The sequence below is a fragment of the Natrix helvetica genome, assembly GCF_964273705.1.
Source record: "Natrix helvetica genome assembly, chromosome: 6".
Lineage (NCBI taxonomy): Eukaryota > Metazoa > Chordata > Lepidosauria > Squamata > Natricidae > Natrix > Natrix helvetica.
The window spans coordinates 81,165,042-81,269,310 of NC_138553.1; the positions used below are offsets into that span (position 1 = coordinate 81,165,042).

The 104,269-nt window shown below is 42.9% G+C and overlaps 2 protein-coding genes across 2 annotated transcripts; both read left to right on the forward strand.

The window, feature by feature from the left end:
- The first annotated feature begins 8,003 nt into the window (after positions 1-8,003).
- Positions 8,004-59,007, forward strand: PTPN12 (protein tyrosine phosphatase non-receptor type 12). The gene is made up of 17 exons (XM_081957538.1): positions 8,004-8,213; positions 24,260-24,368; positions 25,672-25,748; positions 27,822-27,917; positions 28,482-28,520; positions 35,340-35,411; positions 36,036-36,095; positions 37,574-37,716; positions 41,940-42,006; positions 42,921-42,998; positions 43,104-43,202; positions 47,411-47,496; positions 49,667-50,646; positions 53,076-53,167; positions 55,192-55,222; positions 55,571-55,687; positions 56,479-59,007. The coding sequence occupies exons 1-17, from the start codon at positions 8,115-8,117 to the stop codon at positions 56,538-56,540; spliced, it is 2,307 nt and encodes a 768-aa protein (XP_081813664.1). The 5' UTR covers positions 8,004-8,114; the 3' UTR covers positions 56,541-59,007.
- A 7,012-nt stretch (positions 59,008-66,019) lies between these two features.
- Positions 66,020-95,401, forward strand: RSBN1L (round spermatid basic protein 1 like). The gene is made up of 8 exons (XM_081957045.1): positions 66,020-66,646; positions 74,073-74,192; positions 78,171-78,835; positions 87,718-87,855; positions 88,239-88,381; positions 90,385-90,552; positions 94,048-94,156; positions 94,244-95,401. Exons 1-8 carry the CDS (start codon positions 66,067-66,069, stop codon positions 94,889-94,891), a joined length of 2,571 nt encoding a protein of 856 aa, XP_081813171.1. The 5' UTR covers positions 66,020-66,066; the 3' UTR covers positions 94,892-95,401.
- The last annotated feature ends 8,868 nt before the right edge of the window (positions 95,402-104,269 follow it).

The following is a 104,269-nucleotide window of genomic DNA, read 5'->3' on the forward strand; positions in this document are numbered from 1 at the left end:
ACTAGATTCAGCTGTCCATCTGCACATAAAAGACAAAGGCCACTCTTTTGAAGACAGCAAAGTCCACGTTTTGGACAGAGAGGGACCGCTGATTTGAAAGAGGGGTCAAAGGCCATCGATGTCAAAATTGAACAGCCCTCCCTCAACAGAGGGGGAGGGATACGAATCATCTACCTCCAGTCTACAACACAGTCCTTTCAGCAGCTCCAAGAAGGCTCCACGCCCATTTGCATCAACTCAGGTGACCCTGAGGACACAGGTAAAACTCCAAGTGGCCTCAACGACTCTAAAAGAGTGCAAATGAGCAGCTGTCTGCAAGGAGTATAAATCCTTCCGTTCTCCACCCTCCAGTCAGAACTGAAGAAGCTTCTTGGATCGGAAGTGAAACGTCTTCAAAAGAAAGACCAATAAGTCCAGTTGCCTCCTGAAAAACCACCTTTGGGTCTCCCAAATGTATCTACAACCCTCCAACTCTGCAAAAACGCACTTAACCAATGCCCCACTTTGTAACAGAAATGCAGGGCTCCATTATGGTCATAAGTCAAAGACTATTTGCATATCTCCTACATACCTGCATCCTGCTCTGATCTAGAATCTTAAGGTGGGTCTACAAGGGACTCACGTTGGATTCAATTCTGGTCGTAAGTCCAGGACTACCTTGTGTATTCTCTCATGGTTTCCCAATTGCAATGCCAAACTGAACCGCCAGAGGGCTCTCCAGTGCTCGTAATAACAATAGAATGCAATAGGGAGCAGTAGAGATTGGAGAGTGGGAAAAAAGCAGGCGGCCATGATAGGGGCTGGGAACAAATGAGTGGCACTGGTGGGCGAGGGGGAAAGGTGGGAAAGCGGGAGCTGTTAGGAGAAGAAAGGGGATACTTAAAAGACACGGACAGGATGCGGGGAGGGGGGTGGCCGTGCTAGGAATCTGCCATAGAGATAGGCTAGGAAGAACCTGGCCAGCCACGTTAGGGGCTCTTGAGTGGAAACGAGGTGGCTCTTGCCTCGACCTCGGTTCTTCTTCTGATGAGCCTTTGCCCCCAGCATCATGAGGATGCAGCTATGCCGGGAGAGTAGTAGCACCAAGCCGAAGAGGCCTGCCATAGAGGCAGGACAGGAGAAGCAGATAGTCGCATGGAAGGGGGGAGCCGAATGGGAACCGGAAGAGTACTGTGAGCAACCATCCCACCATTCCCATATTGGCTCGGTTGAAGCGTAGCAGCGTAGAGAGCGGGTAGCTTTTGCATCCACCCCACACTTCGGGGATTATTTCCGGAGGCTCAATTCGCATAAACTCTCGTGTTTCTCCTTTGCACCCGCCGTTCGTGGTTGTGAGGTTTGTCCTCCCCGCAAGATCTCCGGGAACATGTCTCAGGATTTGACCTTGCAATTATTTTAACCTCCCCGGACGGCTTTGCACGGATACACCATTTGCACAATGACCAAAATTTCTTTGACTTCAGCAGCTGCAACGGGCTGGATGAAATCCGTATCGTGGTATTTAATGAGATGCTCTTCGCCTTGCCCAGTTCTCAAGCCTTAACCAGGGTTCCTTTAATCGCCCGAAATGCCGTTTTATTTGAAATGCCTCATTTCACTCTGCGGCGTGCACTCTGCAGGGAAGAATAGGCAGTCTAAACAGACTAACAAGAGTTGGACGGGAACTTGGAGGTCATCTAGTCCAGCCCCCTGCTCAAGCAGGAGACCCTATGCCAGGGATCGGCAACCTGAAACACTCAAAAGAGCCGTTTGGACCCGTTTCCCCCAGAAAAGAAAACACCGGGAGCTACAAAACCCTTTTGACATCTAAATGAAAGATAACGTTGCATATATTGGTGTTTTTTTAAAAAAATCTTTATGCTATGTGTGTGTGTGTGTAGAGTGTGTTGCATTTATGAAATCAATGAAGTGCTACAGAGAACACAATTTTTTTTATTTCTGCATGCAACAAAAATATTTTGAACTTTTGAATATTTCAAAAATATTTTGAAAAAAAAAAGATAGGTCAAAAAGCTTAATAAAGCTAGCATGCTGGTGGGGGTCGCACAATGGCGGTTGTGACACATATTTTGCGCGACAATCACAGTAGAGGGACGAAAGAGCCACATGCGGCTCTAGATCCCTGCCCTATACCAGTGGAGACAAGAAGTCTCTTCTTAAAAATCTCCAGTGAAATCAATCAATCAATCTGAATAGAACTGGAAGGGACCTTGGAGGTCATCTAGTCCAACCCCCTGCCCAAGCAGGAGACCCTACACTGTTTCTGACAGACGGCAGTCCAGTCTCTTCTCTTTTCTTCTTTTTGAATAAAATTTTTATTTTTATTTTTTCGTTTTCAAAACAAACACAACACATAAAATCTTCTTTTTTTTACATACTGTAGAAAGTGTATCAGTTGGTTACAAAAGGGCTTCCGTGCATCTCTTCCACAGTCAACAATCATAATTCATATTAACTCAAGTATTTTAAACTCAGATATTTATACACGTTACCATCATCATACCTCCATTTTCATTTGACTATAATTGTTTAAACGTCCTTCATCATAAAATATTCCTAAGATTTAATACATAACCGCATACTGGCATTTCATTTTACTATTTCTAAAATCCTCCAATAACACTGAATCCTTATCTCCTATTCTAGCGAAACATCCATAATATTCAATAACAACATTTTCTAAGTCCAGTCTCTTCTCGAAGTCTTCCAGTGATGACAGCTTCTGAAGGCCTTGATTGGTGACTGCAGCTCAACCCAAAATTTCCTTCGGTAAGCGAGACGGTTGTTAAGTGAGTTGTGTCCCACTCTACGATCGTTCTTGCCACTGTTTGTTAAGTGAATCGCTGCTAGTTTTTAAATTAGGAGAACGCAGTGGTCGAGTGGATCTGGCTTCTCCGGGAGCTTTGCTTGGCGAAAAGCAATCATGTGACCCCTTGCAACCATCGTAAGTTGCCAAGCACCTGAATTTTGATCACATGACCCTGGGGAATGCTGCAAAAGTGTGAAACCATGGTCAGAGAACAACCATGGTGAGAACAATTAATCAGTGGAACAGCTTGCCTCCAGAAGTTGTGAATGCCCCAACACTGGAAGTCTTTAAGAAGATGTTGGATAGCTATTTGTCTGAAACGGTATAGGGTTTCCTGCCTAGGCAGGGGGTTGGACTACAAGACCTCCAAGGTCCCTTCCAACTCTACTATTGTATTGTATTGTCATTAAGTGAGTTTTTTTCAGCACCGCTGCAACGCTAAGCAAATGGTTGTAAATGGAGAACGATTTGTGTTTTTGTGCGTGTTGTCTAAAAACAATTAGGGGAAATTGTCCAAAACAATGTATTTATCATTCATTTATAACCTGTTTTTTTTTTGTAAGTGAAAACAGTCGTAACATGCAATAAGTTATTTTAATTTGGTTCTGAACCTCATACCAGCAACTCAAGCAATAATAAGAGACTTGGTCAGTATAATGCTTGTTTCAAGATGTTTTATTTTTAACCAAATGGTAGATGGTATATAGTCCATTTCTTGTACATAAAAATACTTATTTGAGTTCAGCGCACATGGAATCTGAATTAGTCCTGATTCTGTGGCTCAGGAATTAAAGATCTCGAGAAAAAATAATATATCCTTCATGTTGATTTTTTTTAAAAAAAAAACAGATGCTATTGAAAATAGAGAGTGCTTGTTTTGGCATCCAAAGACATTATGTGGTTTCTTCTAACGTTTTCTTCCTCGGCAGATTTTTTTTTCCCCTGTGGAAAGAAAAATGATGGAAAAAATGAGAAAAATGGAGTGATTTCCATTATGAAGGATGTGACATAAAGCAATGAACGTAACAGAATAAATCTAGATAGAAATGGCTGTGTGTATATATGTTCCAGCATAACTCTGGAATGCCTTGAGCAATTTCAACCAAACTTGGTACACAGATGACTTACTCTCTGGAGAAAAATACTGGAGGGGGGGGGAGGAAGATACCCCTAAGACCCCTTTGGGGGAGGGTGTCTCTGTGTTTGCGTTCCAGCAGAACCCTGGAACGCCTGGGCCACTGAAATGATAAGGAATGAATTATATCTATAGTGTCAAGTCACAGTGCTTTTGGACAGTGGTAGTGTGGATTTTAGATTCAAGTTCTGTTAAGATACGGCCTGTTGTGCCTTAAAATGATTTCTACTGTACCAGTGATGGGATTCAATTTTTTTTACTACTGGTTCTGTGGGCATGGCTTGGTGGGCGTTGCTTGGGCGTACGCACTCTCGCTACCGAACCAGTAGTGAAGATAATAGGATACCATTACTGGCTAAGATATATATATGTGTGTTTGTGTATGTGTGTAGGTATATGGTGCAGAGAGCACCAAGCACCTGTGTGTGTGTATGTGTGTATACCTCTGTGTATATACCTCTGTATGTGTGTGTGTGTATGTGTACATCTCTGTATGTGTATATAATAAGGGATCCTTGGTGCTCTCTGCACCATTCACACACACACACACACACACAGTTGCCATGCACAAGTCCCAGATGTTACCGCAGGATGACAGCTCCTTTTTCTACATTTGTCTTGCATGCAGTGATAACACTACCACAAAGACAAGGCTGTTAGCAATCTTGTTCGTCGTCGTTGTTTTTTTACAGCGTTTAGAATTGTGCCAGATGCTAAAAGATATATATTTAAAACCCTGCCCTGCCATTTAGAAGACATGGTCGGAGCTGCTGGGAGGGCAGATTCTTTGGGCCTCATTTTGAACACTGTAATCAGCCCTTAAAGATAGCTGAATGCCTTCCACGCCCACGCAACTCAACCACAGTGGAAATAAAAGTTAAGAAAAAGGACACCGGGTCTCCGTTAGCAAGTGGGGAAAGCCGCAAACAAAGGCTGTGAAAAAGGAGGTTTCGAGGGACTTCGGGTTTAACACGATTTCTGCAAACAAGAGGTATATATTTGTAGCATAAATAGACTATATAAATAATCTATTTAAGCTATATTAATATCTATATATTCTATCTATCTATCTATATAAAAATGGCTCTGTGTGTGTTCCAGCATAACTCTGGAACGCCTCGAGCAATTTCAACCAAACTTGGCACACAGATGAATTACTCTCTGGAGAAAAATACTGTAAGCCGAGGACTACCTGTAGCACAAGCATTGTCGCTTTATACATTTAACACGCAGTTGATAAAGATCTTAAATGCCATTTTTATTCTTATTTTCTTCTTCTTATTTTCCGGTGCAGTTTGAGAAATTGGGAGTAGGATGACCTGTCGACAATGCTTTGATTTTGGAGACAATAAATGAAATATACGTACTTCAAACGGTTGTTTACAGAAGGCGTTCCAAGGTTTGAATCCGATAAAGGATTCTTTTGTTCTTTTCCATTCCAATCCAGAAATTAGTTGAATATGTTCGCCTCGGACTGAAATATACATGAGACTATTAGTAACCAAGGGCGGGCTGCATAATTTGTCATGATTAATGGTTTACATATGCTCAGGAGATACACTAAGAAAAAGAAAACTAACAACAGGCAAATGCATTACATCCCAGCCTTCAAAGAGTAATAATCCCTAAAAACATGAACGGAGGCCACAAATACTTCCGCATGTAGGAGTGAATCTCGAACAATCTCTATCGGAATATATTCATTTCTTTAAAAATTGTAATTCCCACTTGATTGGGAATTGTGGAAACGGAAGGCATTGGAGGGCACTATTTTTTGAGCTGTTACAATACAGGAAGACATACGGGAGAAATATCAACAACCTCACATAGGCAGACGATACTTTCTAATGGCAGAAAGTGAAGAGGAACTAAAGAGACTCCTGATGCAGGTGAAGGAGGAGAGTGCAAAAGTTGGCTTGAAACTCAACATTAAGAAAACTTAAGATCATGGCATCCGGCTCTCTCAATTGCTGGCAAATAGATGGGGAAGAAATGGAGGTAGTGACCAGTTTTATTTTCCTGGGCTCCAAGATCACCGCAGATGGGGACTGCAGCCAAAAAATCAAAAGATACTTGCTCCTGGGGAAGAAAGCTATGGCAAATCTAGATAGCCTACTAAAAAGCAGAGACATCACCCTGCCAACAAAGTGTGTATAGTCAAGGCTATGGTTTTCCCAGTTGCAATGGATGGCTGTGAAGGTTGGACCATAAGGAAGGCTGAGCGCCATATTCCTCATTTGTTGTTGTTGCGAAGTCGTGTCCGACCCATCGCGAGCCCATGGACAACTTTCCTCCAGGCTGTCTTCTACCATCCTCTGGAGTCCATTTAAGTTCACGCCGACTACTTTGGTGACTCCATCCAGCCGCCTCATTCTCTGCCGTCCCCTTCTTCTTCTTTTGCCCTCCATCTTTCCCAGCATGAGGCTCTTCTCCAGGGAGTCCTCCTTCCTTCTCATCAGGTGGTCAGAGTCTTTTGAGTTTCCTCTTCAGGAACTGACCTTCTAAAGACCAGCCATGGTCGATCCCTAGGAGTGACCGGTTGGATGGCCTTGCAGTCCAAGGGACTCGCCTATTCCCCCATATAGAGTAGCAAATTAAGGCCACCCAGACTTATTTTTAATTGTAATTTCTGGACAGCAAAGCTGTCCACCTTACATCCTGAATCCATTTCCTGTTTACTTTAAATCATTTTGCATCTGCATCATGAAAAAAAATCACGTCACCCGGCTTCATGGGAAGTCCGCCTATACTTCCTTCTGCGTCTCCAGCAAAAATTGTTAGCTGTTGCACTTTCAGGGGGGGGGGGGAACACATCTGGATAACTTGTCAGCTGGATTCATATTTGGCCCTAAATAACACTGAATTTGAAAATGGTTTAGTATCTTTTTTTCTAAATACAAACAATCCATCTTTCATGAAAGAGTGTGTCATCTGGGTACAAATGTTTAGCATACTTTATTGCCATTGCACATGGTACAACGAAATTAAATGCCGCCTTCAATGTACATTATAACTATAAAAAAAAAAAAACATACCTCAATGACTTTCTAGAATTGAAATTATTTCAGGCTGTTTTTCCGACCAATTTTGGCTGGAAAAACAGCCTGAAAATGGCACGAAAAACAGCCTGATTGGGCAACCATGGGGAGGGAGGTAAGGGTAAAAAAAACCCCAAACAACGGTCATAAGTTCCTTTTTTTTCTATGCCGCGGTTAAGTTTGAAGTGTCACTAAATGAACAGTCGTAAGTCAAGGACTGCCTGTATACATCCCACCTTTAGATTTGTGCAAAATGTGGGATGTGAACCCAGTACATGCCTAAGAAAGAAACCAAGATCTCCTGAGTACATTGCGTTAAAGCCTATCCTCTCGACCTGCAAGGTTTACAGAGAAATGCATCGTTGGTTGCATTCACACAATACCCTTGACCCAGGTTGGCAGAGTATCTTCAGGACTGGGCTGCACACAAGAGGGCAAAATAGACCCTGAAGGTGAGTTCAGCCCTGTTCAGAAACAGTGTAGGGTCTCCTGCTTGAGTTGGAGGGTGGGTTTGACTAGATGACCTCTAAGGTCCCCTCCCACTCTGTTAATCTGTATTGTTCTGTTCTAAACACGCATGACAGCCTGCGGTGATAAAGCCCAGACCACCTTCCATGTATTTCCAGGGTTCTTTTCCCTGTCTCCCCCCCCAATCTCAATGGTACATCCCAAATCCCTGCATCCGAAACCGTAGGATGAGCCCATTCCTAGGGAATAATTTAGGGGTGGCGGGGGGGGAGGAAGCTCTCCCGCGGTACGGAGGGAAGGCGGGACTAAGCGGGCGAGCCAATCCCAAAGGGGCTCGCGCCCGCCGCTCAGCCAACGGCGGGGCGGCGCCCGGCGGCCGTGGGGCGGTCTGCGCCTGCGCGCGGGCAAAGGCAGCCCAGCGGGGAAGGGAGGGAGGGAGGAAAGGAGGGTCGCGCCGTTTCGTCTGTCGGCGTTGGCGGAGAACGAGCGAGAGGGCGGGAGGGAGGGGCGGGCGGGCGGCGTGGAGGAAGTCGGGGGGCCCTCTGAGGGGGGCTGGCTGAGGAGGGGCCGGAAGTCGGGGCGGCGGCGGCGGCGGGAGCGTCAGAGAAGCCGGGGCGGCGGGGCGGCTCCTCAGGCTGGGTCGTCGCCGGGGCGTCGGCGGAGGATGGAGCAGGAGGAGATCCTGAGGCGCTTCATCCAGCGCGTGAGGGCCATGAAGGACGCCGAGCGACACGGCGAGGACAACTTCGCCGCCGACTTCATGGTACGCCGGGCGCTCTGGGAGGTTGGGGGGGGGAGGAGGAGGAGGAGGAGGGCGGGGCTCCCTCTCTGGGGGGGGAGGAGGAGGACGGGGGGCTCCTGCGCAGGGATGCTCCCGGGGGGGGGGGGATAATGGAGGTGGGAAGCCGCCTTTTGTGTGACCCTGCCTGGAAGAGGCCTCGGGGCTCCCCCCTTTTTTCCCCCTTTATTCCTTTTCTTCCTTCCTTTCTCCCCCCCTTTTATTCCTTCTTCCCTTCCTCCTCTTGTCTTTCCTTCCTTCCTTTAGTTCCTCCCTCCCTCCTTTTTCTTTTTTATTCTTTTCCTTCCTTTCTCCCCCACCCCTTTTTATCCCTTCTTTCCTCCTCCCTCCCTTTCCTTCTTTCCTTTAGTTCCTTCCCTCCCTCCTTTTTCTTTTTTTATTCCTTTCCTTCCTTCGTCCCTCCTTTTCCTTCCTTCCTTTACTTCCCTCCCTCATTTCTCCCTCCCTCCCTTTTCTTTTCATTCCTTCTTTCCTTCCTTTCCCCCTCCTCTCCCTCCCCCTTCCTTTCCTTGTCTCTCCTTCCTTCTTTCCTTTAGTTCCCTCCCTCCCCTTTTTCTTCTTTAATCCCTTCCTCCCTTCCCTCCCCTTTTCCTCCCTCCCTCCCCTCCCTCTCTCCTTTCCTTGTTTTTTCTTCCTTTATTTCCCTCCCTTCTTCCTCCCTCCCTCCCTCCTCCTTTTTCTTTTTATCTCCCTCCTTTCCCTCCCCTTTTCCTCCCTCCCTCCCCTCCCTCTCTCCTTTCCTTGTTTTTTCTTCCTTTATTTCCCTCCCTTCTTCCTCCCTCCCTCCCTCCTCCTTTTTCTTTTTATCTCCCTCCCTTTCCTCCCCTTTTTCTCCCTCCCTCCCTTGTCTTTTCTTCCTTCCTGTCTTTTCTTCCCAATCCTTCCTTTCCTCCCTCCTCCTTTTTCTTTTTTCCTCCCTCCTTCCTTCCCTCTCCCCCCCTTTCTTTTTCCTTCCTTCCTGCCTCCCTCCCTTATCAGTATCTCCTTTCTTTTCCTACATCCCCCCCCCCCTCCGCCATTCTCTCTTCCTGGGGATTGCAATCTTCATCAAGGTGGGCAAATTCACAGCAGAGCCTTTTTTTGGCGGGGGGGGGATCTTCCTTCTGGACCAGTGATGTAATTCTTCCCTTTTCCTCTTTCTCCACACCGGTCTCTGCTAGTGTGTGTATGTGTGAGTGAGTGTACCCACCACCTTCTCCCCTTTGCTTTAATGGGCCTCCCAGCCTCCCCCTTCTCTCTCCTTGCCCTCTCCGCCCGTATTTTCCCTCATTTGATCTTCTTAGGAGAGTTGGCAGCCCTTTTGAGCTGGTTAGCCTTAAAACGGCCCCCAGCTTCCCCCGTACTTAGCCAAACAACTGGCTCCAGCTCCTTCTTCTTCTTCTTCGGATGTATATTTTTACATCATCCCCTCCCCTCCCTCCCTTTGGCTATATGGACGGGCCGGACATCCGTTTGGATCGCGGTGCAGTTCCTTTGTAAGGATCAGTCCGAGGGCATCCTATGGAAGACGTCTGAGCAGAAAAGAACATGTGCAGAGAGAGCCAACCCCGTTTCCTTCCTGGGCGTTTTTGGTTTGGGAAGGCAGAAATTTTCGAAGCAAATGTCAAAACTGATGTGGAAGTGGCTGCAATTGTGAAAGATCCAGGCACTGTCGTAAAGCTGGGGTCAGGTTTTGAGGCATGGGAAGAGGAAGTGGATTTAGGAATTCGTTTCCTCCTCCTCCTCCTGATTTAGGAAAAAGAAGAACCAATCTTTTGGCTGAAAAGATCCCATTGTTCCTCAGGGCAAATGTAAAAAAAAAAGAAAAAGAGAGATCTAGAAAACTGATGCAAATCTAGTTTTTTCACATACTTTGAGGTCACCTCGCTGCACATCCTTCATGCGGCTGTCAGACTGTTTCATAAATTTGGAATATACGTTGCACGGAGGTTTAAGACTGTGATCATTAGGTGTTTCGTCAGAGCTCTTGCCGCTTTGCATCTGGTGGTGAAACGAATGGGCGAATCCTTGTGTTCCAACAGGAGGGAATATTTATAGCGAGAATAGAATGAATGAGAGCTGGAAGGGACCTTGGAGGCCTTCTAGTCCAGCCCCCTGCTCAAGCAGGAGAACCTCTACCTGGGATGGCAAACCTATGGTTTGTGTCATGCGCTGGCCATGCCCACCCCCGGTTTAGCGAAGGGGGGGGGGAAAGCCATGTGACAACACGAGTTTCAGTCTAGACTGAAATAGTTTTATATTCTCTGGACTGAAATATTTGTAGCTCTGGGACTCCTGGTGCTCTCTTGAGCTTGGCGCTTCGTTTCCGGACATTTCATCACCCAACTAGGTAACATCATCGGTGCTAGTGAAGTGTGGGTTTTGCTCCCCGTATACACTTAACAGGTAGTCCTCAACCCACAGCCATCATTGAGCCCTAAGTTTTTTTGTTGCTAAGCGAGACGTTTGTTAAGTGAGCTTTGCCCCCATTTTACCACCAGTCTTGCCACGGTTGTTGAGTGAATCTGACTTCCCCATTAACCAATAAGGGGTGATCACATGACCCTGGGACTTAGCAACGGTCATAAATACGAGTCATTTGCCAAGCTTCTCAAGTTTGATCATGTGACGATGGTGATGTTAATTGAGGACTACCTGTATACTGCTTACTGTCGAAAGCTAAGTAAATGAACGTCGAAACTGCAGCGAGTTTATAGAAATGGTAGCAAAATTCGATCCTAATTGTCCTTGAAATGCAGAGTATTGAGAGTGTCTTACCTTGCCTGTTGCCGGAGCAGCACACGCTAGAAAAGAATTTTGATAGGAAGTTTGTTTTTATATATACGAATTTATATTCTGAGGAGTGAAAATGTATTTTAAAGGGAATTTTGTGTAGATTCAGCACCTCAAATTTGCTTTCTCTTGTGAGCTACTGCAGTCCGGATGTATGCTTTTGAAATATGCAGCGCATGTTACATATTTTACTGCAATGAAAATTTTCTTTTAAGAGCCCTGCTACAAATAAAATGCCTTTATAATGCATCTTTTAATAAGGTAAAATGCCCTTTCCATTTATATGTGAAGGGGGACGAAATGTTTATCTGTATTGACTACATTTCAATCAGTTGGTTTCCAGCTTCTATTAAGCTTATGCAGCAAAATCTCAATTTAATGGACCTTTTGGAGGGCTTGTCCATTAAATCCAAATTTATTCCTCTTACATCAGTTTGCATCAATTACACAATTATGCAATTGACATTAATGGCACATTTGCAATAAACCCTCTTCTTAATGGACAGGTCTTTGATTTAATTACTATTCATCCATGAAATGCAGATGAAGTTTTGAATGAAAGATTTATCTGTTGTATCCTTTGCTGCAAAATTGAGGTCTGGCCTGCCTTCCTCCCCACAATCTGGGTCCCCATTTTATCAACCTCGGAAGGACGGAAGGCTGAGTCAACCTTGAGCCTGGTGAGAATCGAACTGCTGGCAGCCAGCAGTCAGCAGAAGTAGCCTGCAATATTGCATTCTAACTGTGCCAACATGGCTTTAGTCATCAGGATATTGATGATTAAGAGTTATAATAAATTTACAGATTTACAGGAAACACAACTGTTTCTTTAGTGACTATCTAAAGCTACTGTGGCAGTGAAAAAAAAGCGACTCCTACCATTTTGCACACTTCATGACCGATGCAGCATTCCCCATGGTTACATGATCAAAACTTTAAAACGCTTGGCAACTGACTCATATTTATGATGGGTTCAATGTGTCCCCGGGGGTCCCAAGGAGAGACAATGGGGAAAGCAAATTCATTGAATCACTGTGTTACTGACTCTACAACTGCAGTGATTCACTTAACAAGTGTGGCAAGAAAAGTCATAAAAGGGGGCAAAACTCACTTAACGAATATCTTGCTTAGCAACATTAATTTTGAGGTCCATCGTGGTTGTAAGTTGAGAACTTTCTGTATAAGATTTGAGGCAATCAGACTATATTGATCTCTTGTCTATCTATCTATCTATCTATCTATCTATCTATCTATCTATCTATCTATCTATCTATCTATCATCTATCTATCTATCATCTATCTATCATCTATCATCTATCTATGAGCCAAGGGTGCGCAGTGGTTAGAGTGCAGTACTGCAGGCTACTTCGGCTGCCTGCAATTTGGCAGTTCAAATCTCACTGGCTCAAGGTTGACTCAGCCTCCCATCCTTCCGAGGTGGGTAAAATGAGGATCAGATTGTTGGGGGCAACAGGCTGACTCTGTGAACCGCTTAGAGAGGGCTGTAAAAGCACTGTAAAGCGGTATATAAGTCCAAGTACTCACTCTATCTATCTATCTATCTATCTATCTATCTATCTATCTATCTATCTATCATCTCTTTCTTTCTTTCTTTCTTTCTTTCTTTCTTTCTTTCATCCATCCATCCATCCATCCATCCCTGTCTGTCTTATCTATGTCTGTCTGTCTGTCTCTATTTTATCTATCATCCATCTGTCTCTCTCTTTCTTTTTTTCTTTCTATCATCCATCCATCCATGTGTGTCTGTCTCTCTCTCTCTCTATTTTTCTCTATCTATCTATCATCCATCTATCCATGTGTGTCTGTCTTATCTATGTCTCTCTCTCTCTATTTTTATCTATCATCCATCCATCTGTCTGTCTCTTTCTCTTTTTCTTTCTATCATCTATCCATGCATGTGTGTCTTGTCTGTCTGTCTAATCTCTGTCTGTCTGTGTCTGTCTGTCTGTCTATCTATCTATCTATCTATCTATCTATCTATCTATCTATCTATCTATCTATCTATCTATCATCCATGTCTGTCTGTGAAATCTATGTCTGTCTGTCTGTCTGTCTCTCCCCCCCTTCCTCTCTCCCCCTTCTCCTCTTATTCCCCCTCCTCCCTCCCTCCCTCCCTCCCTATCAATCCATCTATCTGGCTTCCTGTAGTAGCTGAGACGCTCTTAGTCCAGGCTCCTGGGCAAACGGCCTTCCCATAACAGCCTTGATTGATTGTCGAGATCGCCAGAGAGCCGCTGTTCCATGTGCTCAGACTGACATCTTGAGCTAGTTTTTTTTCCCCCCTTTTCCTTTCTTTTGTAGCAGGTCTCTACGGACCGCAAGCGCTTTGTGAGGTGTCCGTTGTTACTTCAGAGGGGTTCTGAAGGGCTGCTCTTTTCTCTAGGCCTCTCCTGCACGAAGGGCACTTACTCTTGCCTTTATTTCTCCCATCCTCGGAGCGCAAACGCATCTGTATTATTTTTATCAGCAGAAACAGATTCTAGCCCATGCCAGCAGTCCTCGATTTACAACCTTTCATTAAGTTAATTAAGTTCGAGGTTAAAACAGCACTGAAAAAAGTGACCTGCGACCGTTTTTCACACTTACGACCATTGCAGTGTCCCCAGGTCATGTCATCCCCTTTTGCGACCTTCCAACGAGCAAAGTTAATGGGGAAGCCAGGTTCACTTAACAACTATGCTACTAACTTCTCAATCAACTTAAGTGATTCCCTTAACAACTGTGGCAAGAAAGGTCGTAAAGTGGGACAAAGCTCACTAACCAAATGCCTCGCTTGGCAACATAAGTGCTGGGCTCGATGGCCGTTGTAAGCCGAGGACTACCCACAGTGCCTGGTCTTATCTTTTGCCATGGAGCGGGAGGGGGGGGGGCTGTATCTCAGATCTGTAATCCAGTTCAGTGCCTTTATCACATTTACATGAATACCAGCCTGCAGTATCAAAAACTTCAGCATTAGTGCCGGTTTTTTCAGCAGCTCTGGGAACCTTCTTCTCGCGCGGAAGTTGGTCTGCTCTGGTTTTGTTGTTGTGAGAAGACTTTGAGACGATCTCAAAACACGCCTGTTTTTGTACGACGGTTGTGCAAAAAGGATGTCGGTCATCCTCCCATTGTTCTCTTCCATTCTGACTTGCCGAAGTCCGCCGGATATCTCGAGAGCCTCGTCCAGGGAGAACATACGGTGTGTTTGTTTTCGTTGGCTTTCGACAATCCGGTGGCCATTTAGCTGCTCTGGTACTCCATAGTGGCTCACTTTTTCTCCTGCCCGCATAAAACCTCCTGAACATGGATATTCAGCGCTTGATTATAGAACGGGGGTGTCAAACTCTATTTCCGTGATGGCGAACCTATGGCACGCCTGCCACAGTTGGCACGCAAGCCATTGCCTCAGCTCAGCTCCACAGTGCACGAGCGCACATCTCTTGCCAGCCAGCTGGTTTTGGGGTCTCCGACACACATGCGTAGGGGGCGGGGCACATGTGGAAGGTGCGCACACATGCGCTGGGGGCGGAGTGCACAAGGGGGGGCATGTGTGAATGGACAGGGATCGTGCATGCATGCACAGGGCAATACACATGGGGGGGGTCGCCTGCGCATATACAGGGGGTGGGGCGCATTGCATTATGTGTGTGTGTGTCTCGGCACTCTGTGCTGAAAAGGTTAGCCATCACTGCTCTTATTTCATTGAGGGTCACATCAGGGTTGTTTTTGATCTCGGGGTTCCGGGGTAGGCGTGGCCAGCTTGACATCACTTGTGTTGGGGGCGCTTGTGGCCCAAGCGCTCTGCCAGTAAAAACGGGCTCCCGAGCTCCATTTTCGGCTGCGATGGCCTACTGCAACCTTCTGCTAGCGAAATCGGAACGGGGAGCCCTCCTGAGCTCCATTTTCGCTGGCAGAGGCACCACGGGCCAGTCTTTTGCTGTTTCCAGGGCGGCCCCGCGGGTTAGATCCGCCCCCCGGGCCCTGAGTTTGATACCCCTGTTATAGACGATCAAGGTAGAAGAACATGGTTGCTGAATCTTGGCTTCCTGGGTAATTCCAGGTTTTTAATAATGTTAATTCTGGTTATTTGTTTCTCAATTTTAATCTGTGTATTTTAAAAAACAGCTTAAAATCCAGGGTCCCTTGACTCTATACAGGCAGTCCTCCACAGTTCATTTAGTGACCATTTGAAGTTACAACGCCCCTGAAAAAAAGTGACTTATGTCCGTTTTTCACGCCAACACGCCAACTCTGAGTCATCTGTAATTTATAGCTGTCTCCGGGGGATTCCAGAATTAAAATCCTTTAGGAATAAAGCGCAAAACAGATTCTTAAAATCTGAAGCTGCCGTATTTCCCCCCCCCCCTGTAATTATTATTTTGTTTAACGAGGCAAACCAAAGTTTCTAGAACCAAATAAGAGAGGATGGAAAGGACATTCTTAATGGCTCTGTGGGAATATCTTAATTGATGGATATAGAGGTAGTCCTCTTCTTACAACCACAATTGAGCCCAAAATTTCTGTTGCTAACTGAGCGTTTGTTAAGTGAATTTTGTACCTGTATTGAGGACAAACTAGTTTCATGACGAAATTATGTGATCGGGCAATGCAGGAGAAATCCGGTTCAATCCGTTGGCTCAGTGGTGGTCAGTGATTGAAACGCATAACGGAATATCGCTCCTGCTGCCTTGAGCCTGGAAGCAGTTCCATAGGTGGAAGGCGCAGACATTTTGGTGAGGTACCGACGTTTAGTATTGTAAGGAGCCCCAGACTGCTCCTGAGTGAAGGAGTGGAACGTCTGCCGGTTTGAACTGAGGTAACGGAATGTGAGGCAGCTGGCAGTTGGAACAGAGTTCTTCTCATGTGGGGAGGGGGAGTAGAACTTCTTAGCATCAGGGCGTGTTAATTACTGTATAAGAAATACTAATGATCTGATGGTCATTTCGAAAAATCCTTTCTTAACAAGCGCTTAGAAGACAAGAGGTCCATAGGTGACGAATTTCACGTTTGTAGGCTTTTTGGTTCTGGAGATTTTGTGATGATGCGCGAGTGGTATTTCGCTTTTATATACATACATACATACATACATACATACATACATACATACATACATACATACATATTTTGAGGATCCTTTTCTGGTTGTCTGTGAAAAAATATAATTCTGTATATTAAAGAATCATAAATGTTCTCCTGTTTGAACAGAAGAGCAACTTGGAAAATATTACGTTTATTTTTGGAGTAGCCTGTTTGCAACCTTGTAGTGCAATCTTAACAGAAGCTGGTCTTACTCATCAACATTGCAAATGCAGAGCAAATAACTTTTTTTTTTTAGAGATAATAAATCCCTCGCTTTCTATCCTGCCCTCCCAAACTTCTCCTCCACAAGTGTACTTAATTGGTTAAGGCAAATAAATTCTTTCACTTGGGGAAGAAAGGTACCAGAGAAAAAAAAGGAAATAAAATGACGAATAACCAAAGCTCCTTAAAGAACGGCTTAGCCATGGTTTGATGAGCAGGAAGTTTCCTTTTTAAAAATCTGCTTTGGTGGCATAATCCCACCGAGTCCCCGTTGGGGATTGGAAATCTAGGTTAGGTCCAAACATGCCTACTGCAGATTGCTTCAAATTGCTGGGCTTCCTTTTTTATTAAGATAAAATTAAAGGTTCCTCTCGCACATCTGTGCTAGTCGTTTCTGACTCTAGGGGACAGTGCTCATCTCCGTTTCAAAGCTGAAGAGCCAGCGCTGCCTGAAGACGTCTCCCTGGTCATATGGCCAGCATGACTAAATGCCGAAGGTGCACAGAACGCTGTTCCCTTCCCACCAAAGGTGGTGCCTATTTTTCTACTTGCATTTTTGACGTGCTTTCGAACTGCTAGGTTGGCAGAAGCTGGGACAAGTCACGGGAGCTCACTCCCTTACGCGGCGCGCTAGGGATTCGAACCGCCCAACTGCTGATCTTTCTGATCGACAAGCTCAGTGTCTTAGCCACTGACCCTCCACATCGCTTTTTTTAAAATTAGGACTGATCAAAAGGAATGTTCCCCAATTAATCCGGGAGGAAGCTTTTCCCCAACATTTGACTTTTAATTCTGTCCCCAGCAATAGTTGTGACAAGGGCCCATTTTTCAGAAGCCGTTCTGTTTAACTGCTTATTACTAAACAGGCCTGTGTTGTTTTGAACACGTAATTGACCTCCGGTCCTAAATATGAGCCATTGCAACATTACATTCCGTTTTAAAAAAAGAAAAGAAAAAGAAATCAACCCGCAGTATTCAACCAGTGGTGGGGTTATTGAAGTTGAAGGCCCAAGTACAAGGGGTTTCCTAGGCTGTTTCTTTAATCTGTGCTGAGCTCTTTCACAAAAGGGGCTTTTGTAGAAAAAGTCTGTGCCTCCGTGCTTAGCGGTAGGCAAATTGGAAGGGGGCACATTTTACATGTTTTGCCCATTAAGGGAGCTGAGTTTTTAAAAGGGTTTTTATTTTTATTGTTCATGGATTGCGATTGTGACTTTAATAGTCTCGTACATTAAGCTTGTATTTCACCTTCAGTTTTTCCTTTCCTTTCCCTTCCTTTCCTCTCCTCTCTTCCCCATCAATTTCCTTTCTTTGCCTCCTTTCTTTTCCCTTCCTCTCCTTTCTTCCCCATCAATTTCCTCTTTTCCTCCTTTCCTTTCCTTCCCTTTCTTCCTCCATTCCTTTCCTTTCCCATCACTTTCCTTTCCTTTTCCCTCCTCCCCTTCCTTCCCCATTCCTTTCATTTCCCTTCCTCCCCTTCCTTCCCATTAATTTCCTATCCTTTCTCTCCTTTCCTTTCCCCTCTTCCCTCTTCCCTCTTTTTCTTTCATTTCCTCCCTTCCCTTCCTTCCCCCCCTCTCTTTTCTCTTCTGTAGAGATTCTCAGTCATCCAGGTCACGATTATCCCAAAGGTGCTTTTACAGGAGGCAACTGGACTTTTTTGTTTTTTTGTTGTCTTTGGAAACTTTTCACTTCTCATTCAAGAACCTCCTTCCGCTCTGATGGGATAGTAGGAATCCCTCCCCTCCCTACTTCTTTCCTCTCCTCCATTCATGCCATATTCTATCTTTACATGGAGATGCCAGGGTCATTTAGAGCTGCTCATACAACTACTGTACTCAGCTCATCCTTTAGATAAGGGGTGTCTAACGGCATCACGTGACATATTGTGACTCTCGCCCCCTTTGGCTAAACTGGGCGTGGCCAGCGAGTGACGCATCCGGCTCGCGAGCCGGGAGTTTGACACCCCTGCTTTAGATCAAGGCCCTAGCCTTCATCATAATGGGAGCCTCTGGGAGATACCTTTATCTGGGAAAGACTTTTCTTAAAAGCATGAAATAAAAGGCAAACCTAAGAAAGATCAGGCTTTAAATGCTGAGCTGGCTGGACTTTTGCCAGTTCTGTTCGTAAACTCCCCCACTACTACTGCTTAACTCACACCTTGCTCTGCAGTGTAGCCTCCCGAGATGAGTCAGGACTAAACCAACTGACAAGAACTTAAGTATTTTATTGGTCTCCAGGAATTGCTAACAAAGAAATTTTGTTGACGAAAGGCAAGTATAATACAAGTTCTACTGACACAGTCGTGGTGAATTACTTTCATAATTTAAGAAATTCCTTTTCTAGCACCCTTCCAGATATCTATTGCTAATGGGCTGTCCATATTTATGACCGTCGGTAATTCTTGGCAAGTATAAAAGGTATCGCCTGATGCGGGTTACAAATTATTATTGTAACACTAGGTGGTTAAAGTTTAATTTGTTATACGACTTAAGACAGTTATTCATGCAAAAGTGTAATTCCTGGTTGGTATAATAATACTAGGGACGCGGTGGCTCAGTGGCTAAGTCACTGAGCTTGTCAATCAGAAAGGTTGGCAATTTGGCTGTTCAAATCCCTAGCGCCGGGTAACGGAGTGAGCTCCCGTTCCTTGTCCCAGCTTCTGCCAACCTAGCAGTTTGAAAGCATGTAAGAAATGCAAGTAGAAAAATAGGAACCACCTTTGGTGGGAAGGGAACAACGTTTCGTGCGCCTTCGGCGTTGAGTCATGCCGGCCACATGACCACAGAGATGTCTTGGGGCAGCGCTGGCTCTTTGGCTTTGAAACGGAAATGAGCACCGCCCCCTAGAGTCAGGAACGACTAGCACATATGTGCAAGGGGAGCTTTTACCTTCACCTTATAATAATACGGTTTCTACTACAGGTAGTTCACGACTTACAAACATCCATTTAATGACCATTCAAAGTTACAAACTGAAAGAAGTGATTTAAGAGTTGTAAGAGTACTTATGACCGTTGCAGCATCCCCATGGTCACATGAACAAAATTGGGACGCTTGGCAACTGTCTCGTATTTATGACGGTTGTAGTGTTCCGGGGGTGTGTGTCATGTGATCCTCTTTTGCAAAGCAAAAGGCAAGCAAAGTTAAACGGGGGTGGGGGGAGAGAACCAGAACCACACGATTCACTTAAGAGCTTCGGTGATTTCCCACGGCAAAATGGTTGTAAAAAGGGACGCGGCTCACTTCACAACTGTCCGGCTTAGCAATGGAACTTTAGGGCTCAATTGTGGTCATAAGTCGAGGTGAGCCTGTAACAATAAATTATAAGTGAGAAAAATCTGGTTTCTCCTTTTTAGTCATATTGAAACAGGGCGAATATCTGATGATGATGTCTGATCCTTTGCCAGGGGTTATTTGTGCTGCTTTGCTTAAGATCTGATGCAGCAAAAGGTGGGAGATTTACTTGAAATCATCTTGAAAATGAGAAGAGCCTCTAGGAGAGTGATGGCAAAACCTTTGGGCACCAAATGCCCAGACTGGAATGTGTATATGCGCTGAAGTCAGGGGTGGGCTTCACATTTTTTTAGCAAGGGGGTTCTTTGTCCAGTTGCTGGCTGGGCGTCGCCATGGTGGGCCTCCTGCACCATGGCAGGGGGGTGTTTTTGCCCTCCCCGGGCTCCAGAGGCTTTCCTCGAGTCTCCGGGAGAGTGAAAACGGCCTCCCCAGGCTCCGGATGCTGGAAACCTGTTTTCCTGAACTTCCGGTAGGCCCTCTTACTTGCATCCAAAACGGGCCGTGTGGGGACTCCTGAGAGGGGTGGGGTGGGGTCGGCGGGGCCAGCCAGGAGTGAGATTTGGCGGTTCTTCCGAGCTGCACACAATCTTAGCTAGAGGTTCTCGCGAACCCCCAGCAGCCCACCCTTGGCCGGAGTCCTGGAAACTTGAAGACTAGCTGGCTGGCGCGCATGCGTGCGCTGGGAACCAGAAGAGCAGCTGGCGATGGTGCACGTGCCACAGGGAGGACTCCGCGTGCCACCTCTGGCAGGTGTGCCACAGGTTCGCCATCACGACTCTAGGAGAACGTTAAGAATGGAGGCTCCGCTGTCCTAGTTGCCACTTCGTCTTGTCTAGGAAATGAGCTTTTGAAAGAAAAGAAAAAGCCACCCCAGCAAGGAGGCTTCCTGTACATTTCAGTAGTGTGGATTACGCTCTTCGAATGCATGTCTTTTTTGTGGGTTTTTTTTTTTTTGGTCTTATTTTGTTTCTGTTTTCACCGAGGAAGAGTCAGGAAGAGGACTAAACAATGGCAAACGAAAAAAAAAGGCTTATTCTGAGGAGAAACTCCTGGATTTCAATGTGCAAGGATTTTTTTTAAAGCTAGAAATTGATAACATCACTATAGTCTGACTACAAAAAAGTAGACTTGCCATTCCAGTTGATTGAAAACAGAATACAGAGTAAGAGAATTGGAAGGGACCTTGGAGGTCTTCTAGTCCAACCCCCTCAAGCAAGAGACCCTTTACCATTGTGGTCTCCTCCTCCTCCTCCCTCTCCTCCTCCTCTCCTCCTCCTCCTCCTCCTCCTTCTTCTTCTTCTTCTTTTTCTTCTTCTTTTTCTTCTTCCTCCTCCTCCTCCTCCTCCTCTTCCTCTTCTTCCTCTCCTCCTCCTCCTCCTCCTCCTCCTCCCTAATATCAGTCAATATGTTATACACATTATTTTTTCAACCATAATTCCTATTTCCATTGAAAAATTAAGCTAAAGAACAAGATGTAATAACTGCTGAAAATCAGTGACATTTGACAGGTTAAAACAACGGCTAAAACAGATGATCCCGCTTCCTTCCAGTAATGAATTATTTTTTTAAAAAGAAAAATAATAAAAGGCGGGATGGAAATAAATAACCAAGCTCGGGAACAATAAGATTATAATACATTGCTGAAATGATTGAATTCATATTATGTTTCCAACGGTTCCGGCTTCCATTGAGTATAAACTTTCTAGGGAAAACAAAAACCCCAGTGGTGCTTTTTAGATTAATATTGTTTTATTCCCAGTATACCAGGAAAGAGTCTGTCAGTACAGAAATAAAATCTCTTTAATACAAGTAGGTACAGATGGGAACGATGTTATGTGGCAAGGAGACTTCTGCATAGAAATAATAATGCCTGTTGGAGCATTTTTCAGTAGGAATTGTATCTTGGGCTGATTTGGCCACTGATTCAGTGGAAAAATAAAATATACACATATGGAAAAACTGTGCATTTGTGGACAAAAATTAACCTAATGCACAATCTATTTTGTTCCTCATTACATACCCTGTTTTCCCGAAAATAAGACCTCCACGGATAATAAGCCAAATCGAGCTTTTGAGCACATGTACTAAAATAAGCCCTCCCTAAAAATAAGCCCTCCCTGAAAATATTGCAACACAGCAGCCGCCGTGAGGTGACCACGCTCACCGCTTCCTGCACCTCAAAAATAGTAAGGCCAAGAGCTTATTTGGGGGGAGGGGTTCATAAGACCCTGTCTTATTTTCAGGAAACACGGTATGGTACTAAAAAGGGGATTTATTTTCACTATTGGAACAACTTGTCCCATTTAAAAGTATTCTAATTCCGTTGCAATTAACTGATAACGTAGGCTAATTTAATATGAATTTTGTAAAGACAGTTCTTTGTGCTTCATGTGTACAATGGGAGTATGAGACACATTTTACGAAGCCGGTCGTTGTAGCATTTCCTGTTGTGGCACTCAAAACTACTTTGAAAAACTGGCTATAGTACTCATTCTAAAAGTGCCTAAAAGCCACTTGTGGCTGGATTTTGATAAGCACTACCCAAAATTACACAAACTGGATTAAGATTTCTCTTGACGTGCCTCAATAATTTGCCTCAGGAAGCCTCTAGAAATGTTGGGTTATCTCCCTCTCTCTCTCTGATAAAGATAGTTATAGTAAATAAATTCCACGGTACGGTGCTGAACTTAATCTCAAATAACACAAAGAGATAACGTTGCTCTCGTGCTAGTTTTGAATCGGGAATTGTATTCTTGCGGTTAAAAATAATCCTGCCTCTGTTCATATGTGTGTCATTTCCTCCTGCCCCTCACGTATCATGTGCTTCACAAGCAGAACTCAAGATGGGTTTTTAAATGAATTTAAGATGGGAGAAAGTTACGCTAGAGCAAGGGCAGATGTCCAGGAAATCAGTAATCCTTGTGATGGGATGTTGTCTCAATTCCCAGGAGGGAAGGAAGAAGAACATTCTAGACCAGGAAGAGACAACGCAGTTTAGATTATTTGTGTGAGTGAAAGAGGGCGAAGACAGCTCCTCCCCAATAGTTCCCAGATTACAGGTAGTCCTTGACTTACAACCAGGGGTGGTTTTCACTTACCTTCCCTACCAGTTTGCAAATTTGTAGCCACAAAAACGCCCCTAAATAGGACGACATAGAGCCGCGATTTCCACTACCAGTTCGTGTACTACCTCCTCTGCTTACGACCCCAATTGAACCCCAACATTTCTGTTGTTAAGTGAGACATTTGTTAAGTGAGTTTTGCCTCATTTTGCGACCTTCCTTGCCACAGTTGTTAAGTGGATCACTGCAGTTGATCAGCTAGTAACCTAGTTGTTAAGGGGAAATCACATGACCCGCGGACACCGCAATGGTCATAAATATGGATCGGTTGCCAAGCATCTGAATTTTGATCATGTGATGATGAAGCTGCTGCAAAGGTTGTAACTGTGAAAAAAATGGTCATAAGTCACTTTTCTCAGTGCTGTTGTAACTTTGAACAGTCACTAAAGGAACTGTTGTAAGTCGCAGATTTCCTGTATGTGCTTTACGGAGCTGATAGCCTGCTTTAGTTTGGCAAGATTCTGTCTACAAGTGAGGAACAATAAAGAGCTTTGTCTTTCGTGGTTTTTGAAGCTTGACCTACATGATGACGTACAAAACTCTTTAGGGTCCTGGCGTATGTGAGACATAAGGCAGAAGTTATTTTTGAAGGCGATTTAAATTAAGTTTCCCGTGCTTAACCTGAAAATGAAATTATCACTTTGACCAAAATGCACGTTGCTTGTTCGCCAGCAATTTTACTAGTCTTGTTCTTGGAGTGCTTGAATGAACTTCTGTTGCACGAAACATTTTATTGTTTTCTTTTCTTAATAATAATAATAATATATTTATTTCTTAGCCGCACCCTCTCCCGAAGGACTCGGGGCGGCGTACAATGAAACATATGAAATAAATATGTGGACAGAACAAACATATAACAGAGACATATACCGAGACATACACAAGGAGGAGGTCGGCTGATGAATAAAAACAATTAAAATACAGTATTTAAAAACCCCTAGATAATTAAATATAATTAAAATACCCAGTAAGAACCTCTTCATATGGTTTCCCTTAGCAAACGATGTTGCGTGTGTTTTTGTGGCTTAGAATCTACGCAAACAGTTAGAGCTGATAAAAGGAGAGAGCTCCCATAAAAATTCTTCTCTGTCATTAGTCTTTACTGTATTGCAAGACTGCATTCCTCTTTGAAGCTCAGCAGATGGGGAAAAAAAATAACAAGTGTCAGAAAATTGTGTACCTTCCTGTATCTTAAATCTTACTCTTATTTGGCTCATTTACACGGTCAATTTTTAATCACCGGTACCTCCAGTATTTTTTTCTGAACGCAACCCAAAGTTGGGTAGCTAATTCTAGAGTCCTTTTCTCTCTCTCCCTCTATTAGCTTGTCCCTAATTTTGGAAACAAGTGGTTCGTGGTGTGAATGTGAGGAAGCCTTTCTGGTTTTTGTAAATATAGAAGTTCATGGGAAAAAAGTTGTAGAAGAAAATAGAGGAAAAATATTCCTTTGAAGTAGAGACAACGTGGAAAAAAGGATTTGGAGCCGTTAAATAAGTAACAATTTAGAACATTTTAATTATAGAGACTGAGGAGGTTGTCAACAAAATATAGAACAGAAAAGATCTACCCAACCATCACTGGGGAAAAAGAAGAAAATGTGAAAAAGAACAGATATAAGGATATACTGCCATGTAAGTCTGAATCTCTTCTCTTTAATAACGTTGCAATCTTTCTCTTAACATTTACAGCGTTGTACGTAGGTTAATTAGAGGATAATTAGTTTATAGCAAGGAATATTTTTTTTCTTAAGATGTTTCATCTGGCTAAATTAATCGTTCTTTTTATGCTTGCCGCCCTTGCATCTTCTATTTAGAAATTCTCTCCATTTTTTGTGGCCAAGCTAATGTAGCAAAAGTGTTTTTTTTAATCATCAAATATGCTATATATTAATAGATGTGCCCATCTACTTTTAAAAAGTCCTATTTCTTACAACTTGAGGGGAAAAGAGAGAAAAGCTGGCATGAATATTCACTGTGCACAGAATATTGTTTCTGATCGTTTATTTGAATGTACATGATATTTAAGTGATAGCTTTAAATAAAACACAAACCACTTTTGTGAATGGTTAACTAGAATTAAAGTGAAAGTTTAAATATGTCTTCTGTAGTGTTGGCATTTTAAATAATGACAATTGCCTTGTTTTGTTTTCTTTGGCTGCTTTTTATCTTCTTATCAATAAATAAATCATCTCTTTTCACTGCCTGTTGTGTGATTAGATTAGTGGGATGCTAAGACCACATATAGTCCTTGACTTACAACCAGCCTTTTAATGACTGTCCTTGAAAAGATGGCCTTAGAGCTTGTAAAAGCGCTCCCAGCCATCATAAAATGGCACATCTTTACAATATTATGATTTGCATCTTGGTTGCCAAGAAGGTTTGTAATCTTCTTTAGTGATTTCCTCGGAAGGTTGGATGGGATGCCAGCACAGGGGAGGGAGGGGAGCTGAAATTTCCCATGGGTTGCAGGAACAGAGCTGAATTCCTGAAGATTTTAGCTCTGCTCCTGCAGGTTCCCCCCCCCCCCCCCAAATTCCCCTCTGTGCACAGAAGATACGAAATGAGGCTGCAGCATCATTTGAGATCAAAAGGATTTCAGCTCCACATAGAGTTGGAATCCTTTGGCAGGAGCTCTTTTACTCTATCTGATTGGCGACCTAGGAGACAGCTTAATGACTGCAACTAGAAGGCCTGGATTGTGGTTGTTGAGCGAAGTCTCACAAGGCCATTTCGCCTAACAGTTTCTTTGCTCAATGACCAAGATTCTGGCCTCAATTATATTCATTTTTTGAGGACTATTTTCACATACATCTAGGGTTAGCTAAAGGAATGGAGTTGTTATTTAAGAGGACCGTCTATAATTGGTATTTTTGTGCTAGGGAGCACCCCTTCTTAACTTGCGAAGTAATTCTTCCAAAAACCATCTGTATTTCAGTTGATCACAGTAGAGTTAAGCTGACGTTAAAAACTCCCACCCAAGATTCTGACTACATCAATGCAAATTTTATTAAGGTACGTATTCATGTTTTATTAACCCGGGTAACATACGTGTGAAAACCTCAAAAGACTCGACTTAAATTTCTCCCTGGAGATCCACTTCGGTATGGAAATACTGTGTGTGGTTGAGACTGAATGCAAAGAAGCTAAAAAAAAAACACCCCAAAACAAGCAAAGGAAAGATGACCTTGTAAACCCATTAGTGCAGGAAGCAATAATTGCCAAACTAAGACAGCAAAATTAGTCACAAAACCCAAAGGAAAGAAAATCTCTAATTTTAGCAATAGGCAATAACCTGTTTGACTGACTGTGGTAATTTGGACGGGAGTAAGAAGCCTTAATTAAGAGATTTGAATGAAATATATTAGTAAATGAATAACTTTTAATTAATCGGCTATTAGCATGTGATACGTATATTGCAAAGTACAAGCAAATGTTGAAACATTTTCTTATTTCTGCCTTTGGAAATATAACACGTTAATCATGAATTAGCATGTAATCCTTCCAGAAGACAGAAGTAAATTACCATCATTTGTTCTGTTTATTTATATCACATAAGCAATTACTGCAATGGAATGGGATCCCCAAAGCAAATTATTATTATTATTATTATTATTATTATTATTATTATTATTATTATTATTATTATTATTATTATTATTTTTCTCTAACAAGTTTCTTAAGAATTACGAATGAAAAGAATCAAAGCAAATACTAACTACTACAAAAATGCAAACAGTAAAATACTGAAAAAAGTGGAGGGGGGGAGAGGGGGGAGAAAAAAGAAAGTGTAATTTTCCCCTTTACCCCAGTAAGTAAAAATAATTTTAATAGCACATCACCATCTCTAAATACAGTACAAGCTCAATAAATATATAAATTAATACATAAATACAATACAACCTCTCTTTTAAAAGACATCTTTTAAGTTAAAAAGAAAACCAAAACGTTTTGTCAATCGTTCATTGTCAGTAAAAGTTCAGTAAGGGCAACCATACATAAATTTTTCTTTCCTTTTAGCCCTTTTAAGCCAGAAATCTTTCAGAATGTTAGCATTCCTTTCCGTGTATCCAGTATGTAAAATGTTGTCATTTTGTTTGTTATTTCTCATAAAATCCTTCAAGATCTTAACAGAACTCTTTTTGTGTATCCGGTAAAGAAAAGTTATCCAAGTCAGTTTCCTGGTTCGCTAGCAATTCAGCTCCTTTAGGGAATACTCTACGTCATCCATCAGCTTCCTTTGTGTATCCATGAGCAGCCTACATAATGGAAAATAATTATTATGGGTTAGATTTTAGGGCTCTGGATCTTCGCATCTCTCGTGCCTTCTCCTCAAAACGAGATCAGGCAATTCTTAATAGCGTCCTGTGTCCTTTAAATGAAAATTTCAAAATTGGGTGTTGGTTTTTGTTGACTTTTTTTTAAAAAAATAAACTCTTTCAACTTTGGGAAACCGAGGCCAATAGGAAGAGCGATCAGTTAAAGAAAACAATTCCTACATTTTGCAGTCTGTAGCTGGGGGGGGGGGTGAAACCCTCATAACAACGCTCCCTGAACCTTTGGGGTGATAAACGCTGAATTTTTAGGTGAGGGTTTGTTATGAACTTGTATTTCATTCATAAAAAATGGTATTTGTCTAGGATCTCTTTAAATGTGCTTTTCGGTTTGAAAGGAGAGGAGAGCTTGTTGACATTCAGCATCCATTTTTAAAATCGAGCTAGTTTTGATCGCATCTACCTTGTCTCCCCAAAAATAAGACCTCCCAATAAGCTCAATCGGGCTTTTGAGCGCATGCTCTAAAATAAACCCTCCCCCCGAAAATAAGCCCTCCCTGAAAATATTGCAACCCAGCAGCAGCCATGAGGTGACCACGCTTGCCGCCTCCTGCACCTCAACAATTATAAGACCTCCCCGAAAATAAGGCCAAGTGCTTATTTCGGGAGTCAAAAGAAAATAAGACCCTGTCTTATTTTCAGAGAAACACGGTATCTTTGGAACAATCTTGGATTTTTTTTATGCATAAAAATTAAAATGCACCTGGTTCTGTAAATAATATTCATAATATTCATTTGCATGTTACAATTTCAGGGAGTATATGGACCAAAAGCATATGTTGCTACCCAGGGACCCCTTGCAAATACAGTAATTGATTTCTGGAGGATGATATGGGAGTACAACGTGGCGGTAAGTGTCTTAAAACCGGGTAGCTCTTAATTCACAACAGTTCCTGTAAGAGTTCAAAGTTTACAGCGGCGTTGAAAAAAGTGACTTACGACCGTTTTCCGCAGTTACGACCTTTGCAGCCTCCCCACAGTCACGTGATCAAAATTCAGACCCTTTGGCAACTGGCTCATATTTATGACAGTTGCAGCGTCGTGTGTCACAGGATCCCTTTTTGCAACCTTCCGGCAAGCGAAGTCAGCGGGGGGGGGGGGGGAGCCAGATTCAACTTTGCAGCCCCGTCCCTAACTGAACTGCAGCGATTCGCTTAACAATGGCGGCAAGAAAGGTCGTAAAACGAGATAAAACAGTCGCCGAATTGTCTTAAAAAAATGAATTGCTTAGCACAGGAAGTTTGGGGCTCCATATGGTGGTCATAAGTCGAGGACTTCTTGTGCCTTTTGAGTCCGTAGGGCTGAAGAGTATACGGAAGCTTCGGTTGATAACAAAATGCAACTCGCCCCTTGGCAGACAATTTTGGCAATGTTTCGTAGATACATTTGTTCTGTTTTTTTCTTCCCTCCCCAGATTATTGTAATGGCCTGTCGGGAATTTGAAATGGGAAGGGTATGTATGAATCACTTTCATTTCCTTGCCAAATTCGCTATGGATGAGAATGGAATTAAAACTTGATTAAACGGTTTTAGATTTACTTAGTGTCAAAAGAAATTCTCTAGAGAAAATCACAACTAGTTTATTCATTTCGTTTACTCGCGTCTCAAGAGTCAGTTTTCAATCAAATAGCATCATTTTATTGTGCCGTGTAAATCAAACAGTTTATAATAATTCGTACACTGCTGAATTTTCAGACACCAAGGCAGATCTTAACATTGCTGTGAAATTTCAAGTTTCAAAAACATTTAAATATGAAAAACCAGCAAAGCAAAAGGAGGCTCAGGGGCTCAGACGCTGAGCTTGTCGATCAGAAAGGTCGGCAGTTCAGCGGTTCGAATCCCTAGCGCCGCGTGACGGAGTGAGCTCCCGTTACTTGTCCCAGCTTCTGCCAACCTAGCAGTTCGAAAGCACGTCAAAAATGCAAGTAGAAAAATAGGGACCACCTTTGGTGGGAAGATTAACAGCGTTCCGTGCGCCTTCGGCATTTAGTCATGCCAGCCACATGAGCATGGAGACGTCTTTGGACAGTGCTGGCTCTTTGGCTTTGAAACGGAGATGAGCACCGCCCCCTAGAGTCGGGAACGACTAGCACATATATGCGAAGGGAATATTTTCCTGTACACCGCTTGGAGAGTCCAAGCAATGGGTTAATTCAGTCTGCTTGCCCTTAGGACTGAGGAACTATTTTTCCTTAAGCCACACCTCCTCCTGGTGTGCTCAATCCCCCAGAATTCTTCCTCAGTCAGCCCGTTTGGACGTATTTAGTTAGAGCTCTGAGCTAAATTGATCCCTTTTTGGCTTGGACTCTCAAATTACGTTTAAAGTTTTTCTCTACTATTCCTCCAACATCGTGAGACGTTTCTCTCTTAAATTCTGCGACTTTCTTCAGTACAATCTGCACTTGAAGGCCAGGAGGTAAGCTGGAAGGTGGTGGGGGGTGCCCCTCAGCCGATCCTCTTGGGACGGCTTCGGAGGCCTGCCGCTTGTCGTTTAAAACGGCGCGGCTGCAGCGGCGAGGTTCCTAAGTCCCCAGGCCCCTCGTTTGTTATTTTCGTCGAAGTTTTTTCGCTCCCCGGCCTGCTAGAGGACCTCTGCCGCAGGGAGGAGTGGGCGATCGTCGCCATTGCGAGGCGCGTTCGCTCCTCGCTCTCCCTTAGCCCCACGCTGTTGCGGCGGCCATTTTTAGGCGCGAAAATAGCGCGCCCAGCCATGGCCGCCATTTTGCATCAGCCTCGTTGTTCAGGAGGCCGCTGGAGGTGGCAGGGCCTAGCAAGGGTTTCTCGGGCTAGGATCTCCACCTTCGCCTTTTGTCTATTTTTGCGAGCGGCGCTGGTTCCTGTGCCATTCCAACGGTCATCATACCGGCTCAGGGAGGAGGCCTTAAGTAAGCGCAGGCCTAAAGATTTTTTCTATAGTCATTCTCCTCCCTGCTTCTCCTGCGGAGCCTTGCACCTCGGTGTAGGCCCCAATCCTACCCCTGGGCCTCCGACTGGTGTGAAACATGGGATGTTTTCATAGTATTGATTCGATTAATTGTATATATGGCAATTTTAACGATCATTTCGTTTTTGTTTCCCATTACAGCACCCAGTCTATATCTATCCTTCTGCCTTATCATAGCCTTGCTCCATCTTGTGTGGTCATTGACTATGGACCTGCCCAGTCCTCCCGATTCCCAAGACGCTAGGCCGAGCCTCTCGCAGGCCCCTAGCAAGGGTTCCTCCTCCTCGGGGAGTGGGGGTGCGGGCAAGAGTGGTGGGGGTAGCTCTGGGAAACAGCGTTCCAGAACCCCTTCGGTAGCTGAGGCCAAGGATGCTGAAAGGCGCCAGCGGGCCCTTGACAAGCAATTCGAGAAGGCCAGACGCCAGGCAGACAGGGTGCAGTCCCTTTCAGGAGCCCCTCCCTCCCGGGAAGATCTCCAGTCGGTCCTCGCCGAGGAGGTGGAATCCCAGGACCTATCCCCTAATAGGTCATTTGCGGAGCCGGCTTCCCCGGTCCCTTCCTGGGCCTGTGAACAGGTTCCTCCCCCTGGGGATGCTAGCATAGACGATATGCAGGGTGAGGCTTCACCCCCCCTAGTAGAGGGCTTGGATCCCGATTCTGACTCTGAGGAGTTATCGCCCCGCATGCAGGAGCTAATGGCCCGCGCCATTGCCAAGGGCATCACGGAGGCCATGAAATTTAAAAGTCCTACCGCAGCGGCCCCTAGGGGTCCCAAACCCGATCAGGCAGCTCCGCCCCCAAGCAAGCGTGCTCGCCATCCTTCCCTGGAATCCTCGGTGGTCAGCGAGGCCTCTGCCATTGAGGACCCTGACCCGGAGGTGCTAGGCCTCTCGGACGACGAGGACCTTCCCCCCGAAGCGCCCGCCTTTGCGGGTCTCTTCAAGCCCAGCCTTTTTAAATCGGTCCTTCACAAGGTCAAGGCTGCCACCAGGGTGGGGATCAAGCCCAAGCCGACCGCGCCGGCGGATGATGCCCCTCCGGCTAATCCCAATGCGGTCATGTTTGATGTGCCAGCGCCCCAGCAAGAGCTGGTTCCGGTCCCGGGGCTGTTCCTCGACTTAATCCAGCGCCAGTGGGCTCAGCCAGCCACGCAATCCTCTCCCAGTGGGGTAGATAGGAAGCTTTATACTATGGAGCCAGTGTTGGAGGACCTTCTGGCCCTTCCCACTGTCGACCCGCCCATCGCTGCGCTCACTTCCAACTCCTCGCTACCGGCCGATCTCCTGGAAGGCCTTAAGGCGGAGGACAAGAAGGCGGAAAAGGCGTGCCACAAGACCCATCTGGCGGCTGCCTGGGCCATCAGGGCCTCTTCTTCCGCTTCCTTTTTTAATAGGGCCTCTGTGATCTGGCTGCGCGAGCTCCTAAACAAGCTCCCGGCGGGAGACATCCGTCTCCACCAGGACGTGTCAAAAATAATCGCGGCCTCCCAGTATGCCGCTGACGCGTCCCTCAATGCCACCAAATTTGCCTCCAGGGCCCTCGGTTCTAACATAACTTCCCGTCGACTGATCTGGCTCCGACATTGGCAAGCGGACCAGAAAAACAAATGGAAACTGGCTTCCGCCCCCTTTAAGGGGTCCAAATTGTTTGGCGAGTCCCTGGATCCTCTCCTCATTGAGTCCAAGGACAAGAGGAAGATCCTACCTTCTTTAAATAAAAAGCAGGAACGTAAGGCCGCTCCCTACTCTAGGAGGCAGTCCTTTCGTGCCTCCGAGCCTTCCACCTCTGCCTCTTCCTTCTCTCCCTCTAATAGGTCCTTCGGCCAGCAGGGCGACAGGTCCCAAGACAGAGCGCCTTTTCGGGACAGAGGCAGGCAGCAGTTCGGCTTCCGCAAGTATAACCGCGGTGGGGCCTCCAACAGGCCGTTCCGTAAGTCAAAGTGACTGCCAGGGCTTGGCGCCCATCGGGGGTCGCCTCCAGCTGTTCGCCTCTCATTGGGCCCAGAACACCGAGGATGCTTGGGTTCTGCAGACAGTCAGGGAAGGCCTCTCCCTAGAATTCCTGTCCCTTCCCCCTCGGACCTTCATCCGGTGCCCTGTCCCGTCCTGCCCCCAAAAGAGGCAGCGTATGGACCAGGAAGTCCGTCATCTCCTGGACATCAGGGCCGTGGAACCAGTTCCCCAAGGCGAAGAGGGGAAGGGGTTTTACTCCATCCTCTTCCTGGTACCAAAGAACTCGGGGGGGTGGAGAGCCATCTTGGATCTCAAGAACCTCAACAGGCATATCGCCTACCGGAGGTTCAAGATGCAGTCTCTGCAGTCCATTCTGGAGGGGATTCGACAGGGAGATCTTCTCACATCTATAGATCTCAAAGAGGCATATCTCCACATCCCCATCCGTCCTCAGCACAGGAAGTTCCTGCGCTTCTATTATGCGGGTCGCCACTTCCAGTACAAAGCTCTTCCATTCGGCCTCTCGTCCGCTCCTCGGACGTTTACCAAAGTGCTGGCGGTAGTGGCGGCTCAGCTAAGACGCAGGCCCATAAGGCTCCAGTGCTACCTGGACGACATCCTGATACAGTCGTCGTCCAGGCAGCAGGCCCTTCGGGATCTCCAAACCACTATGAGATCCCTCAGAAACCACGGCTTCTCTCTAAATATAGAGAAGAGCCATCTCACCCCAACCAACAGACTTGTACACCTGGGGGCGGTGATAGATACCAACTTGTGCAGGGTTTTCCTTTCCCGAGACAGGTTGACCGGTCTAAGGTCCATGACCCACAAGGTGTTGAGCTTGAGGCAGGCTCCAGTGGTCCTTCTGTCGCAGCTGCTGGGAAAAATGATCTCCTGCATTTCCATCGTGCCGTGGGCCCGCCTACATTCCAGGTCTCTCCAGTGGCTGCTGCTGCCGCACCAGAGGGCATCCAGGAGCAACTCTACCAGGCCGATTCGAGTTCCCCCGGACGTGAAGAGGTCTCTCCGCTGGTGGGTGTCTCCGGCCATCCTCAAGGGCCACTTATTCAAGGAACCCGAGAGGTTGATCATCACCACAGACGCCAGCCTCTCCGGCTGGGGAGCCCACATGGGGTCCCTGGTTGTTCAGGGCAAGTGGTCCCAAGTGGAATCCAGCTACAGCATCAACCTGCTGGAACTGAGAGCTGCTCGCCTGGCCCTGCGCCATTTCAGCCGGCCCATCCATCGCCAACATGTGCTTCTGATGACGGACAATGTGGCCACCAAGGCCCACATCAACCGCCAGGGCGGCACCAGATCCAGAGCACTGATGAGAGAGGCGGAGTCCCTGGGACGCTGGGCGGAGCGCCATCTGGAATCCCTTCGCTCCGACCATATCTCCGGAGTGGACAACACACAGGCCGACTGGCTGAGCAGGACGACCATAGATCCTGCGGAGTGGAAACTGGACCCTCGCCTGTTCCACCAGATGTCCGACAGATTCGGGACTCCGGCCGTAGACCTGTTTGCGTCAAGAGACAACACGCAGCTCGACCGCTTCTACTCCCGGTTCTTCACCCCGGGGGCGGAGGGGACAGACGCACTGCGTTGCAAGTGGCCCCGCGAGCTACTGTATGCCTTCCCTCCCCTGCCTCTTCTTCCTCAATTCATCTCCAAAGTCATCGCAGAGGGAGCAGAGGTCCTTCTCGTGGCCCCGCATTGGCCCCGCAGGTCGTGGTTTGCCGACCTTGTCCACCTGTCGGTGTCTCCTCCGTGGCGCATTCCTCCGGACCAGATCTCCCTCAGCCAGGGGGCCGTGATCCACCCAGAGCCCCAGTGGCTCCAGTTGGCCGTCTGGCACTTGAGGGGGACCAACTGAAAGGCCAAGGCCTGTCGGAGGAGGTAGTGAACACCATTCAGGCGGCTAGACGCCCTTCAACCACTAGGATTTATGATGCGTCCTGGGCCGCCTTCGCCAAGTGGTGTGAGGAGCTGCTCATCGAGCCGACGACCGCGCCTGTTCCCAGAGTGCTTGACTTCCTTCAAGCGGGACTCAACAAGGGCCTGGCCCCGAACACCCTTCGACGCCAAGTGGCGGCTTTGTCTACTGTCTGGTCGGGCGACCACCTTTTGCCTCTCAGCAAAATCCCGAAGGTGCGTCTTTTCCTCAAGGGCGCTTCTAACCTTCGCCCTCCCACCGTTCATCGCTATCCTACTTGGCAGCTGTCCGTGGTCCTGCGGGCCCTCTCTGGCCCTCCATTCGAGCCTTTACGCACTACTTCTCTTCGATTCCTGACGCTGAAGACGGCCTTCTTGATTGCCATCACGTCAGCTCGCCGGATTTCGGAGCTGGCGGCTCTCTCTGTTCGCCAGGATCTGTGCGTCATCCACCCTGACAGGGTCATTTTGAGGCTGGACCCGACCTTTACCCCCAAAGTAAACTCATGGTTCCATAGAGCGCAAGACATTGTGTTGCCAAATTTTTGTCCTCATCCGTCGCATCCCAGAGAGCGATCCTGGCACAATCTTGATGTCAGGAGGGCCCTGAAGGTCTACATCGCTCGTACTGCGGAATTCAGGAAGTCAGAGGCTCTTTTCCTCTCCTTCCAGCCCGGTTCCCTAGGGAAGAAGGTCACTTCCTCCACAATTGGCAGGTGGCTTCGCGCTTGCATTGCGACTGCCTATGAAAGTCAATCCAAGGCCGTTCCGCGCGGCATCACTGCACACTCCACACGAAGTGCTGCTACCTCAGCGGCCTGGGCCACCCAGGCCTCGATCCTGGACATCTGCAGGGCCGCTACGTGGTCCTCTCCTTCTCCATTTGTGCGACACTATAAACTGGACATTTTCGCCTCGGCTGAGGCGTCCTTCGGCAGGCGTGTGCTCCAGGCGGTTGTGTCAGAGACCGAATCCCGGGAGCCTTCTTCTGCCCACCCAGATGGACAATAACTTTGGTATGTCCCATTGCTTGGACTCTCCAAGCGGTGTACAGGAAAATGACCATTGGCTTACCTGAAGGGTCCTTTTCTGTACACCGCGGGAGAGTCCAACCCACCCTGGCTCTCAAGGCCGGGATTCGGGTTCCTCGTGTCAACAGTACATCATCTTGGACGCTTCGCTCCGTCCGCACGAACTGACTCCTTCAAAGAATTCTGGGGGATTGAGCACACCAGGAGGAGGTGTGGCTTAAGGAAAAATAGTTCCTCAGTCCTAAGGGCAAGCAGACTGAATTAACCCATTGCTTGGACTCTCCCGCGGTGTACAGAAAAGGACCCTTCAGGTAAGCCAATGGTCATTTACCTTTATCCAGTTAAAGTCTAAAATGTATGCTTTTCAAAGTGTGTGTATTTTTAAAAACTCTCATTCTGCTTCACAGAAAAAATGTGAACGCTACTGGCCACTGTATGGAGACGAAAGCATCTCATTTGGACCATTCCACATTTCTTGCGTAAGTGTTTCGATTTATTTATTTATCAGTAGCCTTTTAATGAAGTTGTAATTTGTGTTTAATCTGTCCAGTTGAGCCAATATCGAACACATAAACCCGTTTTGCATTCTTCTGCAGTTACCCGAATTAGTCACTCGTGGCTCTGAAGTGCTTTTACTTTGAATAGATTAATAATTGTATGAGGAGCAAAAGCAGATATTTAAAGTCTTGGTGATGCTACAACTTGTTCAGACAATAGATTAAAATAAAAAAATTGCGTGCATTAACAATGGAGGATTTCCCCTCGAAATAATACTTCAAAAAAAGAGGAATTGGACGTTAGCCTTATTCAGATGATAGTTTAACAAGAAGCCATGCTACGGGTATGCCCTTGACATTTCCCCTCTTATCAATTCTGATGCAATTAGAAGAATGGCAGGTTTTATTTCCACTCTTAAACTGCCACAGTTTGATGTTTTGCACAAACCTGGATAGATTGGTCAATCGGAGCAAAATTTACCGTTGCTTCCATTAAGCTTTATAAATCATGGTTTGAAGTTGGCTTGGTTTGGTGAGCGTATGTAAGGCTAAGTTAAATTGGGCGAAATTTTAATCTTCTCTCCCTCTCTCTCTCTCTCTGTTTAGGAAGCTGAACAGGTCAGGACCGATTACTATATTAGAACCCTGCTGATCGAATATCAGAATGTAAGTAGATAAAATATCTCTTTGCCCCCATCAAGCTAAATGTGATAGAATGCTTATTTTGGCTGCCCCAAAAGTGTGAAATTGTTTTGTTTTTGACAATGTGTTAATAGAATAAAGCAGGGGTGTCCAAACTTGGGAACATTAAGACTTGTGGACTTGGCTGGGGAATTCTGGGAGTTGAAGTCCACAAGTCTTAAAGTTCCCAAGTTTGGACACCCCTGGAATAAAGGAATGGCTCTCAGTTTATGAGAATCAGCAGGTAAATTCTGTTTAGCTTAGATCAGTCTTGGCGAACCTTTTTGGCACTGAGCTGAAACAGGAGTGGGCACATGTGGGCATGTGCCGGAAACCGGATGAGTGCCGGAAAGATGATCTTTCAGTTTCCAGCGCATGCATGCGCACCAGCCACCTGATCTTCTGGTTTCTGGCGTACATGTGTACATGAAGACCAGCTAGCTGGTGCGCAAGTGCCCACCGGAAAACTGGAAGAGCAGCAGTCCAGTGCTCATGCACACGCCTGTTTGGTTGAAATTGCTTGAGGCGTTCCAGAGCTATGCTGGAACAGACACACACCAGGGGTGGGTTCCTGCCAGTTCTAACCTCTCCTATAGAAGAGGTTTCACAAATCTACAGGGCCGTTTAGAACCGGTTCCAGCTCCCTCCCCCCGCCCGTCCACACATCATTAAGATGAAGAGCGAGAGGAGGAATTCTGGGAGTTGAAGTCCCAAAACCCCTCTTTTATTTAAACGGCTGTGAATTATGGTCATTCACAGCCTGTAATGATTCACAAACACTCTGTGAAGAATCTGACAGAAGTCTGCCACAGTCTTTCAGGGTAAGGCTGAAAAGCACCCACCTTTATCTCCTTTGAAATGCTGCCAAAGACCTAATTGCCAATTAGTTTTGCAAGGCTAAACAGCGCAGAGTCAAACAGGACTTCTCAGAATGAATAAATTGCTTCCTGCAAAAGCTCACGTCCCGTTCGCTCCTCTTTTATGTCTTATGAGAGGGGGCCAATCATCTCCAAGCCTTACTCCCGAGTCGCCCTTTTTTTCCTTAACTGTTCTTGCCTTCTGGCAACTCTGCGCATACGCACACTGGAAACAGGCTCATACTATTACTCTGCCTCGCTGATGTCAGACACCGGAGGGTACAGTGGCAGCACATCACTACCAGATGGCCCTGGCCCGCTCTCTGCCTCCGACGCAGAGCCCACGTCCGAGCCTTCCCCAGACTCCAGGACTGGCCCAGGTTCCTCCCCAACCCTCCTCACTGTCTGAATCAGCTGCCAGCTCCGTAGGCCGCTGGCAGACCACAACACTGGTGTTCCAAATAGATCAGTCTTAGCAATTCTTGCAAAGCTATTGATACGAGTTCCGTGGTACAATTACCCGTCACGAATGAGGAATTTAAGAAAAAGCACCCGCTCAAAAGGGACGGTTTTATAAATAATGCAACATCCTTCTCATCCTTCTAGGAATCGCGTAGAATCTATCAGTTTCATTATGTAAATTGGCCTGACCACGACGTTCCTTCATCCTTCGATTCTATTCTGGACATGATCAGTTTAATGAGAGAATATCAGGAACACGAAGACGTTCCTATTTGCATACACTGCAGGTATGTTTCTTCGGTTTTTGATCGGGATTATTTCAGGAATTCAGTGAGTCGCAATAGGAAAAAATTGAGCAGTTTTTCTTTTTCTTAACAACCTGGGAAGAGCATTTTCTGCCCCTTTTAATATTTTTAAAGTGTGTATAATAGCAGAAAAAAATGCCGCTCCCGGGCAAAATTAAAGCCACCGCCGCTGCCTTGCTACTGCCCGAGGAGTCTGATCTGCTCCCGGGCAAAATTTAAAGTCGCTGCTGCTGCCTCGCTGCTGCCTCAAGAGCCCTTCCGCCACCTCGCTGCTGCTCCCGGGCAAAATCAAAGCCACTGCCCCACCGCTGCCTGGATAAGCCGCCTGCCTCACCTGCTTCCTGCCCCAGACAACGCTGCCTGGAGAAGCCTGCCACCTGCTCCTGAGACACCACACAGGTAAGCACTGGTTAGGGGTGGCAAGGGTCTTCAAACGTGGCAGCTGTAAGACTTGGGGACTTTACTGGTAAGTTCCAGCAATCCTGAAGTAACATGACTGGAGGAGGAATTCTGGGAGTTGAAGTTCACAGGTCTTAAATCAGTCAGCACTTTTGCAATGGGTTTGGCTTATTGTTTTAAGGTTTATGGCTTATTGCCTGTTTGCACGTTGGGGTTAGGGTGAAGGCTAAGGCATATTGTATTTAGGGGGAGGGTGTAATGATCTAATGCGTGTGTATGAATGTGGTTTCAGCTACAGTGCACTGTATTGTTATAAATGACACATTATTGTTCTTTCTTGCAGAAAAATGTCGAAGCCAAAAAGGTAGGCATATACCACCTCTTTCAAGCTGGAAGTCTTGAAATACGCTGAGGAACATGGAAAAAGAGCAGCAGAGAAACCGTTTGGACCAACTGAAAAGATGATAAGAGAGGGGAAGAAACAGGTGGATGAGCTGCAAAAGGTAAAAGATAAAAGCAAGCACAACTTTTGTGGGCTTCTTGCAAATAGAGGAGGAAATGAGAGACTGGATCACAGGTGACCGGAACAGTGGCTTCGCAGTCCCCACAAAAATGGTGATGTATGAAGCCAAACGCATTGCTACACGGAAAGGCATTCGGGATTTTAGTGGAACCCCATTGTGGTGCTTCAGATTTATGAGGCGATGTGGCCCTGCTATGCGCACCAAAACTAGAATTGCGCAAAGAACGCCAAAAGAGTATGAGGCTAAGATTCCGTCTTTTCATACTGTCGTGATAGATTCCAGGAGGAGAAATAATTTTTGAGATTGGCCAGATTGAGAATATGAAGTCCCGCTAACCTTTGATGTGCCATCAAACAGGACTGTTGAGGTCAAAGGTGCCCAAAGCATAATTGCAAAAACTACAGGACATGAGAAGACACATTACACGGTTGCTGTGCGGATGGCACCACATTGGCACCAATGTTAATATTTAAAAGGAAAACCTTCCCAAAAAGAAGTGATTCCAAGAAGAGGTTGTTGTGGATGTCCATGAAAAAGGATGGATGGATGAGCATGGCATGAAAGTATGGATTGAAACGTCCTGGAGGGCTTCTGGAAAAAAAAAAACAGCTTTATTAGTGCTTGACCAGTTTTGAGCACATATTACTGACAACACTAAGAAAAGATTCAAAGAAGTGAAGACCCGTCTAGCTGTAATTCCTGGGGGTCTTTCCATCAACAAGCCATTGTTGCACACGAGAAGAGTGGAACAAATGGATGTTCTGATACCCTCTGGATTAATGAGGAGGCCAACTATCACTCAAGTTTGTGAATGGGTGGAAACCACCTGGAACTCAGTGAAGGATGAAACTGTTACACAATCCTTCAAAAAGTGTGGCGTTAGCAATGCCTTAGATGGAACGGAAGACGATATCGTTTATGAAGGTAGCGAAGAAGAAAGTGATGGTGAGCAACTGAGCTTCCTAAATTCTGACACCAGCGACGATGAAGAGTTGTTGGGGTTTCCAGAAAATTAAAGGAGTGCTTGAATCTTCAAGTCTCCTCTTTTGTTAATGACAGTGGTGATGGTTCTTAATACTGCTGTTGGCTTTACAGAATTGTAAAAAGTATACATGGTTGTAAAAAGTATACATTGTTGTAAAAAGTATACATGGTTGTACAAATTCTGCTACACTGGCATTTTATTAAATAATATATTACTACACTATTTGGTTCAGAATACTTTTTTCCTTGTTTCCCCCCTCTAAAATCTAGGTGCGTCTTATACTCCGTTGCGTCTTATACTCCGAAAAATACGGTATTTAAAAAAAATATTAAATATTTTTAAAATGTGATATACTGAAAGGTTTAAGCGCTACGTATAAATGACAGGAATGGAAATAAAGCTTTATTAGTTTGTGGAATGCCACAAAATTAGAAACATTTTCGGTAATAAGATTTGTTGAACATTTAGGATGTGTTTTCTACCCTTATTTCCTCTTGTATTCTTTGATAGTAATTACTTTACGAGTCTCTTGATTGCTTAACTAAGGCGAGACGGATGGCTAGAGGAGAAAGGATGCCTTTATATAATTTTTTTTAGTGCCCGATGAATAGTTCTTTTATACGTTTGCAGTTACTTTAAAAGCCATTTTTAAATGCGTGTTTGTTTATTTCTCTGGCTTGCAGCCTGTTTCGATTGTGAATGGCTTAAGTGGCCATCTTCTCAACGGTATTAAAAAAAATTGAGCTAAAAACAATCCAGTATACATTAAGACGGGACTTGGTGGCTCAGTGGCTAAGACGCTGAGCTTTTCGATTAGAAAGGTCGGCAGTTTGGCGGTTCGAATCCCTAGGGCGATTCGAATCCCTAGCGCCGTGTAACGGAGTGAGCTCCCGTTACTTGTCCCAGCTTCTGCCAACCTAGCAGTTCGAAAGCATGTAAAAATGCAAGTAGAGAAATAGGAACCATCTTTGGTGGGAAGGTAACAGCGTTCCGTGCGCCTTCAGCGTTGAGTCATGCCGGTCACATGACCACGGAGACGTCTTCGGATAGCGCTGGCTCTTTGGCTTTGAAACAGAGATGAGCACCGCCCCCTAGAGTCGGGAACAACTAGCACATATGTGCGAGGGGAACATTTACTTTTATAGATTAAGAAATAGTAACATAATGCAGGGTACATATAGACTTAGAATAATCATCAAACCTCAGTGCAAGGCAGTTTGGTCTGCTGGTTAAGACACCAGGCTAGAAACCAAGGAACTGTGAGTTCTAATCCTGCCTTAGGCATGACAATGGCTGGGTGACTTTCGGCCAATTACCAGGAGACGGTGTGTTGGGTACTATCTAATAAGATGAAATCCAATGGTGAAAAGAGAAAGGTTCTACATTTAGGCAAGAAAAACGAAATGCACAGGTACAGTATAGGTGGTACCTTGCTCAACAGTAGTAACTGTGAGAGGGATCTTGGAGTCCTAGTGGACAACCGTTTAAATAGGAGCCAGCCGTGGGCAGCAGCTGCCAAAAAAGCCAGCACAGTTCTAGGCTGCATCAACAGAGGGATAGAATCAAGATCACGTGAAAAGTCGTAAAATGGGGGCAAGATTCACTGAACAAACTTCTCACTTGGCAACAGAAATTTTGGGCTCAACTGCAGCCATAGGTTGAGGACTTACTCTTCTGTGTGAGAAACATATATTTATACAGATAATTCTCAACTTTTGCAGTTTGTTTAATGACCATTCAAAGTTGCAACAGCACTGAAAAAAAGTGACGCATGGCCATTTTTCACACTTAACAACCGTTGCAGTATCCCCATGGTCTTGCGATCAACATCCAGATGCCTGGCAACTGACTCATAGTTATGGCGGACGCATGTCCCAAAGTCCTGTGATCTCCTTTTGCATCCTTCTGACAAGCAAAGTCAATGGGGAAGCCAGATTCACTTAGCGACTGTGTTGCTGACTTAGCCACTGCCACGATTCACTTACCAAAAGTGGCAGGAAAGGTCATAACGTGTGGGGCAAAACTCATTTCACAAACGTCTCGCTTAACAACATAAATTTGGGGCTCCGTTGTGGTCGTAAGTCGAGGACTACCTGTATATCCATACTCATGCTTGAATACACACGAATGTTTTGTATGTCTTACGGTTTATTTTAATGGGTTGGATGCCACCCATAAAACAGGAATTCTTGGAGAGAGAGAAAAAATATGCGTTAGGCTTGCAAAATGAACATGTAGAGTTTTATTCAAATCTCCTTTTCACAAACTGTGTCTCCTTTTTTGTTTGTTTGTTACAGTGCAGGATGCGGAAGGACTGGCGCCATCTGTGCGATAGATTACACATGGAATTTGTTGAAAGCCGAGGTAAGGAGGATTTGGAGCAGTCCACATGCTGGAAAAACTAGGCCATCTTATGCAAGTGATTAGAGCTTTATGGAAGAATAATGAAGTTTTGTACGGCCACGGGCAAAACTTCAGAAATGATTTGCAGAAAAAGGCAGAACGACTTAACTGCTGTCAAGGAAAGGCCATTTCCATTGTTTGAAGCATGCATCGTTGCAGCCGAGAGAGAAAAATAAATAAATTAAGCCATTTGTAAACGATAAGGGAGGTGGTGGCTCATTGACTAAGACGCTGAGCTTGTCGATCAGAAAGGTCGGCAGTTCGAATCCCGAGTGCCGCGTAATAAAGTACTACCACTACTAACTGATTTACTAACTCAACTTTGCAAGATAGCCACTTCACAACCGGAACGGAGTAAAACTATCATGATTTAATCAGAAAGGAACACGGGCCTTTAACCAAGCTAATCAGCAAATTAGCTAAGGATTTGGGCATGTTTTAAGTCGGGCAAAGGATGGCTCAGTGGCTAAGAGGCTAAGCTTGTCGATCAGAAGGTCGGCAGTTCGGTGGTTCGAATCTGCGCTTCATAACAAAGTGAGCTCCCGTTACTTGTCCCAGCTTCTGCCAATGTAGCGTTTCAAAAGCACGTAAAAATGCAAGTAGAAAAATAGGAAACCACCTTTGGTGGGAAGGAAACAGCATTCTGTGCGCCTTCGGCGTTGAGTCATGCTGAGTACATGAGAACAACTTCGGACAGCTCTGGCTCTTCGGCTTTGAAACGGAGATGAGCACCGCCCCCTAGAGTCAGGAACGACTAGCACAAACGTGCAAGGGAAACCTTTACCTTTACCTTAAATGCTCGATAGAACATTTGACATGTGAGTTTCTTCCGTGCCCGAAAACAAACAAACGCCATTGCTCGTGTTCTGTTGCAGAAAATTCCAGAGGAATTCAACGTGTTTAATTTAATACAAGAAATGAGGACCCAGAGGCATTCTGCAGTACAGACTAAGGTAATCTTGTCTTTGGGAACTTAGATGGGACATGATGGTTGTTGGGGAACAGCCTCTTTTCGAGCGATCTAAGCTCATCCTTGTCTTTTTATCTCGCGCGCACAGGAGCAGTACGAGCTTGTTCACCGGGCCATCGCGCAGTTATTCGAGAAACAGTTGCAAAAATACGAGAGCTCTGCAGCGTGGAAAATTGCGGATGGATTGGTAAGGTGGCTTGAATCACAGTTTTTGATTTTATTTCAAATGTTTTGAAACCGTGTCATTTCCATGAGTTGAGTCATCTTTTGAGTCCTGCATAACGTTACATTCATTTCTCTTTTATTTTTTGGACATTTCTTATTAAAATTCTCCGCATGGCTCTTTTGAACTCAGATGTCACTTATGAGACACCAAAGTTTTGTTACTGACAGAGCCGATCAGAGGTGGTATTTAGCCAGTTCAGACCGGTTCAGGCTATTTAATCATGTTTTCTAAGCCGCGCGCCTGTGTGCAAGCAGAGTGCATGCGTGGAAGGCCACGCACACGCGTGGGGTGAACCGGATCTAAACCTATGTGAAACCCACCTCTGGACCCCATGCTAAATTACACCCAGTCATTTAGATCAGGGGACTCCAAACATGGAAACTTTTAAGACTTGTGGACTTCAACTTCCAGAATTCTCCAGCCTGGAATTCTGGGAGTTGAAGTCCACAAGTCTTAAAGTGACCACGTTTGGAGACGTTTGATTTTGATCACCCAACAACTTACTTAACTTACCATATTTTTCGGAGTATAAGACGCACCTTTTTCCCTCTAAAAAGAGGGTGAAAACACTGAATACAGCATTATTGGCTTCCCTAAACCCGCCCCCTTCACCAAAATGGCCGTGCAGAGCCTCTAGGAAGCTTATAGAGTGCTCATCGAGGCTGGGGAGGGCAAAAATGAGCAAAAAACGGCCCGTGTTTTGCTCAATTCTACCCCCCCCCAGCTCCCAGGAGCACTCTATAAGCTTTCTAAAGGCTATCTATGCCCTTTTTTAAACAAAAAAACAGGCCCGTTTTCACGAAAAACGGGCCGTTTTTGGGAGGTTTGCAGAGTGCAAAAGCTGTTTTTTTAAAAAATTTGCCTCTTCAAAGCCTTGGTGCGTCTTATACTCCGAAAAATATGGTACTTATCTTTGTTTCGAAGGTGTCTTTATGTGATGTATTCACAGAAATTGGCCTGGATACTAAACACAGTCTTTTAATTTGTACTTTGTGTTGAGTAGGTCAAAATGAAACCGGGTATAATTCTGCCATCGTTGCCCGGGTGCCAGTTTTCAATTTTTTTGACAAATTGCAAATCTTTTCCCATCCAGAGCAAAGTTCAAAACACACCTATCGGGTATACGGTAATTGTAGGGTATGCTCCCGCCTGTCTCGTTTTACCTGTCCTTGCTCAAATTTCTTAAGTGCATTTTATTTCCAGACGTCAAAGGACATTTTCAAAGGCAGTTGTGCCATATCCAGTTTCAGTGAGTAATTCGAGCAAGGCAACCACAGGCAGACAAAGCGTTCGTCTCTGCATTGACCACATAAATGAGTTTTGAAAAGCTCCTGAATTTCTCTAGTCTGAGACATCAACAGTGGAATTCCGAGGAAGGGCTCTTAGTCACAAGAGAAATATGTGGATGCCGGGCTGAGACTTCGCATGGCATTCTTTTATCTTAGGGAGTGTTTCCCTACCAAGTTTTTTTTTAAATATATTATTTATACTTATCAGTGTGTGAATAATGTGATACCTGGGTATCATACATTTTAACGGAAAAAGACATCGTATTATTACTCATAGTTACTACATTTCATTTTCATTGCTTCGTATTGTTTAAGCATACCTAATACTTTTGCCCTTCAATTTCTAAATCTCCCTTTTATTATTACGTATATCTTATTACCATACATACATACATACATACATTCATACATATATAGTGTGTGTGTGTGTGTTGTATTTGTGCTGATAAATAAATAAAGGGAGACTAGTATAGATTTATTTCAAGCTATTTAGCTCTCATCAGCTAGCCATACCCTTACTGGGATTCGAATGGTATGGGTACGGCTAGCTGATGAGAGCTAAATAGCTTGAAATAGATCTATATTAGTCTCCCTTTATTTATTTATCAGCACAAATACAACACAAATATAAAAAGGCAACATTAAAAATATGGTTTTCTGCCTGGATGGCCTCCTGCAGTGAGTCGATAGACAGAAAGGGGGAGTAGTGAGTTCCCTCCCATATTTGGGCATACCAGGGGTTATAACACACACACACACATACACACACACACACACACACACATATGTATGTATGTATACACACACACACACACCATATTTTTTGGAGTATAAGAGGCACCTTTTTCCCGCCCAAAAAGGGAGTGAAAATCTATGTGTCTTATACACTGAATACAGTATTTTTGGCCTCCTGAAATTCTGCTCCGCGCATCCCATTTTTTAGCAAAAATGGACACCCAGAGGATTTGAGAGGCCTGCCGTGTGCTCCTGGGGGCTGGGGAGGGCAAAAACAAGCAGAAAACGGGCCCGTTTTTCACAAAAATGGGACTGTTTTTGCTCTCCCCAGTCCCCAGGAGCACACTGCAGGACTCCCAAATCCTCTGCACACCCCATTTGTCACCTCCCCCCCCCGTGCCTCACATTTTTGCCCTCCCCGGCCCCCCAGGCACACTTTACAGACCTCTCAAACTCTGGATGCCCCCTTTCCACCAAAAACCAGGGAGTGCAAATAGTTTGGGAGGCCTGCAGAGTGCAAAAACGTTTTTTAAAAATTTACTTCTTCAAAATCTTGGTGGGTCTTATACTCGGATGCCTAGGAGTAGAGCCTTCTCTGTGATGGGCCCAACCCTCTGGAATGACCTCCCCCCCCGACATTAGAACCACCACCGACTTCCGCTCCTTCCGACAAAAACTGAAGACTCACCTGTTCCGATTAGCTGGCCTGGCACATTCATGACTTTTACCTCCTGGCACTGGTATTTTAGGGGAACCATTTTTAAACTTAACTTATGGGGTACTTTTTAGGGGTTTTTATAAACTATATTTTAGATACTTTACTTAGATGTACAGTTTTTCTTTTAACCTCCTTCATAACTATTTAACTATTTAATTATTTAATTATTTATGCTCTGTATTTCCTATGTATTGACTGTACACCGCCCCGAGTCCCTTTTGGGAGAGGGGGCGGTCTATAAGTGCAAATAAAGTAAAGTAAAGTAAAGTAATCTTATAGTCCAAAAAATATGGCACTATTATTCCCCTCATTATTCTATCTCTATTTTAACTCCCCCCACATGTCACTGTAAAATTCAAAGACGTTTCTTTTCTATCTTCCATTTTTCACTTGCTTTCTTACTCATATTTCCCTTACTTAGCTCTTCATTTTCACTTTAGCGTTTCATCCTTCATTCTTTCATTGCTCAGTGTTTCAGTATACACTTCCAGTACCATTCACCATCATTTAAACAGATAGAGTAAGTCTATTCATGTTCTTTCCAATCATCCAATCCGTGTGATTCTACTATTAATACACATGCTTACATTAAAATATATTCTTTCAATCTTAGGAGTTTTAAAAACCCGGAGCAATTTTCCCGTGGCTGATACTTTTTTCCCTAAAATTTCTCTGTGTCGCCATGCTGCTCCTGCATTGTTAAGTCATTTCACTTCTGGGCGGCAAAATAATATATAATGTACACCCAGGTGGTCCTTGGGTTACGACCTCAATAGAGCCCAACAAACAAGATGGTTGTTAAGTGAATCCTGCCCCCTATTTTACGACTTTTCCTGCCACGGACGTTAAGTAAATCGCTGCAGTTATTAACTTAGCAAGATGGTTGTTCAGTGAATTTGGCTTCCCCGCAGACTTTTGCTGATCAGAAGTTCGCCAAAGGGAGGGGGGATCACGTTACCCCCCCCCAAACGCTACAAACCGTCATAAATATGAAGCACTTGCTAAGGGTCTGACTTTTGATCACATGACCATGGGGATAATGCAATGGTCGTAAGTGTGAAAACCAAATTACAAGTCACTTTTTCCAGTGCTGTTGTAACTTGGAGCGGTCACTAAACAAACAGTTGTAAGTCGAGGACTACTTATACTCAGATTTTATTTTTAGGCAGCACAGTTGAGATGGGCAGCATAAAAAAGTGAATGAATGAGTGAATGAATGAATGAAAGAGAAAGAAGGAAGAGAGAAAGAAAGAAAGAAAGAAAGATAGATAGATAGATAGATAGATAGATAGATAAGTAGATTAAATTTCCATAACATTTTGCATTCTCATTTTGCTTCTAGAACATTAATTTAATTTCTGTTTGTGAGGGAGGCAGTTTAAAAGCTTGAATAAATAAATCCCTCCGGCTCTTTATTCCTTCGACAGAACGAAGTGAACACCGAGAACGCCGTCAGTTCTGGAGAGCTGGAGAAACAGGATTCCCCTCCCCCGAAGCCACCTCGGACTCGCAGGTACCCTTTTGAATCAATTCTCGGTAGATCGCTAGGGATCGTTTGTGACGTGACTACTTTTCCATTTTGGTCGCTGCATAAATGGAATTCAGGCGTCCTTCACATGATGGAAAGGAAGGAATTCTCCAGCAATTGTGTTGGGAAACTCGCAGGCAAGTGGAGGACTCCAACAGAGGATTAAACTACCGTATTTTTGGGGGTATGAGACGCTTTGAAGTATAAGACGCACCCTAGCTTTTGGGGAGGAAAACAAGAAGAGAAAGTCTGCCTCTGCCTCCCAGCAATTTGCCTCCTTGCAGCAAACAGCAAACAGTACAGACGATATACACTGTTTGTGGTGTTACATTTCAGACTATACTTATAAAGATGCTGTTAAAATAGATGTGGCTTTTTGGAAGTTACATTATTCTCTGCTATTTGAAAAAAAATACAATAGCACTGGGCCTCTTCAGATTAAGCAATTATTTTAAAAAGCTTCTTCATTTTGTTAAGCTGTCTCGAACAATAATAAAGCAGTCTAAAAAATAAGACTAATAATCTAAACATTCTATAGCCATTTATAGTTATTGACTTACCTCCTTGCAACAAACAGCCAACAGCCTGATTAGCACAAGAAAAAAAAACTCTGCCTCTGCCTCCCAGCAATCTACCTCAGTGCAGCAAACAGCAAGTTTCACTTTCAATTTCAGTATGATCATCAGCTGTTTCAGGCTGCAGACATTGCTTTAGCCTATTGCAGCCTCTGCAAGCCCCATTTTCCCCGTTTGCTGCAAGGAGGTAAATTGCTGGGAGGCAGAGGCCAAAGGGTGGGGGCTGGTGTGTGTGTGGGGCTACATTCACTGTATAAGACGCACCCAAATTTTCACCCTCTTTTAGGGAGGGGGAAAGGTATGTCTTATACTCCGAAAAATACGGTGGATTCCTTGTGCAGCCACAAATGATTTAGGATTGATCCATTCCTCCCCACCCATCCACCCAAGCTCCATAGAGCCTTACCGATCTGTTCCCAAGAGACGCCAAACAGTGCGGGAGATTCCTGTACAGGTAAATCCTCGTCTTAACGACCACAACGGAGCTCCAAATTTCCATGGCTAAATGAAGTGGTCATTTAGTGAACGTTTTGCTCCATTCTATGGCCTCTTTATAGCAGAGGCCATCCGGGCTGAAAATGTGGCCTGGGAGGGCCGCGCCCAGCTCTTCCAAGCTCCATTTTTGCTAGCAGAGGCACCGCAGGCTGGTCCTTTGCGGTTTCCACAGCTGCCCCGTGGGCCAGAATTAAGCATCCGCCCCCTCAGGCCTTGAGTTTGACACCCCTGTTCTAACTTAACCACTGCGGCGACTCGCTTAACTGTGGCAAGCAAAGTCATAGAATTGGGCAAAACTCCACTTCAACCAATGTTTCACGGTGCAGCAGAAATGTTGGGCTTGGTTGTGGCCGTAAGTTGAGGACGACCTGCCTTAAATGATGACCATGACAATTTGCCTTGGTGTTGCTTCCAGTGCAGTGACCACAGTGTTCGGGGACGGACCCTGCTGGGTACAGGGATGGCGTGCTATTGCCACCTTCTGGCACAGTTTTTCAACTTCTTAAGATGGCCACAAGACAGTGTTGCTTTTCTGCTAACCGTAAGACTAAAATTAAAATATCTGGAGGAAGTAAACGGATCTTGGTAATTCCCAGAGATAACATGATCCATCCTTTCCTCCCCCCCCCCCCCCCAGCATATTAAATATTGTCTTGGTCTTCAGCATCTTTAGTAATTCGGATTGGGCTTTGATTCAAATATTGAACATATGGGTTCAGAACGGTGGACCAAATTCTCACCACTGCACCACCAGGAAGGAGAAGGAGGAAGGGAAGAAGAGGGGAAGGAGGGAGGAATAGCAATAGCACTTATATACCGCTTCACAGTGCTTTACAGCCCTCTCTAAGCGGTTTACAGAGTCAGCCTCTTGCCCCCAACAATCTGGGTCCTCATTTTACCCACCTCGGAAGGACGAGTCAACCTTGAACCATTCAGAATCGAACTGCTGGCAGTCGGCAGAGTCAGCCTGCCATGCTTCGTTCTAACCACTAAGCCACCAAGGCTCTAATCTCTTATCTCATCCATGTGTGTGTGTATGTATGTATCAGAAATACTCACGACAGTCTTCTCACAATTGTTCCTAGCTGCCTTGTGGAGGGAGATGTGAAAGAGGAAATTTTGCAGGCCCCAGAGCCCCATCCGGTGCCCCCCATTCTAACCCCATCGCCTCCTTCGGCCTACCCGACTGTGACGACGGTGTGGCAAGACAGTGACCGATACCACCCCAAGCCTGTTTTGCACATGGTGTCTTCAGAGCACCCCACAGACCTCAACGAAAACTACGGTAAATCCAGGGAATATTCAGGGAAGCACGAATTCTCGGACCCCGCGGATAAAAAGCTGGAGCACAACTTGAGCTTCGAAATTAAGAAAGTGCCCCTGCAGGAAGGACCACGCAGCTTCGACGGGAACCCTCTCCTGAGTCGGGGAAATGCACTTAAAATTAAAACGGGCCCGCCGGGTGCAGCGGAGATGGCCTCGAAACCGCAGGAGTGCGGCTCCGGAGATGCGCCGACAGAGACCGTCCAGAATCCTTGCAGCGAATGCAATCCGCAGCCGGACATTCCAGTGGCAATATCCTCTCGGGAAGGACATCGGGGTCTTACTACAGATGCCCGGGAAAGGCCAGACTGCTTGCCCCTTAATAAAGAGAAGGGACACGCCATGTGGTCCTTAGACGAGACTAAAAACGAGCTTCCCTTCTCCGAGGTGGAGGCGCCTTTACCCGTTTTATGTCACGAAGTAAAAAATCTGTCTGTGGACTCGGGTGCGCCAGGTCAAATAGACACCCCTCCCAGGGAGCTGGCAGACGACTGCCACAGTGGCACGCTGCCGGTTAGGGCGCCTTTGTGTTTCACCAATCCCCTGCACTCGGACGACTCTGACACGGAGGAAAGAAACTCTGAGAGGGACGTGACACGTAGCACGTTGAATAGCGTCTCCGTGGCAAGCGCCACGGTTTCCGCAGCGACTAACACAGAAAACATTTCCGCTAGAAAAGTGTTGCCGATGTCCATCGCGAGGCAGGATAATCCAGCCCTAATGCATTCCGAATCTGATAAAGGTAAGTTGCGCTAAATTTTATTCATGTGAATGAGGGAAGTGGGGGTCCTTGATGCTCTCTGAGCTTGGGTGTTTTCTTGCAGATGTTTCATTACCCAACTAGGTAGCAATATCAGTGCTAGAAGGGAGGGAGATTTGCAGAGAGGAGGAGAAGAGGAAGAGGATTGTGGGGTCCTTGATGCTCTCTGAGCTTGGGTGTTTTCTTGCAGATGTTTCATTACCCAACTAGGTAGCAATATCAGTGCTAGAAGGGAGTGGAGTTTTCTTTCTTTTTATACTACTGGCTTGCCCTTTCTGTGTCGCTGGAAGTATTCTTGGTGGTTCCTTGATTAGGCTGTTTACTCTTTGTTTGAATTGGTAGTTCCTTGATTAGGCTATTGTTTATTTCTTGATTGTTGGCGTAGTGTTAATTTTGGTGTTAGTCTCTGCTCATCTGGGTGTTGATTGCTGGCGAGGAGGTGTTTTGCTCTGTTTATTTCCTTTTTGGCTTTTTGAGACAAATCAGCCATCGACAGGCACATAGGGTTAAACAACATCTGCACACCATTCACATAGAGATAATAACACCCACATTAGCCACTAGTATATAAAAAAGAGCAATCCTGGCCATCTATCACCAAATCAGGCAACTCACGGCAGTTTATAATGGCAAAAAATAAAAAATAATTTAAAAATAGCCTGACTAAATACGCCAGCTATAGATTCTACCAACACAGGTAGTTTTAACTACTACTGACTCTGGAATAGCTCAGCTTTTACTCGTTTGTGGCTTGATCAGGGAGGATTCCTCCATAAAATGGAATGCAACCCTTTGCGCCCTTCCTTCTCGTTTGGGATAAAATAATCTCTCTTGCTGGGCACTGAGTCCATGAGGCAGGATTGTTACAGCAATTCCCCTTCGTTGCCAGTCTTAAAAGGAAAGGTTCCCCTCGCACATATGTGCTAGTCATTCCCAACTCTAGGGGGCGACACTCATCTCCGTTTCAAAGCCACAGAGCCAGCGCTATCCGAAGATGTCTCCATGGTCATGTGGCCGGCATGACTAAACGGCGAAGGTGCATGGAACGCTGCTACCTTCCCACCAAAGATGGTTCCTATTTTTCTACTTGCATTTTTATGTGCTTTCGAACTGCTACATTGGCAGGATCTGGGACAAGTTAATGGGAGCTCACTTTGTTATGTGGCGCTAGGGATTCGAACCACTGAACTGCCGACCTTCTGATCGACAAGCTCAGCATCTTAGCCACTGAGCCACTGCGTCCCTTTGACTGACTTAAACGGGGCCAAATCCTTAGCCAATTTGCTGATTAGCTTGGTTAAAGGCCCGTGTTCCTTTCTGATTAAATCATGATAGTTTTACTCCGTTCTGGTTGTGAAGTGGCTATCTTGCAAAGTGAGTTAGTAAATCAGTTAGTAGTGGTAGTACTTTATTGTCATTGCACCTCATACAACAAAATTAAACGCCATCTTCAGTGTACATTATAACTATAAAAATAACACACAAACACACATCCTTCACATTCTGTACAATTGACTTGGAAACCCCTGATACTGCTGCACCATAGAGAGTATTTTAACCTACTGCATTTGTGTATGGTTTACCACTTGCACAGTGGTGGATAGACAGCGCTCCAGAGGGTCAACGTGATTGCCCAGAGGGTCATTGGTTGGCCCTCTCCCCTCCTTGGAAGTGCTTTATTGCTCCCACTGCCTTAAGAAAATTCAAAACGTTCTTAAAGATCCATCTCATCCTGGGCACCCTTTTTTTTTTTTTTAACTATTACCATCTGGCAGGCAGTCCTCAACTTATGGCCACAATTGCGTCCTACATTTATGTTGTCAAGCAAGTTGTCTTTACATGACTTTTCTCGCTGCATTCTGTTAAGGGGAATCCCCGCAGTTCTTCAATTAGTAACACATTGCTTAAGCGAATCTGGTTTCCCTGTTGATTTTGCTCATCAGAAGGTTGCAAAAGGGGATCGCCTGACACCCCCCACCCCACCGGGACACTGCAACCGTCATAAATGTGAGTTCAAGCATCCAAATGTAAATCGGGTGACACTGGGGATGCTGCCACTGTCGTAAAAGTGTTGAGAAATGGTCACGAGTCTCTCTTTTTTCCCCCCCAGTGCCCTTGTGACTTTGAACGGTCACTAAATGAACTGTTGTAAGTCGAGGACTGCCTGTGTTTAAGTTGCTGGACGGTTGCTTCTGTTGATCTGGAGGCTCCCTCCTGATCACCTGATGGAGCCTTTCTTCCGTTACCAAGCTGGGAAAGCCGATTTAGAAATCGGGAGCTCCGTGTCTGGTCTCCGCAGCTTCGTTTTGTTCTAAAATGCAATTGTCGATGTCTTATTGAGGCTCTTTTTTAAATCGAGGTTTACTTTCATTTTTACAAATATATGGTTTTTTAAAAAAATTATGTTTTAGTCACAGCTTTGCCAAAAAGCCCTGCTCTTCAACAGTCGGCCGAATGGAATTTGTTACAAGAACAGAACACCTCCGAACAACCAAAATGTACAGTAAGTATGGTAACCCAGAGAAAGAATATGAATGAGATGCTTATAACGACCATTGGGAATATGCTGGTCTCTCTCTCTCTCTCTCTCTCTCTCTCTCTCTCTCTCTCTCTCTCTCTCTCTCTCTCTGAGAGAGTGTGTAAATCATTGTTATTTGGCAGCTGCCTAAGGAATCACTTGATTTATGAATTCAGATCCAATCTGTAGAACCGTAAGCGGAGGAGTGTTGTTGTGGGTAATTCCCCTCTTGGTTCTTGCTTTGGAACCTCATGGATGGAATGGGGAGAATAGTCTGTCCTTCCTCGCTTATGGGAACCTGTTGAAGAAGCCCCCTTAACTCTTTGAAGCACACTTTAAAGCAGTGGTCACCAACTGGTGGTCCGCGAGAAAACTTCGGTGGTCCGCAGAAAAAATACTGGCATTTTTAAATATTGCACCAAATCAGGACTCCTCAAACTATGCCCATTGGGCTGGATACATACAATGAACGTTTGTGTTGCTGCAGAGAGTCTCCCCCTTCGGGGTCTTTTTGTGTGGGTCGAAGGGGGGCAGAAAGTCAGACTTGGGGTCTGCTTCAGCCTCTTGGTATAGGGCTTTGGGCGAAGACTGGAGGGAAGTGCCAGAGTGGTGGCGAAGAGCCGGAGGGCCTCGTTCCAGTGGGACTGGACTGGCTGACCATCTCAGCCTGCTTAGCCTCCAGGCGCCGGTACCTGCAGGTCTTCCCTCTGCTTGGAAACCCTATGCTCGTAGTCCTCAGTGAGTGCTTCTGCTGAGCCTCCTTCTCGGTCAGATCCAATTTGAACTGAGCTGCTTTGCCAATTCTTTATCCCAGTGGCTGCTTAGCTCCAACAACTGCTTCCTCTTGGGGCCCTTTGGAGCGTGGGCGGGCAGGTGAGGAGTGGCTGGGAGGGGAGAGGCAGGTAGAGGCCGGCGAGGCGCCCCTTGACATGAGTGACATAAAGTTGGCCACGCCCACCCAGTTACATGACCACCTAGCCACACCCACCCAGCCAGTCATTAGGCAGATCATATTAGTGGTCTGCAGGATTTAAAATTATGAATTTAGTGGTTCCTGAGGTCCGAAAAGTTGGTGTCCTCTGCTTTAAAGTGTTTAAGGGTGAAAGGACAGGAGGAGAGAATAGAGTTAGCACCTTTAATTGAGCGATGACAGGATAAAATGTAGCTTTTCATGTGGAGTTGTGTTGGACTTCAATGTTGACTTGAGGTCAAGGAAGCAGCTTTCCAGGTGTTTTGCCAACAACTGTGTCTGCACATCTCACAGGAAACTGAGCAGGGAGTGACGAGATTACTGTCTTTAGAGCTCTTGAAATCTCTCTTCCAGATCAGAGTCATTAAGCCCAGCATATTCTGGCCATTAAAGCCCTTTGTTGCAGCTTTAATCTTAGACATTCGCCCATCAGTTAACTCAACAATGAGGGCAAGAATTTGTAATGGGTGCTTTATTTTATTCTAGCTTGTTTTGCAGGTACTCTTAACTTGGGGTTGGGTTTTTTTGCAGATGTTTCATTATCCAACTAGGTAATATCAGCATGGGGTTTGCTCCCTGTTTAATGAATAGGCAGGAGAAGCTATAGAAACAGAGAGAAAATCTCACACTTACTTGCACAATAAGACTTATATACAGCTTCACAGTGCTTTACAGTCCTCTCTAAGCAGTTTACAGAGTCAGCTCATTGCCCCCAACAATCTGGGTCCTCATTTGACCCACCTCGAAAGGATGGAAGGCTGAGTCAACCTTGAGCCAGCCAGAAACAAACTGCTGGCAGTTGGCAGAATTGGCCTGCAATACTGCATTCTAACCACTGCACCACCAGGACTCTTCTTCTCAGTTAGATAAGCAAACATCTGCAAATAACCCAGTTCAGAGAGCACTAGGAACTCCGTAGATCAATGCTGAGGTGCAGAGATTCCGTTATTTTGGACTATATAATGCTTGTCATTCCGATTTGTGCCTTTAGCTCTCTCTTATGAAACCACAATTCTTATATGAATTTTTATGTTAACAGGGAATGAAAATCACGGAGTCTTCACAGCTTGGTAAGCAACCTAAGAACTTACAGAACACTGTTGCTAATCAAGTTCAATTCAGACTGTTGTGGGTTGAGAATTGTGTAATTACTGAACTATACGAAGTCTCCCAGGCTCGGATTAATGGCTTTCACTCAGATTCCTTACTGTATTTTAGTAGGCTTTCCTGCTCATTACTCATTCAGGGCTCCTGGTTGTACTTGTCAATTTTTGCTTGCATGCAAGCTCTAGATATCTAGATATTAAATTCTAGAACATTCCAGGAATGTATATCTGGAATGTTAGATCTACGAATCTAGAGATTAAAATTCAGCTTTGAAAACTGCCCTTTATTAATGGTTTTTTCTTTTCTTGCAGATAACTCAGAGCTGGGAGACAAATCTCCAACGGATACAATACCTCAACCATCTTCCACCAGTCTAACTCCTAAAGGACAGCCCTTACCAGAGATTGCAGTTGAGACTACAGATATTGGTAAGGGCCGATTACTATCTTACCTCAATGAAAAAGGCAATGATCTGTAAAATTAAGCAAATACTCTGTTTCTTGCTAAATCACATCCAGGTTAATTTCACTTTATTATTCTGATGGGAGGGAAACCTAAAATGTAAAAAGTATTGCCAATATTCCTGCTTTAAATGCTGCTTAACAATAATTTTCTAAAAATCTGTAAATTTAGTAGCTATGCTTATTTGGACCCCCTCTCCCCAAGAAGATACAATCCGAGGGCCCAACACAATGTAGCTGTTGTGCTGCAAACAGGGCTTAGGTGTCAGGCATCTCCCACTTTTGAGGCCAATGAGAAAACAAGCACAATTTAAACTGTGTAACGGAGACAAACACAGTTAATGCTATTTTTAGCAAGTCCTTCGTATTTTCCAAATAACGGTAAATGTACTTTTTTCTTAAGATTACGCTATTATATCATTTTTAAGCTCCTCTTCCCTATAGACATTGTGACAAAAATACTGAAGTTCATCAGTGTGGTATATTTTTGTTGGATTTACTTAACTTCCCCATAGAGAAGCCACCCACGTAATTTTCTAAGTGAACAGATGTGTTGGGTTATGCTGCTTCCGTTCCTTTTGATCTTTTGGTTGTTACATGAGGTCTCCTACACCTCATATCATAGCTCTTTGAAAATTATACCCTGTCAGTTAGTAGCATGTGCTAAATTGGCTACAATACTGTGAAAATTTGTGAACGTTTAGTTAAGCGTATATTGTTAGTGAGGTACTTTCTTTAATGGATTTGTTCTCCTTTAGGGTTTGGTAGCCGCTGTGGAAAACCAAAAGGACCAAGAGACCCTCCTTCAGAATGGACATGATGCAAGAACCAATGGACACATATTAAATTATACTGGAAAATTCAAGTGCCACTGAACAAGATCCATAGTATTCCAATGCTTTATTTTTTTGGAACAATCGGTGTACATATAGCTACACAATGGTACACTTTTGTATACATCTACACAAATATTAAAGATTCAAAATGGTGGATTCTATACTTCAAACTTAACTTTTTGCTGGGGCCATCAATCTGCCTTATTACATTTAAAAAAAAGTATTACTTATGGTTTGTTACTTCAAGTATTATTGCCTTAATGTCTTTTAAACCTGTTAAAACACTTGTTTATAGACATGTTAATATGGTGAAACTTTTGACAAATTGAGTTTATGAAGAACTTTTTTTGCAAATGTTTGATTACCATGTACATTTTATTTTGTGTATGTATAGGGCAAGCCAGGTATATAATTTGATAAAGCTGCAATCGTAAAGTATTAACAGAAGGTGTAAGAAATCTCTGCATGAACTAAAGTTGTGTACCTTGTAAATTATTTGCCCTAATGTTTTAGAAAATAGTTTTTTTAAAGAAAATGTTGGTGCACATTCAGAATTACAGAATAGCAGAGATGAAGATTGTAATACATTTTGTAAATTGTAAGCAAAAAGTTATTTTTATATTATATACTGTTTCAACTGTCAGTCCTAATTTGTCCTGGTTTTCATCTAGTCACTGATATTCCATAAGTGCCTTGAAAGACCAGATTTTTAGCATGAACAAGTTACCTATAGAGACTAGTGTTATCAACATATTTGAACTGTCAGTAAAAGAGAATATTTTAAAACCCTTTAAGTTTTCCTTTATATTGTATTTCAATTTAAATCCTTAGAATTTTCAAAAGGAAAACCTTGGTAAGTATCATCAGGATTAAAATTATGACTAATAATGCTAGTAAAATATTTTCCCTAAGACAGTTTTATGTAAACATTTAAAAGTACCCAAATTCTTACTGCATCATTCTTCCTCGATAAACTTCATTGGCAAATTCCCAAACTCCTACCGATTTGTTTCAGTTTATATTAGGGATTCTTCAAGAAATGAATTAATGCTTATTCATATATATTCTAGAAGAGGTAGCATTACTGACTTGGGCTTAAATGTCCTTCCGGTTATAAAATATTTTTGTACCAAGTCCCTTCCCTGCCCGTCTTTGATTTGCATGCTAGCGATCGCACTCTGACAGTAGCAATTAAAAGGAAAGTACCTAGAGTTGACTCTTACCCTTTTTCATTATAAGCCCAGGGCAATTTCTGAAGGCTGTTAATTCTCAGAAAATATAATAGTCAAGATTTCTAAAATGGTTACTTGGTTAGCAAGCCATCCTTTCCCTTCACAAACATAGGTTGAACTATTCTTTAGGAATATGTATAGTTCCTATATGATGACATTTTCATTTGACTTTTGGTCTGCTACAGTGTAACACATGCAGTTACTAACCTGATGATTCAAAACCAATTATTTTATTGAAATATCCAGCAATGTGTATGCATCTCTCTCTCTCAGCCTTGATAGAAAAGGCTATATTGTGTAAGGAGAAAACGAGCAGAATTTATGCTTTTTATTAAGAGTGAAACACTCCTGTAGAAATCAATAATGTGTCTGGGGCTTAGTCTTTTGCTGGTAGTGGAAGGTTGGGTTCTATCAACTATAATTTCCAGAGCAGACTTTCTGCAAAGCTCAGTAAGCAGAATGGGTTTGCCACTGGAAGGACTGGCTTAAGCTGTTCTACATAAAGAAAGATACCTGAATTTAAGTGTCCTAATACAGGGTGTGCAACATTTTATGTGGCTGAAATCTGTATTTCAGAAAATCAAGGGGATGCTTAAAATCGGCCTGGGAGGAAGACATATGCTATGACCAAACAATGAGGATTTCTTCCCTCAAGGTTCTTGCATTGAGGCTAATGTGCTTATTTTTTTTTCTCCAGCAAAACCTGGTGGAAGATCATGGTTCCCTTTATGGCAATTTGCTGCTAAATTAGTGCAGTTCTTGCTTCCAGGGAAAAAAAGGGTATGGTGTAGGATCTTGATGTGTCTGTCCACCTATGGATGCAACTGAGGTTTCAGAAGATTGTTCTGAGTTCTTAAAAACAAATTCATTTCTTACTTGCCTCGGAAATATATTCTGGAAAAGCACAATACTGTCACAAGAGTATAGTGCATCTGTCAGAGTAATATGCTAATTTTATTACCACTGCCCAAAGTCCAAGTAAAGGTAATTTAGTTTACCTTCTTCCTGAATTTTCCAAGTTGAATAAAAAAAATTATTGGGAATATATTTACAGTAGTGCTTAAAGGTTTGCAAACCCTTTTGAATTTCCATTATATCTGTCTAAATATGACTTAAAATGTCATCTCTTTTCCTCATTACGTCCTAAAATTGGATAAAGAGAACCTAATTAAACAATGAAAACTCTTTTCCCCATTTGCCTTGAATGCCAAGATAATAATCTGGAAAACTGTATACAGTTGTTTGCTAACTTTTTATATTAGCACTGCAGCTCAGTTTGAAAATATGCACTATGGTATCACGGACATTGTGTGTTTAGAACAAAGTGCTTTTTCAAAAGTGCTGATATTAAAAATCTCTAGTTTTAATATTAAAATAACTTCCATATCTATGCCTTCTCATGAATTACAATGCTTATTCTAAAATGCTTCTATGTAATTCTTATTCTAAAATTATTCTAACCCTGAGTTTCAAAGATGACCTCAAAACTTTTTAAAACAAAACCTTTAAAGCATTCTAAGTTCAAATAGTTTCTGCAAACATAAACAGAAATGTAAATTTAGCTAATACTGTTCTTACACTATTAAGATAACTAAAGAATATCAAATTTAATCTTGCAACCAGGGCAAATTTAAAAACCGGAATAAGAGGAAATGAACAATCTAATAATAATAATAATAATAATAAATTTGGATTTATTAGCCGCTCCCTTTCCAAGTAGGACTCGGGGCGGCGTACAATGGAGCATAAAACATAAAAAATATATAACAACACCAAACGTACATACATACACAACATACCTACATACATACACGGAGGAGGAAACAAATTACATCAATAGACAGTTAAAAATCAACTTTAAAATACCCCGATTGTAAAAACCCAATAAAAATTAATATTTAAGGACAATTTAAAACAGTTTGGAGGAATGGGAAAATTACGATTGCGATTGAGCCAGGCCGGATAATTGAAAGAGGTGGGTCTTCAGCTGTACACGGAAGGAGCGGAGATCGGAAGTAATCCTGATGTCACGGGGGAGGTCATTCCACAGGGCTGGGCCCATCACAGAGAAGGCTCTGCTCCTGGGTGTCGCCCCCCGACACTGTTTGGCGGACGGCACCCGGAGAAGTCCCTCTCTGTGTGCGCGAATTGGTCGTAGGGATGTGTGGGGCAGGATGCGATCCTGCATATAACTAGGCCCTGTGCCATGGAGCGCTTTAAAGATCATAATCAAAACCTTGAAACGCACTCGGTAGACCACAGGCAGCCAGTGCAGCTCGCGCAGGAGAGGTGTTACAGGGGAGTATCTAGTCCTCCCCATAATCACCCGCGCGGCCGCGTTCTGGACCAACTGTAGTCTCCGAGTGCATCTCAAGGGAAGCCCCATGTAGAGAGCATTGCAGTAATCCAGGCGAGACGTCACTAGCGCATGGGTGACTGTGCGTAGGGCATCCCGGTCCAATAAGGGGCGCAATTGGCGCATCAGGCGAACCTGATGGAACGCCCCCCTTGCCACGGCTGTTACATGGTTGTCCATGGACAGCCGGGCATCCAGGAGGACGCCCAAATTGCGCACCTGTTCCATGGGGGCTAGTTGGACGCCCCCGATGGCCAGAGATGGAAGCACCTGGTTGAACCGGGAGGCCGGAAGCCACAGCCACTCCGTCTTGGAAGGGTTGAGTTTTAGTCGGTTGCCATCCATCCAGACCCGTACGGCCTCCAGACACCGGGACATCATTTCGACGGCCTCATTGGGGTGGTTCGGAGTGGAAATGTATAGCTGAGTATCATCAGCATACAGATGATATCCCACTCCAAAACCACGGATGATCTCGCCCAGCGGTTTCATATATGTGTTGAACAGGAGAGGCGAGAGCACCGATCCCTGTGGCACTCCACATGTGAGTGGCCTCCGGGTCGAACTCTGCTCCCCTGTCAACACACGTTGCGTCCGACCAGAGAGGTAGGAGCCAAACCACCGTAAAACGGTGCCCCTGACTCCCAGCCCCTCTAGCCGGTGCAACAGGATACCATGGTCGATGGTATCGAACGCCGCCGAGAGATCTAATAGGACCAGGATAGAGGAAAAACCCCTATCTCTGGCCCTCCAGAGATCATCAACCAATGCGACCAAGGCCGTCTCCGTGCTGTGCCCGGGTCGGAAGCCGGACTGGCGCGGGTCTAGATAATCATTTTCCTCCAGGTGACGTGGGAACTGCTGTGCTACCACACTCTCTACAACCTTCGCTAAAAAAGGAAGGTTGGAGACTGGACGATAATTGACTAGGTCCGTTGGGTCCAGGGAAGGCTTCTTGAGCAGGGGCCTCACCACCGCCTCTTTCAAGGCGGCCGGTAGAGACCCCTCACCCAACGAGGCGTTCACCAGGCCCAGGAGCCAGTCGCGCGTAACCTCCCAGGATGCCAGTACAAGCCAGGAGGGACACGGGTCCAATAAACATGTGGTGGGTCGCAGACGTCCACGCAACCTGTCCAAATCCTCGATGGCAACCGAGTCAAACTCCTCCCAAAGCGGTCCCTCAAGACTCGCAACGGGCGTCTCTACTGAACCACTGAAAGGGGTCCATCCCATCCGGATTTGAGCGACTTTGTCCTGTAGATAATTCCCAAACTCCTCTGCTCTGCCCTGTAGTGGGGCTTCCCGTGGTCTCTCAAACAAGAGGGAACGGGTCACCCGAAACAGGGCGGCAGGGCGGTTATCTGCAGACGCAATAAGAGCGGCGCAATGTTGACGTTTGGCCGCTCTTAATGCCACAAGGTACGTCTTCAAATAGGCTCGTGCCTGTGCTCGGTCAAATTCGGAGCGGGAGGATCTCCAACGACTCTCTAGGCGTCTCTTGTGGCGTTTCATCACCCTTAGCTCCTCGGTAAACCAAGGTGCCAGGGTGGTTCGTCGCCGCAGGAGAGGCCGCAAAGGCGCCACCCGGTCTAGGGCCCCGGTAGTCGCACTATTCCATGCGACTACCAGGTCCTCCACTCGGGGGCGGGTCAGGTCCACAGGAGGTGGCCCAAGTTCCGTCTGGAACCTATCCGGTTCCATCAGGCGCTTGGGGCGGAACCATCTAATACCTTCCAGTTCCGCCTCCTCGCGGCGGGGGGTAGCACCAGGGAAGTCCAGCCGGAGAAGTGAGTGATCCGACCATGACAGGGGAATAGTGTCTAGATCCCCTATTCCCAGATCACTCGTCCACTGGCCAGAGACAAAAACAAGGTCCAGGGTGTGGCCTCCCCTGTGAGTAGGGCCCTGAATTAACTGGGTCAGGTCCATGGCTGTCATGGAAGCCATGAACTCCCGAACCCCCTCAGACGCTTCTCCCATCGACGGCAGATTAAAATCCCCCATCACTAAAAGTTTGGGGGTCTCAACCGCCACCGATGAGATCAGCTCAAGGAGTTCGGGCAGGGCCGCTGAAGTATAGCGAGGAGCCAGGTATACTATCAGCAGGCCCAACTGCCTCCCTGGGCCCCATCTCACGACGAGGGACTCACACCCGGATGTCTGCGGCACGGTGAACTCTCTCGGCTCTAAGTCTTCCCGGATAATCACTGCTACCCCACCGCCCCTTCCCTGGGCCCGAGGCTGGTGAAATGCTCGATAACCTGGCGGGCACATTTCCACAAGGGGTAGACCTCCCTCGTGGCCCAACCAGGTCTCGGTTATTCCGGCGAGGTCCGGGTCCCCCTCCAAAATTAGATCGTGGATGAGGGGGGCCTTATTGACAACGGACCTCGCGTTGCACAACAGCAGTCTCAGGCCTTGGGTCTGTAGATCCTGACCACCTAGTATGCAGGGGTTGGTGCAGACGACCGGGAATGACCAAAAACCCCGGTCTCCCAACCGACTACGCGCTCTTAAACTGTCCTCGCACCTGCCCCTCCCCACGACTGTTGGTATTAAGGAGCCCTGCACGGGAATGCTATCTTCCCTCTCCTCCCCCACTCCGCTCCCTCCTCCGCTCCCTCCTCCCACAATCTAGATTGTGAAGATTGAATAAAATATTGAGTAGTTGCAGTACTTGCACTATTATATAAACACGACATCACAAAGCTAATTATAGTTCCTTGGAAGAATTTGTTACTGGACCATAACGTTTATACATAGGATTTCCAGTCTTTAAATAAATAAATTGGGTACTTTCAAATTATGCCTTTGGAAATGTGTTGTTTTTGCAATCTTAAGGAAAGTGGTGGTTCAGTACTCATTGCTTGATGCTGTTGAATTTGTTAATATGATACAAATCTTAACATATTTCACCTTTTCACTTTCAACAGTGAAAATTTCATAATTCTATAAAGTTTTACAAAGTAATGCATTAACAAAAACTTGTATTATAGAATGCCAGATTCAGCCGACGCATTTCCAAGAAATAGAGGAAATGTTCATGTAATATAGTCTTAATTCTCCAGGTTGGTCTCACTTTTCAGTTAATATATTTGTTCTGATAGTATTTTTTTTTAAAAAAAAAACCTGTTAAGCTAGTTCTTCTGTTTACATAATAACATTTCTATCAAAGTACAACGTCAAGTTTATAGGTTTTTTTTGGTCCTTGAAAATTTTCAGCATATTTTCCACTTCAAAACATTTAAAGTAGTCTTCTAAACCTCAACATTAGGGCTGCTACAATGGCTTCAGCAGGTAAGGTCCTACCTGAAAGCTCAGGTACTATTAATTATCTGCAGATCTCAAGGGACCCCTAGTTGGGTCATGATCTTATAAAGTAGTCAACATCTATGACTTAACCCTGGGAAGAAAAGCAAGAACAGGAAGTCATAGAACAGGGTTGGAAGGGACCTAAGAGGTCTTCTAGTTCTAGTTGCTCGAGCAAGAGACCCTATATCATTGTAGACACATGGTTCTCCAGTCTTTTGCTGAAAGCCTTTAGTGATGGAGCACCCACAACTTCTGAAGGCAAGCTATTCCATTGGTTCCTTGTTCTCACCATTAGGAAATTTCTCCTTAGTTCTAGGTTGCTTCTCTTATTGGTTAATCCTTAACTTGGGCCTTCTACTGGGGTGATCAAGGAGAGACAAAGGTTAGATCATGTTGTTGATCTTCACAAACTTACTGTCACAGGCAGAAGATATAAGGCCATGGGATCAGTGGTGGGATTCCAAATCTTTTCCTACCGGTTTTATGAGAGTGCGTGCACTTGCACTTCATATGTCTAATGCGTGCTTTGCGTGCGCGCACAACACTAAAAGACCACCCTTGGTGTCAGCACTGGTGAGCTATTTTTTAGCCCAGCTGAGGTGCAGCAATTTGCTCTGCCGTGCAAATCAGCTGAGCTAAAAAAGGGAATATAGGACAGGAAGGATGGGGGCCAACCAAAGTTGGTATCTGCCAGTTCTCCAAACTACTCAAAATTTCCGCTACCGGCTGAATACCTCTGCATGGGATCTGTCTCTCTGGCTGCCTGACTCTCTCCCTCCCCCTCCAAGAGGGCAGTTCAGAACATAGCTTAGGCAAGGTATGAAGCTGACCAGGGTTATTGGAAAACCATTTGTTTGAAATGGTATACCCACCTGCCTGAGCAGTGGGTTGAATTAGAAGACCCTGCAAGGTTCCTTCCAACTCTAGTTATTCTACTGACTTAGCAGCAATTGTTAGTCTGGGGTGAGGCCAATTTTCAAAGGCCAGATACCCTCTATGGTCCCTATGTCCAAAGAAACATGGGACACAGAGCAAGTCAGACTTACTTTCAGGCCTGCTCAAAAGTTGCAGGCTACTTGGAGAAATCCTGGATGACCAAGCTCAGAAAAATATCTGGAGGGCAATCGAGCAACAGGTGCATTCCCTTTCCTATTGTCCCTGCTTGCCCCCAAGACAAGCCCTTGATGGAAATGGGCAGACAGTTCAGGAAAGCAGACTCGATCACAAATCTTAATTTAGGGGGCTTCTCCATCCCAAAAAATCCTTCAGCCCCCACAGCTTACTCGGGGTCTTTTGAAAGGGGAAGGCATCAGAAACTGATCCACAAGATTGAACTCATTATAGCATGCAAGTTAAAGGGGTCTTAAACATACATACTAAGCCTCAAAGTTCCACACCACCAGACTGACCCAACTACATAGTAGCTTGCAAACAACAGCCTGGGGTACCCTGCCAAGATTTCAATGCAATTCTCAACTTCTATAAAAGGATTTTCTATTGCAATTCCCAGCTTCCATAGAAGGATCATCTATTATTGCAATTCTCAGTTTCCATAGAAGGACCATCTATTATTGCAATTCCCAACTTCCACAGAAGGATCTTGTACAATTCTACAAACTTCTACAAAACGATCTTCCATCGTTGCTATTCTCAACTTCCACAGAATCGTCTTAACATCCCGCAGCTTGCGATGAAATTTTGCCCACAGCCTCGGCTAGGTACATCCTTTCCAAAAGATCGTTCACTTAATTCTCTCCTTAAACCAAAAATAAGAACTCCACCAAGGCTACATTCGGCCAAGGTAACTTTTCGCCGTAACCCGGGTCCGCACTCCCCGGGCCTTTGCCTGCCACTTTGCTTCCGTTCACACGACGATGACGACCCAGAGCAAGACAGGGTCGGGCGGCGCGTTATATATCCCCACACTTCCCGAGGACCAGCTTTGAAAGAATTTTATTCGCTTTGCGGACGGAAACGGCCCAATGAACCCTGGCGTTTCCCCCTCTCCCCTCTTTCTCCCGGGTTCCTTCCCGCAAGCCGGGCCTCAAGAGCGCTGCGGAGAGGCCCTTCTCCGCGCTTCCCGGGCTTCTCTGGGGCGGCCCGACGGCGACGCCTCCTCCTCCACCACCACCGCTCCTGAGGCACCATCTTCGCCCAGGCGCCTCTTCAAGATGGCTGCCGCGGGCGGTTGGGCATCGAGGCCCGGGGCTCTGAGGAGAGAAGCTTCTCCCGCCTGCGGGTATCCTGGACGGGGAAAGGGAGCCCCTCGGCAACATTTTCCTCAGCTCCAACGAGGCCGCCCGCCGGGAAGACCAACCGAGCCTCGCCTCACGCTTCCCGCCTGGCGTTTTTTCCCCCCCTCACGAAAATCGCCTCAGCGGACAACCGCTCCTTCTCTCTCTCCCTCCCTCCCTTTCTTCCCGCCCTCGCGCGCCACTCCGCCATTGGCGGCGCCGGGCGTCTCTCCGTGGCGGGCGGCCTTCCTATTGGCCGCCGAAAGTGGCGCTTGCAGCGCTCGGCCCGCCCCCCCTCTCCGCTTCCCCGCCCCTCCCGGCTCTCTCTCTCTCTCCAGCGACAGGCGCTGTGAGGTAAATAGAAGCGGATCTCAAAATGGCGGAGCTGCCCAGTCCCGTGCGAGGGGCAACGGTGGCGCCTGTGCCGCCGCCGCCTCTTCCTCCTCCTCCCTCGGCTCTGGCCGTCGACGCCCGCGTCTCTCCGCGCGGGCTCCAGCCGCTGGCCGCCAAGCGCCTGAAGGGAGGGGACGAGCGCGGCTTCAAGGCGGCCAAGCGCCTCAACGGCGAGGGCCACAGGCAGCCGCCTCCTCCACCGCCTCACATCCCCGTGGCGTCTTCCCCGGCAGGCCCCGCCGTATGGAGCCTGGCCGCCTTCTCCTCAGGCGGGGGAAGCGGCGGCCCGACCGGCGGCGGCTCCTTCGTCTTCCAGCCTCAGCTGCCCCCTAAGTTGCTTCTTCCGCCGCCGCCGCCGCCTCCTCCTCCCTGCCTGGCCGGCCTGGAGGGGCCCGGCGGGGCCAAGAGCAAGAAGCCCAAGGAGAAACGCGAGAAGGAGAGGCGGAAAACCCTGCCGGGGACGACAACGGCGGCGGCGCCTCCGGGAAGCGGTCGGGAAGAGAACGGCGACCTGAAGATGCTCCTCCAGCAGCACCACCATCGGCACCACCATCGCCCGGGCGGTGAGGAAACACCCCCCTCGACCCATAAAAAGGGGGGTTCAGGGAGGTGGCAGGGCTGGAAAATGGCCTTCCCCCTATGGGAATGGAGGGGGGAGGAGGAGAAAAGGGGGGGGCAAGGAAGAAATTGGGGGTTGGGGGGGCTGGCCTGCACCCCGTTTTCCTATTGGGCTACTTGGGGAGGGGTCCCCACCTGGGAATGGTGGGGGTGGGGGCTGCAGGGGTCTCCCATTGCAAAGCCAGGCAGAGGAGGCTGAAAAGGGGGCGTGGGAGCTGCCTGGCGTGGCAGCAGCACTAAATATGGGTAGGTGGGTGGGAAAGACCCAGTGGGGGTGACACATTCAGATCTGGGTTAACTTCTGCCCACGGCAGCAGTCACCAACCGGTGGTCTTTGAGAAAATTTTGGTGGTCCGCAGAACAATTATTTGCATTTTTATATCGCACTAAATGCTATAGCTTTTTTAAAAAAAATCATATTAGTTGGTCTGTGGGATTTAAAATTATGAGTTTGGTGGTCCCTGAAGTCCGAAAGGTTGGCAACCTAGGGAGTCTCAGGGCAAGATAGGCAGCCAATAAATTGACTATATAAATAACTATGTGTGTGTGTGTGTGTGTGTTTGTGTGTGGAAAAGCATATATGCCTACCGAGAGTCTCCCATCATCCAGGTCGTGGATTGTCCCAAAGGTATATTGGGATCCGAAGAAAATGCCTGGAATTGAGAAGCGAAATGTTTGGGAAGAAGAAACCGAGAAAGTCCAATTTAAAAAACAATTACTTTATAATATAAAAACCAAAAATACAAAAGGGGAAGTAGTAGGAAAATAGGGAAGAGTAGGGCAAAGGGGGGGGGGGGAAGAAAAGGCCTTGACTTCCGACTCCCGTGGGTGCAGTAGAATAAGGTAATAATATCAAACCTCAACTTTTGACTTTTACATAGTAGCATAAACTAGCCATTTCTATAGCAACAAACGTGTCTAATCAGTAAAGGCCAAAATCAAAGTTTCATTTTTCTCCCCATCTTCAAATCTAGTTGCCTTTTGGAAAAAAAAAGAAATACCTTTGGGATATGGAAGCATATGGACAGCCGTGTCCCCTTACTATGCACTGCATGCTTCTGGGTTTAAAATACTATTTCTGGTGAGCAAGAGAGGAGTGGCTTGTGTTTCTTTATATAAGACACTTTAGCAACATCAGGTTTTTTAAAAAGTGATCCTTTCCTATCGGAGTCCACAGTGATTTTGACATTCTAATGGGGGCGTTTCTATAGAAGCTGGGAAGAGTGAACTTGCAGTTCAGTGTTGTCTAATGTCAGGATGTAGGTGTGTGAGAGAGGATGTAAAAGCCTTAAATTTTTGCTTCTTCATTCAGAAGTAAGACCTACTGAATATACAGGTCTTGGTTGTTAAATAAGTCTGAAGCTAACTGGGGTTATCTTGAAGAACTGCTACAAATTTACCTTCAGCATGGATGCAACTGAGAAACCTTTTTCGTCACCACAGTAGCTTAAGGAATTTGGGCAATCCAGCTGAACATTGCATCAACCTAGAAACAAGATTTGGTACTTTTGAATTTGGTGAAGTTTGAAAGTTAAAAAACAAGCTATAAAAATGGGCCTTGTAATGTAATTTTAAACAATATGCATGTTCTTTTCTGTTTAAGTGGCAGAAGTTCCAAGAACCTCACATGAATCCCTATACTCAATCAATTATTGTTGAACAGAAAAGGAACCTTGCTTTAAGTTGATACCAGCTGGTTTATGCAGGTATAAGCTAGGATTTTAATGGCAGCCATTTTAGTTGGAATAGAGAAATAGGTGGCAGTTTTTAACATGTCAGGAGGTTTTTAACAAGTTAAAAGATCTTGAAACTCTGTAACATTTGAATTTCCGTTCAAATATGTCTCATAACTTTTCAATATGACTTGGTAAGGAGTAATCAAATTAGACTATTCTAAGGAGAACTTATTTTATTAGAACCTTGTGGTATTTATCAGTGAAACATCTAATATTGAATGAAATAAGTGTTAACTAGTAATCATGTACATTATATTTGTATGGTTGTATAGTTTATCTAAGATTGTTTATCAATGTGAATTATCCACTATTCATCTTGCGCTTAATGCCTTTTTTTAAAAACCCAGATTTATAGTAAAAAGGATGTGAAGGTAAAATTTCCTTCAGGGAAAAAATGCTTTAAAAAATAGTGAATGCTGCTTTATTGGTGAAATAAACAGATACGGGGAAGAAACATATGGTTCTCCTGTCACATCCAGTTTGGCTCAGTAAAACTACATATTTATGAAATCAACTTGGAGTTAAAAATGAAAATTAATTTTAATAGTCAACAGTAAAAACACTTCTCTAACTTTTCAGAGTGCTATTAATATTTTTAGGTTTATAGAAATCTAATCTGAATGCAACAAATCTGCTAGCTTCTTGAATCATTAGTGTTCTTTTGCATCTAGTAATGTTCAAGGCTGTTTTAGCTTTAACAAGTCAGTGTTTGCAAAGCTTGCAAGAACAGGAGGTAAGAGGGGAACATTTGCTTTGAAACAATCACTGGAGCAATTTAAAGGAAGATCACAGACCTGTGACATGATTAAGTTTTCTTTTAGGTAAGCTGAAAAATAATGTAATGGTAAAACTTCTTGGCCTTTTCAGTATCTATCAGTTTTTGGCAGGACCTGCCTTCATAGCAGGGCTCACCAGTTTTTTTTTTCTCAACAGCTGCAACTTCTAGTTTCCTTGGCTGGGTTTGACAATGTGTAGGGTTTCTCTCTCAGCATCTTTATAGTGCTTGCATGGCCAACCTCGAGGTCTCTTCCCTGACTCTAGTACTACTAGAGAGCAACTTGTAAGGCATATGGCAGCCATCCATTTTCATGATGCATCCATCCATCCACCCCATTTCCTCCAAGTTCTGATAACCTAGGGCTGAATGCTGGCGATCCCCATGTTGGAGACATGATCTTGTCAATGCCAAGGAGGGATCAGAGAGGATCCTTGTGAAATTTCTCCAGCTGTTTGATGTACCTTCAATACAGAGTCCAGAATTCGGCATCCATACAGGAGAGGTGGTACCACAGCTGTGTAGACATTCAGCTCTGTGGAGATAGAGGTGTTAGTCTTGATTGAGCACTCTAGCATGCAGCCACCCAAGTTGGCCTTGCTAATCAATTTCTTCATCTAAAGACCCATAGCTTGAGATGATGCTTCCCAGAAGCTGTTTACACTTGTCCTTCTGATCTGACACAAGACCACAGGAAAGCAAAGAACAGACTGAATAGAATTCAAAGTATTCTATTTTCTAGCCGGGGTGCCGATCACTTGTGTTACTGTATTATCTAGTGAGAACTTGTGAATGCTGTATGGATAGTTGACTGTAGGCCAGAACATGCTAGATTACATATTAGCATGCTCTTAGGTTTATTATAAAGATTAATAGTTTCTTAGTAATAGGTGTATGGCCAAGATGTCCACTTAAAGTAGCATTTCCTTCCAAATTATGAGAAAGTTGATAATTTTTAAATGATGTTGTCATTGATATTTCTGTCAAAGTTTGTCAATTTTGTATGTACTGTAATTAAGAACAAACTATAGAGAAAGTGCTGAGATTTTTAAACATGTCTTATTCTCTATTTTATTTGCCTGACATACTGATATGCCAGGATGTTCCCAGCAATCTTACCCCTTGGTAGTTTATAGCAATCTAAATGCCAATTTAATCCAAGCAGTACAATATCAAAACTAGTAACAAGAATTAAAACCAGTGTCTCACTGAAAAGCAGGAAAGTTTCTTTTCAGAGTAGCACATATAACAGGCCTTGAAGGATGCCATGTGTCCACTAAATGCAACCAGGTATTCTAAGTTCATAACAGTACTTGAAATTCATGGGCTTTGCTTGGTTTATTACTGTTTTTAAAAGTTCTTTCAGTTCCTCCTAATCTGATAATATCTTGCTACTACTTCCTCCAAAATATATGCTCTTATTTTGACATACTAATCTTAAGGAAAGCAGAGGAATCTGAAATTCAATAAGGGCATTCAATTAAATTGTTACGGGTTTTTGTGCCTATGGAAAATGAGAAGATTAAGTTCTGATATGTTTTTATGCTTGTTGGTCAGCCATAACTTTTTTTTTTGTCTCTAAACTAGTTTCCCACAGTGAGTTGTCTGAAACTACAGTTTCACCATTGGTATCTCAAATACTTAGTGTGAGGATACAACACTTGTTTTTAGCATTAGTGTAATGTAGTGTTTTTAGCATTAGACAAAAGAAACATCTTGTAATAGATGCTTTAGGAAGCAAATGTAGAGTCCTGCTATTTTATCCTAAGAATACATTCAATACTTGAGACATCTGTAGAAGGCTGTAGCCTATTTTATTAAAATTTCACATTTCATTTTCCTGATACAAATCTCAGTTTTTACATTTTACATTCTTAACCAGTTGAGTAGAAATTCTTGCCAGATGTAAGTTGAGGGTTGTCATGCAGGACTTCTCATTTTGAAAAAAGGCAGTTGAACTTATGGAAAGCAGATGCTATTATACAGCTCTAAATAACATTAGATTTCAGGGAATACTTACTATTATGGATTAGAAGAAACTACATAGTTTTAATACAAAGAATGCTTAAAATAGTTTAATTTTGTATACAGCAATATGAGAATTTAGGGAATTTAAGCTACAAATATTATATTGCTTTCATTGAACATAAATGCTTATGCATTTATATTGTGATTGTATCTTGAATTTCAGCTTTGCTATAGATCTGTGGGACTCATAGAATGCTGCAGCCCTCCAGACAAAAGAAATAACAATATATCCTATTTTACTCTTGAAATGATGAGTTGTTCAATGTTTGACCCTAAACATTTGAAGTTCAGCATGCACAGATGCTGGATAAAGGGAACGAGGACATGCAGATGGGTGCTGATTTACTTTTGTTTACCCATCCAGTTTAAAACAGTAAGCAATCATTACAGTCAAAAGTAGCATATAAGAAAAAACATATAGATACAATGTTGATCATATTCCTTCCTGTAGCAATTTTGGAAAAGAGTACAAGTTAACATTCTAATTATAAATATCTAGATGGCTTAGGTATTTCTTCAAAGGCTTCCTTAGACTTTTCTGAGTTCAAAATAAGCTTATAAAACCTATGTATTAGATGTGTTTGAAAGTGAATTACATGTGTTTGCCTAGCAGTAGGTTGCCTTGGACAGAGGAAGGATTGTTGTCACAGTGGCTGATCTAATGGCCTATGATTAGACCTCTTGATGCAGTAATTTCATACGCCTTTTGACAATGCTTCAACTTCATAAGCTGCCCTAGAGCTCAGTGGCTTCTTTTATAGTCTGATGTGGGATCCTCTTGGAAGTTTGTGCAAAAGCTATTTATTTGCTAACAGAAAACCAATATAACATAAAACCCGTACTGTAGGTCTGCAAGGTTGTAAAAAGATTAAATATATGATTAGAAAAAAAAATCAAATCTAAAGATTAAAATTTCATCAAGACAAACATTAGTTCTATACTAATGAAACTTCAAAAGGCTGATCATTTTATAGCTTCAGCGGAGTATTCTGTCATTTTTACTAATGTTATTTTAGGGATTTGTTAGCTATTACAGTAGTATTTCTTAATTCAGAGTATTGGGATATTACTGTATGGTCTTTTGCAACAGGAATTTGAAATACATTGGTCATAGAAATTGTATAACCGTTTTTAAAAGTTTGTATTTTTTTATCTCTAATTTGAAAGGTTAAAAATTATTACATTTTTGTATGTAAGAGTGGACTTAGAGCAGATTAGTTTATAGCTGGTTGGAGAATCCTGGGAGTTGAAGTCCACAAGTTTTAAAGTTGTCAAGTTTGGGGACACCTGACTTAGAGGCTCTAAAGAAACTCTTTAAGAAGTGGCAAATGCGAATTTACTTAGTAACTTTACTTTTCTGAATGTTGCTTCTTGGAGTACAATGCTATTTGTGTGTATGTTTGTAGATGACTCCATATGAGTCATGATTAGCTGTTAATCTGTTTTCTGAATACCAATAAAACTTAAAGGAAGGTCTTGCCAACTTGATTAATAGTTTGAAGAGAATTATATTACAAAACACAAGTACTTGTGTTAAGGAAAAGAAGATATTATAAGGGGATGTTCTAACTAGTTGATCCAGTTTTGAAACTTCTAGATTAAGCTGTTTTCCCTATCAGGACTCTGAATTGGACAGTTTTCAAGGGTTCTCGGGTGGATTGCAGTTGGGCAGATTTATGAAATGCTGACCTTTGCCAAACAGCAACTTCTCATCTGTCAAGAGGATGAGCTTAATTAGTGACTTAATTAGTGGAAGAAATATAAAGTAGATTCTTTTTCCTCAGTTTTTTTTTCCAGGATAGCATTAGGAATCTCCCAAACCTCATGTTTTGTTGATTTTTTGAAACAAAAGGGATTATTGAGTCAAGATTTCAACATCATGAGGATGGGAAAATATATAATGACATGTCCCAAAAGTGCTTTTCAAAACACAACTGGTCTGTCTTGGTTCTTTTCTTTGAAAACATCTCACTTCTCATCTCACAGCTAAGAAGCTGCTTCAGTTCAGAACGGAACTTCTCATCCCACAAGCTTCTTCAGTTGTGAAGAAGTTCAGAACTGAAAAAAATTGCAACTGAAGAAGCTTGTGGGATGAGAAACAAAACATTTTCAAAAAAATCAGAGTCTAGTTGCCTTTTGGAAAAGCACCTTCGGGACAACCGTGACCTGGCTGCTTGAAAATCTCCATAGATATAATGACATAAGGGTATAGAACTCATATTTTTTTGCGTTCACAGTATAGGCTTTGAAAGTTATTCTCAAACCTAATTTACCTGCTGTAAATTGGAATATAAACTAGTCAGGCGCTTTAGTTGAGGTAGCATGCTGAAGATCTTGAGCGGTTGCATTTTAAAAGTGAAATATTAATGGGTTATAGTAATTTCAGTATTTTGTCACTGCAGTTGCATTTTATGAAATTAAATTATGGTTTTTAGTTAAGGAATGACCGTTTGTAGATTATTAAAAAACCTAAATACATGTAAGAGAAATCTGTAATATTTTTGCTTATCTTTGGAAACATCAGGAACAAAACGAGATGGCTATGATGAACCCTGGTTAAGTCAGTTTGTTTCTGAAGTACAGTGTTCTGGTTAATCATCTCTTTATATTCATTTATTGTTTAACAATAATCTGATTTTCCAAACTTTCTACTGTGAGAAGAAAGGCATTCAGTTATTGATTTTTGAAAGTTGTGTTGATTTAAGACCTATTTCTGGTCTGCATTAAAGTTGTAGTCTATCCTCCAGTCAAATGAATAATTGTGTTGATTGTGGGCAATTTCTTTCTAAAACTTTTTTATCTTTACTGAATATGAACATACTTCCTTTTTAGATGAAATCATCAGAGAAAAAACCACAGAACGAGACAAGGAAAAGCAGAAAGAAAAAAAGAAGCACAGATTAATGTCTGAAATTAAAAAAGAGAATGGAGAAATGAAATTATTTCAGAAAGGTGAGCACAATATTTTTCACAATAGGATGATGGTATATACATGAAAGAATATTTTTTAAAAATGAGTATGTTCTTAAATATATTTAATTCTGATTCGTTGTAGTTTTTCTTAATGATAAGCGGCAATATGGCCTGTGGTTCTCATTTCAGGTTTGTACTTAAGAGAAAGGGTATCATGTTTATCTAGTTACAGATCTAAAAGCTTTTATTTACAAATGGTAATTTGAATACCAAAACAATTATGTGAGAATTAAAGGCAAGTGCACAATAATTGTGCTTGAAATCTGAGTTTGTGGCACCTTTCTAGGATCCCACTCTTATATGAAACAAAATATTTGTAAAATGGGTTGTATAGGTTCCCATCCCCCTCCCCCCTTTTCCTCTTCTGTTGAGTTTTTGTAACAGTGAAAACAGTATTATTTTGGATTGGCTACTAAATTGGTTTTCAGTTGTTGGTATATGGTGGCCTTGATTGCGCTTTGGAGATTAATTTCAGAATTAATCTGAAATTGCAAATCTATTGGGGGATGAAATTTGTGGGGAACTTTTATTCTACCATACTACATTGATAATTCGTACTTTATTGCCATGAAAAATGCTTTCCAAAGATAACCTGACAATTAAACTGCAGATAATCACCCCGGGAAGCTCAACATGGGAATAAAGATGATTTTGCACGGTTAGTGGCCAAATTGAAGATAATATATCCAAACTTTTAAAATGCAGTTAATCCTTTAGAATTGCAAGGGAGGAATGACTACTATTAAATATGTAATCATATTAGAGCCAAGAGCCAATGCAGCCAAAAGCCGCAACAAACAAGGCGCCGCCATCTTACTTACAAACTGAGAATTGAAAATTATTCAGTTGAAAATCAATGACGGTAATGTAATAATATGAATGGTCCAAACTCATATGATTTACAAAAGACTCTGTTACATGTAGGTTTTATCCAAACATCAGACCAGTCCACCAAACCAAAATCCACAAGTATTTGAAGTCCATCAAGCCAAAATCTGGTAAAACACTGCTAATCTGGATAGAAGGGTTTAATCAATATTGATTAAAACCTTGACTGAGTCCAACTTAATTGAAAAAGTACTTCAGTCTTATATATTTTTCATTTTGTGTGCTTGTACATTTATACCCTGCTGATACAAGCACGTAAGGCAGCTTTTCAATAATAATAGAAAAATCTTAAATGCACTAAAATCAAAATTGAAATCATTACAATAAATGCAATGAAAATAAGATAACCATTAAAAACTTGGGACAGCTTGAAATATTGGGATGGAAGGAGCCAAGTGAGGCTTCTTGGAAAAACCTCCAGTAGCCTGAGAGCTACTTAGGAGAACAAGCCCTTTCTCCAGTTCACCAGACAGCTGAGCTTCTGCCAATGATGGAAGCGTCTTCTGAAGCTGCTCACTCGTGATCTAAATACAGGGCAGGTTCGTAGCAGGAAAGGCAATCCCTTAGGCCATAAGTCATTTAGGATTTCCAAAGCCAATATCTTACAGTATCTTTCATAACTGGGTAGATAATTGGCAGTTCTAATGCATGCCAGGATTGTGCTTTCATTCAGGATTCAATCCTGATAGCAGCTGTTTCACCACAGGTTAGCCTGGCAATAGAAGGCAGAACTTTGAGGCTGTAGAGTCCACCTTTGATGAACCCTTGACTTCCTTGTGTGGGCTGTCACTTGAAAGATAGGAGGACAACTAACCGCCTCTGCCTTTCTTACCCTGTAGCAGCCAGATTCCAGTCTCCTCTGATATGTCCTTGTGCAGATAATACTTGGCTTGCAATTATCCGTTTAGTGACCGTTCAAAGTTACAAGGGCATTGAAAAAAGTGACTGATGACTGTTTTTTTACACTTACCGTCACAACATCCCCATGGTCATGGGATCAAAATTCAGATCCTTGGCAACTGACTCATTTATGGCGGTGATAGTGTCCCATAGCGTTGTGATTCCCTTTTGGGACCTTCTGACAAGCAAAGTCAATGGGGAAGCCAGATTCACTAATCTGTTACTAATGTTAACAACTACAAAATGGGGAAAAAATCACACAACAACAGTCTCAATTAGCAACAGAAATTTTGGGCTCAATTGAGGTTGTAAGTTGAGGACTACCTGTACCAATTCTGCCATTGTATCTGCATAAAGACAAATGCAACAACCTACCTAAGGAATCTGGTGTCAAGAGTTTCCAGAAGGAACTTCTCTGACAGCAGTCTCACTGCTTCAGGAAGTAGATGGTGTAATTTTTTCAGTAATTTCAGTTATCAAAATGTAAGCAATTGAGGCCCAACAAAGAATGTGAGAAGCAGCTATGGTCTTTGCAGCATCTCTCCAATAGTTGTTGCATGCTGATATTACTATTTTCAGGTCTAGCCTGCTAAACTTCAGACAACTACTTGTAGCAAAAAGATACAGAAAAAGGGCATTTGTACTTACCTGATACGCCTCTTCTCATAGTAGGGGAGGAGTATCCAGGATGGGTTGACCTTGTCCTCTCTTGATGGGACTGAGTCAGATAAGCTCTTTTAGCCATGCCTTGGTCATCAGGCTCCACCCAGTTATCGGCGAAGAACTCTATCCAACTCGCTGTGTCATCCACTCTAACTTTATTTTAGTTTCAAAGCTTTATTTATTGCTTCAACAGAACAGTTCAACAAACAACATAACAATTTTGCAACATACCCATATCAGGGAGGGGCTGGATACTCCTCCCCCACTCTGAAAAAAGGCATATCAGATAAGTACCAACACCCTTTCTCCATAGTGAGGGGAGGAGTATCCAGGATGGAACGTACCAAAGCCTCCCGCAGCTCTTTCTCACCTTGTTCTCTGGCGATCGCTGCCAGCGTGGGCGCTCCGTGGCGTTTTAAAACACCGCGGTTCATCGCTCAACCCCTGAGGGGAGCGGTGGAGCGCTCCGGCGCTTAGAACTTCCTTGGGCGTCGCCCTTGCTGCAGAGGCCTCTGCAGAGCTCGCTTGCCTGTCTTTGGTGAGAGTCCTCACTTAGTGCCCTGGGTCTCGCTCTGTAGCCTTAGCGGTTGCTGTGCGGCCTTTCTACCCCCGCTGGGGGTTTCCTCAGCCTCTAGTGATTTATCAGGCAGCGTGGAGACAATTTCGATCGCTTTGGCAGCAATTTAAATTTTTTCCTTTTAAGTTTCTTCAGGCTCTCAGGATGAACACAGCCGTCCGTTGATGGACCGAGTCGATAACTGGGTGGAGCCTGGTGACCAAGGCGTGACTAAAAGAGCTTATCTGACTCAGTCCAATCAAGAGAGGACAAGGTCAACCCATCCTGGATACTCCTTCCCTCACTATGGAGAACATTAACTTTTTCCTGCTGTCAAGCGCTCATTGCAATGTTTATTTAATCATTCATTATGCTTCTCTTGTCTTCAAGCATCTTACAGACTTCTGAAACAGTAATGAAATAAACTAGAAAAGAACAATATATTGGTAACATTTCCTACTGCTGACGAAAAGCTGTATCCCATATACACAATTGCCTCCACACACACACCCCTGCCCTCACCCACTACCACCCTCAGGAAAACAAGAGCAATCACTCAGTCCAAGGACTCACTGAAATAGCAGCCTAGTCTTAATAGCAAGTTAATAGGGTTGGATCCTGTCTGCCTTCAGGGGGATCCTTTTCTGGAGAAGGGAACCAACAATTTAAAAAGCCCGACTCCAGGAACCTTGCGGGTAATATTTATCTTTGACTAGGAATCCCAGATCTTTTTGCAACCCTGACCTGATAGCTTAACTATATTAATGATTGAAGGTAAAAGTGATATTGCTGTTCTTCAGGATTCATGTGTGGTATGTTTTTATTATACTTTGGAACTTAAATCGGTTTACAGTACTTGGCATATTATTGCACAGGATATTTTCCGTCTTCATGTAGCTCCAGCTTTTGATAAATTAAAGCAAATTTTTCTTTCTTTATATACATAAAAGAAAAAGTGAAAAGCAACGCAGACGACCTACAGATTAAAAAAGTAAAGAAGAAAAAGAAAAAGAAACATAAAGAGTGCGAAAAACGGAAGCGTCCAAAAATGTACAGTAAATCTATTCAGACCATCTGCTCAGGATTGCTTTCCGATTTTGAGGATCAAGAAGCCAAAGGCATTGTGGATCACCATCATCACCACCACCACCACCACCACCACCATCTTAAAGATTTCAATGAGAAACATAAGAATCCCAAGAAGGACTCTGAGTCCAAGAGAGTGGACAGCAGTGAGTTTCCCTTTGTCTCATTAAAGGAGCCGCGGGTTCAGGATAAGCTGCAAAGGTTGGACGCGCTGGAATTCAAAGAGTTCATTCATGTGGAGCACCAGCCTAACGGAGGTGCCTCGGTGGTTCACGCCTACACGAAGGAGCTCTCCCACTTGTCTCCTGTGGAGATGGAGAGATTTGCAGAAGAATTTCTGGCTCTGGTTTTTAGTGAAAAGGAGAACTGTGCTGCTTACTATGTAATGGGAATTGTTCACGGGGCAGCTACTTATTTACCTGACTTTTTAGACTACTTTTCGTTTAATTTTCCCAATTCGCCAGTGAAAATGGAGATTTTGGGAAAGAAAGACATAGAGACTACGACTATGTCCAATTTTCATGCTCAGGTAAGAGGTTATCTTTCATATTTTCTTAAAAAAACATTTTGCTTCCTATACAGTGTTCCAATTATTGCTCCTTTTCGCTAAAATTCTCTAAATTTGTTAGACAAGACAGTGATAGCAGTAACATATATTTTTGATAAGGCAAATAAAAAGGTTCTATGAATTATCTGGTCACAGTTTAGATTGCCTACATAATTCATGGAAATTCTGCCTCGTATTCCTTGTTGGCTCTGGGGTAGGAGGTGCTAGGTTTAGATCTTCTGAATGTCTGTGGACCTTTCCGTTTTTATTAAGGCTAAAAAACAAAGAATAGAAATGTAGGGGAAAGAACAATTCTTAAAAATAGTTAATGAAAGTCAAGGCAGGTCAATGTCTATGGAGATTCTCAGTCATCCAGGTCATGACCCTCTAAAAGGACGCAAATGACCAGATGTCTGCAAGGAGTATAAATCCTTCCATTCCCCACCATCCAGTCAGAGCTGAAGAACTTTCTTGAATGAGAAGTGAAAAGTCTTAAAAAGAAAAAACAAGAAAGTCCAGTTGCCTCCAGTCTTGTATATGCTTATCACGCCTGGACCCAGCGAAGCCTTGAGCCCATCTTAAGGTGTGGTTGTGTTACAGTAACTGAAGGAAAAGAAATGCAACATATCCAACCCTTCCTTTGCAAAATTAGAATAATAATCCATGCTTGTTATATGCCTGCAAGTGGATTTTTGAAAGATTGATAGTTTCTAATTTTGGATTTTCCACTTACGCTTTGTGTTGTTTAAAAAAATAGATTATACTCGAGTTTTTCCACATATTAGTATTTGCCACTTGCCTATAAACAAACATCCAGCAATTTTCTGCTTTGATTAAAAGAAGGTGGAGGCGTTTAAAGCAAAATGGAACAGAAACAGTGTGTGGCATAAAGTTATTTTCATGTTACAGAAGCTGTATGGTTTTGCTAATGTTTGATTTCTCCTGAGCCACCGTTGTTTCGAAGCATTTAAAAGAAAGGCCAAGAGTACTCATAATTTAGTAATCATTCCATGGAAAAGTTCAATGTTAAGAGCAAGATTGTTACATTTAATTAATAAGCTTTGCTGTATATGAGATGGGGGAATGTGGCCACAGAGAGACACAGAGAGAGGGTGAGGGAGGAAGGGAAGGGGAGAGGGGGGGGATATTTCCTCATATACCCATTTATAGAGCAGGGAATCCCTTGGATTGGTTTCAGTGCACTTGGAAACTTTAGGTTGAAAAGGAGAGAAAGTCAGATGCTCTACAGCAGGGGTGTCAAACTGGCAGCCCGCCAGCCTGATGTGTCATGTGCACCCCAGCTTCCTGATTCAGAAAAAACGTTGCAAAATGTCACATGATGGCAGTGTGACACGAGTTTGACACCTGTGCCCTACAGGATCTTTTGCCTGTTTTTATCATTTCAGTTACCGTATTTTTCAGAGTAAAAAACGCACCTTTTTTCCTCTAAAAAGAGGCTGAAAATCTGGGTGCATCTTATACATCGAATACAGCATTTTTTGCCTCCTGAAGCCCCGCCCCTTCACCAAAATGGCCGTTCATAGCCTTATGGAGGCTTTCAGACACTTCCTGGGGGCTGGGGAGGGCAGAAATGCCCCCAGCAGCACTCTACAAGCCTTCATAAGGCTATGCATGCAATTCATTTGACAAAAAAACGAGCTGTTTTCATGGAAAACAGGCCGTTTCTTTGCTCGTTCCCCCCCCTCCCAGGAGCACTCTGCAAGCCCCCCCAAGGCTATTCATGCCTTTTTTTTTAAAAAAAAAAGGGGTCCGTTTTCGCGAAAAACAGGCAGTTTGGGAGAGGTTTGCAGAGTGCAAAAACTTTTTTTCCCCTTTCAGAAAGCTGTTTAGTTAGAGTGATTGATGAGAATTACATTGATCAAGTGCTGTCCCAGCAGAAACAAAATTTTAGGTGCTACAGGTTGTCAGCTATTTCCTTCTCCAGCACATGGATAAATACACTTGGAAACATCTACCTACCTTCCTACTCTCTCCCCCTACCTACCTACTGTATCTCTCTCTCTCTCTCTCTGCCCTATCTACTACCTATCTACTGTATTTCTCTCTATCTCTCTCTATTTCTCTCTCTCTATTCCTTTATCTACCTACCTACCTAACTTCTCTCTCTCTCTCTCTCTCTCTCTCTCTCTCTCTCTCTCTCTCTCTCTCTCTCTCCCTCCCTCTCTCTCCCTCCCTACCTCCCTACCTACCTCCCTACCTACCTCCCTACCTACCTACCTACTTACTGTATTTCTCTATCTATCCCTCTATCTACCTACCTACTTTAAAAAAAATGCCTCTTCAAAACCTGGGTGTGTCTTATACTCCGGTGCGTCTCCAGTGAAAAATATGGCATTTATTTACTTGTTTATTTGTTTGCTTGACTAGTATGCTGCCAGTCTCACCTAGAGGCGACTGAATTTTATTTCAGTCTACTTTTTTTCCTGGCAGAAGGACATCATCTCAAATTTGGATTCCTCTTCATTTTAGTTCAATACAATAATCTTCATCTCTATCACTTGTAATCTAAAAAATAATAAAATAGTACATACACGAATAATGAAGCTCAAAATCCAACATCAAAATATTCATTTAAGGGTTTGAAAATATTTTCCAACTATGGAATTGGAATGATGATGTTATAATTATAAAAACATTTATGCCATCTTCAGAATGAGTTAATTACATGTTTATACAATATCTTAACATAAGAAATACCTTAAAATGCAATTTGAAAGAGGCATCAAAGAAGCAAGTTTAACAACCAATTAAGCTGTTTAAAGCCTGTAAAATAAAAATTTCTTGGCTGCTTATCTCGAAAGTATCAAGGCAGGGCAAAGTCAAATTGAAGTGCCACATTGAAAAAAACAGTGTACTGTCAACATCTGGCCTGCCTTTTCTTGTAGAGAACAGTTTTTCAATGGCCCCAGCTGTCAGGGCAGATTCTTTGGGAATAGATGGTCTTTCCAATAATCTTATCCCAGACAATTTAAGGTTCATATCGGTTATATGCAACACTTTGAATTGGACCTGAAAACCATCCCCTAGCAAGCTATAAAAATGATTGAGTGACCACATCTTGTTCTATCCCACTTCTGGATACTCCTTGATTAATGAGAGTTTCATGTAGAATATGTTACAGTAATTTAATTTGGATGTTGAATTGCCCAGCTTTGTCAAACCCTGGAATATTCTCAGCAACAGCCATGCTGATTGAAGAATTCTGGAATTCCGTAGTGACTCATTGTAGAAAGTGGACCTCAGATATGTAACTATACACCCAGATATATATTTTAGAGGAAAAGATACAATAGCAGTGGCTGGGGTTGACAACGACATTCATAGTCACAGCAGCTACCTTGATATCGAGGTGTAATGTCCAGAACATAACAAAATCACAAACCTCATCCTTCAAAGGGACTAGAACCCCAACCACAATAACCGCTCTTTTCGTATGGCTACCCTGTATATTGATTTTTTTGTTTTGTCAGAATCTTAGCTTCTTTGTTAATGTCCAGCCCAACTCTAGAATCAGTGATACTTGGTGTTGTTTGGGGGGGGAATAAAGAAGTTGTGAAGAGAATTATGTAAGGCGGAAAACCTTTGTAGAATTTTATGCTAATATCTACATTGTGGTTTATTTTGGAGAACCAGCTCAAAACTGAAGTCCTTTGAAATTTATTTACATATATTGCCTTTTAGCTATTGTTTTCTTCTTGTGAAAACAGTTTGTATCAGTTTTGGCTTTGTATCAAATACATGTTTAACTACTGTATTTGCAAGTTAGTTTCTCTCTTCTTCCTTGTGTTCAGAGAGGAATTATATTATGAAAAGAATATTGCTGCTAGGATGAATTAAGGAGCTTGGGGGGGGGGAGCCCAGTTGCACTTTTCACAAATTGGAATAATTCATTTTCATTCGCTGTTTAAAAAATCAAACAGCTGTTTGTATGAAAGTTTTGTATGTTTGAAGAATGTTGTTAAACTGTTTTATCTCTTGACAAAAATATATTCCTTATTCTATTAATGAATGGAGGATTTCTGAATGACAAAGGGGGGGACTCTATTCATACTTGGATAGATGTAATGGAAAATGTGGGAGAGATGCTGGCTAGGAAATAATCAGAGAAGAGAGGCAGGAGCCCCCAGCTGCTTACGGTCAAAGGAAGAAACTTAGGAAGGACTTCCCTTAATGGATCAAGCAGCTCAAAGTGGCAGCTAGACTTGCAGACTTTTAGACTTGCAAGATTGACATCTGCCCGCCCAGGTAAACCAGACAGGAAACATGAAACATGTTGTAAGCCCACCTTGACAGAATCTTGCAAGTCTGAAAATACAAACTTCCTGCCAGCAATTTTAACTGCTTGATCCATTGGTTTCTTTTCTTGACTGTCCTTTTATTTATTGAGATTTATTTTTTTACCCTGCCTTTATTATTTTTATAAATAACTCAAGGCAGCAAACAAGAAGCAGGTATGGGGGCTCTCTTGTCTGATGGTTTCCTAAGAAGAATCTCTTCCCCTTCTTCCCCAAAGTCATCCAGACATTCCATTACACTGAATTACATGATTTTGCTCCTGCATGGAGAAGTAGAATTTCACCCAGTTTCATTGCTTGTATTAGAATATAATTTGGTGCTCGTTAAACTTGTTCATTTCATTCTTGCTCTAAAAATAGAACAGATTCACTCACAGCATATGTAATCATTCTCTTTCTATATTTAGAGAGCTGAACAAAATGCCTGCTAGACTTAAGAGCAGATCTGCCCCATTCTTGATGCACCAGGATTCACTTTCCAACCATATCATGGACCCATTACAAAACCTTGAGATTATTACATTTTGAGATGGTACCTTTTAATGAATAATTAATTTAACTTGGAATGTACTCAGCTGAAGCTAAAAATTATACAGTAGCATTAAAAAAAACTGTCCTAAATTTTTGAATGCCACTATAGTTTTATACAGTACTATGCCCCAAGTCTTAAAACTAAATTGAGAGGACCTAATTTAAACAAATAAAACATATTTATCCATGGATTTGAGAAAAATGATCCAAAGCTACATATTTGTGTACAGCAAAAGTATGTGAAATAAAGATGTAGTGGGAGTCACAACACGTACCAGGTAATGTGACAAGACTTAATCCTGCCCCCCCCCTTCTAGATTTGGGGTTGAAATAAAAGTTGGGAGACCTCGGAGAGAAAAAGAACTACTATATCCATGTTTAAAAAGTCCCAAGATATCCTGAAATCATGTTATTGAATTTAAGCCATAATATGATGATATGGTCTCTGATGATGAAATGTACTTTATCTCCCAGAGGTCTTTCACTTTAAGTTCCTTCTTTGTTTTTAATGGGGGAATCAAAAAATAAAAATAAAAAACCCACCCAACATTGCACTATAATAAATAACACATATGGTCATTCATATGGTCATTTGACTATTGAATTTTGATAATGTGATTGTGGAATATTGAGTGCGGATAAACAGGATTTTGAGAGAGATAATATTTTATATGAGTCCTGCTATTCAGTAAGTTGCTATTAAACCAAAGAATTGTTTAGTGCAATATACAAATCAGCTCCCCAGTTACTCTCCTGAAAAATAATTGTTTGCATTTATTCGCAGAAGGAGTTGCAAGGCTGTTATGAAAAGGAACTACAGGTAGTCCTCGACTTATGACCACAATTGAGCCCAAAATTACGGTTGATAAGTGAGACATTTGTTAAGTGAGTTTTGCCCCATTTTACGACCTTTCTTGCCTCCATTGTTAAGTGAATCACTGCAGTTGTTAAGTTATTAACACGGTTGTTAAGTGAATCTGGCTTCACTCAATGACTTTGCTTGGCAGAAGGTGGCAGAAGGTGACCCCAGGACACTGCAATTGTCATAAACATGAGTCAGTGGCCAGGCTCCACATTTTAATCACGTGACCATGGGAATGCTGCATGTCATGTAAGTGTGAAAAATGGTCATAAGTCACTTTTTTTCCAGTGCCGTTATTTGGAATGGTCACTAAACAGACTGTTGCAAGTTGAGGACTACCTGTGTTACATTTAGGCTTTGTAAATTAGGTGTGTTTCTACGTATGCAACATGTCTCTTTTGAGTCTTAGAAGAAACGTAGTGGACAAATTTCTCTGCTTTAGAAATCAGATATAATTTGGCATGCTGAGTAAGCCACTTGGCCTAGTTCATACATAATACTAGTGCATAGATCACGGCTTGGAAACTAGAAAAACTAGACACTTATTTCATTTAGCGTAAACCAAACAAAGTACATTACAATTTATCAAGAGGTTAACACAATCATTTCTCACAATGTAAACATTTGTATGATACTGTATTTATGAAATAATGTTTGTTTTCATTACTCTCATTCAAAGGGGTGGTGGAAGCAGAATTCTTATTAGTTTCTCTGTCTCCCCCTCCGTGTGTGTGTGTAGAGAGAAAGACTTATCTATGCGGTTTTAGATTTTTCTCTTCTATTTGTCTATTAAGTGACAAAGAATATATGAGGCAATTAAAAGCCGATTATTCACTTCCTGACAAGCCAACAACAAAGCAATGAGAATATTGCCTCAGTAGAACTTTCAGTTGAGAAGGGGGAGAAGAAAAAGGAAGTGAAAACAGAATTGCTTAGTTGTGAAAAATCATTTCAAAACGGTCCCTAGTTTTAGCAGGTGATAACAATCTGTGAAGTGGCATGTTTACAGTAGTCTTTAACTTCAGACTTTACACTAAAGACAACAAAAAGAGGGAGGGAGGAAAAGGATGGAAATGAAGGAAAACAGATTAGATGGCATAGGTGGTCCTCGATTTATGACCACAATTGAGGTCCAAATTTCTGTGGCTAAGTGAAACATTTGTGAAGTGAACTTTGCCCTGTTTGACAACTTCTCTTTCCACAGTTGTTAAGTGAATCACTGCAGTTGTTAAATTAGTTGTTAAGTGAATCTGGCTTCCTTGTTGACTGCTTGTCAAAAAATTGCAAGATGTGACCATATGACTCTGGAACACTGGGACTGTCATAAATATGAGTCAGTTGCCAAGCATCCAAATTTTAATCATGTGACCATGGAGATGCTGCAATTCTAAGTGTGAAAAGCGATCATACAGCACCTTTTTAAAATGCTATTATGACTTTGAACTGTTGTAAGTCGAGGACTACCTGTATTAATTCCAATGCCCAGCAGAAATGAAAACAGTTCAGAGTGAAGAAAAGATAGTATTCCACTATTTAAATTGTATAGATAAAAGTTCATCATTTTTCTTATAATACTGTATAGCTAAAACAGATGAAACAGGGCAGGCAATTTCCCTGAAATATATTGCATTCTCTACCATCTATAAATAGGCTGGAATGTTTTGTGTGATAACTTTCCATCCATACCATATGATAAGTAATCATCTTTTTGAGCATGCTTTTTGAGAGTGGTTTTGATGTCATTGTGGATGCAGTAAAAAGTGTAATTTAAGAATTAATAGAATAAGCTTGATTTTAACTATATTGGACCAAAATCTAAAAACAAAATTGTTATAAAAAGGCTGACTGGTTTTTTTTAAAATCAAAATGATTACTGCATTACTTACATAATCAATACCAATATCTTTAATTTTAATTTGGATATATTATTTTCCACAATCAATTACAGAGCAACTACCATGCAGTGCACTTTAAAATGCTCAGCAAGTTAAACCAAATGGTTCTTAGCCTTTAAGACCTGGTCCATTAGACTGTTTTAATGATGTCCATTGTGCTAATTGAGTGTTCTTGTGGTTTTGGCTTTGTTTCAGTAAGATGCCCAGAGTTTGTGGAATTGGGTCTGTATATGAATTATGCAAAATAAAGAGTTTAATCTCTCAAAATATCTTCAGAAATTTTCCTCATGCATGTATGAGTTTGTGTGTAAAAATACAGGGCATCCAACTTTGATTGGTGGGTTAGTAAATTAAAGTTATCTATAGGGGCTTCTGTGAAAGTAGTATGCTGAATGGATTAGGACTGGTATTTGGCTGCCAGGATGCTAGTGAAAGGTTTATTGCATTTTGTCTGTGGGAACAACATATATTAAAAAAAGAGCACACAAATAAAAAAAAAGCAATGTCTAACGCCCAGAAACTTGAATCTTTGATTAGAGAGATGTAAAGATTAGCACTGCTGCATAAGTGACAACTGTACAATCTGTTATTTTAGTGGGTTGAATATAGGAAACTCTGTGTGTGCATTAGATCAGCTGGTAATTTAAAAAGCCATTACTGGATGCTGACTATTCAGTTGAATAACCTTGAAAGTACAGCGTGATGACAACTTGATTGATTCCATCATTCAAAGCAGTGTTGGCAAAAAAATGAGATAGCAAATTAGATGAGAGATCTTTTTTTTTGCCTTTTATAAATGGAAATGCATTCTCGAAGTTATACCTTGACAGAGAGAAGTCATAAAGTAATAAGTAAGAAAAAGTAAACAATTATTCTCAATACTAGTATTTTTTAAATAAAAATAAAATATTGTGTATGAATATTTTCATTTTTTAAAATTAAGAACATATTCTGTCTGCTTCTTTTAGCTGATCTGAAAACGGAAATTTGCCATTTTGTTTAAGTTTAATTCTTATAATAATATATTTAAAATTATATTCTTTCATTAAACATATATTGATATGGTAATTTAACATTGCACTTGACAGCAATCTGTATCTAAAATTATGTTTATTGTTTTCTGAACAATATTTAATACCAAGTATTGCTTGGGTCTCAGAAAATATTTAGGATATTTTTACATATTTAAATAATTCTGCACATTATTCTAGGTATAAAATAAACTGGTGCTTTCTTTTTTTTACTTTGGCTTTTGTTCAGGTAAAAAGAACATATTCCCATGGTACATACAGAGCTGGCCCAATGAGACAAATCAGCTTGGTTGGAGCAGTAGATGAGGAAGTTGGGGATTATTTTCCAGAGTTCCTTGATATGTTGGAAGACTCACCTTTGTTAAAAGTAAGATGTGTATATATATATATGTATATATTTTAAGAGCTTATACTTTAATTTCTTAAAACTGCATCCATTGCACATCTTCAAGCAAAACTGAAAGATTTAAAATTCCGAAGCTCATAACATGTAGATAGTAGTTTGTCTCTTGCAGAAATTGGCACATTTGCAATGCTCATCATTTTGATTTCAAAATATTGGGAATGTGCAAGTTTTGGTCTGGGTTTCGATCTCAGTTCAAATTGAATGTCCCAATGGTTTGCATTAATCAAATTGCCAATCATGTTTGTAGATGGATACCCAGTGCTTTTCATTGTGTAAAATAAATAAATAGTTTAAAATAGTATCAGAAACTAACATAGATTTTAAACATAAGTGTTTCGTTTTAGTGTACTTTACCATGGGGGACTCTTTCTAGTCTTAAACTAGAAAGTCGGAAAGACAGCGATGATGGTCCCATCATGTGGGTACGTCCAGGAGAACAGATGATTCCTGTGGCAGATATGCCAAAGTCGCCTTTCAAAAGGAAAAGGTATGTTGTAATATCTGGTTGTCTTTAATATTCAATAATATTTAATACTCCATTCCAGGATTGGTGTAGCAGAAGGCGTGGCAGAATCTGGGAGGTGGAGTTAAAAGAGCAATCAGTCTAGAATCCTATGTAGCCACAAGCAGACAAAGTCCAACCCCCCTTGAATTCCCTTGACCTTTTATCTAACTCTTAAACAGGTACCTGCCTTTAGTTGAGAAGATTCTGGTACGTAGGTTATAGCAATGCATCAATTTACGTGTGAACCTGTCTTTCCTGTCTGACAATTGGCAATGCAGGGCAGACCCTAAAGAACTGGTTTCTCAGTTATCACATATTTTGTCCGAAACAGCAGCTAAAGTCCAAAAAGCACTTTAGAGGTTGATGTCAGATAGCTAATTAAAGTTTCTGTTAATGTTCCTCCCCCACCCTTGCTCTTGAAGATGCCATTTCCTGCCAAAGAAATAAATTTATTTAATAATTATTCCTTTTAAGAAAATAAGCAGCCCACATTGCATACAACATGTATGCCACATTTGATGTTATTTCCCCCCAATTATTTCAGTAATCATTAAATAAAATAGATAAATCCATCAACCTAATACAAAAATATTTTTCTTAAAGGGTGGGGTACCTTTCCCCAAATGGTAAAAAGAAAGAAAGAAAGAAAGAAAGAAACTTACAAGAAAGAAATGTAAATACTGGATTTACAAGTGGAATTGGATGATCATTTAAAAAAATAAAATAAAAATCCTGTATACAAATAATGCATCAAAAGTATGATGTGGAATAATTATACAGCTGTATAATTACTTTATATTGTTATGTATGTTTTGTTTTTTGTTTTTTTCTTGTGTTTTTCTTTCTGTTTATAAAGATTAAAATGTTTAATAAAACTATTTTTTTAAAAAGTATGATGTGGATTATGCGTTTACATTGAAATATCAGAGACTTAAATTATTTCATAAAATTTACAAATGGATTTGGGTAAAATGATAAGAACTTTGTCAGAAAAGCAAAAATTGTGGAGGAAAATGGGGGTTAGATTTTTATGTCTGGCAGCAAGGACTGGTTGCATGGAGGACAATTTTTCCTTGGCTCCGAGGTGGGGCAGGGGAGGAGGATCACACAATCTAGATCCCTTCCATATGCAGTTTACAGTACAGTTCATGCCCCTGTGAGAATCCAGTGCCTGATGATCTCGGTTGGGGCTGGAGCAGTGATGCTAGCGCTGGGGAGCGATTGCAAAATAAAGATGGAGCTGGCTCGCTCATTCGCCCACTGCTCACCTCCTGCTATGTGTCCCAGTTCCAAACAGGCCATGGACCAATACTCATCCACGGCCCAGCAGTTGGGGAGCCCTATGTATGGGACTTAAAGAAGTCTGGAAGGAAGGAAGAAAAAAAATAGAAAATTAGTTTGTCCATGTTCGATTATGAGTTGCTATCTTTGGTGACATTCAATGGTTAAATAATAATAATAATAACAACAACAACAGATTGGGTAGGTCTTTCTGTGATTTAATTTCATATGTAAATACTCATTTTTGCAGAGTTTGATCAGACATGCTCATATCTATGACTCTGCCCTTAAGTGTTTTTATTTAGTCTTTAGGCAGACATGTCTCAGTGTTGAGAACTCTGCCTCACCGCTCATATTTTGACAGTGTGGTGGAAGCTTCCTTTATGGAAAGGGATATGGCTATGTTAATTAAAGAGTCGGGTATGGTCTAGTGATCAAGGTGTTGTGATTTAGAGCAAGGAAAATCCCAGGATCTCATCCACTTTTAGCCATAAAAATTCACTTGGTGCTGTTTGGATTAATCACCCTTTCTCAGCCCATCCTATCTCATTGAAGAATTGAAAAACGGTGTGATTGTGTATGTGTGTTGGGATCGGGTTATTTGTAGGACTGTCTCTCCACTTTATGCTGTGAGTGAAATTAAACCTATGAAGCTGAAATCTTTAAAATGAGTAAGTACAATTTCTTTTATTTTGTTTTAACAGAACTACCAATGAAATTAAAAACCTGCAGTACCTACCTCGTACTAGCGAGCCTCGTGAAATGCTTTTTGAAGACAGGACGCGAGCACACGCAGATCACATAGGACAAGGGTTTGAACGGCAGACTACAGCTGCCGTCGGAGTGTTAAAGGCAGTGCATTGTGGAGAATGGTATGTAATTGCTAGCCGATTCAGGAAAGTATCTGCAGAATACTGAATGTATTTAGCAATGGAAAAATTGTCCGAAAGTGGGTTATGATAGCATCTTTCAAGTACTTGAAGGGGTGTCTCACAGAAAAAGATCAAGTCTTGTTTTCTGTCATTCAAAAGTGCAAGATATGGCACATGGATGTTTATAGATAGAATATTTATAGCTCAATGTTGAATTGTGGGCTACTTGGTATTCTCTGAGCGTGTTGGTTTTCTTGCAGACATTTCATTACCAAACTAGGTAACACCATCAGTACTAAAAGGGAGTGGCATTTGCTCTTATTTTTGTATACTGGTGGCTTGCCCTGCCAGTGTAAGAGCAAACCTCATTCCCTTCTAGCACTGATAAGGCTGCTTAATTAGGTAATAAAACGCCTGCAGAAAACTACCAAGCTCAGAGAGTACCAAAGGCCCCACACAATGATTTTTAATTATAGATCAGGGCAATTTTGGATTAGGAAACATATCCTATTGATAAGAGCAGATTGATAGTGGAACCAATTATACCAAGAGATTCTGAGATCTTTTTCACTGGATATCTTCAAACATACTAGTCTGGGAGGTCGAATTAAATGTCTTTTTCCCATTTTTTTTCTAGACATTTTATCAGACATACCATTTAGTAAGAATTTTCATATTAAACAGCATTCAGCAGCGTTAAAGGAAGACATTTAAAATGATTCTGAAGGAAGACTTATTTTTGTTGCCATATGTATCAATGGGGGTAATCCACACAGTTACCTAGAAAAATGAAAATTATGTTGATTTGGAGAACTGGTAATTACCCTGGCACTTAAAAAATGGAAGAATGGGATAATAATAAATAATCTTTTGAAATTGGATTATATAGTTAGTAGTAAAGCCTCCGGGTCCTTATGGATATTTCCAGTCTCCATGTAGTTTTCTTGGAAATAATACTTTGCTTCTATCTGTTTCCCTGACTAGTCAACAGCCGTAAGAGTAGCCTGATGTTTACTCATCCCTGCACTTTAACCAAGATGGTCTCAGCATAGCTTCCAACCTCAGACAGTGCTAGCCAGATGCTGCCCTGTACTGAGTCAGCGGCTTGTCTGACTTGTGAATCCTACTGCTTTACTCTCTTCTCATAGCTCAGTGAAAAACATTTCCTGAATTCATTTCCGTGAGTCTGTTGCCGAACTATTTGGTGTTCTCCTTACTAAGCAACGATTAGTAGAAGATGCAGAACTTCGGCATCAATTACTACAATGTCTTTCTTTATGTCTGTTAAATGTAAATTTAAAGATATGCTAAATGAGCTTTACTTCCACAGTGTACTCAATACACGGGACACTTTTCAATAGTCCCTTTTTACATTTTGTAGAGTTACAAAAGTAATATTGCTGTATGACATTTAATTTTCCAGTAATTGTGTATCAGAATCAACTTCCTTCTGGTTACAGAATGCAATAGGAAAGAAAAGCCAACAAGCAAATAGAGACATGCACAGAGAGAGGGGCAGGGAGGGAGGAGAGGAAAGGGAGAGTATTAGAGAGAGGGTGAGAAGAGAAAAGATACTTTTCTTTTTCTGATTGGCTTGGAGAAAAGGTCCAGTTTTAATAATCTTGGAAACAGGCTGTTCCTATATATTTATCTCTTGAAGAGCATGTACATGTGGATAGTACACTGGACATCATGGGGTGATGAGAAACCAATGACAGAAATCACGTTATTGAGGTGGATCTCTCAAAGCCAGTAATTTTACTTTGGGATTTCACAAGTTTTCTTTATTGTCATCTTGATTTCTCGATCCGTGTAGTTTCCTCATTTCACTTTCTTATATCACCTACAATATACCTCTTAGTCACTACGAAGTAGAACTCAACAGCTTTTGGGATGGCTTTGCTGTAGTCCAACCCTTCAAACAGCACTTACCAACATTGCGAGGCATTCCCCCCCTTTTAATGAGGATTAGAAAATTTATTTGCTTTAAAAAAAAAAAACAATTTGTAAACTGCTAACTTTCAAAGGTGGTTTATGAAATTCATTAGCATAGCTGTCCTTCAACTGTTTTACCTGTTTCATTTTCCATAGCTATCTTGGTTGCAAGAATCGTTCATTGGCTGGTTGATTGAATTCAATATTAATTTTTTCATCTTCATTCTCAATGTTTTTGTCTGATGGATGAAAGAACTTTCATTTGCTAAAGTGATATTCTCAACATCTAATACTTCCTATTTTGGGCACAAAGAAGAAGAGCTATTTTTGAAAGAAACGATAATGTAAATTGTACAAATTGTACAACAGTGAACCGCAATACAGGATTGGCAAGTGGTTCATGATGCCTTTCAGCACTACTGGTTGATGCAATTTGCATACTGCAATCAGCTGGACACTCCATCTGTGATTGTGCAGCCTGATGCCAAGATCTTCTCCTGGCTGAATTTCCCCCCCTCCTCTATTCATCCTTCATCCTCAAATGCTTGAGTGTTTTAGGAACTGTGCGCCAGAATAAGCCAGTCTCATCTGCATTGCAAATCCAACTCAGTGTGAGGCATTCATTCTGGGTTATGTTATGTAACCTTCCCCTTAAAGCCTAACTTTTCTCCATGGGGACAAACCTTCCGCCATCTGTATGTTCACAGTCCCGAGATTAGACAGTTCCACAGACATGCAAATCTAGGTGTACTTTTGCAATCGTATTAACTGCTAATTTTTAGTTTTATTCCCCATAATAAACGTCACCCCGAACATAGTGTCCCACCACTGCTTCTTCGCTAAGTGGGGTTTCGTGTCCTGCTTTAAATGTTTTTTTTTTATCCCAAATGCAGTTTATGTGCTGCTGTGATTTATATGACACTGAAGACATAGTTCTGTATAGATAGTCCTCGAGTTACAACCACCATTGAGCCCAAAATTTCTTTTACTAAGCGAGACAGTTAAGTGAGTTTTGTTTGATATTGTGACCTTTTTTGCCACATTCATTAAGTGAATCACTATAGTTGTTAAATAAGTAACACGGTTGTTAACTGAATCTTGCTTGTCAGAAGGAGATCACATGACTCCGGGACACTGCAATCATAAATATGAGTCAATTGGTTGACTTGGCCTTTCATCCTTCCAAGGTCGGTAATACGAAGACCGAGATTGTTGGGGGCCATATGCTGACAGTATAAATCACTTAGAGAGGACTGTAAAGCACTGTAAAGCAGTATGTAAAGTTTAAGTGTTGTTGCCATTATCCTTGCCAAGTGTCTGAATTTTGGTTACGTGGCCATGAGGATGCTGCAACGATCATGAGTGTGAAAAAATGGTTGTAAGTCACTTTTTTCTGTGCCGTTGTAACTTTGAATGATCACTAAATGAGCTGTTGTAAGTCAAAGACTTACCTGTACAGCTCTTTGTATTGTAGGTTTAGCTTGACTTGCTTATAAAAAATTAGTAACAATTATTAATAATTCTGAATGGCAACTTTATTTTCTTTCCTTCCATGTATAGGGTTGAACAGCCTCGCATAACCAAAGACGTAATTTGTTTTCACGCGGACGATTTCTTAGAAGTAGTTCAACGACTGCAGTTAGATTTGCACGAGCCTCCACTTTCCCAGGTAACTGTCTCGATGGCCGGATGACGCTTAAGAATGTTCCCAATCTTTGCAGGGGGGTTCTTTTATTTTCTCTCTTTTTCCTTCTAGTGCGTCCAATGGGTGGACGACGCGAAACTTAACCAGTTACGAAGGGAAGGCATCCGCTACGCCAGGATTCAGTTGTATGATAACGATATTTATTTTATCCCACGGAATGTTATACATCAGTTTAAGACAGTTTCAGCGGTGTGCAGCTTGGCGTGGCACGTGCGGCTCAAGCTCTACCACTCGGAGGCCGAAAACCAAACCGCCTACGACACGGATCCCCCGACCGGTGCCACATCTTCTCTGACGGGACTTCAGACTGTGGGTGCCACCCATCCCGCAGACGTCCATGCCTCCGAAGGAACCAAATTTTTAAGTAGCCTTCAGACGAAATACGTGAAACAAGAGGTTTTGTGCCCGCCACACGAACCCGATTTATCTCTCCAGAATCCCGAGGAGACCCTTCCCGTCGACCTTCCAGAAAAGATGGCAGCCTCCAGTGCTGCAGAATGTCCGAAAGTAAAAGCGAGACTGGATCACGCATATTTGACAGGGTGGAGACTTGAGACTGACCAGAACCCTGAGCCTGGCCACAAATACTTACAGGACAGCGTGTGCCCCGGGGGTCGTGTGAATCTGAAAGACACGAGACACAGGAGCTCAACTTACCCAAGTCTGCATGGCAAACCAGAAGATGATTTTTTGTGTTAAGTGTGTCTCTGTGTGCGTGCGTATATGTTTTTAAAGTACTTTTAAAATATAATGACAACAATGTAAGGAGGCTTACATTCTGTGAGGCAGGATGTCTTTTCCTGACCTGCCCTTGCAGTTGTGGCAACATAAAATAGTACATGTAGCTTTGTAACATTCCTCAGTGCCTGTCCGTAACTGTAAACTGTTTGAAAGCTCTTAGGGCCAGATGCACTGTAAACACTGCAGGTATAACATAAAAAAAAGTCTTTAAATATGAGTTGTAGGTTTTAGAATAGAGCTGACATTTAACATATATATTTTTTGTAAGATAAGCCAGAATTCTTTTTGACAATTCCAGGCTTTTCCATAGAGCTTATTTATATCATTTTTTTCCTTTTTAAATGTGTCAGCACTGTAGTGTAAATAGCTTTTTTTAAAAAAAAAAACGAACACAAAACAAAAACAAGAAACTTTTTAGTGTGATTTATATTAAAATGTGAGCCGCTTAATAAAGGTTCATAATACTTATTTTTATTTTGAAAAATCTCAGTCCTGGTTTTAAAAAAAAAGGGAAATATTCTTATATTAAAAATGCATAGATGTATTAAGTAAGATAAAATTTGTCGTTGAATTTCCACAAAATCTTATCTGGAGAAGAATAGGAAGGTTCATTTCCTTTTGGTCGGATGCTAGACAAGTATGTCAGAATGAAAGCATAACTTTCTTCCTTTTTCCTATCTTACGAACGTTAGACTTCAGCAAGGATTGAACATTTGAGTACTCTTGACTGGTGTATCACTAAAGTGGAGTCCTAATGAGTGGCAAATCGTAAATAAATACAAAAAAAGAGGGATATGAAAAAGAATACTACTACAGTTTGCCAGTTATTTGAACAAAATATATAAATAGACCAGCAGTGATCTACTTAATTCTTTTCCCCCCTGTCCTTTGGCTGGGCCCTTAATTCTGTAACAGCAACAAGCAGATGACTAAAGAGAGTTTTACAATAAATGTAAGAAAGAGCATTTCATTCCTCATGCATCTGGCTGAATAAAGTTAGGAACATGCTTAGCTTAATTCCTTCTGTGCCAGAACCTAAAAGTTTTCCTTTATGTAACAGAACACAGAAACAGCTGTCTCTTTCTGACCTCTTTTTTGGCACAAATTATGACTTCCATTATTCCCAGCGGGGAGTATAATATGAAAAAAATATCCACCCATCTCATCAATTCTAGCTTTGCCATTCAGGTGATGACCATCTTCGCAGCAGCCCCCCCCCCCCCCCCCGGCCCCACAATTCGTTTGAATACGCAATAAAACCTCTCCTGGTCATATCACTTGAGTATCTTAGCTTGCGTGGCTGTAATTGTAATTTTAGAGACAAGCAAATCATTAGACTTCATTTGTGTGTGGGATTTTTTTTTTAACGAGGTTTAATGTGGGCCTGAATCCAAAATGCCACAGAAGCTGCTGCCAGAAAAAAGATTTGAGAATGAGCTAGCCTTCAATGGGACTAGGGGATCTCTAATTTAAAATTAATCTGTGGTAGGGGATATATATTATCCTGTTTCCATACAAAAGAGAGGCAGAGACATGATGAAAATATCCGGCTGGCAGGCTTTGCTATACTGTGTGTGTGAGTATACGTGGAACTGCCTGGGGTAAGTTTCTGAGGCATACATTGCAATTGTAGCACCGTCAACATTTAAAGAAAAGGCAGCTATGCAAAGAGATTGAATACAAAGAGGGAGATTAATTCACCCGTGGTAACCGAACTTTGGGTAGAATACTCATGTTTGATTCTTGGTCTCTTCCACTTTAAACACTCTGGGTATTTTGAGGCTGTTGAAAAATAAAATCACAGGGGGGCGGGGAATGCCTTTATTAAAACCAGATATAATCATTGCTGGGCATTCTAAGCACGGAGGATGATTTCTAGAACAGGGGTCTCCAACCTTGGCAACTTTTAAGACTTATGGACTTCAATTCCAACTTCCTCACTGGCTGAGGAATTCTGGAGTTGAAGTCCACAAGTCTTCACAGTTGCCAAGGTTGGAGACCCTTGTTCTACAAGACTCTGAATATAAGAATCAACATGGTTTTCTATACGATGCTCATAGCCCTTTCAGATTGCTGATGTCAGCAAACACCACCATTTTCGTGGGGTTGGGTTGATTTTTTTGTTGTTGTTGTTTTCTGTCTACACCTTTGATAAACATGTCTTTAACAATATCAGGCAGTTTCTGTAAGAGGCTGCTTTTGTGTTTTCCCTTTGAGGTTTATGCAGTGTGCTGAAAATGTTACGAAGTGCTGAAGCCTTTTGTTTAAACCAATTGTTCATCTGAAACTAAGCTGTCATTGGATATTGTAATCTCTGTCTTTGGTTAGGGCTATTATATCTGGCATGTGAAAACCTAGATGGCCTCTAGAAGGCAGCAGTGGGTTTTCTAATTCTCTCTGCTGTCCTCTAGTACTTATCTCCCATCTTTGCATCCCAAATATATTAGCCTTAGTCTTTTTGTTCTTTTCTCCAGAAATATGTCCTTTCTACTCTCCTGCCACTTACCTGCTTTGGATGATGCAACAACAGATAAATGCTACCTTTAAAAAAAAAAAAAGTTCTCTGAGCTTCTTCATACTCTCCACCTCACTCTACAATTTAAGAAAAAACTATTTTCAGTCTGTATAGTTTAATCTTTCCCAAGTAGGATCTGAATTGTTGGGATTAGATTAGTTATGACACCCTACCCTCCCTCTATTTTTTTTTAACATACAAGTAGTCCTTGACCTACGACCACAGTTGAGTCCCACATTTTTGTTGCTAAGCGAAACATTTGTTAAGTAAGTTTTGCTCCATTTTACAACCTTTCTTCCCACAGTTGTTAAGTGAATCCCCACAGTTGTTAAGTTTGTGACACAGTGGTTAAGGGAATCAAGATTCCCCATGGACTTTGCTTGTCGGAAGGTCACAAAACGGGATCACATGACCTTGGGACACTGCAACCGTCATAAATACGAGTCAGCTGCCAGGTGTTTGGATTTTGATCACGTGACCACGGGGGAGGCTGCAATGGTCATAAGTGTGAAAAATGGTCATAAGTCACTTTTCAGTGCCGTAACTTTGAACGGTCAGTAAATGAACTGTTGTAAGTTGAGGATCACCTGTATTATGTAGTAGGCAATCATTAGCAATTGGGTTGGAGAGATTTGTACTTAAAACCTATTTTTTTTTCCTGATTTTGGAATTTGAGATACGATTATAACAACTCCCCGTTCAGTGAAGTATAGAAAAATGCGACTTACTGTTTCTGAAAAACGAAGGATTTGCCACAATTTGTAGCCATGTAATCGACTACAAATTTTGCTTTGAAGTGGAAAATATTTGTGCTGTGTATTCTAGGCAACAATGGGGCATTCCAAAACTTTTAATTCACGGATTATGCTTAAAACCTGGTTTAATCATAGTATGCAAATCATGTTTGCTTCGTTGAGAAGGTGATGAATGCTATAGGCACTTCCTGATGGAAGAGTCCTGTAACTTATTCACTATTTATACTGAATTAGTCAAGCAAAATTGTAATTCTTCTGAAGAGACCAAGTTGGGAAAATATGTGTGGGGTTATATATCTAAACTCTTACTACGAAACTGAATGGCTCTGGTCCAAAAGCCAGTTCCTTACTACCTGGTCCCCAGTCAACTAAGCAAGGGAAGGAACGAAAGAAGTCATAAAACATAAAAAGTCTACCTTCTAGATTTCTATCAATATAAACTTGCAGAAACTAGAACAAGCAGGAATTGGATCGCGGCTGCAATATTCTTCCTGTTAACTGTATGCTTCCTTCCAAAAATTCTTCTAACCATACCATTAAAAAAAAAAGGGCTGCTTTGCTCTCATTGAAAACTAAAACCCTGATGAGTTGCCACATTTTTCCTTCATGGAATACTATCAATTTACCTTTATTGAGAACAAGCAAAAATGTTCTCTTGGTGTTGAAAAATAAGTGAAATAGTACATGAACTCTTTGTTCCATGTCATTGAATATTTCATTGTATGTAAGGCTAGACTAAATTATGCTGATCTAGCTTAAGCATGGTTTAAATATGCCGCAATTGTGGGATTTGCATTTCGCTAATCTGTACCGAAACAAACCACAGTACAGGTTTAATATGATGTGTGAATATCGGGTATAAATGGAGAGGTAAGTAACAATGAGAAAGCAATATATCTTCATGAGTATCTTATTACATAAAGCACTTTAATGTCAATTGCTTTTATTTTCTTCATTGAAAAGGGGAATATTAGACAATCATTTTTTACACATAGAACTAATTAGTCGTGACATGTAGGTGGATAGATAGATAGATGATAGATAGATAGATAGATAGATAGATGATAGATAGATAGATAGATAGATAGATAGATAGATAGATAGATGATAGAGGGATAGATAAACACACACACACAATTTTAATGAATTTAATGAATGAGTTAATGAATTATATTGAATACAAAGATTTCTTGCTGGAACTGAGTTTTTCCATTGAAATGTCTGGATTTTCCAAGACACCAGAAATTAGCATGAAACGAACTAGCAGAGACTACATGCACAAAGAGAGACTTCACTTCCCCAACCCCAAACTTTCTCCATCACCATTTCTATTTTGGTAGTATAACACAAAGTGTTTTCCGCTAACTGAAGGCCCATCTTTGCTTACCCTGGTAACCTGCATCCGTTGATCGGCTTGCCTGTCGCATTGAATTATGGTTTATTTAATAACCTGCAATTGGTTAGGCTAAAATATAAATCCCAATCCCAATATACAGGGCTCATTACGCTTCAGAACTGATTTAAAGTCTAGCATGAGCAAAGTACATCTTGGCTGCTAATTAAAGCAGCCTTTCCTTGGGCTGCTGCAGGAGACTCAAAATCATGTCTGCTTGAATGAATCAACTCATTAAAATGACCTTCAAAAGCAAACACATGGCCTAAGGGTGGCCTGACCAAAGTTGTGGCTGCTTTAATGAGCAGGGAAGTCTCATGCTCACATGAGGTTTAAAGCACTGCCATGTCATTTTTAAAGCATTTGCAGCCCTTGTTTAGACGTTAAGCTCAAAATGAAACCACAGGATGGCTTAATCCTGTCACCCACACGTGATGTGTAGCACCACTGTAGAAACTTAAAAAGCATTTGTTTTCCTCCAGAAAATAAGCCAATAGTTATCCTTCTGGATCATTCCCAACCCCTGGTGCAGAAGCTCTTGATCTAGGCATAAAAATATTTGGATGCACATTAGGTGAACAGGTGTGACAGTATCTTGAGGCGAGTTGACTGCTCAGGAGTTACTCCTTTGTAATTTCGGGGTGCCAAGCTGAAGGCCGGTCTGGGCCTGGTTACTATAAGTAGCCTTGTAACTGGACAGCCCTTCCTTGCTCATCACCAATTTGAAGATCCTCCTAGTGTCTCCAGAATGAACAAGCGGTCATCGGGATGACCTGAATGCCCACAGCTAGTCCTGTGGCAAACAGTCCTGCGGTCAGGGTGATGTTGATGTCTGTTGCCATTGTTCTTGCTATCTTGAAAGAGGGGAAAATAGTGTTGGATCCGTCCATTGATGTTCTTCAACGGGTCAGCTTGGGAGAGGTGACCGTTTCTCTTGAGTTTGGTGGCGTTTTGGGGGGATTTTAAGGTCCATTCTCTGCAGTTGTCTATGGAGATCATCCAGATCATGGTGGTCCCAAAGGTGCTTCCCCCCTCCCCCCCCAAGAGGCAACTGGACTTTCTGATTTTTCTTGGAAGAGGTTTCGCTTCTCATCCCAAGAAGCCTCTTCAATTCTCTGCAGTTGTAATGCTTTCGTATTTGTTGACACTGTTATACTTTTTTGCTATGAAATCAGTCTTAAGAACTTATGATGTTGTCTTAAGAGAAGTGTCATATTATATTGGGACTATGATTCTGAACTGATCAGCTCCAAAGATGGTTTTCCAACCTTCCAAGCTAACCTTCATAATATTCTGCTTATCTTTGATCAGATTCCCAAGTTGGGTTTTTTTGTGATATATCTATTCATGTCGGCCATCTTTATCATGATTGATTGCGCCAGGTTCTGGAGTATTTTTAGCTGAATACATTTTCTTTTGAGGAGGTCATTGTGAATGCTAAGAGGAAATTGGGTGTAGGGCTAGGTTTATGGTTGCGATCACAGTCTGGGCACATGGCATCTTTATAATGGTTTGATACACTGATTTCAAATTTCTTGGCCCTTTTTGGGTAGCGTTTATTGGGTAGCACTTATCATCTGTTGCACCTTCTAATAAACGTAACTGCTGAAGCTATAATCTGCTTTTGTTTTAGCCCAGCTGTCAAGCCAGTTGTGATTTGTAAGCTGTGGTTTGTGACTTAAACCAGCCAATGGTGGTTTAATAAAACCCTGCATGAGGCAATGGGTAAATGCTGTCGGGATTTGGAGTTTTTTTCCTGCTCGTGAGAGCTCCCCGTTTTGGTAATGATAATGGAGTGTGTTTGAGACACATTCCTGATACTCGTAAGCTGAAATATAGACATCCCAATCTTGGAGCCCAGAACACGGCAATATCTGAGGTTAAAGGTAAAGGATCCCCTTGCACGTATGTGCCAGTCGTTTCCGACTCTAGGGGGCGGTGCTCATCTCCGTTTCAAAGCCGAAGAACCAGCGCTGTCCAAAGAAGTCTCCGTGGCCATGTGGCCGGCAGGACTCAACGCCGAAGGTGCACGTAGCGCTGTTCCCTTCCCATCAAAGGGGGTCCCTATTTTTCTACTTGCATTTTTACATGCTTTCGAACTGCTAGGTTGGCAGAAGCTGGGACAATGAACGGGAGCTCACTCCGTTATGGGCGCTAGGGATTCGAACCGCCGAACTGTTGACCTTTCTGATCGACAAGCTCAGTGTCTTAGCCACTGAACCACCGCATCCCTTTTATCTGAGGTTATAGGTATCCAAACTTGGCATTTTTAAGACCTGTGGACTTCAACTGCCAGAAAATCTGGCAGTTGAAGTCCACAAAAAGTTGCCAGTGTTGGATACCCCTGTCTCTAGATGATCAGCAGCCCAGCAGATGGCAGCCTTTTCCTGTTGTATTTGGGCAAGGAAGTGGCTCCTTGGATTGATTGCAGGGGTCAGATCAGGCAAAATAGTGTTACTAATACACCCATTCCCTGGAATTAGTTCCGTCTCCTCTCTCAACAGGAAGTTAGTAACTCTGAGAAAGAGTTTCATTTCTCAGTTAATCTTGAAACATGACTAGAGCTGACGTAAAAGTGAGCTCTTCCAGAGGCTGGGCATTCGTAGCACACTTTCTCTTGAGTAGAGCACCAGACTTTCTAAGATTGCCTGTTTCCAAATTCCTCCAGCCAACAGTTCAAAACAATTTTCAGCAGCCAGCTAAGGCCTTTTTTCGAAGAGAAGAGTTGGAAGATAGATACTCATCTGTTGTGGTTAAATTTCTTGCTTACCAAGGTAGGTAAACCAAAAAAAGTTCCTTCATCTTTACAAGCTTCTTTCGTTAACGGCATGAAAATATCTATTCTCTTCTTCTATGCATATAAAAATGGCTCTGGTGTGTTTATTTGTGTGTGTGTGTGTGTGTGTGTGTGTGTGTCAGCATAACTCTAGAACATCTTGAGCAATTTTAACCAAACTTGGTACACAGATGACTTACGCTCGAAAAAAAAATACTTTGTGTGTGTGTATTCTGTTAAGATACAGCCTGTTGTGCCTTAAAATGGATTCTACTGCCCAGTGGAGTGGAGTTGCTATGGTAACGGCTTCATAATACTCCACAAGGGGCCTCCCTCTGGTAAGGGGGAAAATCCAACATTAGAAATTACGTTTACTCTGGACATTTCCCTGGTTTATAAAGAACATATTATGCCTATTAGATGTCTGGTAACCAATATTCTCATTTATTTTATTTTATTTTAATTAGAAAGCAAAACTTTTGAGTAGCATAAACATTGGGAGCGACATAAACTTGGCTAGATGGAGTCGTTCAGATTGGTTCAAATGCAGGGTAACATTTTCATAATGGCGAAAATGAATGATCCTCCGATGATTATTGAGAAAACGGTAGAGGTGTCGTGTCTTGTTCCCAATTTGAAATCTTGTTATGTACAGGAACAACAAAGTGGTTTTTATTATCCTTGCATACTGCCCAATAACTTCCCTTAAATGGAAGGGTGTAACTGAAACACCTACAACTAAATATACAATCTTTTTGTAAGTGGATACGGCATTTTAATTTTGGCTTACAGTGTCAAAAGCTTCCAACAGTGAAGCCACAAACGTGCAAAAATTGAGCATTAGCCATCGAGCGCTTCCGAGATTATTGAATACCGCATTTACCGTATTTTCTGGCATATAAGACGACTTTTTAACCCCAAAAATTTATTTCAAAAACCGGGGGTCATCTTATATGGTATAAGAAAGGCCGTACCAAAAAACCAAAACAAGAAAAAGCAACGCCGCCAAGCAAAAAGCCGCGCCACCACCATCGCAGATGCCGGCTTTTCAATCGATAACTCGCCGTTCCTCGCCTGGGAACGTGGATGGATGAGCACTGGGATGGCTTAGTAAGGTCTGGCTGGTGGTCTGGAGGAGGAAGGTGTTGAGCTCAAACTACGAAAGCCCGGCAGTGCGGAGGCCTTCAGTCGGCTCGCGGGTGCCTGAAAGTAGGGGGTTGTCTCATACGTCCAGTCGCCTTATACGGCGGAATATATGGTACTTTTGAAAACGTGTTGAGAATGGAAGATTACAGATGTAGTTTGGAAAGCAGAAAGGCCCAAGTACGACAATGAAATCTGTAGAGGTTGGTGCTCAAATGGAAAGATAGCTGTTTGAATCAATTAGATCAGGGGTGTCAAACTCAAGGCCTGGGGGCCGAATCCGGCCCACTGGGTGCTTAGATCCGGCCCACGGGCCACCTTAGAAATAGCAATTGACCGGTCCGCGATGCCTCTGCCAGTGAAAACGGAGCTTGCGAGGGCTGTGCGCAACCCTCCCAAGTTCCGTTTTCGCTGGCAGAGGGTTGCAGGAAACCGTCCCAGCGGAAAACGGAGCTCGTGAGCACTGCACATGGCCATCCTGAGCTCCTCTTTCACTGGCAGAGGGTTGCAGGAGGCCATTGCAGCCGGAAACGCAGCTCAGGAGCCCGTTTTCACTGGCAGTGTGTTTGGGCCACCACAGGTGCCCCCACAAGTGATGTCATGCTGGCCACACCCACCTCAGTCCTCCCAGAAGTCAAACGCAACCCTGATGCGGCCCTTAATAAAATTGAGTTTGACACCCCTGATTTAGATCTATTTAGCTATAAAAATCTTTCACATTCTCTTCCAGATCGTTCTATAATTCAGGAATTTT

Excerpts from the sequence above, each read along its gene's own strand:
- PTPN12 (XM_081957538.1), top strand. The coding sequence starts at position 8,115 with ATGGAGCAGGAGGAGATCCTGAGGCGCTTCATCCAGCGCGTGAGGGCC. Across the intron at positions 27,918-28,481 it reads TATGGGAGTACAACGTGGCG|ATTATTGTAATGGCCTGTCG; the intron begins GTAAGTGTCTTA and ends TTCCCTCCCCAG. Across the intron at positions 47,497-49,666 it reads AAGCCACCTCGGACTCGCAG|CTGCCTTGTGGAGGGAGATG; the intron begins GTACCCTTTTGA and ends AATTGTTCCTAG.
- RSBN1L (XM_081957045.1), top strand. The coding sequence starts at position 66,067 with ATGGCGGAGCTGCCCAGTCCCGTGCGAGGGGCAACGGTGGCGCCTGTG. Across the intron at positions 87,856-88,238 it reads AAGACTCACCTTTGTTAAAA|TGTACTTTACCATGGGGGAC; the intron begins GTAAGATGTGTA and ends GTTTCGTTTTAG. Across the intron at positions 90,553-94,047 it reads GCAGTGCATTGTGGAGAATG|GGTTGAACAGCCTCGCATAA; the intron begins GTATGTAATTGC and ends TTCCATGTATAG.